Below are 144,179 nucleotides of genomic sequence, written 5' to 3'. Positions count from 1 at the left end.
CTCCGGCACTGCCGTTATATCGTAAATTTAGATCACGCGGCACAGCATTGCAGTTCATATTGTTCGTGTGCACGCGCATTTCTTAGTCGTTGCACAAAGAAAATATTCCACCAAGATTACATGTGAAGACTACATTCTATGACAGGTAACTTAGTTTTATAATTACAATATTTGTTGTAATACAATACAACTTTAGATTGTTGAATGTTCTTAGTTACATAGTATTGCAATGAAATGCTTCAAAGAAAAATGTCTTTTTGTTTCAGGTGCGTTGACCTATACACATCGTGTCGTTATTACAGATTATATTCATCTGCTGCACAATAATTTTTCACAGGTTAGTGTCGTCGTGGTAAAGTTTTTTTTTTTTTTTTATCACAGTAACATCGCTGTATAACAACGTGATTGATACATAGGCATGTCCATTTCCTATTTCCATTATAGTCGTTGTGGTGCAGTTCGTTGTGACAAAAAGCATTGTTTATTACAGATCAGACGTGACCCGTCGAGTAATTGGTCCATATGCAGTTCGTTTTCGATATTCCGTGGAAGCTTGCTTGCAGAACCTCGGACGGCACATAGCTGGCGTCGATCCTTGGACAGTCCAGGTAAGTGTGTCCGTCACATTTCGAGAACATTCCATTCCCTGAAGTTCCAACCAAAATTCTTCCACTCGTCGTGTTGTTTTCTGGACAGGCACGTTGTGACCATTTAATCCAGTTAACATCTTGAAGTTAGATACTGTAGTAATGTCACTAGACGATGCACAAATTACGCACTTCACATTTTCAGTTTTTTGCTAAATATAGCTCACCTAAATGTTCGTAGTTACTTATCAAAGAAATCGTTCATCGCGTTTACAAAGGTACGATGCATGATGAATGTCATTAACAGTTTCTTTCACATAGGTTTCTGCGTAGTTGCAGACTTAGTAATGTACGTTAATGTCCGTGAACAGTCGTTCACTATGCAATTTTTTTTTTAAGTTTTTAACGTTTTGGCACTCGTTATGGTTCAAATTTGCACATAGTAACAGTTACATTATACATCATTTTTTAAAAAAAAAACATAAGTAATCTTACATATACACGTCACATATTTTCTTAGCATAAACACAATACAGTTACAAATAAACATGTTTACATCATCATTACATAGCTATAAATTATTACATTATGTCACATTTGATTACATGAATTGCAGATATTTACGTTCTCTTTAACGGTTTTGCTGGGATTTTATCGATGTTTTTTGTGATGTCATCTGAAATTAAGATAGGTTAGACACAACATTCATAACATCAGTAGGCAAGACCAGGCGTTTTCACTACTCAATAAATATTCAAAATAATAAGAGACGGAAAACTGTTCGATTCCTCGCGTTTTGTGCGTGTGTGTATAGTGTCTGTGTGGCCTTGGCTACTGGTAGATGCTTTTCTTGCTGAGAGATGTGCGTCTAATCTATTTCTCGAAGTAAAAGATCGCTTCACAGATGACGTCTGTCGGTTCGTCAGGTGTCATACCAAGTCAGTGGTACCTACAGTCACAAATGTTCCGTGAAAAATTAATATATCATTCACTGCTACGTAATCATAAATTTTACTTTAATATTCAGTCTTCTCGGTGGTGCCGCGCCGTTGAAAGAAAAGTTCTTCTGTCTTCAACTGCGTCACTGGAACCGCTGAAATGAAAATTTCTATACTACTTATTATCTGTGTTGTAGCAAACAGAGTTTTGCGAGTTGCTTAGCAATGTTCTCATGGGTATGACTTTGACATTATTTAGCATGAAGTGCTCTAAGATCTCGGTGTGCGTATAGCCCAATAATTTGGTTAGTTCTAGGATGTTGTAACAGATACGCACCAGGATGCGGTATGTTAACAATTATATAAGGTCCTTCATATAGCAGACGCCACTTAGCGTTGCGTCGTTTGAGTGCTACAGATTTATGATGAGTTCGAAGTAGTACAAACATTCCTACCTTGAATTTTTGTTTTCTTTTTATTATGTTTATGTGATGTTTGTTTCGTATCTGTGCGTGATGTGTCAGTGTAGTCAATACTTCTTTTATTTTCTGTTCAGGTGTGATTTCCTTGTCTGACAACTTAGGTAATGGTTCTATCCATTGATCGTTCTGTTTGCAATTGAACATGATCTCGTTAGGTGTGTAATTTGTATTGTAAATATTTAAGTTATTGTGTACGTCTTCGAAAAGACTTAGGTAGGACACCCAGTTAGTATGTTTTGATGAAATAAAGGTCCTCATGAATCGGTTTAGTTCTCGGAAAAGTCTCTCAGTCGCGTTACATTGTGGACTAAACCTTGAAATAAATATACTTTTAATGTTATTGTCCTTCAAGAAATTTCTCCATTTGTACCCAGAGTAGTATGCTGCATTATCTGACAGAATTGCTTTAGGTTTTCCCACGTGCGTCAGGTAATCACTTGAGAATCTTCGTATTATAGCATTTGCAGTGGCGGATTTTAAAGCATAAAGTTTTACATGTTTAGAAAATATATCGTAAAAAGCTAAGATATATTTGACGTCTCCAGAGCTTGCTGGATGCGGTCCACTGATGTCAGTACACAGAATTTCCAGGGGTTTACTCGGTAAAATAGAATGTAAATCTGTTTTTGTGGATAAATTCTGAGGTTTTGATTTTTGACATATGACACATGTTTTCAGTTCCCTGTAAATTTTTCTTCTCATATTGCTAAAATAACAGTATGTGCTGAGCTTTGCCAAACACTTTTTCGTCCCATAATGACCCCAAACTAAGTGTGTGTGCCAAATCAAATTACGTTCAGACTCTTTGGGAATGCATACACACCAGTTAGTAGCATTTGGATGTCGGCGATAAAATAACACATCATTGTGTAACTTGTAATACCTAGTCAAAGGATGATTGTGTTTTTCTACCAGTAATGTTATTATCTTATACCAGTGAGGATCAGATTTTTGTAATTTAACCATGTTTCTGCACATATCAATATAATATTGGTGATACTGCTTGTCTTGCATTAAGAGAATCCTGCAGTCATTTATATTTTCTAAGTCACTGTTGGTTTCATTCATACCTTGTGGAAGTCTAGACAAAGCGTCGGCAATGGTGTTGTCCTTACCTTTCATGTACTTAATTTCAAAAGAGTAGTTCTGAAGAGTGACTGCCCATCGTGATAGTCTAGGATGTACAAGTTTACAAGTTAACAAAAATGTCAGGGCCTGGTGATCGGTATAAATTACTGTATGTTTTCCAAATAAATAATAATTGAATTTCTTGAATGCCCAGACTATGGAAAGTGTTTCTAACTCAGTAGTGGAGTATGTACGCTCACATTCAGTTAGAGTACGACTTGCAAACCCAATAATTCTTATCTGTTCCTTTTCTTTATTCTTTACAACTTGAAATAAGCAACAGCCCAAGCCAGTACGTGAAGCGTCACAAGTCATACAAAAATCTAAATTGAAATCTGGATGGCTCAATATGTTTGCATTCACTAAAGCATGTTTAATTGTATTAAAGTCATTCTGGCACTGTTCCGACCAGATCCAAACTTGATTCTTTCTGAGTAGATCTAGCAGATGTTTACTGTACAAAAGTGGTTGTGATAAAAAACGTCTGAAAAATGAACATAGCCCAAGGAATGATTTTAACTGCTTTTTAGTTCGAGGGCTAGGAAAGTTTCTGATAGCATCTAATTTACTGGGATCAGGACGTATGCCCTGTGAATTAATGATATGTCCTAAATATTTTATCTCACTGCAACCAAATTTTGATTTTCTAAGATTGGCTGTGGCTCCAGCTTGTGCAAATTTTTCTAAAATTCTTTGAAGTGTGTCAACGTGTTCATTCCAAGACAGTGTAGCTATCAGTACATCATCTACATAGTGTGTGACTGTCTCAACTAAATCATCGCCAAGCACGGTATCCAGGGCTGTAATGAATACCCCAGAACTGACATTCAATCCGAAGGGTAGAACACAAAACTGATAGGTTCGCCCCCCGAAGATAAATGCAGTATATTTCCGAGAATCAGGTGTGATACCTACTTGCCAAAATGAATTAGCGAGATCTATTGTGGAAAAATATTTTGCATCTAGAAATTTCTGTAATTGCTCTTCTAAATTTTCGGGTTTTGTGTGAACCGGTAAAATTATTTCATTAATTGCTCGTGCGTCTAACACTAGCCTAATGCTACCATTTGATTTTTTGACAACAAGTAGAGGACTACAGTAAGGTGAGGTGGATGGTTCAATGACCTTCCAGTCTAACATTTATTTTAATTCTTGCCACACAGCAGGTCGTTGAGATAACGGTACGTTATATGTCTTGTGGTAGAAGATCTTGTGAGGCTTAACTTCAATCTTGTACACATACGTGTTGATAACACCTAATCGTTTGGTAAAAACTTGTAAATATTTGGATGACACTTCCTGTAGTTTTATACGTTCATGTACACTGAGAGCTGTAGCTTCATTTATCTTATGATCAAGCAATGTTTTCAAGTCCATTAGCTCTGTGTCAGATGAGTGTGTTTGCATGTCTTGAATGTCATTGTCAAGTACTAACTGAACCTTGTATCCTGTACAGTGTTTGTCATGCTTTAGAGTTCTCCTGTCCAAATCAATAATAATTACACTGCCTTTATCATTTAAAATACATTTACCTTTGGAGAAGTATATAATGCAGTCCTTCTCGCTCATAATATCTATTCCTAATATGCAATTTGTCACAAGGTTTTGTACAACCAGGAATGGCCATTGTACGGTTCCATTACCTATTTTAATGTTTACAAAAACTTGCTTCGTAACCCTACATGACTTATTACCTAGAGCAGTAGTTATTTTACAGTTGTGGGCAGGAAACTCAGGCACAGACTCCAATTCACACATCTTTTTATAGAAATTAAAAGACAAAACGCTCACAGCTGCACATGTATCTAAGATAATAGTAGTTGGAATCCCACCTACTACACCAGTAGTAGAGGCTAAAACAATTTCATTTGTGTTTGAACGACATTGTGTACTGTCTTGCAAAAGTTCATCTGATATATTCTCATTGTGGTTATATCTTATAAATAAAACAGGTAGTTTTTGTTTAGAATTATTAGGTAAATCAATATTTTGTTGTTCAATGGTGGTGTCAAATAACTGATTAACATTGAAGTCGCCCCCCAAGAATTATTCAGCCACGACCCGGGGCATAGAAGTGACTGTTTCTAATTTGTTGGATTAGCATTTGTATTAGGTACTGACACAGACTGAGGTTGTGTATCAGGTGTCATTTCTATTATATTCACATTCGGATATTGCCTGTTGCGATCTCCAAACTTTTGCGGTTGTTGTTGCTGTTGCGCATTATAACTTACCTGTCGGTCGTAAGGTATGCTCCAATTTTGTCCTGGTGGCTGCTGTGGTAAAGCAGTGTTTGAATGAAAGTATTGATCGCTACGAGTCTAGCCTTGATGCTGACTTGGCTCGTAGTTATTATTATTTCTATTTCTGTTTGTGTTTTTGTTGTTACATTTGTATCCGTTGTTACCGTTGTTGTTATTACCGCGGTGCCTTTTGTATGGATTGCCGCATGGAGTGTTATTACTGTTGTAACTGTTGTTTGTATTGGAATACGCGTGTTGATTTTGATTTCCGTATTGAGACGGCATGTGAGTTTGCTGTTTTTGCTGTACTGCATATCCAACTGTGGGCGCGCCAGAATTGAGTTGGTAAGCCTGCATGTTTTGCATACCACTAGTATAAACATTGTGGCTGCTGTTTTGCCGCGCGAAGCGCTGATCTTCTAGTAACATGTCAACCGAATCTAAAGCTGTTAAAAAATAATCTGGATCGTCATCCGGAATATGTAAGAGTTTTTCTTGAATGTTGAAAGGCAATTTGGCCTTCAACGCACGGAGTATATCACGTGTTGCGACTGGTTCGTCCAAAAAATGTCCTATGTTCAAGTATTTTTCAAAATATCTGCGTAAGTTACCATTTTTACTGTTAAAAGTTTCAGGTTCTAAAATTTGTCTTCTGAGTCGCTCCTGGACGGATTGCGACCAGAATTTGTTCAGAAAGGCACGCTCAAACTCACTGTACGTGGTACATACGTCAGCTTGACTGTATGCCCAGACAGCTGCATCGCCTTGGATGTAACCGACAATATATGAAATCTTTTTCCGGTCACTCCAAGTGCGTGGAAATGCGTTACTAAAAGATTTAAGAAAAATCACCGGATGAATGGTTCGTTTTTCTGGGATAAAAGCCTGAAATTGCCTGTGTTTTATTAAGCTTTCTTCTTCCTTTGCATTATGATATGGATTTGTTCCACTGTAATTACTGCAATGTTCAGCTGGCGAGTAATTACGATAATGTTGCTGTGGTTTACCATGATAATAGCTTGTGTTTGTGGTTGCACGTCGTGGTATGCGTAGTAGTCGTGGTGTGTTTTGTTCTTGTGTGTTTGTCGTGTGCGGTATGTGTGCGTCATACTCGAATGTATATTGGTTTCTGAACTGTACATTTTGACTGATATTTTCGTTACATTCAGACTGTGGTTGATCGGTGAATTGTCTCATGAGTGCAGTGACGGATTGTACTGCGTCACTAATCAGCTGTTTGTTATTAGTGATGTATTCGGCTACGGAGTCGTGCACAATTGTTGGTAAATTTTCACGTATGCATCTATCAAAATGTTTGTCTTTGTTCTCTACCCAATCATGAAATTCTTTATTAATATTTTGAAAATGAGCTGTGGCATCAGATTGTAAGATGTCAGTCAGGTGTTGTTCAACATCGTCAAATTTATTCTGCACGTCAGTAATTCGTTTTTCAAGGTTGTCGTGTACTGAAGGATATGTTTGAATTTGTTCAGTAAGAGCTTCACACGTGACATTAAGGTTTTTTAATTGTGTCTGTAAAAGTGCTACGTCATTTGTAGTCTTTTTTTGTATCGTATTAAGCTTGGAAAATTTCGTACTGAGTTCAGTCATCTGTTTGGTCAGTGTGGCGTCTATAAGTTCCACACGTTTACACAAAGTGTCACTACCTGTCTTGATTGCTATGAGATCAGATTTAATTTCGTCATTTTGTGTCTTTAACTGTTCATTTTGTGTCTTTAAGGTTGCCATGTTTTCCGCGTTCTGCATCCTTAAGGTTGCCATGTTTTCCGCGTTCTGCATCCTTAAGGTTGCCATATTTTCTGCGTTTTGTTTCATTAGCATTTGTAACATGTTGGCAATGTTTACTGTTTGCAAGGTCTCTGCCCCCGCCGCGTCATTAGACGTGACGTCATGTATTAACATGGGCTCTGACTGAGACTTTGAAATTTTTGTGGTGGACGGCCTATTGTCAAAATTTCCGTTAACACTTGCGTCAATATTTGATGAATCGTCACTACCGGTTGCTGTCGTAAAGTCATTTTCTAACATTTGTCTCTCGTCCGAGTCGGATTGCGTCTGAATAGTATGTCTTTGCTGTTCCATCTTTGCGTATTGTTTTCTAGTTATGACCATGCCACACGTGATATATGTTTCAAGAAAATAATGTTTGACACTGGTTTTAAAATAAAATGCAGTTGAGCATGAATCGCTCGTAGCAACAATGGCTGTTTGTTAATTTAAAAATGTAAACTGAACATGGGATTATTGTTAATGGCTGCTATCCATGTTACAACGTATCGTACAGAAGTCGGCCATATTGTACACTCGTGTATTGGTATTGTTGCAGAAGTTATTATTTAAGGAAAAGTACTGAGAATGAAATTTATCACTGAAAACTGCTACACGCGAAAGAAATACTACAGAATCTACTGAAGAGCTAATACACTGAATTATGCGTCTGGTCAAGCCCGCCAATGCACAAATGTTGCGTCCTACCTTATTTTGCCGGAAGCTTCATTGCGTCTTCCCGTAAAATTTTAGAATTGGAAGATATCTTCAGATTTTTGTTATTTCTCATATATTCAGGTCCAGGTCCAGAAAGTTGATTTTTCACATGAAACAAAGAGAACAGTGTAACAAATGACAAACTGAACAACGTCCTGTCACGGTCGCCAATTGTATTATAGTGATTGGATGTAATTAGTATTTGCTTATCTGGAACGTGGACGTTTAATTATTCGGTATCAGACGCTTGACAGTGGCTTTTTTCGTAAATGTAATGTTATTCGTAGTTGACCGTGAAATAAGACTCAAATAATCGGACTTCGTATTTAAATCGTTTCCAAAGACTGCTGCGGTAGGTGCGGACTCAAATCTAAATCTCAATATTAGAATAATTTGCCAGCCATGTCAATACGTCGTACAGAGGTGACTGTCTACTAATCGTAGAAAGTTTACACAGTTAGTTAAATCAGATATATTCAACGAATAAGCCTACAGTTAAATAATTCTACTTACTTTCATAAATATAAATTCTTTACAGAATCGAGTGCCTAGTAAGATTGCAACTCGCAGTGTTCTTATATAACATCAAATATGGTGGTGTGCCAGTCAATGAAATATACGTGCTTCCCGCACCACTTGTCCAAGACCTCTCCTTCTTAATGAAACATAAGAGTATCGTAATTGTGTTTTTGTTTTATCAGCGACACAGCGCTGCAGTTCTGTGCCATAGGCTTTATTTATTTGTCACAGATTAATTATTTAATTAAGATTTCGCGTTTCCGAGGAAACTCACGCACGGCATGCAAATGTGCCTTTATAATCTCTTGGTCTCCCTCTACGATTTTTACCCTCCACGCTGCCCTCCAATGCTAAATTTGTGATCCCTTGATGCCTCAAAACATGTCCTACCAACCGATCCCTTCTTCTAGTCAAGTTGTGCCACAAACTTCTCTTCTCCCCAATCCTATTCAATACCTCCTCATTAGTTACGTGATCTACCCACCTTATCTTCAGCATTCTTCTGTAGCACCACATTTCGAAAGCTTCTATTCTCTTCTTGTCCACACTAGTTATCGTCCATGTTTCACTTCCATACATGGCTACACTCCATACAAATACTCTCAGAAACGACTTTCTGACACTTAAATCTATACTCGATGTTAACAAATTTCTTTTCTTCAGAAACGATTTCCTTGCCATTGCCAGTCTACATTTTATATCCTCTCTACTTCGACCATCATCAGTTATTTTACTCCCCAAATAGCAAAACTCCTTTACTACTTTAAGTGTCTCATTTCCTAATCTAATTCCCTGAGCATCACCCGATTTAATTTGACTACATTCCATTCTCCTCGTTTTGCATTTGTTGATGTTCATCTTATATCCTCCTTTCAAGACACTGTCCGTTTCGTTGAACTGCTCTTCCAAGTCTTTTGCTGTCTCTGACAGAATTACAATGTCATCGGCGAACCTCAAAGTTTTTACTTCTTCTCCATGAATTTTAATGCCTACTCCGTATTTTTCTTTTGTTTCCTTTACTGCTTGCTCAATATACAGATTGAATAACATCGGGGAGAGGCTACAACCCTGTCTCACTCCTTTCCCAACCACTGCTTCCATTTCATGCCCCTCGACTCTTACAACTGCCATCTGGTTTCTGTACAAATTGTAAATAGCCTTTCGCTCCCTGTATTTTACCCCTGCCACCTTCAGAATTTGAAAGAGAGTATTCCAGTTAACTTTGTCAAAAGCTTTGTCTAAGTCTACAAGTGCTAGAAACGTAGGTTTGCCTTTTCTTAATCTTTCTTCTAAGATAAGTCGTAAGGTTAGTATTGCCTCACGTGTTCCAACATTTCTACGGAATCTAAACTGATCTTCCCCGAGGTCCGCTTCTGCCAGTTTTTCCATTCGTCTGTAAAGAATTCGCGTTAGCATTTTGCAGCTGTGACTTATTAAACTGATAGTTCGGTAATTTTCACATCTGTAAACACCTGCTTTCTTTGGGTTTGGAATTATTATATTCTTCTTGAAGTCTGAGGGTATTTCGCCTGTCTCATACATCTTGGTCACCAGATGGTAGAGTTTTGTCATGACTGGCTCTCCCAAGGCCATCATTAGTTCTAATGTAATGTTGTCTGCTCCCGGGGCCTTGTTTCGACTCAGGTCTTTCAGTGCTCTGTCAAACTCTTCACGCAGTATCTTATCTCCCATGTCGTCTTCATCTACATCCTCTTCCATTTCCATAATATTGTCCTCAGGTACTTCGCCCTTGTATAAACCCTCTTTTATTCTTATGAGTGCGATATTATGACCTTTGATTCCAGTTTCGAGCAACTAAAAGATGAATTAACTAATGGAAGCTGTTTGGAAACAGTAGAGACATGACATCGCCAGCACTGAAATGACAGATAAGAAAATAAAGGACAACAGTTTTCTGAACTTTATCTTTACTTTAATTCAGGAAGCAAACAAATAAGTCGTACTTCTGGTACTCTGCACGTTAGCTAGGCTGTGTTTTACATTTCATTTTTCCCCTTGGTGCATCAAGTTGACCGCTGACCGTTTGCTGTACCAAGTGCAAAGCACAGACGGAGGAGAGGAAAAAAAAAAGTTTTTATTTTTCTAAAACAAGGTGCGAAAACTTTTACTGGGAAAGTACCTTCGGCGACCTTGTAGGTAACGCCCTCTAACACACAGAGGTGGCTTGATCTCCGGCTGTCTGCGTTGTTTTACCTTCAATTAGCGCTGATCGCCGGGGGCCTCTTTCGTCCTCCGCGCACATGACGTAGCACGAGTTCGTTCCAACACACTCACTGGCTCGTGACACCTTCCTTCGGTTTGATTTTCCATCATTTGCCGTTCCATTCATTCTCAGATCCTTCAACAGTCTCCTTTAAAACGCCGTTCTACTCTTAGAGAGCACTCCAGGCGGTTTCTGTTCCTGCGCTCGAATGTCCTCAGTTATGGACATTCCGCGTTCACTGTTTTTAACACCTACTCATTCCTCAGTTTATCGCTACAGTTCGCATCTTTCATCTTCTTCCAGACCAACGTTTCTACAGCTCCTGAACGCTACCATTCACGTCTTCACAGTCCAGATGTTTCACCACCATGTTTTGTTACATCCCATACAATACATTGCACTAAAATTTTCCGTGACTGTTTATCGACGGTCACAAACAATTTTTTAATGTTTTGGGCACCAGTATTCGTTTTGGATAAAGCAATTCTGTGCACTGGACCACGTCATTGTACCTACTAAGTAGTGAGGTAGTCCAACACCAAAAATTATTTTATCAAAATGACACCGGCCGTGGAAGCTTATATTCGTATTCGTGTTTCTAGTTCTTCACATTTCATATCGCTATATACTCTACATCCGAAATAATTAAAACAGTTTAGTTTCCTTATCATTTATCTCTTAATTCCTACATTTCTCTTTTCTTTTCCCCTGTAAATCGCCGGCCGCGGTGGTCTCGCGGTTCTAGGCGCGCAGTCCGGGACCACGCGGCTGCTACGGTCGCAGGTTTGAATCCTGCCTCGGGCATGGATGTGTGTGATGTCCTTAGGTTAGTTAGGTTTAAGTAGTTCTAAGTTCTAGGGGACTGATGACCACAGCTGTTAAGTCCCATAGCGCTCAGAGAGATTTTGAACCCCTGTAAATCGGTCATTGGTTTTATCTTTTACTATGGGACCCTTAAGAAGCAGCATATTTTCACAATATATATGAATGACCTAGTAGATAGTGTCGGGAGTTCCATGCGGCTTTTCGCGGATGATGCTGTAGTATACAGAGAAGTTGCAGCATTAGAAAATTGCAGCGAAATGCAGGAAGATCTGCAGCGGATAGGCACTTGGTGCAGGGAGTGGCAACTGACCCTTAACATAGACAAATGTAATGTATTGCGAATGCATAGAGAGAAGGATCATTTATTGTATGATTATATGATAGCGGAACAAACACTGGTAGCAGTTACTTCTGTAAAATATCTGGGAGTATGCGTGCGGAACGATTTGAAGTGGAATGATCATATAAAATTAATTGTTGGTAAGGCGGGTACCAGGTTGAGATTCATTGGGAGAGTCCTTAGGTAATGTAATCCATCAACAAAGGAGGTGGCTTACAAAACACTCGTTCGACCTATACTTGAGTATTGCTCATCAGTGTGCGATCCGTACCAGGTCGGGTTGACAGAGGGGATAGAGAAGATCCAAAGAAGAGCGGCGCGTTTCGTCAGAGGGTTATTTGGTAAGCGCGATAGCGTTACGGAGATGTTTAGCAAACTCAAGTGGCAGACTCTGCAAGAGAGGCGCTCTGCATCGCGGTGTAGCTTGCTGTCCAGGTTTCTAGAGGGTGCGTTTCTGGATGAGGTATCGAATATATTCTTTCCCCTACTTATACCCCCCGAGGAGATCACGAATGTAAAATTAGAGAGATTCGAGCGCGCACGGATGCTTTCCGGCAGTCGTTCTTCCCGCAAACCATACGCGACTGGCACAGGAAAGAGAGATAATGGCAGTGGCACGTAAAGTGCCCTCCGCCACTCACCGTTGGGTGGCTTGCGAAGTATAAATGTCGATGTAGCTGTAGATGTAGATGTAGATGTAGAGTCGAGATATGCTAAAGATCCAATGAGGCGTGGCGCATTTCGTTACGGGATGGAGTTGTTCATTTGGTGCGAGAGCGTTATGAAGAGGCTCATAAACGCTAGCGGCAGAAGCTGCACAAGAGGCGTTCTCCACGGAGAGGCTTACTGTTGAAACTTTGGAGGCGTGCGTTCCAAGTAGAGTCAGGCATTACTGCCTCCCGTATAGGTTTCGCGAAATGATTACGACGTGAAAATACAGTCATTCCTCCCACGCACGTTTCGTGTATGGAAGAAAAAAATGGCTCTAAACACTATGGTACTTAACATCTGAGGTCATAAGTCCCCTAGAACTTAGAACTACTTAAACCTACCTAACCTAAGGACATAACACACATCCACGCCCGAGGCAGGATTCGAACCTGCGAGCGTAGCAGCAGTGCAGTACCGGACTGAAGCGCCTAGAACCTCTCGGCCACAGCGACCGGTGATATGAGGAGTATTCATGTATATATGTACTGTATTCGCACCATTATATTCACAGATGTTCTTCAGTTTCTTCAAAGTGCTGCTGATTGTTTTCTCGTCTTCAACTAATAGTGCCATAAAATTAGGAAATTGTGCATCTACAGTTGCTTTTCGTTCTAGCTGAAGACATTCTCCTTCTTCTGTCTATTTATTCTTCACTGGTCATGGAGTTCGTTTCGTCTGGCTGCAAATGCTACTTCGCGATTCTGCAATTTGTTTATTTATTTCAGATTTGTGACCAGATGTACTAATTGTTGCCACATTCGTCTATTAATCTGAGGGAGGACAGTCGTGTGTGACATCTTTATATGAACCGGGTAAATCGTGTTGTACTTTAGCTGCTTGTTTGTACAGTTTTCGAGGCTGAGATTTGGGACTAACTCGAAGTTTGCACACACGAGCAGATATCCTAAGAAATGTATTTATCACAGTGAGATAAAACACTTTCGAATCTTACTTTAAATTTCAGTAATTACAAATGTCTAGTTTCTTGTGGAGTGTTTTGGTGCGTATTGAAATAATTTCAGTAGAATGTAACCTTATGATACAATCACCAACTGCGACGTAGTCGGGTATACAAACAGTGATCCAATACTCTAAAATGTTTTTTATTCCAGTCTTTGATCACAATATCAGTTCTTTAGACGGTGACCTGTTTCAGTCCGTAATAACCATCCTCAGATCTACAATATACAAATATACACACCTGGAGACCAGTGTGTCTTTCAACATAATACAGCAATACGTATCACAGTATACTATCATACAATCATGGAAATGTACAGATAAAATACGGTAAAACACCATGTCCTAAAGTGATAAGGCCATAATGGTATCGTCAAAACACATAAATATAATCAGCACAGCAACGTCACATAGATCTCAAATAAGATGTAGAATAGTCCACATCGTCCACACAGTCATTATTGCAACTGGCTACTGAAGTACAGTAGTTACCAGAAATCTGTTTGCCTACATTCTCCCTAGATGTCGCTATTGTGGGCTTAGATGTAGTCATCATTTACGCAAAGAACATAATCTGATAAAAACACATTAGGTAAAATACATGTAGCAGACTTTTTAGAAGACTGGAATAAAAAAACATTAAACATTTTATCATATAATGCTATCAAACACAAACGCAATTCTTAACATAATAGAGCCAAATCAAATTCGTTAGTTGGGAATAAGCAACGGGGCCCACTTCACCCCGTATGCTTGCAGTGTTTCAGACGTAGCGGAAAACGGAGCTAGCATCACAATGCCACTCCGCAGCAGAAGTAAACGGAAAAAAATGTTACCTCACGCATGCATTACTATCGAGTGGATTGTGTCGATTTACATGCTCTTCTAACCATAGTGTACGAATATACTGAGCATTCATATGCTACGAACGTACATTGCCATCAGAGTCACAGTACTTCGTGATATTCGACGATAAAAAATAATTGTTACTCATTTAATTTCGATTTGCATCTGTAGCAACACACATTATTAATCACTTCTGTTACAAATATGTAAATGTGTTAAAATTAGTACAAATACGTGTGACGTTAAAGATATTTTTTGTTCAAAATGTAAAGAATAGCATGTTACCGAAATCATCGTTTGATATTTCTGACATGTTTAACATCATTGCCAACAGCCGATATCGATCGTGGCTCGTAGGTGCTACAGCTCACCATTGACGATTACTGCGAGATGTACACAGCATGTCAGGGGCGCCAAGTTACTCACAACAAAGGGACCATGCAGACAGCTGCGATTTCAGTCTAGAGCAGCTCGTTGCAGGAGCTACTATCTTGCCATTCTGCTTACTGGATTTAGACCCTGAATTGCACCTGGAATTTCTTGTTCCCGTTATTAGATTTCATTCACTGTTCTTAGCTCGACGAAGTTGGTTTTGCTTACAGATCGTGCGTTCGTATCAGGAGCCGGCACGAAAGTGGGAACTTTCATACTTTCGGGAACTCATTTGCATCGAGAGCTAGTGTTTCTGGAATTTTGGCAACAACAGCTCCAACTACAACAGCAACAGCTTGGGGCTGAAGAGGAACGTCACCCAGCAACAGTTGTCACTGCAACAGCAGTAGTACCAGGAACAATGGTCGCAAGGACCCCGTGTTGCTCTTTTGCAGCTCGCGTCCTGGAAGCAACATCAATGCCATTTGGCGGTCCTACTATGCCCCCACCACTATTTGCTCCCCTCATCGTATCTGCGGAGAGCTGGTAAGTCTATCTCCGCCATTTGAACTGCACTGTTTTGCTTGTAGTGTTTCTAGTAGGCAGCAAAATGCGTTAGTAGTGGTCGTTGTCCGAATTGGTGCAGAAATTTCAGCCACATTCGAGCTCTAGTGCTTTATCTTTCAGTGATCTCTATAGTCTATTACCTTATACTAAGATTGCCAGACCCACCTTTTTGTGACTAGCCTACAATTTAATCAGTGTCGTAAATAACATGGGCAGTGTTACGAGCACGGGCTGTTAATTTGCAGGATCTTACACCCAACTGAAATTTTATGTCTAAGTATAAAGTTTCATATGTGATGTTATTCAATCTGTATATTGATCAAGCAGTACAGGGATCAAAAGAAAAATTCGGAGTAGGAATTAAAATCCATGGAGAAGAAATAAAAACTTTGAGGTTCGCCGATGACATTGTAATTCTGTCAGAGACAGCAAAGGACCTGGAAGAGCAGTTGAACAGAATGGACAGTGTCTTGAAAGGAGGCTATAAGATGAACATCAACAAAAGCAAAACGAGGAGAATGGAATGTAGTCAAATTAAATCGGGTGATGTTGCGGGTATTACATTAGGAAATGAGATTCTTAAAGTAGTGAATGAGTTTTGCTACTTGGGGAGCAAAATAACTGATGATGGTTGAAATAGAGAGGATATAAAATGTAGACTGGCAATGGCAAGGAGAGCGTTTCTGAAGAAGAGAAATTTGTTAACATCGAGTATAGATTTAAGTGTCAGGAAGTCGTTTCTGAAAGTATTTGTATGGAGTGCAGCAATGTATGGAATTGAAACGTGGACGATAAACAGTTTAGACAAGAAGAGAATAGAAGCTTTCGAAATGTGGTGCTACAGGAGAATGCTGAAGATTAGATGGTTCACATAACTAATGAGGAGGTACTGAATAGAATTGGAGAGAAGAGAAATTTGTGGCACAACTTGACTAGAAGAAGGGATGGGTTGGTAGGGCTTATTCTTAGGCATCAAAGGATCACCAATTTAGTATTGGAGGGCAACGTGGAGGGTAAAAATCGTAGAGGGAGGCCAAGAGATGAATACACTAAACAGATTCAGAAGGATGTAGGTTGCAGTAGGTACTAGGAGATGAAGAAGCTTGCACATGATAGAGTAACATGGGGAGCTGCATCAAACCAATCTCTGGACTGAAGACCAGAACAACAACAGCAATGTGAAATAATTATTGTAGATGTGATTGTGCATTACTCTCAAATAGAGGTTACAGCAATAGCTTTGGCCAGGTCTCATCCTAATTTTCGTGAAGTGTTAAAGTTCCTTTCTTGTAATGTTAACTGGGTAAGTCAGAAACACCCTACCTCCTTGGCGTTGCCGCATCCCTCACAAAAGTCAAAGAAATTCCAATTATTCCCCTTCCAGAAGAATCCGCCTGCACTGTACAGCGGACTGTTGGGCCTGTGGCAAGCGGAGCCACCTTGCAGCAGCGGTGTGTCAACGAGCAACACGCCAGCCACACACTCAGTTGTCACATAGGGACAGCACATTGGTCAAGCCTGCACAGCAGGTGACTGCTCCACCACCACCGAAGTGTACGTTGGACCTAATATGTTCTGGTAGGTCTATGAATTCCCAGTTGCACACACATCCTCAGCTCGGCTCTCCTTCACTGAAAAGGGTCTGGCACTGAGGCGTGTCTTATTGGCACAAGGCCATTCCTCATTGGGTAACATACAAATGGTGGGAAATGAAGTGTTGTCATATTGGTTGATTCATTCGAGCCCAGCCTGCATGGTTGTCACATTTTCTGTGTTTATTTAGGCTCTAGTTCATTAATGAATTATTTTTGCTATCCAATTTTATATCAGCCAATTATTCCACTATAATTTATCACCCAGTTCATTATCTTTATGATTTATTACCCAATCAGTATAATTTATGACCTAAAAATGGCTGCCAAAATACCGTAAAGTGTTGCATGTTGTCATATTTAAAAGTGAAGAAAATCAGAGTAAGACAGCATTGTACATTTATATTCAGAAGTTCCTGCGTCTAGTGTAGGACTGAGACAGATATGAATTTGCGTCTTTATTTAAAACAAATGGAATGTAGGAAGGTCTCTTCAGCTTGCGTCACCAGGTTCACCGCTGGTAATGTTATTGCGCCTTGGCAATTTGACTCACCTCATGGTCAGTGTGGTACTGCCAGTGCCACCGCTGGCCGCTGCCCCAGCAGAGACCCAACATCCTTTCCCTCGACATTTTGTGTGTAGTAGAACCACTAGAGCGGAATGAAGTATTGCATGCATCACAAATATATATATATATATATATATATATATATATATATATATATATATATATATACTCCTGGAAATGGAAAAAAGAACACATTGACACCGGTGTGTCAGACCCACCATACTTGCTCCGGACACTGCGAGAGGGCTGTACAAGCAATGATCACACGCACGGCACAGCGGACACACCAGGAACCGCGGTGTTGGCCGTCGAATGGCGCTAGCTGCGCAGCATTTGTGCACCGCCGCCGTCAGTGTCAGCCAGTTTGCCGTGGCATACGGAGCTCCATCACAGTCTTTAACAGTGGTAGCACGCCGCGACAGCGTGGACGTGAACCGTATGTGCAGTTGACGGACTTTGAGCGAGGGCGTATAGTGGACAGGCGGGAGGCCGGGTGGACGTACCGCCGAATTGCTCAACACGTGGGGCGTGAGGTCTCCACAGTACATCGATGTTGTCGCCAGTGGTCGGCGGAAGGTGCACGTGCCCGTCGACCTGGGACCGGACCGCAGCGACGCACGGATGCACGCCAAGACCGTAGGATCCTACGCAGTGCCGTAGGGGACCGCACCGCCACTTCCCAGCAAATTAGGGACACTGTTGCTCCTGGGGTATCGGCGAGGACCATTCGCAACCGTCTCCATGAAGCTGGGCTACGGTCCCGCACACCGTTAGGCCGTCTTCCGCTCACGCCCCAACATCGTGCAGCCCGCCTCCAGTGGTGTCGCGACAGGCGTGAATGGAGGGACGAATGGAGACGTGTCGTCTTCAGCGATGAGAGTCGCTTCTGCCTTGGTGCCAATGATGGTCGTATGCGTGTTTGGCGCCGTGCAGGTGAGCGCCACAATCAGGACTGCATACGACCGAGGCACACAGGGCCAACACCCGGCATCATGGTGTGGGGAGCGATCTCCTACACTGGCCGTACACCACTGGTGATCGTCGAGGGGACACTGAATAGTGCACGGTACATCCAAACCGTCATCGAACCCATCGTTCTACCATTCCTAGACCGGCAAGGGAACTTGCTGTTCCAACAGGACAATGCACGTCCGCATGTATCCCGTGCCACCCAACGTGCTCTAGAAGGTGTAAGTCAACTACCCTGGCCAGCAAGATCTCCGGATCTGTCCCCCATTGAGCATGTTTGGGACTGGATGAAGCGTCGTCTCACGCGGTCTGCACGTCCAGCACGAACGCTGGTCCAACTGAGGCGCCAGGTGGAAATGGCATGGCAAGCCGTTCCACAGGACTACATCCAGCATCTCTACGATCGTCTCCATGGGAGAATAGCAGCCTGCATTGCTGCGAAAGGTGGATATACACTGTACTAGTGCCGACATTGTGCATGCTCTGTTGCCTGTGTCTATGTGCCTGTGGTTCTGTCAGTGTGATCATGTGATGTATCTGACCCCAGGAATGTGTCAATAAAGTTTCCCCTTCCTGGGACAATGAATTCACGGTGTTCTTATTTCAATTTCCAGGAGTATATATATATATATATATATATATATATATATATATATATATATATATATAGAGAGAGAGAGAGAGAGAGAGAGAGGTTCCCATCAGTTGAGGTGGATGAAGTACGTTTGGTTAAGGGATTGCTAGTTACTAGACGGAGATGATCAAGACAGATCAAGTACGAGCCGTAATCAGATGCAAGCCACAAGTACAGCTGTATTACACGCAAAAGAGGAACAACGAAAAGGCATACTACAGTACATACTTTTTGCGGCGCTAAGCTGTTCCTCGTTGAAGTTCCACAATGCTACCACTATCGCAGCGATCAGAGATATAAGATGTCCCTCCTAAGAGCTGTCAGGTGCATTTCCTCTTGTTTTTCGGCAGATATCTTTAATTTGGTTTTTGCAATGTGCAGCTGTACTCATCTCAAACAAACACCTTTTGTCGACGGAAAGCATCGGTTTGTTTCCCGTTACGAACAAAACGGTTATGAAACGGAATTTTACATGCCCAATCGATAGAACACTCGTAAGTTAATCTAGAACGTTTGTTTAATCGATTTGTGTAAACAGGGCATCAAAACATAAGACTAGCCAGTATTCCAGTAGTGAAGGACTTGCTTCCCTCTTAGCCGCTTGTAGTGTGCTGTGTAACCTGCATTGTACATACACTAGCTGGTCAAAAAGCATATGGACACCTGCTAGTGGAGCACTGGCCCGCGAAAGGCAAAGGTCCTGAGTTTGAGTCATTTTTAACCCGGCGGAGGTCGCGCTGCTCGTGGTAACCAAAGTGGTCGTACCGGGCCTCACAGACCCCAAAGTTATTTTAGCTGTTTAATGTTGTATATGTAATTCTAAGTCATATTATATGTTTACCATCGTTGTAGACTGTAATAAAACGAAACTCAATATAACAACGTGTATAATACGGCTCGTGGTCTTGCTGCAGCGTTCTCGCTTCCCGCGCACGGGGTCCCGTGTTCGATTCCCGGCGGCGTCAACGATTTCTCCTGCCTCTATATGACTGGGTGTTGTTGTGTCGTCTTCATCGTCATCATTCATCCCAATTACGGTCGGAGGAAGGCAATGCAAACCACCTCCGCCAGGACCTTGCTTAGCACGGCCTTGCGGGTCTCCCGCATCGTCCCCTACGCTCCTCAGAGTGTGAGACCTCATCATAATACATGTATTTTCAAGTTATATTTATAAAGAAATGTTATAGGAAATATATACTAATAAACAATGTTTATAAATGAGACACAAATTTTAATAGTATGCTTTATGTTTGAACAATCTTTACTTATTATTTACTTATAAATAGTAATTATAACAATATTTACAAACGAAGATGGAATGGAGCTTTATGCAAATGTACTTTTGGAATTTCATACAATATTACTCGAACAATTGTAACATCTTTTCCTTCCTTGGTTCGATGTCTTAGAACTGGTTCCACTCGATGGTTGTCGATACAATATTGCAAATAAGTTGTCAGTCGATGATCTCCTTGCCTGGGAAGATTTTGCATGTATTTCCTCCGTTTCACCTGCTCAGCAACAAGACCAAAAATAAGTTCTTTCGAAAAGGTACTCCTTTTTTTCGGAAGAGTATTTTTTTGCGAACTGTACACTACCATTGCAATAATTCCACTAACTTTCAGCAATGAATAGAAAACGGCCATTGGTCAACGTCGAGTATTTCTGTATTTCTGGCCACATTCACAGAACTGCATATCCTATACACTGTGTCAATCCCAGATTTGGTGACACTGTAAAAAGAAATTATTTCCGGCCTTTTGGCGACTGTTTCACTTTCAATCACAGCGTCATGATACATACTAGATAAGAGGATAACTATTTTATTTGTTTTGGCCTGATGTGTCATCAAACAAGAATTGGGTGCAATACCAATTTTGTTTATTTGCAATTCCAGGTGGTAATTCTTTTTTATTTTTTCTTACCGTCCCAACCGTTGGCAACCTTTTATTCAACAATTCTTCGGCCAGTGGAAAGCTACCATAGTAATATTTCTGCCGGTATTGCGTATAGGCTTCGTCAGACGCATCACCACGTCGTATGGAGACATACCAGTCGAGAAGGGTCCAGGCGGCTGTTTCCCAGGATAAATTCCCAAATTGAGGGTATAAAAGGTCCGTGCATCGGTAAGAGCAAACATCTTTACACCCTACTTGGCGGGTTTCGTAGGTATATATTGCTTGAAACGGCACCTTTCTCTGAAATCCTCAAGTTTTTCGTCGGTTGTAGCATATTCCCCAACAGTGCAGCGCTTTTGAAAATTATCAGCTATTTTTTCAAAAAGTTCTCTAACTGGAGCTAGTTTATCACCTTTTTTTCTCTCTTTACGAGTTCGTTTATCATCGAATCGTAAAATTTTGTAATAAAAATCTAAACCTCTGCATTCTCATCACTGCTCTGGCAAATTCCTCACCGGTTGTATCGTTAGCCCATATTTCCTCGAGGATTGTACGATTCAGATTTTTCAAACCAAGCATATATATTACTCCCACAAATGTCCTCAATTCTACAGCGTCTGTATCCTTCGCATCCCTTCCTCGAGAAAAATTATCTTTTTTTGTGCTAATTTGCAAGTTTGTGCACTGAACTATAGTATTTATTATGTCGGCCTCAAAGAAAAGATTCCAACAGGCTAAACGCGTCGTAGCATGTAGTGCTTGTCTTTTCACACCAGGCAAATGTGCAATAATGTTTCTTTTCAGGGTTCTCCTATTTCCACACGGAATTTTCTTGGTCCATATACCTTCACCATCACGACCAAGAAGAATGTCGCCAATATCATCCTCTTCCGAGGAATTATCTTGTTCCGTGTTAGATGTTTCCTCCCTCGATTCTAAATAGTCGCCGCTCGCCACACCTTCCGAATCCTCATCTTAAAATCTATTCTCACCTCGAAGTTAGGGGTGTTGTGTAAGCCCAGCTCAGGAAGATCATCGAGGAGCATCCTGTGAATTCGTCGTACACTATCGTCGTCCTTCTCGTTCTCCCTCCGTACCTAAAAAGGCAAAAGAAAAATGTGTTGGCGTCTCCATGCACAAACAAAAGTGTTGTGAGAAAAGTAACATGACTAGTCGCGTGGGCCTGACAGACCCCTGAGCCTCGAGGGCCTATTTAGGAATCCTACTATGCAATAAATGCATTATATAATGTCAATAATCAATATGATAAATATATTATACTCAGAAGGAAAAATAAATAAAACTTAACGTGACAAGGAAGGTCAGGGGGACCTGCAGATGAAAACTGAAATAAAAGATAAGCACACTCAGACAGCAGGGTGAGAACTGCAGTCGTGCTGAGGTTTCCCGCTTGCACAGGACGAGTGGAGGGAGAGGCCCATTGGACGTCACGTCTCTACCTCCACACCGGCTGTTTCCTGTAGAGTATGTCTAGAATTGTCGGGTCTGTCAGACCCATGCGACCACCAGGGGGTTAATCTGCCAGAAAGTTTCATATCAGCGCACACTCCGCTGAAGACAGGAAAATTGATCCTGCAAATGCGCCCAGCCTGTGGTAAGCTATGTCTCTACAACATCCTTACTTGCAGGAGTGCTAGTCCCGCAAGTCTCACAGGAGAACTTCTGCGAAGTTTGGAAGGTGGGAGGTGACGTACTGGCGGAAGTAAAGCTGTGAGGACGGATCGTCAGCCGATCTTATCTGCAGTGTAGCAGATAGTGCGCTACGACAACAACGCTCTGGGGCATGAATAACAGACAAATCTGTTAAAAGGCTAATATATTATCGAGGTCCAGTGTCCTCCAATTTTGTTGGTACGCATTCGTTACAGAAATTGCACAAAGTTGCAAATATTGTATTTTGAACAGAATTCGCGGAGCTCAGCAACCGTGACTTCTTGCTCTAGACCCGAAAATGACGATACTGAAGTAAAAGTTACTTGTAAACCAATTTACGTTGCTAAACTGCCACAACTCTTCTACGCTATGCTGCCTGCCACGCAGGACTTCTACCACAACACTTAGGGACTGCTGGCATTACCTAATCCACTATTATCCCGAAACCAATGTTATAAAATAATCTCCCTGTCGCAACTAAGTGGTCATCAACAACTTTAAAATCACAACAGTGAGGTAGTAAACACTGGTATGAAATTTTGCAGTGAGTAAGACCATCGTTACCGAAGGAAAATAATACCAGTTAATAGGAGGAAAATGTACAACAGACCGTTCTGAAGGAAGAATCTATTCTAAATCTAATCTAGGTACTGATGGTAATTTTGAAATTGGTGGAAATGTAGTGCAATCGCTCACAAACCACATGGGGGAAAAACGTACCACGTAATGTTTAATACAAAAGACACTGATTAGCAAAAAAGGGATAATTGAACGGTCGCCAGCCCACTGGGGCAATGAATATCCAGATCTTAAGAAAGGTAATGGCAACGAAAATGAAGCAAATAATCATTGAGTGGCAATAGAAGGTTGTCACACTTTTTCCGCAACACAACAGTTCACGAAAAAATAAATGACTTACAAGGTACTGAGCTTGCAGTTACTTAGTCTGAAATACCAAATTCTGGAAGTAACGTGAAATAAAGTTGCTGGTTAGATACATGATTGACTGCAACTGAAACTTTGTCTCGTAAAAATGACTTTCAGTAACCTCAGCATATCGTAATGCAAAATTTGGAAAAAGCAAGCAATTTACTTTTAATTATTGAAAGTTTGAACTGTATTTACTTTAAGCAAAAGAGAGTCTGATTTATTTTTAACATAACAATAAGGTACCTACCGAGCCAGCAGAAATCACTCGCTAAGCTAAAGACAGAATAAACGAAATTTCACACTCTTAATTTGTGCTACATCTTTAGTAATTAGCTTTGCCAGTGACATTTTACGTTAGTTTGAGTGAATTTAATAATCAAAATTGCAAATTAGTCCAGCCTCTGTTATGCAATACAAGAATGAACCGTTACTGAGTTACTAGACCGAAACTGGTCGTTACCAAACAAACAAAACTGGCAGTAAATAGTTACTGAATTTCCATTTTTTCGATGCACTCGATGATTGCATGGAAAGGAAAGAGACTTTGCTTGGTAAAAATATCTGAGGACAATGACAACACAGGAGCCCTACAAGTTTTAACTATTGCAGGTTATTATTCAAGTCAGCCATACTTTGTGAAAGATATGCAGCTGGGTACAGCCTGTACAACACAAGCTGGTACTTTTTGCCGATGAGACAAGTATAGCTATCACACCCGACAGACAAGAATTAACTGGTGAAATTGTAAACGATGTTTTTCAGAAAATCATTAAGTGGTTCTCTGCAAATTTATTTCAGAAAATCATTAAGTGGTTCTCTGCAAATGGGCTGTCATTAAACTTTGACAAAACACAGTATATACAGTTCCACACAGTAAGTGGAATGACCCCATTAATAAATATAGACTTCGATCAGAAATCGCTAGCTAAGGTAGAATATTCAAAATTTCTAGGTGTATGCATTGATGAGCGGTTGAACTGGAAATAACACACTGTGGATCTGCTGAAACGTTTGAGTTCAGCTACTTATGCTATTAGGGTCATTGCAAATTTTGGCGATATACATCTGAGTAAATTAGCTTACCATGCCTATTTTCATTCTCTGCTTTCGTATGGCATCATATTCTGGGGTAACTCATCATTGAGTAAAAGAGTGTTCATTGCACAAAAGCGTGTAATCAGAATAATTGCTGGAGCTCATCCAAGATCATCCTGCAGACACATATTTAAAGAACTAGAAATCTTCACTGTAGCCTCACAATATATATATATATATATATATATATATATATATATATATATATATATATATATATATTCACTAATGAAATTTGTTATTAACAATCCGAACGAATTCAAACGTAATAGCAGTGTACATGGTTCAAATGGCTCTGAGCACTATGGGACTTAACATCTATGGTCATCAGTCCCCTAGAACTTAGAACTACTTAAACCTAACTAACCTAAGGACAGCACACAACACCCAGCCATCACGAGGCAGAGAAAATCCCTGACCCCGCCGGGAATCGAACCCGGGAACCCGGGCGTGGGAAGCGAGAACGCTACCGCACGACCACGAGATGCGGGCAGTGTACATGGCTACAACACTAGGAGAAAGGATGATCTTCAGTACTTTAAGGAACCATTTGCACTCGAGCACAGACAATATTTAATTTATTTAACTTAGATTATATGTATCGATTTTTTAAGACAAGAGAAAGCAAAATAAAGGAATTAACACTGCTCTCTTGTCGCAGCCAGTAGACATCTTCACACTCTTATGTCATTCGTTGTCCTAGAAGGACGTAATATTTTATGTGGCTCCACAGTTAGCCGTTTCATACTTATTTGCAGAAAAGAGGCGCAGAATTAATAAGTCGCTCTCATTTGTGAATTATCTGTCATTATTTATCTAGAATTTTACGTAAGTGTAATTTATATCGTAATGTATATGTTGAAATGAATATATGTTTATTTAATCGTATGCTTTGCTTTGTTTTAGTAGTTTTAGTCACTCCATTTTCATGATTGATGCTGAGGTCAGATATCAGACTTTGTCTACAAAAAATATATAATGAGCCATGGCTACGTTCCGTACATCTTCGGACGTGCGTAGCTCGATAAATTCACGGCGTAAATTATAATCTCTCAATTACTCATCCAACCAAACAAAACAAACAAATTATTATTATTATTATTACAATTTATTATTATATGTTATTATTATTTTTATTTTTATTTGTTAAAGTACTCAAGGTTAAATCTAAGTTTGGCTCAGAAGGCGGTAAATTATACTGCCACAAAAGTCTTTGGTCACTTATCTAATAGCATCAAAAGTCTGACAGATAGCCATATAGCATTTAAAAGGAAATTAAAAGAATTTCTTAATGGCAACTCCTTCTACTCATTAGATGAATTTTTGGATATAGTAAGTGGGTAATTTCCCAACCTCCACAAAAAAAAAAAAAAAAAAAAAAAATTTGTGTCATGTAACATTTTGTCTAATGTAATATCTTGTATAGACACCTTTTATTAACCTGACACGTTCCACATCATTACGAAGTGTCGTATTCGTGATCTATGGAACAAGTACTAATCTAATCTAATCTAATCTGTCAGTTAACAGTCTTACGATGTCGTAGCTGTGAAGACGACGTTGAATGTAGTCGACGACAGTGCTGAGCTGCCGCTGTTGCTGCTGCTGGTGGCTGAAAACCACGAGCCGCCTCCGGAGCCACGGGACAGGCAATATTTAGAATTTCTGCTTCCTCCGCCTGTTCACTCCGACCGTGGTTTCAATACTCGCGGTTTAACGAATTAGGTGAGCCTGCACTGGCGCGATCATAGCTGCACACTGCGACTGTGGGAGCGCACAACAAACACTTCTGATCTTTTTCGTGATTCAAGATGCGGTGTTTCCTCTCTCCATACGCAAAGATAAACAACAGCACAGCTGCTGCCATTTCGTCGTTGCTAACGATACATTTAAATAAAGTTCCCTTGGCTACTACCCAGCAAATTATAATATTTACATTATAATTACAATCAATTATATAAATTCACAAATAAATACACTATTACTTCCTTTACATATTAAATATAGTTACCGTAATAAAGCTTACAGATTGAGAATTAGAACAACAGTACAAGTTATCAAGAGATATTAAAGGGCGAAAAATTTTGGATGGTGCAGAAGGTATGTTACCTGCATTTTTGGTGTTACAATCTTACAGAAAAATGAGCACTAAACACTATGCTTACTGCATACATAATCCTACTCTCTGCTTCTAAGCTAAGACGTCATGAGAGTGGAACTTGTAATCTGCCTCATACAGAGAAATTACGTGCAAAAGAGTAAGGAAACTTAAACAGTACACAAGTGTTTAATGAGTACTATGAAAATAATATCGTGAGAAATAATAATAAGATCATAGATTGGCTGCGTAGTACCAAGTACTTCTCGAATTATTACAATAACTGTGTTACTTGTGGATATGAACGACTATGATATTCATGCAAGAATACACGAAAACAACACTGAGGTGATAAAAGTCGTGGGCTACCGATGTGCACATGTACAAATGGCTTTAGTAGCGCGTACACAAGGTATAAAAGGGCAGTGCATTGGTGGAGCTATCATCTGTAGTTAGGTAATTCACTTGAAAATGTTACCGACCTGATTCTGGCCGCACAGCGGGAATTAACATACATTCAACACGGGACGGTAGTTGGAGGTAGACACTTCGGACATTCCATTTCGGAAATCTTTAGGGAATTCAGTATTCCGAGATCCACCGTGTCAGGTGTGCGCCGAGTATACCAGATTTCAGGCATTACCTCTCACCACGGAGAACGCAATGGCCGATGGCATTCACTTAACGATCGAGAGCAGTGGCGTTTGTGTAGAGCTGTCAATGCTAATAGAGAACAGGCAGGCATTTGCGTAGAGTTGACTGCATGAAATAACCGCAGAAATCAATGTGAGACGTACGACGAACGTATCCGTTAGGGCAGTGCAGCGAAATTTGGCATTAATGGGCTATGGCAGCAGACGGCCGAAGCGAGTGCCTTTGCTAACAGCACATCGGCTGCAGCGCCTCTTCTGGGCTCGTGACCGTATCCGTTGGACCCTAGACGACTGGAAAACCGTGACCTGAACAGACGAGTCACGATTTCAGTTGGTGGGAGCTGATGGTAGCATTAGAGTGTGTGCGGAGAAATGTGTATGTTCGGCTACTAGCAGACGATTTGCAGCCACTCATTGACTTCATGTTCGCAAACAACATTCTGGACAATTCGAGCGACAGATCGCCCGACATGAGTCCCATGGAACACGTATACGACATAATCCAGAGGTCAGTTTGTGCATAAAATCTTGCACTGTGAAGACTTTCACAATTATGGACGGCTGTAGAAGACAGCATGACTCAATATTACTGCAGGGAATTGCCAACGACTTGTTGATTCCATGTCACGTCGAGTGGTTGCACTACGCCGGGCAAAAGGAGGTCCGATGTGATATTAGGAGGTGTTTCTTGACTTTTTTCAGTGTGTAAGGCGATACAAACACAGCAAAGCGAATTTACAGTGATGTGTGTAAAATTCAGCCATAGTCATCACATCATCCCACACATCATCCCGGCTCTTATATGTTATGATGAAACCCATAAGCAGACAGAAGTAAAACCATAAGAGGCGTAAACATCAAAATCTCAGACGTAGGTGTAAAATAACGACATAGTTATTAAAGTCGTTCTAAACAACAAGGCCAAAACGATGGAAGGTACACATTTTATTTTGCTTGTAATCTCGCTTGGATGTTGTACTCGTAGTAGCCTTTCTTTCGTACTCACCAGCAACATAGTATTATAATACTTTTATAATGTTTCTAATTATATTCAGAGAAATAATTTGTTCAGTGTGAACAGTTAAATCTTTTAATTCAAGCAAACTGTAGAGTGAGGCTACCCTCTTTGTTGACGTGGAAGCACATACTGCTGAGCTACATGACTTGCTTATTTAAGTTGTGTTATACTGAACTGAGGGATTCTGAGCAACACAGTTATTATCCTCCCGATCGTTGTATAATTAAAAAATCGGTTCCAGTAATCAACTGATTTATTAATATCTTTGGCCTATGTGACTGACACCTGTATTATTTACAATTATTTGGCTTTTATTTACTTAGCTAAAATAGCTTTTTTCGTTTCAGCTGTAGATGATTGCACTGTTTAAATTTTATCTTCATTTTGGTGTCAGCGTACCAAAATTATTATATAAAGTTTTACATTCTCACTCTGATAAGATTTCATATCTAAAAAATAATTCCCATAATTTTTGAACTGTTAGGCATTTACAATCACAGTCAGTAGAGTAGCTGACTGCAGTAGGAGTGTTACAGCTGATTGCTTTGGGACGTCCTTCATGTGGGTCATCTACAAGGCGAGAACGACCACATTTTAACTCATCTGACCATTTGTGATTTGTAGAAAATGAAAGAGTAAATCTTCACCCTCTTTTTGTGAATATCCTTTGGCGATATCCCGCTAAGGGAAACAATTTTATGATTCGACGTTATTCCAGTTTATACAAGACTAAACTCTTCCACATATGAAGTCCACAGTTAACTTGCATAATTAGGGCACAAAATGTAGCAATGTGATAATAAATATGTCTTTTATATCACCACTATCTCTGTCGCAGTACGATAGCTTTTCCCGTTTCTTCCATAGGATACAAACAGGAGTGGTTCCGCTACTGAATCTTGTAGGGCTATATTCTTTTATGTTCCCTCATTTTCTACTTTTTTTATTGTTTTGGTTTAGTGCATCATTGTTGCCTTCTGATTTTAGTACTTAGGTAATACTCTATCCATAAAAGTAATATTAATGCCTTAATATATCAGTAACTGAATTAGAATGTAAGGCTATATTGTTTCCAGCTAAACAATATTGAAACTGATCTCTAGCTTCTCCCCAGAACCTGTAATCAGGTATGTCTCAGTAACAACTGGGGAAGTATTCTGACTCTGACTATAAAATGCAGTTATAAAAGCTTTGATCATTAGACTTTGGAATGAATATATAGACCAAGTTCCTTGCGCAAGTCATGCGGGAGGCGGTACTCGAGTAAGCTGTCAGGAGTAGTGTGTGTCTGCCCACTGTCAGTTGCTGTCGCTATAAAGAAACGACGGCAGCGGCTGGGAGGGTCACGCAGGTGCTCGGTGACGTCAGCACGGCTGCGTGTCCTTTCTCTGCGGCTGGGGTTACGTATTCGCTGCGCGATGGTCCCGCTTTGTTCCTTTGCTCGTTGAGGAACTGTCTATGTACTCTGGGGCAAAAGTTCCAGCCTTACTCAGTTGTGAATTTTTACTATAATGTCAAATATTTTGTTCCGTCTGATAATACGAAGCCCAGATTGCGCGTCTCCCATATACCATCCTGAAAGCCATGGACTAAGGCAGTAAGAAAGATGCAGTGTTTCCTGTCCTCACTCAACGATACCTACGCTTATTATCGAAAGTACGACGGATGGGCTATCAAGCTAAATGTGTAAATGGACTAGGATTCTCAGTAGGAAAGATGCGGCATATTAACTTAGATGGAGAGTCGTGGAAGTAAATTCAAGTGTGCCCCAGGTGTAGCATAATAGTAATATGTAGATACGATACAAGTGAACTACACAGTCTACAAAGGAGATTGCTTACCAGAATATTGGTCTTATGTGTGGAAACCATAATAAATAGGACTAATGAGTTATTTTGAACGTTTACACACTAGAACAGCGCGAATGGTCACAGATTTCTTTGACTCATGGGAGAGTGCTCTACGAAGATGGGGAAGGGAGTTGAGGGGGGGGGGGGGGGAGAGAACTAAACTGGGAGGTGCTTGCAGATAGACGCAAACTATCCCTGAAAGCATACTTACAAAGCTTCAAGGACGAACTTTACGTGAGGAATCTAGGAATGCACCACAACGCACTACGTACTGTTCTCGTAGGAACCGTGAAGACGGGATTAAACTAATTACACCACGCGTTCGATAAGTGAATGTAACGAGAAAAAGCCGTAATAACTGGTACAGTGGTAAGTATTCTCCGCCAATTACTTCAGTGGTTTTCAGTCTAATGATGTAGATGTAGATTGTGCAGTTCATTTTGGCTCTTAGTAACTTTACAGGATATCGGCACACTGGACCTTGCGACTGATTATGTAACCTGTTACTTCCCAGAGATTTCATAACGAAGTGACGTAGCAGACATCAACGCACGTGTTCTCCTCAAAAAGCTGTGACCCATAAAGGTGAATCGATATCTTTCTTTCATACGCCACTCATTGTTCAGCAAAGATCGCGCAATACTGCTGACTATTGAATTAAATCCATTCCTATTTTAAAAATTGATGCACATATGTATGGATGGATATATGTATGTTTCACATCTCCTCCTAAGTCACTGTACTAATCTTAATCAGACTTGGCACTCATATTACCTACTGTCTGCAAATCATAGCTGTTGGGGTAAGACCCACCCATCTGTCAAAGGGGCGGGGGTGGGCTGGTGGCGGGGAGTGGTTTGTGTGTGAAACAGCAGAGTAGCCCACGACTCGCGAATACCCATGTTTTCGTCATCCAGTATTTTTGAATGAGAGCTCTTAGATACTTACAATAAACTTTACACATGATTTCAAACCTTTTGCGAAACTTTTCCTCGCTGATGAACCCCGCAAAATGATAAAAGGAGAAAAGGTTATCGAGTTTATCGCTTACTACATTTCAGCGGCTCATGCAGTATAACTGCCGCATGAAACACGATGTTTTAATCTATTACTTCTTCACTACTGTGTTCGCGACACATATGGCAGACAATATTAACATATTGAATGTACCAGATAAGATACATCATTGTACGAGACATAGTTCAGGAAGCATGCCTTCTTAAGCTTTGAGCGACATTAAGATGAAACTGTAGGGCAAATCCGCTAGAGATACAGCTGAAATAAGTGTATAAATACTTGCGAAATATGTTAAATGTATCTGAAATACAGGGTGAGTCACTAACTATTGCAACCGAGAATAACTCACAAAATATGATAGGAGCTGAAAAGTTTGTGGGACAACTTTGTTTTTAAATAGGATGCTACAGTTTGGTACTTGTTTTATGATAGCGGCTATCGAGACGAATCCAATAATGTGTAGCAGTAAGGTCAACAAAGGTCACAAAGGTGGAATGAACGTCCATTTCCAGAAGGTGTTCGAAGTGATGACCATTGGTATCAATGCAGTGCTGCAACCTTCTTATCATGGATTGCGTGGTATTCCTTACCACATCAGCATTTATCGAAGCACATGCTCTGACAATTCTCTCTCGCATATCTTCAGGTGTAGTTGGAACGTCTTTATAAACAATGTCTTTTACGAATACCTACAAGAAAACATCCAGAGGCGTCAAGTCTGGCGAACAAGCCGGCCACGACACATCTCCTCCGCGTCCAATCCAACGATTTGGGAACTGTCTCTGTAACTCATTTCTAGCCACCGGCCAAAAGTATGCCGGACACCCATCGTGTTGATACCACATTCATTCCTTGTTCCTAAAGGTATTTATTCCAATAACAGACCTAATGTTTCTTGCAGGAATGTGGTGCACTTCCTACCATTAAGATTTCTTCGATGAAATAGGGGCCAATAATTCTGTCCTCCAGAATCCCACGCCATATATTCACCGACCACGGTTTTTGGTGTGAAACTTGCCGCAGCCAGCAAGGATTTTCAGTTGCCCAATAATGCATGTTACGCACATTAACATTTCCATGGTTCGTGAATGTAGCCTCGTCAGTAAATAAAATCAAATTAATAACTGCGTCATTCATCTGAATCTGAAGTTGAGCCCACTGGCAGAATTCAATGCGACGCATCCAATCTGTAACAGTTAATTCTTGGTGGAGACTGATATGGTATGAATGATATTTACGGCGATGCAGAACACGAACAACACTATTCTTGCTCATGCAAAATTCCCTTGCGATCTGACGCGAACTAACATATGGATCTCGAACCTCAATGGCAAGAGTACCAATTTTCGTGCCGCGGAGAATGGCCGCGCTGTTAGAGGCGCCATGTCACGGATTGCGCAGTCCCTCCCGCCGAAGGTTCGAGTCCTCCCTTGGGCATGGGTTTGTGCGTTGTCCTTAGCGTAAGTTTGTTTAAGTAGTATGTAAGTCTAGGGACCGATGACCTCAGCAGTTTGGTCCCTTAGGAATTCACACACACACACCAATTTCCGTTTCCTCGATAGTAACTTTCCTTTGCTTGATATGTTTCCGAAGCGTTAAAGATCCAGTTGTTATCAATTTATCATACTCAAATTTAAATGTGTAGGGTGAGTACTTTGAGGATATCTTTCAGCGTATCTGTAGCTCTCACTGAATTTCGTTGGCATTCTCCGGAAATGAGTAGCATATCGACTTGTTCTTCGAAGGAATACATCATTCACATTCGCTTGATTCGACGTTACTAGTCTTACCGTTCCTATTAGTGTTGTGTTGCGAAACCGTCTAATGTTGTTTACATGTCAATTGGAAATTTGTGGTAAGGCCTCATTGGACCCAACTGCGGAGGTCATCTGTCCCTAAGCTTACACACTACTTAATTTAACTTAAAGTGACTTACGCTAAGGACGACACACACACCCACACCCGAGGGAGGACTCGAACCTCCGACGGGGGAAGCCGCACGGACCGTGACAAGGCGTCCTAGACCGCTCGGCTACCGCCCGCGACATATGTCGATGGCACGTCAGATGCATATGCCGTATTCGGCGATTATTTACTATTTGCATGATATACGAGGGAGAATTAACAGAGCATGTAATTCGATAAATGCCGAAGTGATAAGGAATACCACTGAATCCACAATAAGAAGATTGCAGCACTGCATAGATACCAATGGTCATCACGTCGGACACCTTCTATAAGTGGACGTTCATGCCACCATTGTGACCTTCGTTGACCTTCAAAGACCTTACTGCTACACATCATTAGAATTGTCTCGATAGCCGCTATAAGAAAACAAGTACCAAACTATAGCATCCTATTTAAAAAAAACAAAGTTGACCTTCTTATCCCTGAATCGACCGCAGCTAGCAACAAAGAACCAACGTCATATTATGGCCCACGTTGTTCCATGCAACTTTTGTCTTACAAACTTTTCAGAACCTATCATACTTTCGGAGTTATTCTAGGTGGCAATGGTTGTGACCCACCCTGTACATCTGACACGTGCATACACAGGCAAAACCAGTTGTCAAAAGTTCCTCCTAAACCCCTGGTACATTTTCAGTCAGATTTTATACACACATTATTGACAAGCTGGAATGGAATACTATGGGGATAAGAAACACCAGCGCCCTACTGGGGTGATCGTTATAACGCGCGAAGAAAATGGGTGAGGAGGAGATGGATGGGCAGCGAGGAGCAATGAAGAGACGTGTATAGTTAGAGGGGAGGGGCAAACGGACAGGGAGAGGTGGGAGGAGGAGATGGACAGAGAAAGGGAAGAGAAGGAGATGGACAGGGAGAGGTGAGAGGTAGGAGGTGGAGGAGATGGACAGAGACGTGGTGGAGGAGGAGATGAGGAGATGGACAATGAGAGGAGGGAGCAGGATATGGAAGAAGAGAGGTAGGAGGAGGAGATGGAATAGGAGGGAGTAGGAGCAGATGTACAGAAAGGGGAAGAGTAGATTGACAGAGAGAGGTGGAAGGAGGAGATGGACTAATAGAAGAGTGGAGTAACTACGTATTTGGACAATGCCACGTACCAACTACTTGACATATAATACTGTGCTAGAGCAGTTTACACTTTTGGTCATGAATGCTTGTTGTGATAAGAATGATCTTAGGTACCTCATAGTGAGACTCCATCAGTGAATGTACGTGGTTCGTACTGAGCAAACACTATGGCAGACTACTTTTTCATGATTGCCAGAATTTCGTTAGTTAATCTGGAGGGTCGCCATTTAAGAGAAGTATATTGTCCTGCTGGAAACTCGTAGTTATCTTCGTTGAATTAACGACTTGGTAGTATTCTTTCAAGACAGGTGTTTTTAATGTTCTAAACGAGTTTCGCACGATTTTCACGGTCCATAATAGCACCTCATGTTTACACTTTAACATAGTCCCAATTTCTTTGATCATCAAAATATTTGTCCTCCAATAATAACTATAATATGTTATAATATAACCTACTAATTTTCTCTAATTTTCTAATACTATATCAGCAACTTTTATTTGTTCGCTTTCTGTTCATAATGGGAGATACTTGACAAACAGTCACTATAGATCTTTTACTTTGAAAGATTTCGAATCATTTCTGTGGCGTTTGAATGTTCCTGAGGTGGAAACAGTAGGGTCAGAACAAATTCATTTCATCACAAAGATTTATTTATATCAAATATATAAAGAAATTGACATAACGTAGAGAGTAGCTCGGTTTTCTACCCTAATTAGTTATGTAACACACTAACTGACTAACCATCAGTATAAAACGGATGAAAGGACTGCGCTCATAAAAAGCTTACACGTCTCCGCTACAATAAATCCTTAGCAAATAGAGGGAATCACGACAGATACTAGCCTTGTTTACTATAAGGTCGTTGTACCGAAACATTTGAATAAGCAATAAATAAATAAATGAATAAACGCTAACTATATCTGTTTAAAAAAGGAAATAAAAATTAGCTTACACATTCCTAATAGACAGTCCGCATTTTTCCCATACTGTGTAAGACTTGCCCAACTGTGGTTCATTTGAAAGAAATTGTGTTGATGGAAACTGAAAATTTTATACGAAATATATTAACAAGAGACGGAACAGATCCCCCAGGGTACAAGACACTGTGGTCGAAGAAACGAAAAACCGTTCTGGACATAAAAGAATGCAAAATTTCCAAGATTGGAGACGGTTTACAGAACCTCAAAAGTTGGTGCTACCTTCAACGCGTAATGCTTTTAATTGTTCCCATAACGGATTTCCGTTACGAAATCAGCTAAAAATTACGAAGAGATTCTTGTCGTATGTATGAAGTATACCACTGGCAAGATACAATAAAGCCATTGCGTGAGGGAAGTGTTTGTGTTGCCGACAACAGTGTCGCTAAAATGGAGTTGCGAAATAGTTTTCCGTAATTCTTCTGTCAAAGATGATGCAGTAAACACTCCATGACTCAGATAAGGAACAACTGCCACTATGAATAATTTGGAAGCAGATACTCTTCGTGTGGCGAAGCAATTTACGTCACTTAATAAAGGAAAATATTCTGGCCCAGACTGCAAGCCAATTAGGTTCCGTTCAGAGTGTGCTGATAAAATAGCTACAATTTTTTTTCAGTCTTATAATGCCTGTCCGATGAAATATCGGTACTTAATGAGTAAAGAGTTGCGCAAGTCACACCAGTGCACAAAGAAGTAAACAGAGATTTTTTTTTAATCTTATGGGACTTAACTACTAAGGTCATCAGTCCCTAAGCTTACACACCACTTAACTTAAATTATCCTAAGGACAAACACACACTCCCATGCCCGAGGGAGGACTCGAACCTCCGCAGGGACCAGCCACACAGTCCATGACTGCAGCGCCTTAGACCGCTCGGCTAATAAACAGAGATAATCGACTGAATTATACACCCATATCATTGACGTTTTGGAATATATACCGTGTTCCAAGAACATGAAATACCTCGAAGAAACGATCTACTGACACGTAACCAGACCGTGTTCAGGACTGTCGCTCTTATGAAAAACAATTGGCTCTTTATTCGCACGAAGTGATGAGACCTGCCGACAGCGGATCGGAGGCTGACTGCATATTTCTAAATTCCCAGGATACTTTTGACCCAGTTCCTAACAAGCACCTTGTAACCAAATTGTGTGCCTATGGTACATAGTCTCAGTTGTGCGACTGGATTTCTGATTTCTTGTAAGAAAGGCACAGTTCGTAGTATTTGAAGGGAAGTCATCTAGTGAAAGTGGAATATCTGGCGTTGGTGAAGGAAGCGTTAACGGCTTTCTTAATCTATACAGACGATTTAGGAGACAATGTGAGCAACCCTCAAGGATTGTTGCAGATAATGCCGCCATTTGCCACCTCGTAAAGTAAGCAAGATCCAAACGAACTGCAAAATGATTTAGATGGGCATCTATATGAGTACTAAAAAAGTTCCATTAAATTCGAGTTACCTGACAAGTCATACAGATGTAAAGGTCATCGATTAAGCTAAATACGTAGGCCGTACAATCACGAACAACTTAGGTTGGAACCACCACATAGAATATGCGAAACTTTTGTTATTGGTAGAATACACAGAAGACGCATAAAACTTACTATAGATATTGCCTAAGCTACGCTTTTCTGATCTCTTCTGGAGTATCGCTGCGCGGTATGATTTTTTTCCCAGTCAGGATTGACGGAGGATATGGAAAAGATCAGTTTGGCGTTATCACAAAACAGAACAGAGTGCTTATTTCATGAGCAAGTTAGGGTGTGTAACGCCGGAAATGCATATCCTTCTATTTCCATCTATTGTACTATAGATTTTTCCTTGTTTTGTTACCTCAAGATATGACATTTCTGTGTCTTTATATTCATTCATTCATTCATTTCATTGTTGCCCTTATGGACAGTGTTTGAACTCGAAAATCATATGATGACACAATTTTCACTTCTTTCCTTTCTTCCTCTTCTCTTCCCAAAATCTCTTCATCCTTTGGCTGTGCTCCTGTTTCCTTTGCTCTGTCCATAATGTTCCTGTCTTCTTTCTCTCCTTTACAATAAATTTTGCACTCCTAACTTTGTTTCTGAAGTATTTCCTGTCTCCTATCATTTGCCTGTTGATCCCTATCTGCCTTAAGTCTTCGTCTATTTCATGATACCAATTTGTTTTCTTGCTTGAGCTGTTTACTACATCAAAAATTTTCTTTATGAGTCGGTTGTTGTCCATTCTCTGTATGTGCCCATAGAAAGTTAATCTGCGTTTTCTGATCGCGTCTGTTAGTCTGTCAGTGTGCTGGTACAGCTCTTTGGTAGGTCGCTTCATCCATATGCCATCTCTGTGAATTGGTCCAAATATTTTTCTGAGAATTTTGCGTTCTATTTTTTCTGTGTCTATGATGCCTGATGCTCCAATTGTGGTTGTTTCTGACGCGTACAATGCTTCTGGTAATACAACTGTTTTGTAGTGCCTAAGTTTGGCCTGCCTCGATATGCTTTTCTTATTATAATGTGACCATGTGAGTTTGTATGCCTTCTGGAGTTTCTTCGTTCGTTCCATGTTAGCCGCCTTGTTTGATCCTCCCATTTGTATGTACTCCCCTAAATACTTAAATTTTTCGACTCTTTCTACGGATCCATATACAGTATGCATGGTGCGTACATTGTTGGTCTGTCGTTCCATATATTGTGTCTTCTCGTAAGATACCTGCAGACCTGTTTTGGCAGCTATTTCATGCAAGCATTCCAGTGCTTCCTTTGCCTCCTGTGTATTATTGCTGAGTATGGCTATATCATCTGCAAATGCCAGACATTTTATGATTGTTTTGGTTTCACGTGTTCTTCCCAGCTGTATTCCTTTAACTTGTTCCTCCCACTGCTTGATAATTTTGTCTAACACCATGTTGAACAGGATTGGTGAGAGCCCGTCTCCTTGTCGGACACCTGTGTGTATGTGGAAGGGTTCCGAAATTTCTCCCATGAACTTAATCTTGGAGGTAGTGTCTGTAAGCGTCTGTTGTATAAGTGCCCTGGTTTTTCTGTCGATACCATATTCTTCCAGCACGTCAAAGAGTGTCTGTCTGTCTATGGAATCATATGCTTTTTTAAAGTCCACAAAGGTAACTACAGTGTTTCTTGCCTGTCTGACTTTCAAAAGTGTTCTCAAGTTCCAGATCTGTTCGATGCATGATCTCCCTTTTCTGAAGCCTGCCTGGTATTCCCCAATTTGCAGATCTGCTTGTGGTTCTAGTCTGTTTAATAGCACCTTAGAGAAAATTTTGTATGTAACTGGTACTAGCGAAATGTCTCTGTAATTGTTTGGATCTGACTTATCACCCTTTTTATGTAATGGATGGATCAATGCACATTTCCATTCCTCTGGCACTTTCTCTGTGATCCAAATTTCGGAGATAATCTTATGGATTTTTTGGTGATGTTTTCATCTTGGAGTTTCCAGATCTCGGCGATAATACCATCTTCTCCGGCAGCTCTGTTATTTTTCATTTGTTTTATGATTTCCTCTACCTCTTCTATTGTGGGTGGATCAGAATCGGCATTAGGTGTGGTCTTTTGGAATGTTAATTTTCCTGTAGGTTTTTTGCAATTAAGAAGTTTATCAAAGTAATGTTTGAGAATTTTACAGTTTTCTTTTGTGTTTGTTTCCAGGGATCCATCTGTTCTTCGGAAGCAGAGGCTAGGGGGTTGATAGCCCTTAATATTTTCTTTGAAAGTTCTGTAAAAATTTCTTGTGTTATTTCTTTTGAAATCTTCCTCAATTTCTTTTAGTCTGTTATTGTCATATGCTCGTTTTTCCCTTCTGATTTCCTTCGATGCTAGTTTCTGAACTTCGTGAAATTCTTTCCATGTTTCTGAATTTCTGTAGCTACTGAACTTGTCCCATGCTTGCTTTCTTCTCTCAATGGCTTCATCACAATTTGCGTTCCACCACCTATGTTTGCGTTTTCTAGGTGGTTGTCCCCAGCACATAGTCTTCTGAACTGCCTTCGCCAGATCTGTCCATGTGTCTATTGAATGCCTATTAATTTCTTCAACGATTTTATCCCTGTTTATCTTCAAGTATTCCGGATCAGGTTTGACTATTTTGTTTTGTGCTGTCTGTTTCAGTCTTGGGATTGGCCTAATCTTAACTTGTAGCAAATAATGATCAGACTCAAAGACTCCTTTACGTGTTCTGACATTTAGAATTTCCCGCGAATTTTTCTTGGATATGGCCACATGATCAATCTGAAATTGCATTGAGAGTGCCAAGGTAGTGCTTGCGAAGAGGTTTTGAGAAGCTCCGACTCTTCTCCTCATGATGTTCCTGGTCCCCCAGAATCCGATGACCAGGAAAGTCCAGTCCGTTGACTGGGGCCTGGGGTAGCGGATTTCTTTCCATTTTTTCCATCATGATTACTTCAAGTTGAAGTTGGTTGTGGTGACCTTTAACAAGATCACGGTAATTGCAGACTTGATTGTTGAGATCAAGCCATATTTCACTGCCGCACCAACTAGGTAAACAGACGCAGACCACTAGTCGCTGGATACCAGAACAGACACTAATGGATTTCTTGATGTTGTGTGTTTGGTCCGCGAGAGCTATTTTATTTCGCTCAAGTCCGCCGGCAAGCCGGCGAGGACCCCCCTATCCGCCACCTGGGACGCGCCACGTCGGAGTATCACCTCTCCGCCTGCTATTGTATATATATATATATATATATATATATATATATATATATATATATATATATACTCCTGGAAATTGAAATAAGAACACCGTGAATTCATTGTCCCAGGAAGGGGAAACTTTATTGACACATTCCTGGGGTCAGATACATCACATGATCACACTGACAGAACCGCAGGCACATAGACACAGGCAACAGAGCATGCACAATGTCGGCACTAGTACAGTGTATATCCACCTTTCGCAGCAATGGAGGCTGCTATTCTCCCATGGAGACGATCGTAGAGATGCTGGATGTAGTCCTGTGGAACGGCTTGCCATGCCATTTCCACCTGGCGCCTCAGTTGGACCAGCGTTCGTGCTGGACGTGCAGACCGCGTGAGACGACGCTTCATCCAGTCCCAAACATGCTCAATGGGGGACAGATCCGGAGATCTTGCTGGCCAGGATAGTTGACTTACACCTTCTAGAGCACGTTGAGTGGCACGGGATACATGCGGACGTGCATTGTCCTGTTGGAACAGCAAGTTCCCTTGCCGGTCTAGGAATGGTAGATCGATGGGTTCGATGACGGTTTGGATGTACCGTGCACTATTCAGTGTCCCCTCGACGATCACCAGTGGTGTACGGCCAGTGTAGGAGATCGCTCCCCACACCATGATGCCGGGTGTTGGCCCTGTGTGCCTCGGTCGTATGCAGTCCTGATTGTGGCGCTCACCTGCACGGCGCCAAACACGCATACGACCATCATTGGCACCAAGGCAGAAGCGACTCTCATCGCTGAAGACGACACGTCTCCATTCGTCCCTCCATTCACGCCTGTCGCGACACCACTGGAGGCGGGCTGCACGATGTTGGGGCGTGAGCGGAAGACGGCCTAACGGTGTGCGGGACCGTAGCCCAGCTTCATGGAGACGGTTGCGAATGGTCCTCGCCGATACCCCAGGAGCAACAGTGTCCCTAATTTGCTGGGAAGTGGCGGTGCGGTCCCCTACGGCACTGCGTAGGATCCTACGGTCTTGGCGTACATCCGTGCGTCGCTGCGGTCCGGTCCCAGGTCGACGGGCACGTGCACCTTCCGCCGACCACTGGCGACAACATCGATGTACTGTGGAGACCTCACGCCCCACGTGTTGAGCAATTCGGCGGTACGTCCACCTGGCCTCCCGCATGCCCACTATACGCCCTCGCTCAAAGTCCGTCAACTGCACATGCTACCAGTGTTAAAGACTGCGATGGAGCTCCGTATGCCACGGCAAACTGGCTGACACTGACGGCGGCGGTGCACAAATGCTGCGCAGCTAGCGCCATTCGACGGCCAACACCGCGGTTCCTGGTGTGTCCGCTGTGCCGTGCGTGTGATCATTGCTTGTACAGCCCTCTCGCAGTGTCCGGAGCAAGTATGGTGGGTCTGACACACCGGTGTCAATGTGTTCTTTTTTCCATTTCCAGGAGTGTATATATGCATTTATGTCGATGTATAATTGGTTTGTTTTGTAAATATTATTTGTATTTTACGCTGGGTCTTGCCTAGGGAAAAATATACTATCGAACGAATACATCGATAGGTCGTGTGGAGAACGAAAGTGTTTAGTATCTTTGGTAGTGTTAACTCTGTCGCGAGGAGCGCGGGCAGAGGGAGTCTGGCCGGGGTAGTGCAGTGGAGCAGGTGTGTTGTGTGACGCTCCCGCGATTTGCCGCGCTTTCGGGGTTGGGCAGCATGTAATTGCGCTCGACTTGCTATGATAGTTTCTGACACGGTGTCTGGACGGGAAGCATTAGCTGGCGCACATCAAGAGCCCGTTTCGCCTGGTAACCGTGTCGAGAAGAAGGCGCGCCAATATCCAGCTTCTGCAACAGCGACGGCCGACAATGAGTGACTGTCGCCACCTCCTCGATCGACGGCTTCAAACCTTCAATCAACCAACAAGGAAGACTGGTAGCACGTAAAGTTTTAGAACTGTATGGCAGACCTCAGCTTTTCAAACCGATCCATTTTCATAACTAAATTACAGCAACGTAGCATGAACCTTTGTTGCTCATTGTCCCAATTGTATTACCAAGCAGGGCCCCTTCCTTTTCCGGAATGAACCCGAGTGTCGTTGAAATTCAAACGCCAGCATCATTCGATTTCACTGCTTTAATTTCAAAGTTCAGTTAAGGTATTCATAGCTGGCTACAATATTTAGATTACACAAGCACAAATTAAGAGTGCGATTTTTGTTAGCATATTTTAGCTTACCTGTGACTGCAGCTCAGCTTATTACGTACTAAATTTTACTATTGTTAATTGTTCAGAATCATTTAATTCAAGTTCAAAGTTAAATCTCTTATTTCTAAATTGCGTGGATTCAAGTAGCTTTTGAAATGATTGTAGAGGTAGCCCAAGACTAACCGTGTTTTACCGAATTTCGATGTGCTTCAGAAACAAAGCTCACTATCAATTTCAGTCACTAAATTAACTTTCAATTTTCCGGTTTTATTAAGTCTTTTGCTAAATTAAGTCAGAGTGTAGCGAAATTTATTACTTCTGACAAACTTTCAGTTTTCACACTACACGTGTCAACCTTCAGTTGCCACGCTTCTAGTGCTAATTATATGTGTAATAACCTTTCTTTTTCAGTTACTATAGTAATTGTCCATAGGACTGGCGACCGTAATTTTCCCCAAATCTCAAATATCCTATTACCGCTAGTTAATTGTTAACGTAATGGCCGCACATTTACTTTCTTTATTAACCTTACCCCTTTTCAAAATTAATTTCCACCAGTTTCATTTGCATTTTTCCTTTCGCTTAGATGTAACCCTTTCCTCCCTCTTTACCGACAGATTAACTTCAGTGACGATTGCTTTTCCCAAATTTCCATTAGGTACACGCGGTTTACTTTTTCACTGTCATTAAGGTCGATAAGTGAGGGGGAGGTTACAGGTGGCAATTATTAAATGCGTTTTTTTTGTTCTGACGAAACCTTTTCTCAATATTCCAGTTACCAGCTTTCTCCCACGAATGACATTTTTTTTACCCTTACGCACATAGAGAGATATGACAATCTTGATGGAATAAGAGATATCAGATCTTGCACGGACAGATTTGGGAGTTCATTTTTTTTACGTGCCACTCGAAAATGGAAACATAGAGAAATAGGCCGAAACTGGTTCTAAGCACTCTCTGCCAAATACCTAAGTAAGAATTGCTGGTGAATGATATAGATAGAGGCCTGTAAGCTAATCATTTTAAAGTATGGAAATCATATCTGGAAGTTCACAGTTGGGGTCAGCGGGATTGGAAGGATTCACCGATGTTATTGTTTTGTCCCATAGCTTAATGAGTGGTTGGAGAAAGACTGAGCTTGCCAGGAAATAAGTGTTGAAGCTAACCTTGAAGAAAGTTCGTTATCGGTGATTTTTCTCTTTTAAAATGAAAAGAATTACATCGCTTCAATAGATGACCGTTAATTTCCGTTCTACTCCTTTCCTAACCATAATAACGTGCTTAAAAAAAATGGTTCAAATGGCTCTGAGCACTATGGGACTTAACATCTATTGTCATCAGTCCCCTAGAACTTAGAACTACTTAAACCTAACTAACCTAAGGACATCACACAACACCCAATTATCACGAGGCAGAGAAAATCCCTGACCCCGCCGGGAATCGAACCCGAGAACCCGGGCGTGGGAAGCAAGAACGCTACCGCACGACCTACCTTGCTTCAGTGACATGAACTGTTCACATACAGGCACTCATTTGACTGGCACTGAACACCCGAATAGTTTTCTATAATTCCATTTAGATGTAAAGCTGTAATAGACAATTATATGTTAACAAAAATAATCAGAATGACCATAGAAAGTACTTGAAACGAAAATACGAGTAGATGTTACTTACAGTCTTTCTATGAATCAGCGGTTGCCGTACCTTCTGGTGACAGTGTTAGTAGTCTTGTCATGTGCACGTGTTCAGCTCACTCACTGCATCTGTGAGTTTGGCAGAATACGTCCATTTGCTTCGTTTCCTCACGCTGGCGCGTCATATCAGAACCTCCGTCTTTTCTAATATTACTAACTTCCAGATTCTCAGATTGTCACTGATCGAGGTTCAGTGGAGCTCCTGTTGAGAACGGTTGCGTTGTTTGTTAAATAAACTTAGTGTACTAGATAAGCTAGTTACATACACGAAAATCATATGAATAGCAATGACATCCATCCATTTAGCAAAATATTTATATAGTATTTGCTGTTAGAAAAACTGCCGATTTATTCCTTTTCCCACTTGTCTGCAATGGTAGAAGTCTGCTGAGAACCGCGCGTACAGCGTAGATAAGAAATGCGTTGCGGGACGTCAAAGTTAGATAAAGGGTTGAATGTGACGAGGAGTCGTATGTCACATTTCGTTAAGAAACCCAAAAAGAGCGTAAATCGATGCAGGACGTTACAAAAGTGTTCAAAACTTGGACTTCCGACTTGATTCCAATGCATCCATTGATTTAGATAACTACAGCTGTGCGTTTACTATTTCAGTTGTGGCGTGAATCGCACGATAAAGTACTTCTCTGATATTACAGGAGTGACATTCACCAGAGACTCCACCGTACACCTACAAAGAAAATAAGTCTACACTCTGATGACCGTGATGGTCGTGGACAGGTTCCTATCCACCAGCCCAACGATTTCGGCGCGTGGTATTGAGATGGTGTTGCAATTACACACGAAAATGAACTGGAAGACGGAAGAGAGATTGAGCCTTAATGTCCCATCAAGTAATGAGGTCACTAGAGACGGAGGATACTCCGGTTCAGCTGGACCAGAGGACCCAGTCAAATCCATGTAAACAAAGCTCACACCATTGTGGAGCCACCACCAGCTTCCAAAGTGCCTTGATAACAACTTGTGTCCTTAGCTTCGTGTGGTCTGAGCCACTCTCGAACTCTACCATCAACTCTTAACAAATAAAATCGGGACTTATTTCGCTAGACCACGCTTTTCCAGTCGTCTAGAGTCCAACCGATAGGGTCACGAGCACAGGAGATGCGCTGGAGGCGATTTCTTACCGTCAGAAAATGCACTAGCGTCAGTTGTCTACTACCATAACCCATTAACGGCAAATTCCGCCGCCCTGTCATAATGGACAAGTTCGTCGTAGGTTCCACATTAGTTTCACCGGTTATCTCACGCAGTGTTGCATGTCTGGTAGCAATGACAACTCAACGCAAACGCCACTGCTCTCGATCGTTAAGTGGAGGCAGTTGGCCATTGTGTTTTCCGTGATGAACGTTAATGCCTGAAACTTGCTATTCTCAGTATGCTCCTGAAAGTATGAATCTCGGAATATTGAATTCCCAAGCGATTTCCGGAATGGAATGTCCGATGTGTCTGGCTCCAACAGAAATTCCGTGTTGAAAGTCTTTTAATTCCCGTCGTGCGGCTGTAATCGTATCACAAGGCTTTTCACATAAATCAACTGAGTACATACAACAACTCCACCAAGGCACTGCCCTTTTATACCTCGTGTATGCGATACTGCCACTATTTGTATTAGTGCAGACCGCGATCCCATGACTTTGTCACCTCATTGTACAGTGACGCTGTGGTATTGGTTGGCGGAGGGATATCATGCTTCGCTCCATTGCCTTCTCATGCTGAATGATACCACACTTCTGTGTGACTGGTGGCACTTGATAGACACACTCAAAAATTAAGGCCGCATGCAGCCGCTAATGACATCTGTTGAAGACTGCCGAAGTATGTCCATGCTGGCTTCGCCTTGGTGTTTAGGCCGTCCCGCGGCCAACCGCGACTGACGTTCTTCTCCACGCCGATTCTGCGGAGAACGTCCTCATTTCTCATTTTGTCAATCCAACTTATTTTCAACACCCTTAGCGTCATGATGTATCAGACGCTTCGATTCTCCTCTTTCCTCTTCTCGTCGCCCGTACAACGCTGTGCTCGAAATGTACACTCTCAAAAATATCTTCCTAAAATTAAGAACTATCTTTAATGCTAGCAAACTGCTTTTGAACAGGCCTTCACTCTTTGCTGTACTAATATGCTTTTTATAAACTCCATGCTTTGGCCGTTAAGTGTTATTTTGCTTCATAGGTAGGAGAATTCCTTAACTTCATCAACTTCATGGACCCAATTTTGATGTTAAGTCTACCTTTAATCTCACTCCTGCTACTCCTTATTACTTGCGTCTTTCTTCAGTTTACTGACGTAAACTCATACCCATCAGATTGTTCATTCCGTTTAGTGCAGTCTGCGATGTTTCCTCGCTTACTCCGAAGATACTAATGCCGTCAGCGAATCTTACTTTTCACCTTGTATTTTAATCCTAGTCTTTGAATCTTTCTTTTATTTCCGGCATTGCTTCTTCGACTATAACATGTGCGAAATACCACATTCCTGTCTTATACTCTTTGTAATCTGAACCCTTCGTTCTTGTGTTCCCATTCTAGTGTTTCCCTCTTTGTTCTCGTACTTGTCTATTTTGTTCGTCCTTCCCTATAACTTACTATTTTCCTGAGTATTTCGAAAATCTTGCAGTATTCTACACTGCCGAAAACATTTCTTCGTTAGGATAATCGTATGAACATGTCTTTTATTATCAAGTATATCAACGGAACCATCTCTCTGGCGCTTTTGTCATTCCTAAATCATTGTGATACATATACGAATTCTTGATCCTCTTTGTGTAGTATCACTCCCTCTGTAATTTACATGTAATCATTTTATTTAGTTTATAATATACAACCCTTCTCTGTCATTAGTGTCGATTCTGTCTGCTTCGTGAATAATCTTAATAGCAAGTTACAACACCTATCCACGTTGATACTTCGCGCAACCACTCTTCATGCTTGTACTGTGAAGTAACTGCTTGGAACTGGAACGCAATTGTGGCAAGACACAAGACGAAATTAGTTCCATGATGACCAGAAATATAGTTTGATCTCTACAGTAAGAGTTGTAGTCCACTGCTGACCTCAAAAGCATGCATAGAGTTTGTCCTCAATAAAATCCTCTCAGCATACGTTTCGCTTTGTGGGATTATGACTGCTCTGCGCAGTTTTGGAGGAAGGACGTCCCATCCCTCCAGTAGCCAATATATCACCTCCTATGCCTTACCTGTGTTGAAATCATCTTACCAAAAGAACCTCGTCTGTGTTTAATGAATATGAACTGTAATGCAAGGTGCTTATGCATACGTTTTTGGTAGCGCCATTACAGTTTGATTATTTAGGAAATAGAATGTTTATCCCACGACTATCTTAAGATGTTTCCCTTGCTGCTTCACATCTGCTTATTTTAACCATCATTAATTATCAAGGATTTCTGCTATGTATCAACTTTCCAGCCACGTCATTCGCGAGCAGAACTCCGGTCGTTTAAGAAAAACGTTTTTAGGCGTCGTTGGTAAATTCACATTCTGACTTGGGGAATCAGCAGTTAGGTACTTACCAGCGTTGTGTAACACAAATTTGCAGTTTGATCTTCATCCAGTAAGGGGCAGGATGTGTGAATCTAAAATTATAACTGTGATGTGAATGAATTTTTTTCTGTAAGGCACAAACTAAGTTAGTTTTCATTATTTTTATGCTTGGGTTTTCAGTTTCGCAACTGAAAATAGACTGAAAATTTGTGCCAACCAAGATTATGTATCAAGAGCATTTCAGAACGTGACTTAGATTATTCAGCAGTGGTCCTTGCTCCTACAACAAGCACCAGAACAGAGTTGTTTTCTCAGAAGAGATTAGACCAGGCAAAATCATTACTGGCAATAGGATACTAGTCTAAATGGCATTCTAGCTCGAAATTAAGAACGATATATTGGAGTGATTATGTTGATGGGCAAAGAAACTGCCACATGTACAATATTACTTGTGAATTTAACGTTTTATGTTCCTTTTATTTTTTTAATACTGTCTTGAATGTTTATTCAGTATCTTACTATCACTGTGCAACATTGTGTCTAGCCTTGCTAATGGTCCCTATTTGTGTTTTGTGCCGTCCGAAACGGCACATTTGCACTTACCACTGCCGAGGTCGAGATTTATGGTGATTTGTGGTGGCGCACTGTACCAGAGGGCTCGTGTGATGGGCGATCTTCGGCGCTACCACCCCTTGGGACGTCCTCCAGTAGCGTGGGGTGCCACTGGCAGCTGACAATTGGACGAAAAGAGGAACAGTAAGGAACGTGGGGAGCTGTGGGGCCGGCAGTGAGTGGTGTTAGAACAGTCAATACGAGGTGTGGCTAAGCTGTACGTGGACATCGCCTACTTGGAGATTACACAATGTTTATTCCAGGTGTCCGGAAGACGACAACAGCCACAGCCAGAAATGAGAAACGGAGGAGTTCAATGATTGCTGTATTGTATAGAGGACTAGGATTGTGCTTTCATCATCCACACTGATTGGTGGGCAGCTGACAGGTTATCAGACTGAAGTTTATTGTGCTGTGTCTACTGAGCGCATTGTAGATAGCCAGTGGCTGGTGTTGTGATTTCTAATACCGTCTAACCGTTGAAGGTGTGAAATATACATTGCACTGTATGGCCGTGAGGCCATAAGAGAGAGTTTTCTGTACTGTGTTTTGTATTTGTGCTGAGTGTTGTGTTCTGCCTACTCGTCTAATATAGGATGCCTAGGAAAGCTGCTTTCTCGTATCGGTAGATAACAGTTCAAGCAAATTGTATTAATGGAGTTTATTACAAAAGGAAATGATTACAATATTTAACTTCGTGAGATATAGACGTGTCGCAAGCAAGGGGCGACAGACAAACATAAACAAACTCTTCAGCATATACAATTCGTAATACAAGTGAAACAATTCAGTTCATAAGTCACTGGTGGTGGTGGTGGTTAGTGTTTAACGTCCCGTCGACAACGAGGTCATTAGAGACGGAGCTCATGCTCGGGTTAGGGAAGGATTGGGAAGGAAATCGGCCGTGCCGTTTCAAAGGAACCATCCCGGCATTTGCCTGAAGCGATTTAGGGAAATCACGGAAAACCTAAATCAGGATGGCTGGAGACGGGATTGAACCGTCGTCCTCCCGAATGCGAGTCCAGTGTGCTAACCACTGCGCCACCTCGCTCGGTCATAAGTCACTGATGTAGCATTTGTATAACGACGCTTCTTCCAATCCGGGAGCGGCTAGGCGGCGCGGCGCTTATATTCTCTTCGTGTAGATGCCGCTCCTGTCGTGGTGTCGTCCTAGTCAGCGTGCTACTGGCTGGCGTCGTCTCGCAGCCCTCTCTGTTCTTCCGTTCTTGAACGTCGTGCCGGCGCTTGGCGTCACACCGAAACACTGAGAGTGTGTCGACAATTGTACACAGCTATAAGTTTTACTGTGTTATGCTGTGCTCCACTGTAAGTATATCTGATAGCTCTACACAATCGCCACGCGGGATTAGCCGAGCGGTCTTTGGCACTGCAGTCATGGACTGTGCGGCTGGTCCCGGCAGAGGTTCGAGTCCTCCCTCGGGCATGTGTGTGTGTGTGTGTGTGTGTGTGTGTGTGTGTGTGTGTGTGTGTGTGTGTGTGTTTGTTTGTCCTTAGGATAATTTAGGCTAAGTAGTGTGTAAGCTTAGGGACTGATGACCTTAGCAGTTAAGTCCCATAAGATTTCACGCACGTTTGAACATTTTTTCTGCACAATCGTGTTGTCTGTAACAGTAATAACTAGTGGAAGTTCTTAGTAGCAAAGGCAGCTCTTGTGATTTTGTTATTGCGTTTGCTCAATTATAAAGTTACTGTGGGGTGACGTTGTGAATATTGTGAATTGTTTACATTTGTTGAATGATCTCTGCTTGTATGTCACCAGTGTTAAATAAGATCAGAATTTGAATGCATTGTACCTGCTTAGGACAAGTTTATTTGTTTAATATTATTTGTGCTGTGCTAAGTTTTAACTAGGAATTATTTTTAAGCATAATACTATTTGTGTCATGTTAACTGTCAGGCATTTCTGTTGATGTCACTTGTGCTTTGATGATAATATATGTTTGTTAATACATGCTATTGTAAAGTAAGCTCATTCTTGGGCAAAATCGAGCCCAAACCCCGCTCCATCCAAATCTTGCGCTTAATATATTTCCGTAACTGTCAGTATTAGAATAGGAGTAGTCGTAATTGGTTGTTAGCATACTTTACAAAAGAAGGCTGCATGTGCCTATTGTTGCGTAGTGTGAGTTATTCCACAGCCCTAAAGGCTCTCCTTCTTGGCGGTGGTTATGGAACACAATGTGTGGATAGATGAACGTCCATAGGTCAGTCACTGGAATCAATCATAACCATCAGGTACCCAGCGCAACATTTTCGTGTCGTTCTAAGGTGAAATGAACACATACGATAGCTGTGGAGACAGTATACACCAGTCTGACATGCTTCAGGAGGATCTTAAGGAAGTGTAATTCTCCGACCAAGGCGGAAACTTACAGTCACTTCATTCGAGCAGTTGTCGAGTATTTTCAAGTTCAATTAGCGGAAAAGTTACAGAAAATGCAGTAATTTATTATTCTTGAAGAATCAAGTTCACCAAGTTCGCTAGTGATTCTTTTTGGTACTGTTACCAGTTTCGACAGATCTACGTTGTCATCATCGAATCTGTGACATTATTAGATGTAAATGCTTTTTACAGCACTGATAAGACGCCTCAGATGGTAATAAAAAGTGACAGGGAGCCTGTAATTGTAATAAAAAGAATTACTGGTCGCCTTGGCGAACTTGATTCTTTGAGACTAATATAACTCACAGATCGCACACAACGGCTGACGCGATGTCAGACATATATATGTAAGTAAAAGCTACGCACTGCTTCACCAGTTTGTTTAGTTAGCTTGGGAGCGTCACAGAATAACTCAAACAACTCCACCGAGAGAAACCAAAAGAAAGCGCTCTAGATTGTGGAAATCGTTACTTTCAAAATTCAGGTTGCACGCTCTGGTACAAGGAATGTAGGACTTAATGTAATGTATATTGTGCATAATGACCACGAGGATAAAATGAAACAATATCTCTGTGCACTTGGTCAGTTCGCAATGTAACGGGAAGCGGAAATGCATCCGCCATCGTATTCCTTACAGCTGCAGCTGTGGATGGGGAATTTTACATCTGCATTTACATCTAGTCTACTCTCCGCATGGTACCTGAAAGTGTGTGGCTGTTACAGTTTCCAGTGGCTTATTGCCATTACGCTCATCGAACAGAAATGGTTCTTTCCTCCTACTTATGAGCAAGTTAAGGGTCAACTGCCAATCCACACACGTATTGTCAGGCCTCTGGAGGTCTTCCTGCGTTGTTCTGCAGTTTTCTGGTTCTGTAACGTGTCTATATGCAACAGCATCATTCGGGGGCAGATTCACTGAGTTTCCTAGGTTTTCCTCCAGATCATTTGTATACGTAGTGAACTGGGTTAGTCCCGAAGTTACGTTTACATCTAACGAGTTCACGCCGTTAATATCGACTATTTGATTTAATGCTAGGTAGTTCTAAGTCCAGTCACAAACCTGGTCCGTTATTCGCAAAGCTAGTATTTTATTCACTACGTATCAGTACCTATCTCTAGCGAATGGATTCCGGAAGTCAAAAGGCATGTCGTGAACCTGGGTACGGTTTTCTTCAGCCCTCTACATGTCGTGGGTGAAACGAGGGAGCTGAGTTACACAAGAAACTGCAAATTCCGTGTTGATTCCAAAAGAGGCCTTTTCTTCCGCAAAATGATAACAGCACGCGAGTATAAAATGTGTACGGTAATGCTATTACAGTTGTCAGCGATACATGTCCATAATTATGTTCATCTGTACGACGACCGGTTTTGAATGACCTGCTCCGGAGCCGCGCTACCGCTACGGTCGCAGGTTCGAATCCTGCATCGGGCATGGATTTGTGTGATGTCCTTAGGTTAGTTTCAGTGTCAGTAGACTGTTATCATTGAGAGAATGAATAGATGATTTTTATGCGTTTACTTAGTTTTTGATGGAATGGAAGCTCTTAGGACCGGTCAGGAATGTTTTACTTTTGATTTCATTGATCGTTTTGTTGTAAATCCGAATATCAGTAATCGAATAGTTATGTTCAAATAGAAATTATGTCTTTGATGTAAAAAATGTCTATTAAGGAATTAAAATCGTCTTACGTTGAAAAATAAATGAGACGCGATAAATCTCTGTGTTACCTTTAGTCTCATGAATGGTATGATGCAAAGATGTGTTACTTTGTTATATGTAATTTATTTGTAGATTATAGTATTACTTGAGCTTACTATGGGTTTATTTAGTAAGAAATTAATGAGCACTCTTTAACAGTCATATGTCAAGCATCTCCTTATGTTTCAACCATCAAAATACGTAGGAAGGGATTGATGACATGACAATGGCACACCACCAGCGCGCCATCGCACGCATTTCACAAGTCGAACCTGTAGCCTAAATTCTTTTATACGAAGTCCGATTACTGTTCCTGCTGTAAATCTTTTATTGTATTGCATCTCGTATTATCATGGTGCGGTATAACAAAATTTTTCCGCTCTTCAACCACGAGCTCTGTGTACAACTTCACCAAAACATAATTACACAGGTAATAGGGTTGTCGACAGTAGCAGTTTTAATTCTACCAGCATAAAAAACCCTACTTCTACGTCTACATCTACTCGTACATCGACATAGATACTCCGCAATCCACGGTGCATGGCAGATGGTTCCCCGTACCACTACAAACATTTCGTTTCCTGTTCTTGTAGCAATCCCCCCCAGGAATTCCCATGTCAGCCTTCGAAGCATCTCTATAACATTTGCGTGTTGTTCGAACCAACCAGAAACAAATCCAGCAGTCCGCCTCTGATTGCTTCGATGTCTTCCTTTTTTCCCAGAATTCTCCGAATAAACCGAAGTCGTCCATTCGCCTTCACTTCCACAATCCTTACTTGCCCGTTCCGTTGAAACCTTCCCGTCTCCTCTATATCTCTTTTGTTACGCAACCTTTCCTTCTACAATAACCTATGAAACCTTCCCTTAGGATTTCTATCTCTTGCTTAATAATAAAAAATGAAATCTTCCCTTTGAAATTAATTCTCTTTCTCAATCTTCGCATACAAATTTAAATACGGATTATTAAAAGTGTTTTGCTGATTATTTCGACGAAACATGGAATGTGTCGTCATCGTGGTCTTCAGTCGTTACCTGCAATAAACCAAAACTGTTCCTTACCTTTTTTACTGTTACTGGATCGCCATCTGACTGCTACATCGAACTGCGAAATGATTATACTTACTCTGTTTTACTATACTCTATTAGCTGCTGGTGGGCTTAAGTTGCCGTATTTATTATCAAAGCTGAAGTTATTCTTTAAAATTAATTTGACTGAAGTTACGTAATTCATAGTTAAACTTTTTCTTGACAACAATAAAATTTTGCCAAGTTTTACGTTGATGGTTTTTGGGATAGATTACAATCAGTAATGCAATATTGCTGAATTAACTACACTCCTGGAAATTGAAATAAGAACACCGTGAATTCATTGTCCCAGGAAGGGGAAACTTTATTGACACATTCCTGGGGTCAGATACATCACATGATCACACTGACAGAACCACAGGCACATAGACACAGGCAACAGAGCGTGCACAATGTCGGCACTAGTACAGTGTATATCCACCTTTCGCAGCAATGCAGGCTGCTATTCTCCCATGGAGACGATCGTAGAGATGCTGGATGTAGTCCTGTGGAACGGCTTGCCATGCCATTTCCACCTGGCGCCTCAGTTGGACCAGCGTTCGTGCTGGACGTGCAGACCGCGTGAGACGACGCTTCATCCAGTCCCAAACATGCTCAATGGGGGACAGATCCGGAGATCTTGCTGGCCAGGGTAGTTGACTTACACCTTCTAGAGCACGTTGGGTGGCACGGGATACATGCGGACGTGCATTGTCCTGTTGGAACAGCAAGTTCCCTTGCCGGTCTAGGAATGGTAGAACGATGGGTTCGATGACGGTTTGGATGTACCGTGCACTATTCAGCGTCCCCTCGACGATCACCAGTGGTGTACGGCCAGTGTAGGAGATCGCTCCCCACACCATGATGCCGGGTGTTGGCCCTGTGTGCCTCGGTCGTATGCAGTCCTGATTGTGGCGCTCACCTGCACGGCGCCAAACACGCATACGACCATCATTGGCACCAAGGCAGAAGCGACTCTCATCGCTGAAGACGACACGTCTCCATTCGTCCCTCCATTCACGCCTGTCGCGACACCACTGGAGGCGGGCTGCACGATGTTGGGGCGTGAGCGGAAGACGGCCTAACGGTGTGCGGGACCGTAGCCCAGCTTCATGGAGACGGTTGCGAATGGTCCTCGCCGATACCCCAGGAGCAACAGTGTCCCTAATTTGCTGGGAAGTGGCGGTGCGGTCCCCTACGGCACTGCGTAGGATCCTACGGTCTTGGCGTGCATCCGTGCGTCGCTGCGGTCCGGTCCCAGGTCGACGGGCACGTGCACCTTCCGCCGACCACTGGCGACAACATCGATGTACTGTGGAGACCTCACGCCCCACGTGTTGAGCAATTCGGCGGTACGTCCACCCGGCCTCCCGCATGCCCACTATACGCCCTCGCTCAAAGTCCGTCAACTGCACATACGGTTCACGTCCACGCTGTCGCGGCATGCTACCAGTGTTAAAGACTGCGATGGGGCTCCGTATGCCACGGCAAACTGGCTGACACTGACGGCGGCGGTGCACAAATGCTGCGCAGCTAGCGCCATTCGACGGCCAACACCGCGGTTCCTGGTGTGTCCGCTGTGCCGTGCGTGTGATCATTGCTTGTACAGCCCTCTCGCAGTGTCCGGAGCAAGTATGGTGGGTCTGACACACCGGTGTCAATGTGTTCTTTTTTCCATTTCCAGAAGTGTATATTCTGAAAACGATTCTTCAAGTATTTACTGTTGGTAATGAAATGATTTTACAAACATTCAAATGGGACTTACTTTTTACAATAATCTTACAACTACTATTGCGCAAACATAACTTCAGTAGTCTTAAGTTTCTCAAAAAAATAATTCAATAATGTTAGTTCCTCTTATGATAATAGTTAGCTGATGTCTCTGTACATCCGTTTATAATCTCTTGTAAATCATAGCTGATGGTTGGGAGGCACACCGCTCCTCTCAACCTCTCGCTTCAGACCTGCTACCGACTCACTTCACATCTCGCTTACTACTGACTTCCTACGAACGCTAAAGTGCGGTCTATCCCGCCAACAATGTTTTCTGGTGCAGACAGTCCCTGCTACCATTACAAAATGTATCTATGCGCGGTCTTTCCCACTCTTTTCTTAAAATGTATCCATACGCGGTCTCTCCCGCCCTTTTTAAAATTATACCAATGTGCGGTCTCTCCCGCCAACAATACTTTGGTGCAGACATTCTCTGCTACCACAATTATTTCCAAAATGACAAATATTAATTATTCCTACTTAATCCTATTAATAAAATATAAATATCTTTCATAAATTGTGGTTTAACAATAGACAAAAGAAATATACACGTCTTACACCGTTTCGTATCGCTTTGCAACGTTACACCCAGATCTTTAAACTACGTGAATGTGTCAAGAGCACTACTAATGCCGTATCCGAAAATTCCGGTTTTGGTTTTCCTACTCATCCGAATTAACTTACATTTTTCCACATTTATAGCAAGCTAACATTCATCACATCAACTAGAAATTTTATCTAAGTCATCTTGTATTCTCCTACAGACACTCAATTTTAGCACCTTAACGCACACCACAGCATCGCCACCAAACATCTGCAGATTGGTTCAAATAGCTCTGAGCACTATGGGACTTAACATCTATGGTCATCAGTTCCCTAGAACTTAGAACTACTTAAACCTAACTAACCTAAGGACATTACACAACACCCAGTCATCACGAGGCAGAGAAAAACTCCAGATTGCTGCCCATCCTGTGCTCCAAACCATTTATGAATATGGAGAATAATAGTGGTCCTATCACTCTCACACTTCCTTGGGGCACTCCTGACGATACGCTTGTGTCTGCTGAACAGTAGCCGTCGAGGACAACTTACGAAAACTTCGAGCCACTCACATATCTGTGAACCTGTTCCATGTGCTCGTACCTTCTTTAACAACGTGCAATAGGGCACCGTGTCAAACGATTTCCAAAAGTGTAGAAGAACATAATCTACGTATTGCCCTTCATCCACTGTTCGCAGTATACCACGTGAGAAAACCGCAAACTGAAATTCGCATGAGTGATGCTTTGTGAAACCGTGCTGATTCGTGGACATAAGCTCCTGGGTCTCAAGAAAATTTATTGTATTCTAACTGAAAATACGTTCAAGGATTCTGCAGAAACCGCTGTTAGGAATATTAGTCTATAAATCCGAATGTCCGGTCTTTTTCCCTTCGCATATACAGAGGTCGTCTGCACTTTCTTTCAGTCACTTGGGACTTCACACAGGGCGATAGGTTCGCAATAAATGCAAGCTAGGTAAGGGGTCAATGGCATGGAGAACTCTTTGAAAAACCCAACTGGGATTCCATGCGGACCTGTTGACTAATTTTTTCAACTCTTCCAGTTGTTTCTCTACGCCAGGGATGCTTATTACTATATAATCCATATGGAGGTCTCTTCGACGGTGAAATGATGATACGTTTATCCGATTGTACAGCGTGAACGATTTCTTGAAATTTAAAACTTCCTCTCTTGTTTTGCTGTCTTCAAAAATGGTTCAAATGGCTCGGAGCACTATAGGACTTAACTGCTAAGGTCATCAGTCCCCTAGAACTTAGAACTACTTAAGCCTAACTAACCTAAGGACGTCACACACATCCATGCCCAAGGCAGGATTCGAACCTGCGACCGTAGCGATCGCGCGGTTCCAGACTGTAGCGCCTAGGACCGCTCGGCCACAACGGCCGGCATTTGCTGTCTTCAACTGCCACGCCAGACTGGTCAACAACCGCATAGCGGTTTTATATAGGACCAGGATTTTCTCAGGTTCTCCGCATATCTTTTGCTACGGTATGACGGTGATAGTAGCTGTATGCTTTGCGTATTGATCTTTTAACATGCACAAAAATCTCTACTAACCTCTACTTGTCGTCACTTGAGCGTTCTCTTTTAAATCGCAAGTGCAACAGCCTCTGCTTTCTCAGTATTTTCAGAATCTCGTTATTAAACCATGGCACGTCTTTTCCGTGTTTAATCCACTTACTATGCATATAATTCTCCAGACCACGATCTAAACTTTGCCTACAATTCCTCTACGACTATCTTACTGAAACTAATTGATATCAGTTCACTGTCTAAGTGAGATGCTAATAACGGCTTATCTACTCTTTCTAGCAGAAACAGTCTCCTAGCCTTCTTAACTGATTTATTAACTTTCGTAACGATAATTGCTGTAATGACATCGTGATCGCTAATCGCTGTTTCTACACCGACGTTATCTATAGGTCCGTCCTATTTGTAGTTACAGGATCTAAGATATTACCGCTGGGTGTGTGCTGCCGAACTAGCTGCTCAAGCCAATATTCAGAAAACGTGTTCAAAAGTACTTCGAACGACTGTCTGTCTGTATACCTTACAATAAATGTATAAACGTCTCAGTCGATACTAGGTAGGTTAAAGTGGCCTCCAACTAATATTGCTTGAACTGGGTATTTACGCTCCACTGATCGTAGACTTCCTTTGGATGACTGTAGAACTGTCACAGCAGAATCGAGTGGCCAACAATTAACTTTGTTCACCTAGACCTGTTGTGCGTGACCTGATAGCTTCACTGTCACACACAAGTTCGGCCTCAATAGAGACAACATTTTTGTCAACGTATCCATGTTTTCATTTTATTTCTGCTATTATCAATGTGATGTGTCCCACTTCTTGGACAACTAGAATTCGGAGGCTACATACACAATTTGTCATATTTATTATTATTATATTATTGAGAGATACAGTATAATGGCGACATTTTGTCAGGACTTCCGTAAATTGTATGTACATTGTGTGAACTTCACTGTCGTAACTCTGTTGTAACTTTTCGTCCATTTGTTTCATGATCCCTAATTTGCTGAGTACTGAAAACGAATGATCAAATGAACTACGAAAGAATCCAGAGAAAAATACAAAAAAGTTATTGTGTAAAGCCAGAAAAATCAACCAAATTTTTTAGAATTTATTCGACTGCCTGTTTCCACTACTTCATAAAAAAGGTAATGCCATAAGTGTTATGTCCTTAATCTGTACGTAGACTGAATTCGAAGGAAATTTATTCCCAATCAGGGCCAAATTTTCTTTGGTAGACAGAAATTCAGATTTCTGTAGTAATTAGCTTCAACAATAGTGTCAATTTAATTTGTGCAAGACGACAGACTCTTCGTTGTGAGTGCACATAATGTCGCAGTGTTTCTTGGTTACTTCACCTCTATAATTTCTCATGTACTGAACATTCATGCTCAGCAATATTAATTATGCGTGTGCTGATACTTACCTGAATTATGTGATTTCACCTATGTCATTTCATTCACTTTACGTGTTATGATAAAAATCGCGAAATCGAATGAAATGGAACTCGAAATGCTTCATGAGATAGATCTGTGGTAAAGATTGACAGGGCTTAAGATTAAAATTTCTTAAAACAAATACAAACTCATATGTAGTAGGCATGCTATGTTGTTGTTGTCAGATTGAAAACATTGAAAATAGAATAAAAGATAAGATTGCCCAGTCTACTATTACTCACACAGGCAGAATTAAAAGAATTTCTGTTAAGGTATGTACATGTATTTGCAGACACAAAGGTATTATTAAAAGATGCCAGTATCAAATGGAATTTCACCCTATGAAACATATTGTCATAATACTTATTCCATCCCATGGCCCAAGAGAGTGCCAGTCACTAATGTAAAAAAGCAAATTCTAGAGTGGAGGATAATAGAACCCTGGATGTCATCATACTGCTACCCTCTGCTATCTGTGGAAAAACCTGGTGGAAACGTTTGCTTAGTTTCATATGTTACAGCCGTCAACAAAATAATTATTGCCATAAGAACTCAGCCTGAGAAATTAGATGAACAGCTGCAGAAGTCCCATGGAGTTAAAAATCTTACCATTGTAGATTTTAGATTTTCATGCTAGCAGATAAGCTTCACCAAGGAATCTAGGAAGTATACAGTTTTCATCTTTGGAGGAAGAAGTTACCCATTTTGCGTACTGCCATTCAGTTTAAATGTACATTCAAGTGTGTTTATTACTGGTTAGGACACCATCTTAAGTCCTGAATTACTAGACAGAGTCACATTATACCCTGATGATTTATTAATAGCCATACGTACAGCAAGAGTATGTAGATTTGGTGGAAATGACATTATGAAACTTTTCATAAACAGTAGTTACAACAAGTCTACAGAAGTCAAAATTTGTGAAGGAGAAAATTAAGTTTCTAGACGATATAATATTTTCTGCCGTGATAACATCAGAGCCACACAAAATCAGGGCTATAGAGAATTTTCCATATCCCATCAACAAAAAGCAGCTTCAGACAGCATTTATATAGTACAGCTTTGTTAAGACTGTTGGAAAAAAATGAACCTTCGCTGTGGACAAGAGACTACAAAAAAACTTTGATATAATAAAAGATGTTTAGTTATTTCTGATATCATCCCAATACGACCAAAGATTTTTTACTAGTGACTAATGAAAATAACAAGCAAAATATTCATTGTTAGTTTTGCTACCCACGCATTGTCAGAATGTGAGGATGCCTTCTATACTACTGACTTGGAAACTCTAGCAATAGTTTGCGCCTTTAAAAAATTTGAAGTGTTATATTTACGTAAAAAGACGTCAAGATCTCCTGTGATCATCAGGCATTGAACTTTCTCGTGTTATGCAAACTACTCCATCCACATTTAGCACGTTGTCTGTACAAGAGTACAATTTTGAGGTCGTACACATCTCAGGAAAAGATAACTTAGTGACAGATGGTCTGTCGTTTTCATCACATGATTTAACAGAGCACACAGAATTTACAGACCAAACCACTGACTACTCTTTATTACTGAAGGAAGACTGTAATTACCATTATTATTTAGATATCTTCAGGAACATGGCTGCTTTGCAGAATAATGACCAGTATTGACGTAAGCTAAAACACTGCTTTCATAAAATCCTACAGACAAATTAAAACAACATTACAGAATGTAAACTGATGGTCTATTCTGTAGATACAATGCTCGATCTGACACGTGTTGTGTTCGTATTCCAGTGTCATGTGAAAATGCCTTAATTTGGTATACATATGAGGTGTGGGGGTGCTACAGTACATCTAACAAGGGGAGGCCGCCAATTGTGAAATTCAGATTCGATTCATACTGCGCATAATAAAAACTCATGGCCAGAGGTGTAATATGGCAAAGCACCAAGATGCACTTCTCAGCCGTTGTCGAGAAAATCGTCAGTTAAAAGAAACCGTTGCGGTGAAATACTCTCTACGATTGACAACTTCCTAGAGCGTCGTGGCGCAGCGGTAAGCGCTCGGGTTCGTAATCCGAAGGTCGCCGGATGGAATCCCACGCCATGCAACTTTTTTTATTACTTTTTTTGTAATATATATATATATATATATATATATATATATATATATATATATATATATATATGTGTGTGTGTGTGTGTGTGTGTGTATTTATATATACATTTGAATTACAAAAAACAAATACTAAAAAAAAAAATGTTCCATGACGCGAGATCCGATGCGGCGACTTTCGGATTGCGAACCCGAGCGCTTACCGCTGCGCCACGACGCTGTAGAAAATTATTAATCGTAGAGAGTATTTCACCGCAACGGTTTCTTTTAACTGTCGATTTTCTCGACAACGGATGAGAAGTGCATCTTGGTGCTTTGCCACATTACACCTCTGGCCATGAGCTTTTATTATGCGCAGTATGGATCGAATCTGAATTTCACAATTGGCGGCCTCCCCTTGTAAGTGTGTAAGAAAGGTCAGTTTTTTCCGCTGGTTTCCTAACATGAGAAGACAAATACACAGCTAAAACATACCTCATGCATCTAATAGAAACACCCACAAACAAATACTGTTATACAGAGTTACATCCAATCATACCACTAAAAGCAATACAGAGAGTTTCAGTTGATGTTGCAAGACATTTATTCTCAGCTGCCAATGGCCTTGCCGCAGTGGTAACACGTTTCCGTCAGATCAAAGAAGCTAAGAGCTGTTTGGCTTGCCTGGTACTTGGATAGGTCACTGTCTGGGTCTGCCGAGTGCTGTTGGCTAGCGGGTTGCACTCAGCACTTGTGGGGCCTATTGAGGAACTACTTGACTGAGAAGTAGCGGCACCACTCACGAAAACTGACAATGGCCATGAGAGCGTTGTGCTGACCACATGCCCCTCCACATCTGCAACCGGTGACGCCTAAAGGCCGAGAATGATACAGCGGACGGTCGGTCCCGTTGGGCTCTTCACGACCTGTTCGGACGGTGCTTGATTTACTCTCAGCTGGATGTGGAGTTAAGTATGTGCTAGTACAGTATCATATTTTCACAAAGTATGTTAAACTGTATAGTACAAAGTCTACAGTAGCAGGTCCAGTTACTAAAAGAATACTAAACGATTATATACAGATAGTTGGCAAGCCTGCTGTCTTTCTATGTAACTTGGCGAGTTTGGAAAACATTTCTAAATCAATATGAAGTTAGAGATATATCTCAATTTGATCCAGAAAAGAATAGTATTTTTCGTGAGTTAAATAGGTTCATATGAACATATGTGCACAGTCATCAAACAGAATGGATGGAATGAAGAGGGTTTTGTACAGATTGTAAACAATTTGCCACTGTACAACACACAATTTACTCGAGCTTATTCATAAGTAAGACGAAAGAAAACAATGAATGGACAGATACTCTTCCACATTTTCAGAGCGATGAGTGTTTCTGGGACGAAAAAATTAGACAAGTCTTAGTCATACTCACGGAGCAGGCACGTTTGAGAAGGATCTACTATGATGAAAGATTTTGTAAAATGAAAAATTATTAAGTGGGTGAATGTATTATTTAAAAACTCATCCAAAATCTTCTTCGCAAAAGAATATGTAAATCGTGAGCTCTGTACACAGAACCTTATAAAATAGAATTCTGAATGAATGAAGTTATATCCTGGCCTATCCAAAAACCAATAAAATTAAAAGACTATATTCCCACCAGGATCTTAAAAAATTCTTACATAGTTGATTGGTCTTATTTATATTATGGGTGATGTTTGTACTTAAATGTGATTACTGACTGTGATCTAAGGACTGATTTAACCATTGATGTCAGTAGCAACTTTAGTGCCTTATACAAGCAAAGAATCTGTATGGAGTGAAGTAGTACTATGAAATTGATCCTCTCAGTACCTGGACATTCATTAGAAGCGGACAGTTTAAGGTGATAGTACCTGGATGAATTTGATCCTGACTTACTAATTATACTGGGAGGTTATAATTAAACTAATGGAGTTCTGAAACTGCAATGCGGGCTGTATTCATTGCAGGATGTTGCAACATTCTAGGTATGTTCACTAATCGGAGAACTCGCTGAGTAGACTGAAAAAATACTAGTTCCATTTTATTCTACCAGGTGAAAATACGGCGCTGTAAGCAGTCAGAATTTGAATTCCTGTTTTGTCATCAGTATGCTGTTTCTCACTTGGCGACGCACGTTGATTCCTTTTGTAAAGTGACTGTTGGTGTAAAGGGTAAGGAGGTTGAAGTTTTCCATATGAAAGCAATGACTATTGAGAAGAAAGGCCATGCAGGCTGGTAAAGTTCTTTTATTAGAATAGCGGCAATAGCAACGCTGAACTGCGGGAATATCGCTTTGATTAGATTAGATTAGATTAATTATTCATTCCGTAGCCCCATAAAAGAGGGAATCATCCTGGGTGTGGAACACGTCAGATAAACACATTAAAAAATGTAATTAGAAAAATTTGAGTTTCATTAATTTTAATGATCCTCAGTCAATAAACAGTAAAATTACGTACATGAATTAAATTTAAACTTCTAATATTTACAGGTTTAGTACTTACCTCTGCTTTCATTAAACCCATCATTCAGACATTTGCTAGTTTATTGGCTATTACAACCAAGTATTGTCAAAAATTAAAGTAAATTATTCATTTCAGTGATCCTCAGTTAAGAACAGTCAGATTATGTACAAGATTTAAAATTAAACTTCCACTATTTACAGACGTAAGACTTACATCTGCTCTTTTCACACAGTTGGTAGTTACTTGGCTGTTACCGCCCCAGTAGCTGAGTGGTCAGCGTGACGGATTGCCGTCCTCTGGGCCCGGGTTCGATTCCCGGCTGGGTCGGAGATTTTCTCCGCTCAGGGACTGGGTGTTGTGTTGTGTTCATCATCATTTCATCCCCATCCGGCGTGCAGGTCGCCCAATGTGGCGCCGAATGTAATAAGACCTGCGATATGGCGGCCGGACCTGCCCCGCGAGGGGCCTCCCGGCCAATGACGCCAAACGCTCATTTCCATTTCCACAGCCAAGTATTGTCAAAAATTAAAGTATAATAAATTTTCATTAAAATGGTCTACTGCACTTGTTGAGAAACTCATGGATGGAATAGAAGGAGTTGGTCACCAAAAATTGTTTTAAGTTATGTATAAATTGTGCCTTGTCTGAAACAAAACTCTTAATGTTTGCTGGTAACTTATTGAAAATATGGGTTGCTGAATACTTGACTCATCCCACTATACTCAAGTATAGGTCAAACGAGTGTTTTGTAAGCCACCTCCTTCGTTGATGGACTACATTTTCTAAGGACTCTCCCAATGAGTCTCAACCTGGTACCCGCCTTACCAACAATTAATTTTATATGATCATTCCACTTCAAATCGTTCCGCACGCATACTCGCAGATACTTTACAGAAGTAACTGCTATCAGTGTTTGTTCCGCTATCATATAATCCTACAATAAAGGATCCTTCTTTCTATGTATTCGCAATACATTACATTTGTCTATGTTAAGGGTCAGTTGCCACTCCCTGCACCAAGTGCCTATCCGCTGCATTTCACTGCAATTTTCTAATGCTGCAACTTCTCTGTATACTACAGCATCATCCGCGAAAAGCCGCATGGAACTTCCGACATTATCTACTAGGTCATTTATATATATTGTGAAAAGCAATGGTCCCATAACACTCCCCTGTGGCAAGCCAGAGGTTACCTTAACGTCTGTAGACGTCTTTCCATTGAGAACAACATGCTGTGTTCTGTTTGCTAAAAACTCTTCAATCCAGCCACACTGCTGGTCTGATATTCCGTAGGCTCTTACTTTGTTTATCAGGCGACAGTGCGGAACTGTATCGAACGCCTTCCGGAAGTCAAGGAAAATAGCATCTATCTGGGAGCCTGTATCTAATATTTTCTGTGTTCATGAACAAATAAAGCAAGTTGGGTCACTGAGGGTAGGCATCGTTTATGATACTGTGTAGTTGTTTCATTAGGCGTATGTTTCAAATACCAAACAAATGATGTCCAGATAATGGAACCAGCTAATAAACTTGTATTGCTTTGACTATTTTATTTTCACTGCAATTTAGAAATGTATTTGCTCTTTAATAATGCTGGTTTTGTCTCATCCTAGCACATTTATGTACATGGATGTGATGTCATAGGATATACTTGTAAGGTGTTGGTGTTATGTTTGTCTTTTGTTTTTTCTATGTGCTCGTTGATGTTTTGTATGTTCTCACTGACGATAAATTGTTCAATTTCTGTAATGATGTGTCTCAGTGTGTCTAGTTAGGTGGTAAATTGATTCATTTTTTATGTTATTTACCAGTATAATTGGGCAGTTATGTTTGTGTATTTTTAGTAGTTTATATAGGTTGGGTGCTTTGCTATGCTTTAGTGTCATATATACTGCTTGATCTTTTGTGACTGTAATTTTGTGAGTTTTCTTAATTTCCTGTATGTTTGATATTATCCATTACATTGCGAGGTAATGGTTATATTTTTACAATAATTATTGATAACAGTCAACCGTAATTTTTGCCCTACACATAGCTCAACAACATGTTTGGAGAGACAATGGTCTTATCACTAGCTAAGTTTTACCATCTGGTGATGAGAGTATTGTTTCTCAAAATATGTTGCTGACATGTATGTAGAGAAAAAATTATGGTTGACTGCTACAAATTATTACTGTAGATTCTGCATGATTCTTAGCTACCTCATAGTGGAATAATTGATTAATTTAATGGTAAAATGGAACTATATGGTTGCACAGACCTTTTCAAGTCTCAAAGATCTATGATGTATATATACAGGATGAAGTGATGAATCAAAATTTGTACCAAGATCGGGGTTCGAACCTTCATTCCTCATATATACTTACTTTAATGATGTTTCCTTCTATGAATTTTTTCGCTTTGTTGGCGTATTCTATTTCTCTCATATATACTAGGGTATTTTCTTTATCTGCCTTGGTGATGATTTATTTATTTTCTTGTAGTGTTTTGTTTGCTTTTCTGGATATGTTTTAGTCTGCTGTTTTCGTTTTTGAGTTGATGTAAGTCCTGTTCTTTTTGGTTATGTGTTTCATCTCTTCTCTTATGAGTTCCCTTGTCAAACTGAGACTGAAATTTGAGTTATCCAACTATACTTCTTGTGTTATTATGCATTCTGTTTCTGCAATCAGGTTTTCAGTTGTTTTTATGGCATATTTGTGTCTATGCTGTGCCTTGGCCACTTGTAAAGCAATTCCCCTTCTTTTTTACTACTTATATGTCAGTTAAATTGAGAGATCAGCCATGGAATTTGTTTTGCCGCACATCCTCTCTTCTTTACTCATTGGTGTGGTGGATTTCCTATTGCGATTCAGTGTTTTGTTTTGTGTTTCTTTCTTAGTGTTCGTTAGTGTTTCTGTGTATGATTGCATCTCTTGCATGATGTTATAGAAATGGACTGATGTTCTTATAAGATTACCTACGGTGTGTTTTGTGTAACTGAACACTGAGGTGACATTTTTCAGCATGTAAGAAATGAATGTCTTGTTTTACCTAAAGAATTTCTGTTTTCTTTTTGCTACTTGTGCTGCAGACGTTTACATTGCCTTTTCCAAACAGGTAAGATAACTACATAATGACCTAAACGTAGTTCACTCGAAAATGAAATTCAGCGTTGAGACAGAAATAGTCATTCAAGTTAATTTGCTAGAAATCACCACACACACAATCAACAAGAAACATAATTTTGGAACATTCAGGAAATCTGTAGCCACAAGTAAAACCATTCACAACCATTCCAATCACCCACTGACACACAAACTGTCAAGTTTCAGGTACATGCTACATAGGCTGAAAAGAACTCTACTGGAAAACTTCAACTATACACAGGAACTAAACACAGTACACAACACAGCCGAAGAGATTTGGTACAGCACACAAATAATAAATACACGAACAACAAAATAAAACGCAAATTAAAAACGAACAAACCACGAATAAATTACAAGCCGCAAAAAAGAACCAGGAACACAAAAACACGACAGATTCAGAGAACACAGGGAACTAGGAACACCCTTCAAAGAACATAGCATGCCATACTAACGTACAGCAACAAAAATGCCGAACGGGTGGGAAAGATTCTCACGAAACAAGATCTACAAATATCATTCTGCACAAACTGCACAGTAGAGAAAAATCTAAATGCTAAGAACAACGCCACGGAGGAATTTTCCTAAGCTGTAATTTACCATTTGACCTGTACGGAATGCCAGGCATCAAACATAAGCCAACATGCAAATATATATGTTCTGTATATCTCAGAGCCTCAAAACGTGACAGTACAATCTCTGCTTTTGCAGATCATCTCACACAAGAAAACTACCACATCAGCAACACTGAGACTGATCTCTAGAAGTTCAGAGAAAGTCACAGTCTCTATCAAAAACTCACAATGGAGAAGAACTAACACTTACGCAAAGCAATAACACGAAGAGAGAAATCCTTACTGAAAATACAACACTCTGCAACAAAACACTGTTCGAAACACTCAATGAATTATACAAAGACACTTTCCCAAATAAAACATACTATTAAAAACCCTCAAATATAAAAAATATGCTTCTTAATTTTCTTCCCTCATTTTTTTCTAGCTCTCTCTCTCTCTCTCTCTCTCTAATGCCATGCACAAACACACACACACACACACACACACACACACACACACACACATTACATCACATAAGTTTTTCTCCAGCAGAGACACCACAATAGATTTCATCAAATACTCAAAATTAACACTTCGCTGGACAGAAACAAAACAATGAAAAAGAGAGTGGTGAGAATAACACAGTGCTCCTCTGTGATTATAGCAATGTAAATGTTTGCTTTAACAAAGAAGTATTTCAAAAATAGGCAAATTTATTTGCAGTTGACGTGCTGTCAAAACAATAAATAGGCATAAAAAGAAGCCGATCTGTAAAAATACATTTCCACAACTAATGCAATTCCAGGCGAGCAGTAACAATCAATCAAACAAACTGCACATGTCATAGGTTTTGATTCCGAAACAGAGAAACAAGAATGAGCTTTGTATGATATTTTACAGAAATAAAACGAGAGCCACAAAAGATGACATAGTGGTGTCGAAACGTGCCTATTTAAACAGAAAGAAATACATTGTTTCTTGCCTGAGACGGAGTATACAAAAAGAAAAAAAAAGCAGAAAACGTGTGTGAGGAAACTGAAAAGGTTGTTCAGTGTGTAAAGGAAGATGAAAATCTGATAATTGTGGGTGAATGGAATGTTGTAGCAGGGGAAGGAGAAGAAGACAGAATTGCGAGAGTTCACGGGCTTGGTACTAAAAATGAGAACCCTGGGTACTTGCTCATAATCGGATGATCAATGGCTGTGACGCACCACCTTTGCTCCGCATGCTGGTCCAGTTACTCACGGAAATATCTTCCACCACCATAATTCAAACTGGCTGGGTGCGGATCGAACGCCACATCAGTGGCAAGTGTTACAGAACTTGGCAGCAGGTGCAGGTGTTATACAATAAGAAATTTTAATTAAAACATTTTAGATCCAAGTGCATTTATTACTGATTACAACGATACAGATGTCTGCTGCGTGTGTGATTTTTCTTGATAGTGTAATGGTAGTATAACAGAATTATATATGCGGTCAAATATACAGATATGTAACTGCGCTAGTTTAAACAGACAAAGTTAATTTCCGTTTACTGTGACAATGTGCCATTACCATATGAAAAGCTGCGATTCTCGTCACCATGTAATTTGGTAGTCGTACATCACTGGCATATGTCATTACAACTTCCGTCGTACTTTCATACATTACACTGATATAAAAAGCCAGTGGCATTTGAGGGCTCAATGCATATAGTTGGATGAATCCTCTAGGATGAGAAGGTGTCACAAATATGTTACACTGAAGTTACTACAGAGGTCACAGAACTCTTGCAGAAGGGCTTTGCGTGATACCTTTTGGATTTGACTCTGTGCGCCCATTTACAGCAATATGACTGGCTCTGACGTTCCTATGTGGGAGTAGAGTTTTTGTGACAGTGCGTGCATTTTGCTGATTGTGTGGCGGTGACTCCAGACAGAAGACGTCAGTCTGGAGGTGGGATTGTGGCTGTGCAGACGTCGCCGGCAGCGGCCGCCTACTTGTCAGGGAAGAGGACGTCGAACGGGATGGCGGCGAGCACCTTGTTGCCCTCGTTGCGCATCACCTTGTCCCAGGCCTCGTCCGCGTAGGGCAGCAACTCCTTGTAAAGCACCGGCCAAAACTCGTTGGCGAACGCCAGAGCCGCCTTGTCTGGAACACACACAGAAAAGTGGCTGTGGCTGTACGAAACACGCAGTGGCAGTTACTGCACCGTCTGAAGCAAAGATACATTGATTTGTGGTAAGTTCCTAAGGGACCAAACTGCTAAGGTCATCGGTCCCTAGGCTCACACACTACTTAATCTAACTTGAACTAACTTACACTAACGACAACACACACGCCCATACCCCAGGAAGGACTCGAGCCACCGACGGGGGGAGCCGCGCGAACCGTGGCAAGGCGCCCACAGACCGCACGGCTACCCCGCGCGGCGCAAAGTTACAAACGACAAGAAACCCGTGACCTGCTTCATCAAAACCTTTGCGGTAATTGTCAGTTTGGTTTAAAAAGTAGTCGAACTTAAACACGACGACCAAAGAAAATTTTTGGAATTTTTTCTGTGTTAAAGAAGTCTCACAAGGAATCCCTTGCGAGCGACGCTGCAAGTTCGGTCTTTGGTAAGACTCATTAAAGTGTTATGCTAGCAGTTATAACAGTAAAATATATGCTGCTAATGACTCACCTAGTGTACCAGGAGGGCGACAGAAAATAAATGTCTGGGAAGTGCTGAGATCAATTTTCTATGCGATATATACACTACTGGCCATTAAAATTGCCACACCAAGAAGAAATGCAGGTGATAAACGGGTATTCATTGGACAAATGTATTATACTAGAACTGACATGTGATTACATTTTCACGCAATTTTGGTGCATAGATCCTGAGAGACCAGTACCCAGAACAACCACCTCTGGCCGTAATAACGGCCTTGATACGCCTGGGCATCGAGACAATCAGAGCTTGGATGGCGTGTACAGGTACAGCTGCCAATGCAGCTTCAACACAATATCACAGTTCATCAAGAGTAGCGACTGGCGTATTGTGACGAGCCAGTTGCTTGGACACCACTGACCAGATGTTTTCAGTTGGTGAGAGATCTGGAGAATGTGCTGGCCAGGGTAGCAGTCGAACATTTTCTGTATCCAGAAAGTCCCGTACAGGAGCACCAACATGCGTTCGCGCATTATCCTGCTGAAATGTAGGGTTTCGCAGGGATCGAATGAAGGGTGGAGCCACAGGTCGTAACACATGTGAAATGTAGCGTCCACTGTTCCAAGTGCCGTCAATGCTAAGAAGAGGTGACCGAGACGTGTAACCAATGGCACCCCCATACGCCAATATGGCGATGACGAATACACGTTTCCAATGTGCGTTAACCGTGATGTCGCCAAACACGGATGCGACCATCATGATGCTGTAAACAGAACCTAGATTCATCCCAAAAATGACGTTTTGCCATTGGTGCACCCAGGTCTGTCGTTGAGTACACCATCGCAGGCGCTCCTGTCTGTGTTACAGCGTCAAGGGTAATCGCAGCCATGGTCTCCGAGCTGATAGTCCATGCTGCTGCAAACGTCGTCGAACTGTTCGTGCAGATGGTTGTTGTCTTGCAAACGTCCCCATCTGTTGATTCATGGATCGAGACGTGGCTGCACGATCCGTTACAGCCATGGGGATAAGATGCCTGTCATCTCGACTGCTAGTGATACGAGGCCGTTGGGATCCAGCACGGCGTTCCGTATTACCCTCCTGAACCCACCGATTCCATAGTCTGCTAGCAGTCATTGGATCTCGACCAACGCGAGCAGCAATGTCGCGATACGATAAACCGCAATCGCGACAGGCTACAATCCGACCTATATCAAAGCCGGAAACGTGATGGTACGCATTTCTCCTCCTTACACGAGGCATCACAACAATGTTTCACCAGGCAACGCCGGTCAACTCCTGTTTGTGTATGAGAAATCGGTTGGAAACTTTCCTCATGTCAGCACGTTGTAGGTGTCGCCACCGGAGTTAACCTTGTGTGAATGCTCTGAAAAGCTAATCATTTGCATATCACAGAATCTTCTTCCTGTCAGTTAAATTTCGCGTCTGTAGCACGTCATCTTCGTGATGTAGCAATTTTAATGGCCAGTAGTGTATATTACGCTTCACAAAATGGAAGTCGTCGACAATCAAATAATGTTCAAAACGAACCATTAACTTGCACCGTGAACACCGAATGAAAACTACCACGCCATAGTGATCACAAAGGTGCGCACCGTGAAGATCGAAGACGGACAGGACACCTTGGGAAGACAGAAACCGCGCAGGATGTTCAGCTAGGTATACACCTTTAAAGAATGCATGTGGAATCATTATGGTATAAGGGGTGATGAGTACTGATGGAATGTGATGGCATCCAACCGAATGCGAAACAGTCTGTCGTGGGGCTTATCGTGGAAATGGTTATCCTTTAAAGCGTAGCCGCACGTAGTGCGATAATGTTTTATAGGCACGGAAAAAACGAACATCCAGAAGCTGATTTGTTCAGTGGTCCAGATGGTACGAATTGTCATGTCACACACTTTTCAGGACGGAAAGTTTGCTCTAGACTATTATGATTTTTATACGCAGACCAGGAATCAAGCAGAATCAAGTTATTTTCACCACCTATTGGTCAAAAGCAGTGCTCATACCATACTTGTAATTGTGTTACGCCCATTTTCCCCGAACTTGCTTGCTGTGACGTAAACATTCCCTATTGTCCTTGCAAAATGACGCACACGAGGAAGAATCGTAGGGGATAGAGCACCTCCAGCTCCTCGCAGCTCAATAAATCACTTTCCAGCCAATTTAACATCCAGATTAACGGTCGGAATAATTGTATACGAAGGCGTTAAGGCGTTGATATTAACTGATGTTGATACAACTCCTTTGGTACCCCAAATTTCCAGCGTACCTTTTATATACATTTCCTCTTCAACTCCAAATTGGTCGAAGTTGAAAACAAATTCCTTACTGAACGATGGGAAACGTTCATTTATCTCATCTACAAATTTTCGGGCCGATTCCGCAGTTTGCTGTGCATCGTTATGTTGACGCTTTGTTTGAAACTTCGCTATCTTACATCTTCCACCTCTGTAGCACGGTTTGAAGTCAGGCAACCATAACCGCCCGGCTAGCCGCGCGGTCTATTTGCCGCTTTCAGAGCGCGAAGGCGTGCCGGTCCCCAGCAGTCCCCAGCACGAATCCGCCGGACGGATTAGTATCGAGGTCCGGTGTACCGGCCAGGCTGTGGATGGTTTTTAAGGCGGTTTTCTATCTCTTCGGCGAATGCGGGCTGATTCCCCTTATTCCGCCTCAGTTGCACTATGTCAGCGATTGCTGCGCAAACAGTCCTGCGTCCTAAACCTAAATCTGGTCATAATTGTTATTTTATTGTGCTGAGAATGATCTTCCATGTACGTAATTATCTTTAGTGCCTGCTCCTTGGGCAATGTTTGTCCTTTACTACGTTTCACTGGAGATGGGTTTGTGGCTTCGTGTCCAACAAGGATGCTGAACTACACGGCTCGACACCTGTTTCAATATCACTTTTATTTGTTAAGCACGTATCGTCATGATTGTAGTCCGCACATACATTGTCCGCACAGTCGAGCGTATACTTTCCACTGACTCATCTTGTACGAACCCTAATATTTCATTCTTTCTCACCCTACGAAATTCCCTGGGCTCCGTTTCCCCGAAATGTCAGCTTCGGCGTCTATTGTTGTAGATATAATGCAATTTTTGCTTTGTTTTCCGTTGCCACTGCTCTGCTTTGTATCAAAAACACTTGCACTGTAGCACTGTCGTGCGTTACTCGTCGTCTAAGCAGCAACTACACTCCGTAGCCCTGTGCTGTGTTCACAATTGGATACCTCCAATCCCTTCCCTTTTGCCTTTAACAGCCAATATTATGGCTGCGCCATAGACAATATGTGGGGCGTCTAATGCCGTAAACATCAGTAGTCTTTTGCGATTTCACTGTCAAAGGGTTCCTTATCAGAAACTTTGGCAATAGCGGCATCAGCGGTGACTATACGAAACGTCTTGGGCTAGGACACTGAGTTTTCTGAGCGGTGGGTTCACCATGAGCTAACTGATGTAACTCAGTATCAGTGCACGCCGAAAGACTGTATTATTGCGACTGCCGTTTAATAAATTGAGAGTTGGATACATGGCTACGCATTTCTTTGAACGTAACGCCCTTTCTGATTTAGTTTTGAACGCCTTCAGTCATCCAGAAGATGATTTATATGTGACAGTTTTGTCTATACATCTATATGGTAGTAGTATTAAAGATGATACTGCTCGCTGGGTGTTAACTGAAAACTGCAGTAACGTTCTAAATGTTACATACAGACAACCAGAATAATTTTCAATGTCAATAAAATTCATTAAGAGCCGTATACTTTAAGATATTTCATTCTATTCCGAAAGCAAGACCTTGCTGTCACGTCTTCCTATGGAGCAACTGTATAACCACTGGAATTCACGATATGCGGTGATTTATGGCAGTATACGACAAGTTGGTTTATTTGGATAGAAGCGTATGGGGCCTGAAGATGGCACAACGAAATGCGAAAACTTGTTGCTTTCGGAATAAAATAAAATATCTTAAAGTATACGGCTGTTGGTGAATTTTATTAACATTGAAAATTACCTACCAGACGATGTCCCCTGGCCATGAGGGGACCAGCATAGATTAGAACAATTTGCTGATAGTTTTTGTGTGGTGGTACTACACAACTGAAGAAGAACCAAGTCATCATCGTTGTAGGTATCGCTGTGTTCATCGAGGAAATTGAAGTGCTTGCTACTTTGATACAAATATTTATAAGGGGTGGGGGGTATGGGAGAGCTATATCGCTGAGAGATTGAAAATGTAAGCGTATGGGAATTATTTCCGACAAGTACTGAATAGCCAGAGGACCAAGAAACAATTTCTCTTAGCGTTGCAGCTTCCAGGACCTCTCTCTCGGTTCCTGGGTCGCATGTGCTCAGTTGATGAAAAACTGTGAGGTAATAACAGAGAGGCTTTTTTTCGTAAACATAAATTTCAAAGATGTGTTCACAGCCATCTACATCAAGAGTGGTGGTGTTGGGATAGTTGTCCTCTGTACTACACTTACGTATGCGAATGGAATGTGGAACGCTATTAATTCATGAATCCATTAAGACAGATGCATTGTGACAGTTCAGCAATGGACAAACACAACTTCGCAATTGAATGCAGAGTGCACACCACGGACAATTACAATCTTATGTATGGTGTCTCCTGAAATTAAGGAGAAAGCTTACTTTTATATTTAAATGAATTTGTCAAACAAATAGATTCATTTGTGAAAAATAATTTTTCCGATCAGTTTAAGGAGATGACATACAAGAGACCAGTTTTTATTGCCAGGGGTTTCACTCTGGTTTCAGTGGCAAACAGCACAGTGAAAATGGCCTGGAGTGATTTTGTCACACCAAATGGAATATTCAAGACTACACTTTCTGTGCGTGGAAAATTTATTACCAGTGGACGTCACCGGTTTTCTCTTATGGCAGTGAAACATGAACCCTTATAACAGAAAACAAAGAGCACCTAGGGAGGGTTGCCCATTTGGCAATGGGAAGACGCATGCTGAATACTACTATGAGAGACAGAGAAAGAAACAAATGGCTCAGCAAACAGAACGGTGTGGAACACGTAACTGTGATTGTAATGAAAATAAAATGGAAAAGGACGCGACAGGTCGTCAGACAAATGGATGGTAGACGACGGAAGTTCTTTGCTGAGTCTCAGGAGTTAGCAAAATAACGCGATCATGATCTAGTGGATGGTGGGCACATTGAATTAGGGAACATGCAGGGAGACTTTTGATGCATACTGCTGATGACCATTATGCAAAGAAGTATCTAGTCTTTACCCAGCATTGGATCTCAAATAGTTGCTGTTGCTGATTATGACACAAACAACATAATTAAAAAAGTGAAACTTCATAATTAATAACATTATATTTACTTGGAGTTTGCTTTAAATGAATGTGTCACAATATACACTCAGATTCTCGGTAGCATTCTAAATGTAACCTTTGTTTAGATCCCAGATGGCAACACGTTGTTTCATTAACGTTTATGTTTCTAACACAGAACGTCAATGGCAGAGAAAACTGGACAACGGCTTTCTGGCTGTTACTTCGTCATCTACTGTATTGGCGGAAGTAAGTGGGACTAGAGTTTAACACCTCATGGACGACGAGATGATTAGAGACGAAGAGCAAACTCGCATTAAGGAAGGACGCGCAAGAAAATTGGCCGTGCCCTTTCATTGGAAAATATTAAACTGGATGTGTGGACGGTAATAAGAACCACTGACCTCCTTAATACAAGCCCAATGGGTTACGATCGCGCCACCTCCCTCGGTTCTGGAGTCCTGTGTAGCGAATTGTATTGAAGTGCGTGACGTTGGTACTGACATCATGTGTCATCAGTCCCTCTTAGAATAGTAGCGTTCCGGTATTGGCTTGTGAACTGTTAGAAAAATTGTTCAAATGACTCTGTGCACTATAGAACTTAACATCTGAGGTCATCAGTCCCCTAGAACTTAGAACTACTTAAACCTAACTAACCTAAGGACATCACACACATCCATGCCCGAGGCTGTCGGGCGGTTCCGGATGAAAAGCCTAGAACCGCTCGGCCACCGCGGCCGGCGAACTTTTAGAAAACGTACACGCTAGGCGAATTCCAAGAATTCCTATCAAAAGAGTTCATCCAATGTGGCAGTCTTAATTCAGCCGTTTATGAATGAAGCATAATTCCATCTTCCCAACATCCGTCCATTCCACGCAGTGTTCCGCTTCTAAGGTAACTGCAAGTTCAGTCACTTGAATAATTTAAAGTTCTTCAGCTCAAAAATTACCCAGAAGCAATAAAAAATAAACTAATAAAAGGGAGGATGTACTAAGAGTCACAAAAAATTGTCAGTTTGGAGAAATATTTTTCATTATTAAGCAATCATATCTAAAAAAATTGATTTAATAGGAATGTATACTTGAATTACGCTGGTTGTTTCTAAACATTGGAATAAGCCTCGTAACTTGACTATAGGATCAAAACAAAAATGTTAATCTGAATGTATCTTACACTGCGTTATTAGTGAACGAAATACAACTGCAGTACAAGATCTACAATTTCAACATCAAAAGATATTCTTGGAGTCACCACCAAAACAGGAACGTATGCATAGCGGTGTCATAACCCTTTGTGAAGTTACGTGAGACCCATCTACTGTCTAACGGCTGCAAAAGCGTTATGGATATACTTCTCAGAATCCTTGGTGTCATTTATAAGACTAGTGAACACCACACTAATCACGTGTCCCTACAAACAGAAGTCTAATGAATTATGATCAAGAGACTAGGAAAACCAACGTGCTGGACATCCATGCTCAATACACTGTCTTCGGGAAAGGTTTTTTTGGAAAAATCGACGATCAATGAAACTGTTCTGGGGAACCATAATTTGTGAACCAAAAATCGTGGCGATGTGCTGAGGGGCACACTTTCCAGTAGTACAAGTAGAGTTTAGTAAACTGGTCCGTTCATACCATGGAATATATAGGCCGATCACGTGGTCGTGCATAACTCCACACCTTACTTTGGGTAGAAACGAGTGTTGATGGTTCAAATGGCTCTGAGCACTATGGGACTTAACTACTGAGGTCATCAGTCCCCTAGAACCTAACTAACCTAAGGACATCACACACATCCATGCCTGAGGCAGGATTCGAACCTGCGACCGTAGCGGTCGCGCAGTCCCAGACTGTAGCGCCTAGAACCGCTCGGCCACTCCATCCGGCCGAGTGTTAATGATTGGCAACAATCGTACAATGAAGGTTATCACCTTTTCACGGTTGGGTGTCCTGAGAGATTATGAGGTCATCTTGTCTACACTGATGAGCCAAAACATTGTGACCACCTGCTTAGTAGTTGGTATGTCCCTCCTTGGAACAAAATGCATCACTGATTCTGCGTGTAAGGGATCATCAGTTTGTTGGTAGGTCTGCAAAGGAGAGTGGCAGTAGATATCCACGCACAAACCACGTAATTCGCGAAAATAACGGGTCACTGATTTGCGTATGCGGTGATGGCGTCTGATAGCGACCCAAATGGGTTCCATAGAAATTATATCAGGCGAATTTGATTGCCGAGACATCAACGAGAGTTCACTACAATGCTCTACTAACCATTGCAGCACGTTTCTGGCTGCAAGACGAGGACAATTATGCTTCTGAAAGATGACATAGCCATCGGGAAAGATGTCAAGCCAGAAGGGATGCAGGTGGTTCGCAACTGTCAGAGTGTCTTCGATTACCACCACAGGTCCCGTGCAAGCGCAGAAGAATGTCTCCCGCAGCGTAACACTGCTTTTGCCTTTGCCCGTGGTGCGCTGCACGTTTCGAACCACCTTTCCCCTCGATGATGGCCTCTGAGGAGACAACCATCGATGTAGTGTAGCAAACATGCGATTCACCCGAACACCCGACACATTTCTATTGGTCGACAGTCGAATCCCTATGGTCCTGTGTTCACTGCAGCCGTAACTGACGATGTCGTTGGGTCAACATGTGAACGCGTAGGTGTGGTCTGCTACAGAGCTCCATGTTCAACAGTGTACTATGACCGGTATGCTCCGAAACACTTGTGCATGCATAGATACCACAAATCATCATCTGTCATACTTTATAGAGCAGATTCCCCGTTCTGTGAGGATTCATGTAGTCCAACCATTTAGCACCTAGTGATAATTTCACTGTCCTTCTAACTCTTTCCGTAGATGCTCACGACAGTAGCACGCGAACATTCGACCACATTCACCGTTTAGGAGATATTCGTTCACACGCTCTGCGTAATAATCATCTGGCCTATGTCAAAGTCGCCTATCTCAATGGATTTCCCCATTTGCAGTCCATATCTTCGCTAGGGATCCCTCGTCCGCATCTGCTCCTTTTACATAGTTTCGTTTCCCCGTAACGTGCCCGCAACGCCATCAGGCGGCATCCAACGTCGCGGTGGTCAGTGGTCATAATGTTTTGACTTACCAGTGTATTTGTTTTCTCATCAGTGAGCAATACATTATGGTAAAGATACATGGTATACATCTTATACAAGGTCTCCATCTTACTACCACCACAATTAGGAGATACTTCCCACGTAATACATTTTTTGCTGTTGTTTTGCCCAAGGAATTACGTGAGAAGCTACTTCTAAATATTCGCGAACAACGTTTATTTCTTAGGTACCACCAAGAAAAATCTGTGGCGTGTTGGAAGGCGTCAAGTATGCACATTTTATTTCAGCCCAAAACATGATTTTAAATTATGAAAAATTGGTACATAAAATTGCATACATAGCAGTAACCATAATAAAATACATTACGAAAAAGTTCTACATATTCGTATAAACAGCTCATATGGTGATACGAAAAGAGGAGCAGAAGAAGTTAAACTACAGAAAGTTTTGTACTTCGTCTGAAACTCCATTATAAATCTCATAAGAGGTTCGCTGTTTATGTGTCTCTGCCCTTTATGAACTACTGTGAAACTCTTGATGTCATTGTCTGGAATGCCATTTGTTATCAAGGTTCCTTTTACTCCATCAAAGGAAACAGACATGCAAGTTCCAGCAATTGGTTCTTCTATATTTTAAAAATATAATATTTATAACTGACGTTCCTCCATAAAATAGTTTTGTAACGTTCTGGTGAGTAGCACATTCATAAACAAAAATTACATCAGTTCTAAAGCTACTATAAGAGGCATCATGTGTTTTGGAAATACATCTGAAATTAGACCAGAGTATGGATTTTCTAATACGGGCTGTAATATACTGAGATCCAAAATACTGAGTACAAGCTATTTCTTGGATTATAATGATTGGTTATGATGCTGCGTGATAAGCACAGAAATGTTGAAAGAATTTACTCCCGCCAAAATGTAACGACATTCTTTTTATCTTCAACTATCTGTTAATACTTCAAAAATTGTCCTTCAGAAAGAGCAGCAGTATTTATTTATTACTTAGCTTCTCACTTGTGAAAATAATAGACTTCTAACATGTCAAGCCTAATAGAGATAGCTTGGTATAACACCTTCTTAATTGTGGGTACCATAGCTTTAAATTTACTATGTGAATGCTGCATTTTCCCACTTAGACTGTTCTTATTTCAAATTATTCTGTGTTTCACAATTGCTTTAGATTTTTTTTAGCTTTATCTTGTGTTCAATTAGAAAAAGGCACCTCATGTATAAAAATGACAGTATGTTCACATTATGTGCTTCATTCGTTTTGGCTTACGAATTTAACTGCTCTTAACGTTTTGGTAGTTTGTTTGTGTACATAAAGTGGGTAATATATATACACACTGCATAACTCCTTATACGCACAAATAATCAAAACATCAAGAACAGATACATCTGCAAACTAACACAAATGTATCATATGACTAAGCTACCATTTTTATATTTACATCTCCTTTTTGTAGCTAAGTTCTTCATAATGGCTTAAAAAGTTCAAACCAGTTGTGAAGCAAAGAAAGAATTAAAATAAAAAACAACCTAAATGGGAAAATACCAGTTTGGTTTGAGTGGTACATCATGAACGCAATGAGAATGAACATCTAAACTTCTAAACCATTTTGTACTGGCCTTAAAAAATAATATGAATCAAGAGATGTTTGGAAATAGTCTTTCTTTCTGAGAATATGTTATATACCTAATTGGCAGACTAGATTTATGAAGATGTTAACGGTACAAGTATTAAATTTGTTACAAATTTCAGATCTACAAGATTTAACTATTTTGTCAGTTACATGTTTTGTCCTTGAAAAATTGTTTTAAACGAATTTATAATATCAAATAGTTCTTGGAAGATGTAATACATATATGAATTTTATGCAACTTATTTTGGAACATTCTTTTCAGAAACTTCAGATTACCTTAAAGATGTATCTGATGTAAAAGTATCTGTCACTGACAAGAAAAAGGTTACTTAAAGTATCTGTAATTTGCAGACAACGAACTCCCAAATTACTGTAATATTCACTTTCATGCAATTTATTTATTCTCATGATTCTTTACTTTCTCTTAATCTGTTCTTATTTTTGTTTCTTGAGGACCTTGAATTTTTCTTGACTGGGTGAGGAGGTGCATTGGTTAACTCACTTGACACACATTCAGGTAACACCAGTTCAAATTCATGTACAGTTATTCAAATTTGTTTAAAATGATCATAAATTAAGTGTGGCATATATGAGGATAGGTCCTAAGAGACCTTCTAGTGTCCTTCCAATTCTTCTCATTTTGCTCTGTCTCTAATGACCTCATAATCAGTCTGGTGTTAAACTCTAATGTTCCTTACTACTTTGTAAAGTAGAAACTTTTGTATGATAATGACATCATTTACAGTTCTGTAGCTCAATTTCTAATATGATTTCATCCTATAGCTGGTAGTGTTCCCTCACTTTAAAAAGTGTTCACCTTGTTCTCTATGTTATTCTGATTCAATTTATAATCTAATGTTTACGTCATTTAATTTTTTCACAAAGTTTAATTATTTAAGACAAAGTAACCTTTGACTATGTTGTAGAATACATTTCTTTTGTTTTCTGCAAGTGTGTGAAGTTTGGTTATTCTGCAAATCATTCTTAACTTCCTTGTTAGATTTATTATTTATTATCCTTATGGTATTCCATGTCATACTTTATTTGTGTCAAGTACCATGATGATTATTAAATATCACCAGCTACACATCATGAAATGTAATCATTTAACTACAGGTTTACACCACAATGTAGCAGGATCGATGTGTCGCTAAAAATGTTTTATAAAGCAGTGCTGCTGGATGTCATAATTCATTCTCAACTGTACTGGGAGTGGTAAGGCATTAAAATGGCCAGAAACATTAGTGACTATACTCTAGATAACTTAATTTAATTATTACTTCATTGTATTCATAGGTTAATGATAATAACAAAATATAAAAGCTGCTTGAAATTACCAGCTGGGAAGTGGTAAATTTGCAAGAAGAGTTGGAATCATGTGTCATGTTGTCTCCATGGTTGTGATTTTTTCAATGCTACAGAGTAGTTTCAACTCTAATTTGTTTATTATGAAGGGTATTTCAGTATTGCATGCTGAACTGCGATGATGAGATCCACAAAATGAGCAAATAGGGGAACATTACAAAGTCAGGTCTAAAGTGATTTTTTGAAAGAACTAGTATTCCCAATTATTCACTCCCAGAAGTTTTCACATTATGGGTTAACATATAATGATGAATCACCCTGTACTGTACAGTAGGTGAACATCCTGGCTGTTTCTCCACATTTGAAAATCATGTAATGTGCTACTTGAGTGTTGCATTGCAACAGCAAGCTGAGACAGCTGAAAGAGGAACTGTAACTTTCTGTTTGGTGTTCAGTTCGCACTAAAAATCATTGAAAATATAATCTAAACATTTTTAAGAAATATTATGATTGGAGGATATAATTTATATGATTTTTGTATACATTTCATTATAAACTGTCCTTGGATACATACTGACCAGTAAAAAATTGTGTTGAATTAGTTACTTCTGTTCAACAGCTTGTCTGTGATGTAGGAGAAATTATTAAAGACAAAACATTTTTTATTAGCTTTCAGATTCATTTGACTTTCCTTCCAGACTTTTAATATCCCTTTTCATATTAGCAAATAGCTACAAGGCTTTATGTTTCATAGGCAAAGTTACATTGAATAAGATGTAATATAGATATGCTAATGTCGAAATGGTATTTTTTGAATTCCATTGTCATTCTCAGAATAAAGTTCACCTTTTACAATGAGTTTTTCAAGAGAATAAGTAAATGAGGAGGGGTGAGATGAAACTGTTACAGTTAATCATAATCGTTTAACAAGATGTCTATGAGACTTTCATAGTTGACTCTCAGTCATAATATCACACATTTTTGTCTAGACAATGAATAAGTTTTGGCATGAGAGAAAAATACCACAAAGTATTATAATGTAGAACAGCAACAAATTTAATTATCAAGAAAATTCCAGTTTACTGATTTCTGTGTCTCCAGTATCAGAAATTATCCTTCTAAAGTACGTAGCTAATTTTGTTTTGTCAAAATCATACACATACTCATGTTGTTGTTGTTGTGGTCTTCAGTCCAGACACTGGTTTCATGCAGCTCTCCATGCTACTCTATCCTGTGCAAGCTTCTTCATCTCCTAGTACCTTCTGCAGCCTTCATTCTTCTGAATCTGCTTAGTGTATTCATCTCTTGGTCTCCCTCTACGATTTTTACCCTACACACTGCCCTCCAGTACTAAAATGGTGATCCCTTGATGCCTCAGAACATGTCCTACCAAGCGATCCCTTCTTCTAATCAAGTTGTGCCACAAACTCCTCTCCTCCCCAATTCTATTCAATACCTCCTCATTAGTTATGTGATCTACCCATCTAATCTACAGAATTCTTCTGTAGCACCACATTTCGAAAGCTTCTATTCTCTTCATGTCTAAACTATTTATCGTCCATGTTTCACTTCCATACATGGCTACATTCCATACAAATACTTTCAGAAAAGACTTCCTGACACTTAAATCAATACTCGATGTTAACAAATTTCTCTTCTTCATAAACGCTTTCCTTGCCATTGCCAATCTACATTTTATATCCTCTCTACTTCGACCATCATCAGTTATTTTGCTCCCCAAATAGCAAAATTCCTTTACTACTTTAAGTGTCTTATTTCCTAATCTAATTCCCTAAGCATCACCCGATTTAATTCGACTACATTCCATTATCCTCGTTTTGCTTTTGTTTATGTTCATCTTATACCCTCCTTTCAAGACACTGTCCATTTTGTTCAACTGCTCTTCCAGGTCCTTTGCTGTCTCTGACAGAATTACAATGTCATCGGCGAACCTCAAAGTTTTTATTTCTTCTCCATGGATTTTAATACCTACTCCAAATTTTTCTTTTGTTTCCTTTACTGCTTGCTCAATATACAGATTGAATAACATTGGGGAGAAGCTACAACCCTGTCTCACTCCCTTCCCAACCACTACCACTGCTTCCCTTTCATGCCCCTCGACTCAACTGCCATCTGCTTTCTGTACAAATTGTAAATAGCATTTCGCTCCCTGTATTTTACCCCTGCCACCTTTAGATTGTGAAAGAGAGTATGCTCATATCAGCTATTTTATTTTGGCTATTAGTTTCCACAATGATTCCATCGACTACTCTCTTGAATACTCTTCCATATGTATATATATTATCAGGAGAAAGAAAACTGGCGTTCTACGGATCTGACCGTGGAATGTCAGATCCCTTAATCGGGCAAGTAGGTTAGAAAATTTAAAAAGGGAAATGGATAGGTTGAAGTTAGATATAGTGGGAATTAGTGTAGTTCGGTGACAGGAGGAATAAGACTTTTGGTCAGGCAAATACAGGGTTATAAATACAAAATCAAGTAGGGGTAATGCAGGAGTAGGTTTAATAATGAATAAAGAAATAGGAGTGTGGGTAAGCTACTACAAACAGCATAGTGAACGCATTATTGTGGCCAAGATAGACATGAAGCCCATGCCTACTTCAGTAGTACAAGTTTATATGCCAAGAAGCTCTGCAGATGATGAAGAAATTGATGAAATGTATGATGAGATAAAAGAAATTCTTCAGGTAGTGAAGGGAGACGAAAATTTAATAGTCATGGGTGACTGGAATTCAAGAGTAGGAAAAGGGAGAGAAGGAAACATAGTGGGTGATTATGGATTGGGGGAGAGAAATGAAAGAGAAAGCTGTCTGGTAGAATTTTGCACAGAGCATAACTTAATCATAGCTAACACTTGGTTCAAGAATCATAAAAGAAGGTAGTATACATGGAAGAATCCTGGAGATACTAGAAGGTATCAGATAGATTATATAATGGTAAGACAGAGATTTAGGAACCAGGTTTTAAACTGTAAGACATTTCCAGGGGCAGATGTGGACTCTGACCACAATCTATTGTAGATTAAAACTGAGGAAACTGCAAAAAGGTGGGAATTTAAGGAGATGCTACCTGGATAAACTGACTAAACCAGAGGTTGTACAGAGTTTCAGGGAGGGCATAAGGGAACAATTGACAGGAATGGGGGAAAGGAATACAGTAGAAGAAGAATGTGTAACTCTGAGGGATGAAGTAGTGAAGGCAGCAGAGGATCAAGAGAAAATTTTCCTTTCAGTTTCTTTAAAACATTTATCGAATATTTTCCTTTCATACAGAACGATTTCACCTTTTTCTAGTCTACAGGGAGAATCACTAAATATTGCCACCTAGAATAGCTCAGAAAGTATGATAGTAGCTGAAAAGTTTGTGTGACAAATGTTGCGTGAGACAACAGGGGCCATAATATGACGTTGGGTTTTTGTTGCTACATGGGGTCTCGGCGGAAATATGAAGGGCAACAATAGTTTTAATGGATGCTATAGTTTGGTACTTATTTTCTGATAGCGGCTATCGAGATGAGTCCATTGATATGTAACAGTAAGGTCTTTGAAGGTCAACGAAGGTCAACGGAGGTCAAAAACGTGGCATGAACGTCCATTTACAGAAGGTGTTCGAAGTGATGACAATTGCAATCAGTTCAGTGCTGTAATCTTCTTATGATGGATTGAGTGGTATTCCATATCACTTCGTCACTTATCGAAGCACATGCTGTGACAATTCTCTCTCGTACATCGTACGAATAATAAATATTCGCCGAATACGACGTATCAATCTAACGTGCCATTGACAACTAAACGCCATTCGACGGTTTCGTAATACAATACTAATAGGGACGGTAACCCCAGTTTCGTCGATTCAAAGAACAAGTCGATATGCTTGTCATCTGCAGAGACTGCCAATGGAATTCAGTGAGAGCTAGAGACTTGTACGCTGAAAGATATCCTCAACGTACTCACCATACACGTCGTACATTTAAATGTGTGTATGATAAATTGAGAACAACTGGATCTTTAACGCATCGGAAACATATACAGCAAGGGAAAGTTACTAACGGGGAAATGGAAATTGGTACTCTCGTCACTGTTGTTCGTGATCCTTGTGTTAGTTAGCGTCAAATCACAAGGGAATCTGGCATGAGCCAGAGCAGTGTTATTCGTGTTCTACATCGCCATAAATATCATCCTTACCATATCAGTCTCCACCAAGAATTAACTGGTACGGATTGTATGCGTCGCATTGAATTCTGCCGAGAGGTTCAACTTCATATTCAAGGGGATGACACATTTACTAATTTGATTTTATTTGCTGATGAGGCTACATTCACGAACCATGGAAATGTTAATTTGTATAATATGCATTATTGGGCAACTGAAAATCCATGTTGGCAGCCGCAAGTTGCACACCAAACACAGTGGTCAGTGAATGTATGGTGTGGGATTCTGGAGGACAGAATTATAGACCCCTATTTCGTCGAAGGAAATCTTAATGGTACGAAGTACGCCACATTCCTGCAAGAAACATTGTCTGTCATTGGAAGAAATACCTTTAGGAACAAGGAACAGAATGTAGTATCAACACGATGAATGCCCACCACATTTTTCGCTGATGGCTAGGAATGAGTTGCAAAGATAAGTCCCTAATTGTTGGATTGGACGCGGAGGAGATGTGTCGTGGCTGGCTCGTTCTCCAGACTTGATGCCTCTGGATATTTTCTTGTGGGGATTCGTAAAAGACATTGTTTATAAAGACGTTCCAACTACACCTGAAGATAAGCGGAAGAGAATTGTCAGATCATGTGCTTCCGTAAGTACTGATGTGATAATGAATACCAGTCAATCCATGAGAAGAAGATTGCAGCACTGCATTGATACCAATGGTCATCACCTCGAACAACTTCCGTATATGGACGTTCATGCCACCTTTGTGACCTTCGTAGTCCTTCAAAGATCTTACTGTTACACATAATTGGATTCGTCTCGATAGTCGTTATCAGCAAATAAGTACCAAACTATAGCAACCCATTAAAAAAAAGTTGGCCTCCATATCTCTGAAGCGACCCCACCTAGCAACAGAAAACCAATGGCATATTATGGCCCATATTGTCCCATGCAGCTGTTGTTCCACAAACGTTTCGGCTCCTATCATACATTCGGAATTATTCTTGGTGGTAATAGTAAGTGACTCGCCCTGCATATTGCTTCGACTTTTTTGGTTGCAATTGATGTCAGTAAAAGCGAACCATTAACTGCTATGCGGATTCTAAGAATTTTCATTCAGTGACTAATACCGATCATCCTCTCTCTCTTCCTATCTGTTTCTAAGCCAGATATCTACACAATTCTGATTGCTTAATAGTTCACATCTATGATTTAAAATTTCTGATACAAGTATATTGATTCATTTCTCTTACAGTTAGTTTACATCACAGTGATAATTGCTGAGTTGATATCAATGAAAGTCAATCATCAACACTGCTGTTCTGGTTATAAGAATTTTCATTCAGTGCTTAATACCGATCACCCAGTGTCTCTTCCTATCCATCGCTAAACCAGAGTCCTTCAAAACTGTATTGTAATAGTTTGCCACTTTAACAACGCTTATCTGACTTACAAATAACGATATAATGGTAGGAGGCAAATGTGGACACTGTTTTAGTCGAAATTTGTTAATGCCGCCTACTTTAGTAGTTGCATAAATTACTCACTGAGCTCGTCGTTCCCTGCGAAGAGGTTAGAGGCGTATATCTTCATGGTGCCCACCTCTGGCAGGAAGGAGAAGCGAGTCAGTTTCAAGAATGGACGTCCAGCCCTCTGGTAGTACTCTCCAGTCACGTTGAACGTGCCCACAACATCAGCTGCAAGCCAGAAAGTAGTATTAGTTCGCAAGATAGCTTCAAACTTATTTCCTATGATCGATTGGTGATGTGAATAAAATATCTCAACAGCAAACAGTTATTGCGACATACATGTTGGCTGAATGCATACAGAATAGAGTGTCTACATCAGTCTGATTTCTCATGTGACTAGTAATAAATGAAGAATAAATCCAATTGTTATTTGCTTCTTCTTCAAAAACGTGGTGAGCGCATTAGATCTCTGACTGATTGAAGAGGTGAGAGTTATTCATTTGGTTATAGAGTATCTTTAAGAGGTTCCCTGGAGGGTGCATTAAAACATCACATTAGCAGCAATAGTTTCAAATGCCTAAAACAAATTTTACTCAACCAATAAAATTATTATGGAGAGGTGACTAATAATGATATATTTCCTGACAATGCTTGGGATATTTCTTTCTTAATGACAACGTTGCTCAGATGATCGATTGTCATTTGTGGTAAAAGGAAACTTAACAAATTAAGTGTTCAAATGGGATAGGTGTAAATAATTAATGATAAAATGAACTAAGAACTAAAAGTGTATCTGGCAGAACGCATAAAGAAAGACTATAAAAACACAACACCGCGTGATGAGTAAACCATAGGACATGACATGCTGTAAGGCATATAGAGGTAGTCAGTTCAAAATCAGCAAAGATGTCACAATGAAAAAAAGTATGAGAGGTAGGTGAACGGATGATTTTGACAATTATGGACATTAACATTGATGAAGAAACTCCCTGGCAGATTAAAATTGTGTGTCGGACCGAGACTCGAACTCAGGACCTTTGGCTTTCAGTGGAATGTGGTCTATTGACTGAGCTCTCCAAGCACGACTCACGAGCCTCCCTCACACTTTTACTTCCGCTGGTACCTCACCTTCTACCTTTTGGACTTTCACTTTCCCACAAAAGACAAAGTTCCCTGTGGCGAAGCCACATCTCCACAATATTTTTTCTTCCAGGAGTGCTAGTCCTCCAAGTTTTGCAGTTGTGCTTATGTGAAGTTTGGAATGTAAGAGATGAGGTGATGGCGGAAGTAAAGATGTGAGGGTGGTTCGTGAGTCGGGTTTGGTTAGCTCAATCGGTAAAGCACTCTCCAACAAAAGGCAAGGGTCCCGAGTTTGAGTCTTGGTTTAACACACAGTTTTAATCTTCCAGAGAGTGTCATATCAGTGTACACTCTGCTGCTGAGTGAAAACTTCATTTTGGATACGTTGATGAAGTTGGTGTATATGGGCATATAATGAAATTATTACTTTATATGAAACATTTTCCATGAATTTGATGTAGTCTAGTCTCTTGCTGGATTTTACTCGAGGGAAAAACATTAAACTGAGTAAACATTGTAAAATATCATATTGCTGCATTGTTAATGTGAAATTATATTATTCCCAGACACATTAGCCTGCTTAATTTCTTTGAAAATATAATGCAATAAAATGACTTCTGCAATATAATTTTTATTTATAGTTAAATTACAATATATTACCCAAAATATGTTCAACATATTATGATGGATTATTTATGTCTCATGAACCTGACATCTTTGAATATTAATTTTAAATCTTTGCAGGCTATGCAGAGGGAAGCTTTAATCAAGATATTAAGAATGTTTTGCATTATATTCTGGGAAAAGCTTTAGTAATGCAAGCAAAATAAATGATTACCTATATAGCATGAGAAAAAAATCATTAAAATATGAAATTATTCAAATAAGTTTATATGAAATTCTAAATCAACACCAGGCGTAATTCTTACAATACAGACCTCTATTGGGAGAATATTTCTTTTTCCCCAAACACAATTATGTAATGTGTTAATAAATGATAAAAAATGAAGATAAACTATTTTTCTTATCTCTAAATCAAATACATCCGAAGGTAACTTCTTATGGTCAGGGTTCACAATCATGTAGAATTTCTTGAAGGATATAATATTCGCCATTGACTACAGAAATTATTTATTTCACAATTGAAGTTTCAGCCTTTGGACCATTTTCAAGTGGCAGTGCAAAAGATCTGGCTTCAGCACATGTCAATCTTTAAAATCTTCCGACATGTACAAATGTCATATCCAAAAGTAGGCTTTTTCACTGTAGAAATGCAGCAACACCAGACGAGTGCGAAGCTCTGTACATTGTGAAGTAATGTAAACTGCTTGAAATATTACCAGAGGCTAATTCGCCTCTGATGGGTTCCTTCTTTTGGCCATGATGTGTAATTATGGTTTTAACATAGGAGCACATGTTAACTTTTTGTGCTACTTTTACATTCCCAGTTTTGATTTTAAGCAAGCCATTGCTCTTGATTCTACTTCTCTTCATTAATTTCATAACAACTTTGACTATTCTTAACAAATGCTTTGTGAGAAGTGTGCTGCCCATTCCATACGAGACTCCATTAATTCCTGCCGGAATGACTATCTATGTTACTACCAAAAGTCTACATGACCTGTACCTATACCCAGGAACCAAGCGATAGAAACTGATAAATCAATAACACACGGTGAAAGATATAGTTGCAAGAGGTCTTGATTTTTCACCAAACTTATCTCATAACTACGTTTTATTTATGATAATACAAGTACAGAAATACTCCTCTAATATTTTAACAAGTAGAACTGTAGTCAATAATAACTAATTATCATTTCCTTTACATATGTTATTTTTGTAAGAGTGTAACAAAATTAAATTCACAAAAAAACCTCTCAATAGACCTCTATCATATACAGGACTCCATTCTTGGTATCAGATGTTGTCGTAAAACTCCTTGTGGGGTGGAGGGAGAGATGGCAACATCGTCAACAGGTCTTTCTGTTCTGCAGTTGATAAACATGGCTGGTCTTTCAGATGAAGTATGGTATGGTATACATATGCCATGGTCTTTCCTCTTTTCAGTAGATCGATATTTTTCCATTTTCCTGCATCAAAATCAAGATTTTTATATAGCTATCCGGGATGGATAAGTATGTGACACTTTGATCAGATTGGATTTGGAAATACCACAAGCCTATACTGATAACAGTGAAATCGAAGAGTCACGTTTTTGTAGTGGAATTTCTTGGAGTGGCTGTATAGCCTTCAGTCAATAATCTTGTGTACATCTCGCAGAACAAAGGTCTTCGTTTCTCTATAACTGCAAAACCTCTATCACAGCTCAAAATACTGTACCCATTACCATAAACTTACGTGTTATATCTTCAAACCGTATCTGGATAATTAGAGTAGCTAGTGACATGTCGCATTTGGAACTCCATTGGGAAGCACTGCTTGGTAGAAGCACCGTGCGTCAACTTGTAACGAATGTTTGAAACATTTTCTCCATAATTTGACACTTGGAACAAATCTAGAGACATCCAACAGACTACCGAGAACCCAAAAAAAAAAAAAAAAAAAAGAAAGAAATGGCACTTAGAACGTTTTCCATTTCCACTTCTCAATACCTACCCAACCTCATAGATCCTATCAGTATGGACTTTCAAAGAATACACCCAGCTACTTTAGTCTGACACACATAATTGTAGCTTCTGCCAACAGTAAAGGGATATCTGCCGAGCGGACTAAGGCACTGCAGTCATGGACTGTGCGGCTGGTCCCGGCGGAGGTTCGAGGTCTCCCTTGGGCATGGATGTGTGTGTTTGTCCTTAGGATAATTTAGGTTAAGTACTGTGTAAGCTTAGGGACTGATGACCTTAGCAGTTAAGTCCCATAAGATTTCACACACATTTGAACATTTTTGAACAATAGGATATCTGCTCACTCGAACGTTAAGATTCAAGAACGACATGAGCTCTACCTTCCCGTCAACAGCTGCATATCCTCTTCAAGTTGTCTCTACATAAGAACTTATAATCCTGCTTAGGTGTTCAAATGATTCAAATGGCTCTAAGCACTATGGGACTTAACATCCGAGGTCATCAGTCCCCTAGACTTAGAACTGCTTAAACCTAACTAACCTAAGGACATCACACACATCTATGCCTGAGGCAGGATTCGAACCTGCGACCGTAGCAGCAATGTGGTTCCGGAATGAAGCGTCTAGAACCGCTCGGCCACAGCAGCCGGCTGCTTAGGTGTCCATTAGATCATAACAGAGTATCTGTCCCTAGCCACTGTCTTCAGACGCTTTCTTTCTACCAACAACCTAATTGTGTGTATTTTTGAGTCTTATTTGTAATAACCAGGGTGTAACGTGTATAGATGCGGGTATTTTATATGTGGTACCTTAATATTAACACACATCAGCATGTTGGCTGTTTTTTCTCTGCACTGAAGTCTTCCCACAAACACGTTACATAATTTGCTGCCTGATGTTTCCTGCGCGGTTGTACTGCATCACTAAGAGGACTACCCTTGTCATTGTAGGTTAACCATTTTGTGTCCACGTATACTTCAATACCTGACCACCTGCCCAAGGCAAAATAAGAATTAACGCGCAAAATAAGAATTAATGCCTTGCTCTTGCCACGTGTACTTGGAGGTACTAACCAACCCAAAAACATACTACTCTTAATATCTGTAATTATTAATTTGAAAGTATGGTAAATACTGATGTAAAGTTGTTCTCAGTCACCAATTAAAATATCTACAGTTCTAACTGTTGCACCCTGTATGTGAGCGATTTGTTTGTGAATGGAGTGAGATACTTACTCATCGAGTTGTTGAAGACACCCTTGCCATCAATAGGGAAGGTGATGATTTTGCCTTGTCCTTTGTATTCTCCCTCGAGAAGTAAACGCTTGAATATCACGTCGGCCTCAAAACGGAATTTTCCGCCATCATTCAGGTTCATCCTGTAACAAAACAAACAAAAGGCTTAATCTTGTGCTTCAATGATACGAGCTAACGCCACTATTTATTCGGTAGTAGGTGTTGTTTGCATAGCAGCCGGTTCTGGGGAAGAAGGCATACAGATAAGCATGAGTTTGTTTTTGTGCAGTGGATAAACAACTTTACTGACAGTGTGAAGTAAGACTATAAAGATTAAATTAATGGACAAACGATTGAGGAAAGATCTGAAATGGTCAAATGACTGAAGAAAGATCTCATACAGAAGTAAAGTGCTTGATAGGATTACAATAATGTGAGATGTTATGTAATTTATGCTTGTATTTGAAGAAATAATACGTGGGACAGGAGGAGGGGAGATGGGAGAAGTTGAGGGAAGAGCAACCTTCTGGGCAATGGCAGTAATATCATTTGTCCTTGAACCAGCAAATCGGACTTCTCTGCTTGCTTGCAGGAGAGGCTGGTGTCCCGTACTTTTGGTAGCGGATACACTGTTTGCTGTGACTTGCAAGGAATAGGTTATCTCCTCCATTCTGAAGTCGCTATTGAATACAAGCGTTGTATTGATAAGAGAAAAACAAATAAAAGGCGTTTATTGGTGCTTTTAGCACTGACAACACACACTGCGACGTAGAAGCTTTAACCTTGACTCAAAGGTGCCAACAACATTGCTCTGTGATGCTGCAAAAGCGTGGTGCCCTGCGATGTCACCATCAGGCTTAGCGACGCTTCAAACAACAAGGTATCGACTCATGCGGAAGAAAGGCCGGCGTTCAGAAGTCTATGTGAGGTATTTTGTGGGTTAATGATGTCACAATGACACCATATTTCAGCACAATTCTGTCCAGCGCCATAGTGGACGTGTCTCACCCTCTTGCCCACATTTTACCCCTTCTTTTGAGGTCTATGAGATGGAGGTAAGAACAGCGACACCCGGCGTTGAAAAAACGCAGATCTCTCACGGGTGTCCGAGGAAAGTATTACGGGCACCCTGCTACGAAGAATCGACACGAAAAGCCCTCAGGTGGTGATAAAGATCGTCAATAAACACCCCTTTTGTTGGGGCGTTTGTTACCGCACATTTCGCGCTTCGAGACGACAGTTTGCAGTGTGATGTGCAACAGGACGAGGTTCTTAACAACTCTTGACACTGCCGCACTGCCGGCACCCTCCGGACGATATAACCTTTCTCTAAGTATATTGTAGAGCAGCAATCCCCTCGAACGTTATCTCACCCCTATGGAGGGCAGTGCGACCGGAGTTTTTGGCATGGTGCTCAGGGTGGAACCACTAGGAACCGATAAAAAGCAGTTTACGATATTTGAACGCGATCTGAAGCAGCAAAGGGTGTTTGTTTCGCAACTACCTTGACGTGGTCTCAGAGGTGTTCAACATTGACACATGAGTGAGTAAAACAGCATAGGGCGCCTCTAAGACCTCAGAGTTCGACAACCCTCTCAGTGCCACCCGTCTTCCTAAAAACTGTGCGTGTACAGAGACAAATTGTGATGAGAGACAGACGTGCCTGCAGGAAGGCGACCCCATGTCACCCATCTGATTCCCCCTGCCTACTAGCAGGTACCAGAGCAGTCCCATAGCCTGCTTGAAGACGCCTAGGATTCTTGTCACAGTGTCTCTGTAGAGGTGCATTTTTGAAGTACTCAGCAATGACAGTCAGGTGGCACTGAGGATGTTACCGAAGTGGGGGGGGGGGGGGGGGTTTCTTAGTGGTACCTTTTGGAGTTTTATTCAGGCATGTGTCAGTGTCACACCCCTCCGAGATCACAACATGACCAAATGACCACATGGGAATTATCGAGTAATCCATTCTGGCACAGCAGACAATACACCAGGATACATGGTGGAATGGGCATAATCTTACATAAGAAACTGGGAAGCAGAGTCAAGGGATTCGTGCAATACAAGCCACGACTAATTAAAGTAAGAACTGAAACTAAATGAAAGGATACTCTGATAATTCAAGTCTATATTCGAACAACAGAGGAGGAAGATGATGTGGTGGAAAAATTTTATAAGGAGCTAAGTGAAATGAAAGAGAAAATAAAGTGCGAAGGGAACCTTATTTTATTTGGAGATCGTAATGCAACAGTAGTAGAAAGAACTGAAGGAAATACAATTGGTACATACGGCTTGAGACAAAGAGATGAGAAAGTAGAGAGATTTGTAGAGGTCTGTGTGCGATATAAATTAATCGTAACAAATACTACATTCCAGCAATATCCGAGGAGGAGACATATGTGGAAAGCCCCAGGGGATACACGAAGGGCACAAATAGACGTAGTGGTAAGATAAGCTTCAATAATCAGATGAAGGGTAGCAGAAACTCAAAGGATTAAAGATGAAGACGGTGAGAGGTATCTAAGCTTAAAGATGAATCTGCCAAAAATCAGTATACAGTACGAACAAACGATACCGTTGAGGATACCAGAAAAGGGGTAGAAAAGAAATGGAGTAAAATAAAAAAAATGCATTTTAAAATCAGCAGAGGTGATTTGGGGAAAAAGAAATGGGAGAATAAGAAAGAGTGGATAAGTCAGGAAGTCGTGAATATAATAAAAGATAGATGACAGTATAAAAACTCGAAGGCTGAAGAAGGAATGCAGAAATGTAAGAGCTTAAGCAACAAGATTAATAATAGGGCAAAACAAGATAAAAAAAGCATTTAAAAGAAATTTGTGAATATATAGATGATAGGCTGAAGACAGGATGAACTGACATGGCTTGCAGAGATGTAAAGAAGTTCTTCGAAACAAGAAAGGGAAAAAGAGTGAGCATTAAGGACAAAGATCGAACGTTACTATATGATGAGGAAATTATAGTGTAACGATGGAAGGAATGGCTAGATCAGTTATGCAGAGGTGATAACAGCAATCTGACTATCGAAAAGGAAGAAAGAGTAGAGCTGGATGATGTAGGAGCTTCTATTAAGAAAGAGGATTATGGGAAAGAGGATTATGAGAAAGCACTGCAGGATCTTAGAGAAAGGAAGGATCCGGGTGTTAATGGTATACAAGGAGAATTATTTAAAAAGCTGGGTAACAAAGCGAAGATGGCACTTTGTGGCTGGTGTATGATATTTACTGGTCCGTATAGTTACCAGAAGACGTTGTTAAATACATAATGGTACCACTACGCAAAAAACCAGATGCAAGGACGAGTGAACAACACTGAAAATTGAGCCTGGTGTGTCATGTATCGAAAATATGCAATGCATCGAAAGTGGTCACCGACAGTATTGTCAGGATAACAAATACAGGGATACGTATCTGAAGACCTGTACGAATTTGGAAAAGCTATGGGAACAAGAGAAGCAATATTGGCCCTGTGGCAAGTGATAGAGAAACAGCTGAATAACAGTAAGAATACATTCAAAGCGTTTGCAGATCTTGAGAAGTATTCGACAATGTCAACTGGAATGTATTAGTCAGTGTCCTTTACCAATCAGGAATAAGCATTAGAGAGAGAAAACTAATTTACAGAATCTACATACGAGAAATTGGAATAGTTCGCTGTAGTAATAAAGAAGAAACAGCTAGCATTCAAAAATGGCTACGACAAAGTTGTTACCTATCCCCATACTTATTTAATCTGTATATACAGAAGGCAATCGACTGGATGAGAGAGAAAGTAAACATATGGGTAACAATTTACCGAGATAAGGTAGACATGCTGCAACTTTCCTATGATATAGCGCTAATTGCAGAAAGTGATGGAGACCTAAAAAATCGTGAACACAGGCACTATTTTTCAGCACGTCATCATATGCATACAAGCAAGTGTTTTGTTTCACGTGTTGCAAAGTGAACCTGCAACGATGGGTCCCCAAACGTCAGGAAAAAGTGTAATAGTATAAACTTTTTGTCCGGTGGGACACTCTTTCCGACACAGTATAAAGATCTGAAGGAGAGATATATTTTGCAGAATTGTTCTACTGTTTTAAGTGTGCTGTGATAAATGCCATACGAAATGCTTTACGTAAAAGAAAGGGTATTGTTGTTTCAAACGAAATACGTTCAGTGCCAGACGTATAACAAGGTGTCGGTCGCGTTCTTTCTTCCGAGTAACATCATAAAAATGTCAACTTTATGCTATCTTGAATGTGATAATAACACTTCTGCAAAAAGTGTAAAGGCTGCAGTCCAACCCAAGCCTGTACTACTTCATGATGTGCTCATTTACGTCCAGGTCATGGCTGGTGGCTGCAAGGTCATCACTCGCAGCCAGAACTCTCGCCTGTTACGCTCTCCAGGAAAACAGGTTTTCAGCACGCCCATTAAAAGAAGCGTCTTTGGTTAGCACTTACGTTACTTCTTTCCACATTTGGCGAATACTCTCTTTAAGATAGCGAATCATAAACCACGAAATGAGTTTTTGTTTTTGAGACACTTTACAGCAGGCGTTGAAATACCAAATTACAAGGAAACTGACGAATATGCAGTTACTCAGATAAACATAACTCCGTTGAAACTGCAGTACTTAATACAGCAGTATTACCTCAAAGTGCTTAGCTGTAAACTGGCGACTTTACGACACCTCTGCGTAAAATACTACTGTGTCTTTGATATAAGTTAAGTGATCGTTGCTGTGAGGGAAGACAGCTGAAGATGAGAATTTGGACGAATGGCCTAGGTGCATATTGCAACGGACGAGCTGCGACGGAAGGGCTGGTGATACACCAAACTAATAGAGAGCTTGTAAAATGTTGGTAGTTGGTTTATTTATAGATGTTGACGACAAATTGTAATTAGAGATTAAGGGTTAAAAATTTGGCCAAGGGCTACGATGCCCGTCTATGGCCGATTTGTGCTGCTTTGCAATGGAAGGAACAGAGGCGCAAGGCAGGTGCTATTATGGTGTGCCGTTACTGTACTGTTTGATTAAAGCTGTCCAGATCCTCATAAGTAATACGTCACGAGAGTCACACAATCCAGTACAAAAGGAAACTGTTGTCAGTAGAGAAGCAGTAACAACACAATGCTTCGGCCAGGAGCGCTGAATGGATTGGAACGTGCAGTGGTCACTGAATGTCATCCGAGTAAAAATCCATCAGGGACATGTCGCCCCTTCTAAAGACGCCGAGTTGGTGAAGTGACTAGGAAGCAGTAACACGAAGGAAGAACTAGAGCCAAAGCAACGCCAGACAGATCTCATGTACTGACGGACGGGGAGGTACCGGGCACTGAGGAGGATGGCTGTAAAAATTGCATTAAATCAGGGTAAGGAATAACCCGTGAGTTCCAAAGTGCTACTAGCAGTTCAGATAGCACAATTACTGCTCGTAGGCAGTTAAAAAGAATGCGGTTCAGTGATCGAACAGATTCTCACACGCAATACATTTCTGTAGTTGTCGCTAAGCGATGCTTGATGCGGCGTAAAGACCGATGCCACTGGACAGCAGATGACTGGATATGAGTGATATGGAACGATGAAAAACCCTGCGTCCTATGGCAGTCGAATGGTAGGATGGTTTACCTCGAAGAGAACGGTCTATTGACACACAGTCAACAGGGACTTAGAAAACATCGTTCTTGTGGAAACACAACTAGCTCTTTAAGCGCATGCAGTGTTCAGTGCTATTGGCAAGGGATTTCAGATTGATTCCGAACTCTGGATTTCCGGAAGGCTTTTGACACAGTACCACACAAGCGGCTTATAGCGAAATTGCGCGCTTATCGAATATCGTCTCAGCTGAATAAAATGTTCTGGGGTTTCCAACCGCGTCAATTGCTTAATTGGGACAGTTTAAAAAAGGAAGCTATTGAAATAAAAATTACCGCAAACACCCTAAATAGAGACGGTGGCTTGCAGCTCAGGGCTGCGTGGAATCCAGCGATCGCGTGGTTGAAGAGGGCAAATCGAACGCCGACTCAAAACATGCCCATATATGTCAATGTCAGTGGCACCAGTGACGTCACAGCCGGCAGCTAGCGTATATAAGGGCTCACCAACAGCCCACTGGCAGTCACACCACTTGACAATGGCGAAGGAGTGCTTGGCCGAAAGCTCGTGTAGTTTTATGCAATTGACGGGGTTGGAAACCCGAGAACATTTTATTCAATGTTATCGCCGTGAGACTCTGCATCCATACACCGTCTCAGTTATATGACTGGATTCGTCATTTCCTGTCGGAGAGGTCACGGTTAGAAGTAATTGACGGAAAGTAATCGAGTAACACAGAAGTGATATCTGGCGTTCCCCAAGGTAGTGTTATAGGCCTTTGCTGTTCCTTATCTATATAAACGATTTGGGAGACATTCTGAGCAGCCGTCTTAGGTTGTTTGCAGATGAAGGTGACAGACGAAAGAAAAAGCGGAGGTTGTCTGTAAATTACGTAAAAAGGAAATGACTGAGAAGATGACATGTGTTTCACTAGAAATATGCCAAGCCTTCGATGCAGTAGATTTGTTTTCACGAGGAAATGTAAATGGAAACCTTTTGTCGTAACGAAAGTGCGAAGGTTTATGGACTAAAAAGGGCATCAGAAGATCAACACAAATTTCAAAACGATATAGTATGGTGCGAAAACTGGCAGTTGACCCTAAATAACGAAAAGTGTGAGGTCATCCACATGAGTGCTGAAAGGAATCCGTTAAACTTCGGTTCCACGATAAATCAATCAAATGTAAAGGCCGTAAATTCAAATAAATACCTAGGAATTACAATTACGAACAACTTAAATTGAAGGAACGCAAAGAAAATGTTGTGGGGAAGGCTAGCCAAGGCTGCGTTTTATTGGCGGGACACTTAGAAAATGTAACAGATCTACTAAGGAGACTGCCTACACTACGCTTGTCCGTCCTCTTTTAGAATACTGCTGCGCGGTGTGGGATCCTTACCAAATAGGATTGACGGAGTACATGGGAAAAGTTTAAAGAACGGCAGCACATTTTGTATTATCGCGAAATAGGGGAGAGAGTGTCACCGAAACTATACAGGATTTGAGGTGGACATCATTAAAACATAGGCGTTTTTCGTTGCGACGGAATCTTCTCACGAAATTCCGATCACCAGCTTTTTCCTCCGAATGCGAAAATATTTTGTTGACACCGGTCTATATAGGGAGAAACGATCACGATGATAAAATAAGGGATATAAGAGCTCATACGGAAAGATACAGGTGTTCGCTCTTTCCGCGCGCTGTAAGAGATTCAAGTAATAGAGAACTGTGAAGGGGCTCGATGAACCCTCTGCCAGGCACTTAAATGTGATTTGCAGAATATCCATGTAGATGTAGATGTAGTATTTGGGTTTGGCGAATGTCAGGATGGTCTTACCCACCATAATGTCTGCTGCCAACAGTGACGTGCGTAGGAGATGGTGTTATAATATGTGGATGTTTTTCCTGGTTAATGTGTGGTTCCCCTAATTGCGCTTAAGGAAACACGAAATGCATATGGACATGAACAACATTTTTTGCTTCTTACCGTAGGGATACAGTTTGCAAACAATGGTTATTTATTTCTTAGCAGAGTCCCGACCTGAACCCAATAGAACACCTTTGGGACGAGTTACAACGTCGACTTGGCTATATATCCCAGCTCCCGAAACACTACCTTCAGATGCGGCTCTTGAGGATCAATGGGCTGCCATTTCTCCTGAGACATTCAGACACCCCTCTGAAAGTCGAGTCACCAGCCGAATTCAAGACGCTATGAAGACGAAGAGTGGATGCAGCGCATACTTATGTCCACTAATAGGCGTCCGGTTAAGTTTGATCAAATAGTGTATGCTCTGTGGTACTAGTGCCGAATGACTGCTGAAGGGGCACATCTAGCGACCATCATCATGAGTAGCGTTCTCCGCTCATTGCATTTGTGAACATTTGCACTGAACACGTCTGACGTGTTCGGTGGGCTGTGGATCAAAAACGTTTTTCTCCTAAGATAGCAGACTTAACATTGTGCAATTGTTTTTACTAAGAACAATACCCTTAATCGTTTTAGATTGTCGTCTGACAGCCTCTCATGTTTGTAAGTCGAGAGGACGTCTATGGGCTACAAGCAGCTGTGACGTATCTGAAGATGACAACATAATTCAAAACTAGAATATTTATAAGAAAATATGTCGGAGTTATTGGTTAAATATGTGTTCCTTAGTGGAAATCAAGAGACAGTGGAGTAAGGTCAGCAAGGTTCGGACAGAGTAACACTATCGTTCATTATAAAATATAGATAAAAGAAAATGGGGCCTGACAGACGAAAGAAAAAGTGGAGGTTGTCTGTAAATTACGTAAAAAGGAAGTGACTGGGAAGATGACATGTGTTTCACTAGAAATATGCCAAGCCTTCGATGCAGTAGATTTGTTTTCACGAGGAAATGTAAATGGAAACCTTTTGTCGTAACGAAAGTGCGAATGTATTTTTCACGTACCTGACGTCTTTGACGATGACGTCGCTGAGGCCGTGGGCGAGAGAGTTCTTGATCAGCACCTTGCCCTCCACGTCGCCCTGCTGGTACTCCAGCAGCATCTCTCGTACCAGGAACGGGTCAATGGCAGGGGCACCCAGTTCAGGAATACCTACGGCATTAGAGAGCAAAGTAAGAATATCGTGTGTACTCACGACTCTCCTTCTCATGATCAGAAAGCTCCGTAGACAGGAACAGTTTCGGTGTCGAACAATAATCGCAGAGGTGCCACGTGTAAGGAACATTTCCAAGCATATGAGAATCACGAATGAGGCGGGCCGGATTTATGTCACCATCCGCCGGGTGGATCCCCTGTTTTGAGAATATTATACTTCTCATAGTCCACATGAAAGCGGGCTGTGAAGTTATTATTTATATTTGCAATTGACCAATTACGTTTGTTAGGTCGATCGCAAGCGAGCATTGCACCCCGCGTGAACGCAAAATGGTTATGTACAAAGCTATATGTACAGTGTTCGCTTAAAAATGATACACGGTTTGAAATAGGCCAGTTACAATGTAAAAAATTCAAATAATAGTGGAAAATTCTTCATTCACGCTTGCATTATACTGGGCAATTCATTCGAAGACGCATTCCTATAAAAAATGAGTAAATATTCAGCAAGCAAGTATACACTCAGCAACGGCACGTTTACGTGCCCCAGTTATGTCCCAGGCGAGATTCGAACTCGCTACCTGCACTTTATAGGAGCTGAAAGTCTGCCTCACAGGATTAGCGACGAACCTCGTGATTAAGATCTAAATGAAACCGAGCAGAGAGTTAGGGAATCCTAAACATGAAATGGAACGTCTACGTTCGCACGATCAGCCCTTAGCAAAAGATCTTTCAGAAAATCGTAGAATATTTTAGTCGTGCGGAAAATCCCATACTGGGTAGAAAAAAAAAATCCTCTAGAACTAGAGACAACAATAAGAAAGACTAAATTTGAGATTAACACGTTTAAAGGTGCACTTGAGCAGCTAGAGCGCTTGTGGGGTATAATCGTTTGATCTCCACACTATGCATGTTGTTAATATTGTAAGTATCGCGTGTTACGAAGATACTGAAGCTGCTGAAAACGAATGAGACACCAGATAATGAAATATTTCCTACTACTGTTCCATTGTGTGCACTGTACACTTTTAGAAAAAGAGAGCAGGTCACTGTCTTTTATCAGCCCGGATGTCCGCCCATGTTAACCGGGACTCGGTAAGGCGATAATGACTCGCATAGAAGCCTACTCGCAGATGAACGACGAGGGCTGGTAATCCGCCAAGCCCCGGTGTGGTTTTTAGGCGGTTTACCACATCCCACTAGGTGAATACCTATCTGATACCAAAGTCCCGCTATGAAACACGTTACGCAAACGTTACGGGCGCGTTTCCACACATGCACATAGGTTTAACTCTATGAGCAGCCAGATGAGGTACACAGAGATTTCTTACTGATGACCTTTGATGTTTAGCCTCTTCATACCCTTAATCACCTACAGCATCACTCTCTTTCGACTTCATGTCGGGCGATATGGGTGGCCAATTCATTCGCTCGAATTGTCCAGAATGTTCTTCAAATCACTCGCGAACAGTTGTGGCCCTGTGACATGGTGCATTGTCATACATAAAAATTCCATCGTTTTCTGGGAACATGAACTCTAGGAATGGCTGTAAATGGTCTGCAAAACAGCCGTTTCCAATCAATGATCGGTTCAGTTGAACCAGAAGGCTCATTCTACTCCATGTGAACACCACCTGCTTGCACAGTGGCTTGTTGACAATGGTGTCCATGGCTTTGTGGGAACTCCAACTCTACCATCAGCTCTTACTAACTGAAATCGGGAATCATCTGACCTGTCCACCATTTTCCAGTCGTCTAGGTCCAACCGATATGGTCACGAGCCTGGGAGTGGCGTTGCAAGCGGATGTTGTGATGTTAGCAAAAGCACTCACGTCGGGCCGGCCGCTGTGACCGAGCGGTTCTAGGCGCTTCACTCCGGAACCGCGCTTCTGCTATGGTCGCAGATTCGAATCCTGCCTCGGGCTTGGGTGTGTGTCATGTCCTCAGGTTAGTTAGGTTTAAGTAGTTCTACGTCTAGGGGACTGATGACCTCAGATGTTAAGTCCCATAGTGCTTAGAGCCATTTGAACCATTCGAACCATTCGCGTCGGTCGTGTGCTACCGCAGCCCGATAACGCCACATTTCGCCCCACTGCCCTAACGGATACGATCGTCGTATGTTCAACATAGATTTCTGTGGTTATTTCAGTCAGTGTTGCTTGTCTGTTAGCACTGACAACTCTACGCGGATACGTCCAGATCGCTATCGGACGATTTCTGTTACCGCAGTGGATTTATCTTAAGTGGAAGAGTAGAATGAGGTTCTAAGTACACCAAGAGCTTCTATAAGGAGCTGTCAAATGAGACACATATGGGGAAACAGTAAGTTAACTATTCATTAATTCAAAAGTCATCACCGTAACTGTTAATACATTTGCGCCACTGTGAGTGAAGACAGTCAACGCCTTTACGAAAAAATGTTCGCTGTTGCCTTCTCAACCACGATTGTACCCAGGCGCACATCTCTTCGTCCGAATCAAATCGAGGAGCACGAATGTTTTTCTTCAGGGCTACAAAAATATGGAAATAGTATGCACAGCTGTGTCTGCTAGAGTTCTTCTGCCACGTAAACGCAGAAGCGGCAATCTTACAAACACGTTGCACCCAGGAACTCACAGAGTAATAATGTAAAGGGTGAGAGAATGCCCGAGTAAAATTGTAGATCAGTTTCATTATACTGCGGAAGCTGGGACATCTTGTAGACTTAGATTTATGTCTACCTAGCGAGGTGGCGCTGCTATTGAGAAACTGCTATCGTATTTGATAGGAGTGGGAGTCGTCCACTAAGTCTGACGCAGGACACAAAATCCCTAGGTTCAATATCTGTATTTTAATTACTATTAACAATTTTATGTCAACAGGCATTCATTGTTAACATTCTCGCTCTGGAAAGAGCTGTTGCCGGATTCGCAGGCGAACTCGACGCCTGCTGAGTATAAATGGAGACACACTCGCAGGAAGCTCGTGACAGGGGTCAGAGGTTCTCATTTCTCTCTTTATGGATCATGGGCAAGGGACATTACGCTAGTAGTGTGGTTAAATTGAGAATTTTGGTAGTCAGTGCATTTGGAGTGGTCACGAGTCCACATGGCTTCGTGGTCAGAGTACCTGCCTAGTAAGGCAGGAGACCTGGGTTCGACTCCCGGTTTGCCACAAATTTTCAACTTCCCCATTAAAATTCCGTGTGGCTAGGGCCTTCCCGTCGGATAGACCGGTCGCCTGGCGCAAGTCTTTCGAGTGGACGCCACTTCGGCGACTTGAGTGTCGATGGGGATGGAATGAGGATGAGAAGGACGACACAACACCCAGTCCCTAAGCGGATAAAATCTCCGACCCAGCTCGAAATCGAACCTTGGCCGTTACGTATGACAGTCCATCGCCCTGACCATTCATCTACCAGGGGCAGACAACTACCCCCATAGTTTCAATCAATTCCCGCTTACAGCCAATGTCTGTAATTCCTTTGAGTCATATCTCATTCTTTCGATTCTCATTTGCTGATTCCGTTTCCAAACGTCGATCCTAGACGACGTGACGATGTCAAGCGTTCTACGCAGGTAACTAACCTGTCACAAATATCTCTTCGCAACGTTTTGTCATATCCTAAAATACCTCCATATTCCCTGACAGGCTACGAAACTGATTTCTCCCCGATATGGCTACAGCAGCTGCGACTAACATTTTATTTGCAGGAGATAACTTCTGTACAAAATGTTCCTAATCATTTCAAGAAGCAGGGTCCACTATTCCGAGGAGATATTAGGCCTTTATGTTTATATTTACAGCTTCTGGCTGGTGAGTACAACTAATTAACAGATATCTGCAGTAACGAACTCACTCACTAACCTGGCAACTACGTGAACGCTTTAAATCCAAATGAGAGCAGTTCTTATACTACCAACTGGGCATTGCGATCTGAAAGCACCCTGACAGATATTTAACGTCTACCACTGTTTTGCCTTAATGTCGTATAGTATGCACTGGCTAAGCTGTAAGAGACAATTACAGACTCTTGTCACCTACCGTTTGCCAGCCAACACCTGAAACATTCTTTTGTTTGTAAAAAATGAGGCAGTCACCTCAGCTCACAAGATGATAGCTTCCTGAAGCGAGAAATGACTGCGATACTTTGTATGCGCTGTAAACTGTGCTGTGTGGAGTTAGGGGTCTCCACTTTGTGTCGCAACACAGAGAACACGTTCGCCTTGACACGTCTGCGTGGTGCTCCACCGCAACGCAGGCAATGCTCTCAGCCACACTGGTGGCCATGGGCCCGCGACCATCCACAGCTGGGAGACCGCTCGAGGCTTTCACCTCGTGCTCGGAGTCCACCGGCGAGCTAGCGGCTTTACACGAAATGTCTCATCACAGGAGGTTCCAGATAAACTCGACTGTGTCGACGTGTTAGCTGTTTAAATTTAGTATTCATTTCACTGTAGCTAGACGCTTCAACCCATGTCTAATGACGAAGGCTCAGCAACATACCGGACGTATTTGGATGAAATCAAGAGGAAAAATAGTATCTCTTATAGAGGTAGAGGGAAAAAAAGTCGCAAATCGGAAACCACAAGCTTGGGTGTAACTGCTATATACAGTATCAACAGGAATCCAAACAAAAATGTTTGGTTTATGAAGAATAAAACTGCACAGAAAATGTAATAAAGATCGACTTCGGTCATAAATATTCGTGATTCATTGTATGTAGTTGTGGGACGGTAATTTACACAAAATTACTGTACATTTTAGTGTATATTTCTAAGCTCTCGGCTTGACCAGCTTTGAAAAACTGAAACATTTATCCGAAATACAAAGGTTCAAAGGTATCCTACTTGCACATGTAAAATATGTGACTAAAATACGGTGTTAAGCGAAAACACAGCACGGAGAAACAGGTTGTAAAGTGTCCCCGTTATGATCATATGGATTCTGGGAACCCCATATTGAAGTACTGAAACAAGCAAAAATTTTTTGCACGATAAATCCTGTCTGAGGCGTAAAATTAGTTTTGCGTTGTTTCGGTTTCACATAAGTAAATTATCCATATTTTACTGACCAATACGTTTCGTGTAAGGCAACCAGGAGAAGTATTTTCGTATAAGAGCATAAAAAACACAGCCGGCCGTCGTGGCCGTGCGGTTCTAGGCGCTTCAGTCTGGAACCGCGTGACCGCTCCGGTCGCAGGTTCGAATCCTGCCTCGGGCATGGATGTGTGTGATGTCCTTATGTTAGGTAGGTTTAAGTAGTTCTAAGTTCTAGGGGACTGATGACCACAGATGTTAAGTCCCATAGTACTCAGAGCCATTTGAACCATTTTTGAACAAAAAACACAAATATGTGCTTGTTTATTGAAAAGACTCTGACTGAAAAGTGGGGTTCCAGCTGCTTCGTTCTATCTTCCTCAGCTCCTTTAAAAACTTCGCAAAAATTTTGGCACACAAACTAGTTTGCGTTTTTCTTTATGCTGAGAGAGTAAAAGACTGTAGCTGTGGGAAAGAAGCAGAAGTAATAAATACTGGAAAATATTCTGACAATGGTTGGGGTATAGAAAGAGCGAGGGAGGCAGTGGAAATGTAAGAGAAAGAGAAAGCACAATGACAGTGGAACATAGGTGACAGTGACAGAGCAATTCCAGGAAAAGAATGAAGGAGACCGTGCCAATGGGAGAGGAATAAAGAAAAGGAGAAAGTGGATATTGTTGAGAGTGAATGATAATGACAGTCTATGACAGTGACAACGAGGAAGAGAGATGAGGTGGTGAAAGTGAGAAGAGACAGCAGAAATGAGAAGGAATGAATGAAACGGTGTCAGTAAGAGAGAGCAAGAGGGAGATAGCGACAGTGAGAGGAGACAGTGAGGAGATAGTGACAGAGAGACGCAATGAGTTAATGACAGCGAACTGAGCTGAGTAAGTGAGACTGGGCCAGTGGGGGTGGATGGGTATGTGCGACTTACAGCGATGGGCTAATGAGTGTGAGCGAGTTACAGTTCAGGGAACTTGTGAGATTTAGAGGAAGCTGCATTTTAGAAAGAGAGCGAATATATTTGCATGGCAAGTGTTTTGGGAAAATTTTTAAAGGTGCGCAGGAAGCTAAAATGAGGCAGCTGGTACCCCACTTTTCAGTCAGAGTCTTTTAAATAGGCACCGTCATATTTGCATTTCTTGTGCTCCGATAGGAGCACTTTTCCACTGGCGTATTTTGTCCGTAATATGCAATAGCAATACATTGGCTTTAGAGTGTCAGAGAGCTGTTGACCCACGACTGTATAGGGACCAAAATGTCAGTAAAGGAAGAGCGCGTCAAGCAGATCGGAAGCAATAGTATCCTTTTACCGTAAGTATTAAAAATTTCATGTTTAGTCCCCAAAATATTCTTCGGACTAGGAAATGCCTGACTAAAAAAAATTATTGGTACTGTAACAGAGGGACACTCAAGTTTAAATGTGGGCAACATATCATCGTAAACTTATTTCTTCCAGCAGAAGATGATTTATTTGGTTCGTGTGTTACCACACTAAATGCCATAATGCAACGAAACAAGAATCTAAAATCTATTAAATAAGAATAAGTACGTTGTAAATGGACAGTCCCTTGTTGTGGTCCTCAGTCGAAAGACCGACTTGATGCAGCACTTCGCGTTAGTTATCCTGTGCGAACCTCATTACCTACGTAACTATTGCGACCTATACCCGTTCGAATCTGCTTACAGTATCCAAGCTTTGGTGTCTCTCTCTACAATTCGCTCCCCTCCATTAACAAGTTAACTATTGCCTGATGCGTCAGGATTTGTTCTCTTGACCTACTCCTTTTAGTCAAATTGTATGATAAAGTCCGTTTCATACCAATCACATTTAGTACTTCTTTGTTAGTTACTGACCCACCTATATAAACTTCTGTACTGTTTTGTGGCACCACATTTCAAAGACTTCTATACTCTTCATGGCTATTCGGTTTGTCTTCCACCTTTTACTGACATACGAGATCACACTCCACAAAGACTTTCAGGAAACACTTCCTATGATTTAAATGTGTATTGGTTGATGATACATGTCTATTTGTGAGAAAACTATTTCTTGCTGTGATCAGTTTACGTTTTAAATCTCCTTATGCCATCATCAGTTATTTTCCTTCGCAATAGCAAAACTCGTCTACTTCTTTTAATGTCTTTTTCTTCATCTAATTCCTCCAGAAACTCGTGATTTAAGTCAGTTACACTCTTTTTCTCTTGTTTTAATTTTCTCGATTTTCACCTGAAAACACCGTCTCAAGACTCTCCATTCCATCTAACTGAGTGTCCAAATCCCTTTCTGTCTCTGACACAACTACGGTATCATCGGCAAACCTGAAAGTTTTTGTTTAATCTCTGTGAACTTCAATTTCTTCTCCAAAATTCTCGTTGGTGTCCTTCTTAGCTCAATGTACCACGAACTTACTTTAAAGATGGAATAACATAGCGAATAGGCTGCCACACTCAGTCTCTTGTCAATTGCTGCTTCACTTTTCTGTCCTTTAACTCTGCAACTTACAATGCTATAAGCAGCATAACACATGACGACACGAGCAAGCTATTCTTCTCAGCACTCACATCCAATGACGTCGGATTAGAAACAGTCATCGTAATATACAGGGTGGTAGGTAAGCGTCAAACGAAAAAACTACAAAGAACTAAACTTGTCTAGCTTGAAGGGGGAAACCAGATGGCGCTATGGCTGGCCTGCTGGATGACGCTGCCATAGGTCAAACGGATATCAACTGCGTTTTTTTTAATAGGAACCCCCATTTGTTATTACATATTCATGTAGTACGTAAAGAAATATGAATGTTTTAGTTGGACCACTTTGTTCGCTTTGTGATAGATGGCGCTGTAATAGTGACGAACGTATAAGTACGTGGTATCACGTAACATACCGCCTGTGCAGACGGTACCGTGTAAAAACGGACCGTTCACCAATTGCGGAAAAGGTCGATATCGTGTTGGTGTATCGCTATTGTGATCAAAATGTCAAACAGGCGCGTGCTATGTATGCTGCTCGGTATCCTGGACGACATCATCCAAGTGTCCGGACCGTTCGCCGCATAGTTACGTTATTTAAGGAAACATGAAGTCAAACGTCAACCACGACCTGCAACAAATGATGATGCCGAAGCAGGTGTTTTAGCTGCTGTCGCGGCTAATCCGCACATCACTAGCAGACAAATTGCGCGAGAATAGGGAATCTCAAAAACGTCGGTGTTGAGAATGCTACATCAACATCGATTGCACCCGTACCATATTTCTGTGCACCAGGAATTGCATGGCGACGACTTTGAACGTCGTGTACAGTTCTGCCTCTGGGGACAAGAGAAATTACGGGACGATGACAGATTTTTTGCACGCGTTCTATTTAGCGACGAAGCGTCATTCACCAATAGCGGTAACGTAAACCGGCATAATATGCACCATTGGGCAACGGAAAAACCACGATGGCCGCGACAAGTGGACCATCAGCGACCTTGGCAGGTTAATGTATAGTGCGACATTATGGTCCCCATTTTGTCGATGGCAATATAAATGGTGCAATGTATGCTGATTTCCTACGTAATGTTCTACCGATGTTACTGCAAGATGTTTCACTGCATGGCAGAATGGCGATGTACTTCCAACAAGATGGATGTCCGGCACATAGCTCTCGTGCAGGTGAAGCGGTACTGAATAACATATTTCATGACAGGTGGATTGGTCGTTCGCACGTTCACCGGATCTGTCGTCCCCGGATTTCTTTCTGTGGGGAAAGTTGAAGGATATTTGCTATCGTGTTCCACCGACAACGCCTGACAACATGCGTCAGCGCATTGTCAATGCATGTGGGAACATTACGGTAGGCGAACTACAAACTGTTGAGAGGAATGTTGTCACAGGTATTGCCAAATACATTGAGGTTGACGGACATCATTTTCAGCATTTATTGCATTAATGTGGTATTTACAGGTAATCACACTGTAACAGCATGCGTTCTGAGAAATGATAAGTTCACAAAGGTACAGGTATCACATTGGAACAACCGAAATAAAATGTTCAAACGTACCTACGTTCTGTATTTTAATTTTAAAAACCTACCTGTTACCAACTGTTCGTCTAAATTTGTGAGCCACATGTTTGTGACTATTACAGCGCCATCTATCACAAAGCGAAGAAAGTGGTTCAGTTAAAACATTCATATTTCTTTGCGTACTACACGAATATGTAATAAAAATGGGGGCTCCTATTTTAAAAAACGGAGTTGATATCCGTTTGACCTATGGCAGCGCCATCTATCGGGCCAACCATAGCGCCATCTGGTTTCCCCCTTCAAGCTAGACAAGTTTCGTTATTTGTAGTTTTTTCGTTTGACCCTTATTTCGTGAGATATTGGGCCCAGTCACGATCAATGGACCACCCTGTATACACTCAAAGCAGCACTTTAGTAAGAACAGCTTACGATTGCAATTTTCAAGGAAAAGAAGAACAAGTGTTTCATGTTCCCAGAACTAAGTCTCTTGCAGCTATTTTAGATCGTTTGGCAGCCTAGCCGCACCTCTTTGTCACATTTTTATTGCTTTCTCCATTTCACTTTCGACCTCGCCACCACGCGATACCTGCGGCCCGGATTCGGCACGGTTTGCGGGTACTTTCGCTGCCCGCCACGCGGTCTCCCTGACCCACTCACCTGTCGCGTCGCGGACTGGGCCACCGCGCCACCGCCAGTGCAAGCGAATCGTTCGCGTATCCGAACGCTCAGTCGCACTGGTTCGAAACAGCCCGCTTACCGGGAACAGCTGAGGCACATGCTGGCTACCATCTACCTTCCCTTCTTACAGGGTGACAATTATTGAACTACATGAAAAAAACGTAAAATTAGCTTCAAACTACGGTGTGCAGACACTTTATTTAACATGTAAACGTCATTACAAATATTCGGATTTAGGTCAGGACATGTTCGACGCGTCTGCCATCATTGGCGATGTCGTGGCGCAGACGTCGAAATTCTGCATGACCCGATGAAGTGTCGGAACATCGATGCTGTCGATGACATCCTTAATGGCTGTTTTCAGCTGGGCAAAGGTTTTGAGGTTATTGCTGTACACCTTGAGTTTAATATAGCACCACAAGAAAAGAGTCGGATGTGTTCGGATACGGAGAATATGGCGGCCAATCGAGGCCAGAGTCAGTGGCCTCTGGCTGTACCAGGGCCAGAATGCGGTTCCTAAAGTGCTCTTCTAGGACATCAACAACTCTCCTGCTTCGATAGGGTCGAGCTCCGTCTTGCATGAACCACGGCCAAATCAGGGTCATTTTGGATAATGGGGAGGAAATAATTTTCCAATACCTTCATGTACCGTTTGGTAGTGACAGTGCCATCAAGGAATATGGAACCGACCATCCTATGACTGGGCATTGCACACCACGCAGTCACTCGTTGAGGACGCTCAGTCCCCCAAATGTGCCAATTTTGCTTACTGACGAACCTATCTAAATGAAAGTGGGCTTCGTGGCTAAACCGAACCATACATGCGCATACTAATTCCCATCATACCCCGCGGCCAACCGTCCAGTTTCAACGTCCTAACGCAAACCGTTTAGAAGTTATGACGATTTTATTTCATATAGTTCAATAATTGTCACCCTGTACTTTTAAGCAGTCATGTCTTTCTCCCTATCTCTCATCATTATTGTAACAGAGAATAGTAAATGAGAAACAGTTTAAATTAAGGCCTAACAGTGACTGTTACGAACACCAATTGAAAAACACAAATATGATAACGAATCATTCTTATTGAACCTCCCAGCGTACGTTTCTGAAGATAATATTTTCATCATCAGATGTCTGAAGGAGATACACTGCCTGACCGAAAGTACCCGGAAAGATATTAGTAAACATCAGTGTGGGGTGGGACCACCCGTCGCCTTTATGACGGCTTGAGCTCTGTTGGGAACGCTACCAATGAGGAATGGCAGCCCATTCTTTCCCAAGGGTCGATGACAGTGTAGGTAGCGACGATGGACGCTAGGATGTGGAGCGTAGTCGCAAAGGTGCTCCATCAGGTTGAGGTAGGGATTCAGGGCGGCCGCTCCATTTCAGGAGTGTTACTGTGCACATACCATTGCCTCAAGGATGCTGCTTTACGATAGGGTGCATTGTCATGATGATACAATCATCGTTCCGGTAAGTTCGTCTACTGAACGCAGTATACAACGCTGTAAAATGTACTTATATCCTTCATTTGCTGTTTTCTTATGCGAAACAAGGGGTCCACACTATAACCCCGATAAAGACCCAATCATCGCAACGCAACCTCCTCTGTACTTCTCTGACGGCACCACACATGATGGTAGGTAAGTTTCTCATGGCGTTCGCCAAACCCAAACTTTACATCGGATTCGCGTCGGCGTCATTCGTCAATCCAAAGCACTCGTTTCCAGTCATTAGCTGCCGAGTGGTGTCGCTCTTTACATCATTTCAGGCGTCGCTTGCACTGACAGCAGAAGCGTGTGGTTTATGAGGAGCTGCCCAATCATTCTACCCATTCTTTTTAACTTCCTATGCACAGTCATTGTGCTACGTGGACTGCTGGTAGGACTCTGGAGCTCACGACTGAGCCATTTCTCTGATTTCACGCGATTTTTACAACCACCCTCCGCAATCCTCGGCAGTGATTGTCCGTACACAAGTTCCTGGGTTGTTGTTGTTCCTTCACGTTTCCACTTCACAGTCACATCACCAACGGTCGACTTGGGTAGCTTTAGAATGGCTGAAATGTCCCTGAAGGATTTTTTACTCGGATGACATCCAATGAGTAGTCTAGTTCGAACTGAGCTCTCTTGACCGGCCGGTTCTGCTGTTACTGCTTTTGTACTGACGATGTAGCACTCCCCGCCTCGTTTTATGCTAGTCTATCTTTCGTGACATCTAGTGGCCAATTCCTTAATACAAGGGTGTGCGGATACTTTTGATCAGATAGAATATAATCCTACGAATCGCCTAATGGGAAGACCAGTAGTACTGAATACCTGATTATAATAGTATAATACTCCAAAGTACATAATGGGAACTTCAGTAACAGTGAGTACCTGGTGATAGAGAAGTCCCCCGAAATCCACGCCCGACAGAGAAATAAAGGTGAATACTTGGTGATTGATGTAAAATTCTAGGAAGCGTGTATCGGGGTATTCAATGGGAGATTATTGTACTTTACTTGGTATAATAGAAATCTTGGCGATGTGGCGGTACTTCTGTTTCTAAGTAAGTACTGTTGACTGCAGTCATGGACTTCATTACGACCACGTAACGCGATTTTGGAAATGTGGAAATACAAATACAATTCTGCCCAAAATTCAATAATGAGTTAGATAACGCAAAATAATATACTAAGAGCTCTGTTGAAATGAATGTTAGAGCGAGAACATGTTCCCTGAGTTCTTCCAGTCATGCAAACACGACACGACTTCACATTGCGTCAAGCCAGAATGACTGTAGCGCCAGATGTGGCTGGGCACGCAACACGAGAAAGTTGAGGGAACGGAAGAATACAACACGTGTCAATGAGCGATGGTGCACTATGGTGGTGTTCTCCATTACAGCACTGCCCGTACGCACCATCTTTATGACTTTAAACAGGAGAGAACCATCGGGAAACTGGAAGGAGTACAAAGCGTGACGCCGGCCGCTATGGTCGAGCGATTCTAGGCTCTTCACTCCGGAACCACGCGGCTGCTACGGTTGCAGGTTCTAATGCTGCCTTGGACATGGATGTGTGTGATGTCCTTAGGTTAGTTAGGTTTAAATAGTTCTCAGTCTAGGGGACTGATGACCTCACATGTTAAGTCCCATAGTGCTTAGAGCCATTTGAACCATTTGAACAAAGCGTGACGAGTTCGACATTGCTCACAGCACTCTTTCTGGTGCTTGGGGAGGGTTCTGAACCACAGGCACTGCTGCCCGAAGGTAAGGAGGTGAGCTAACACGGTCAGTTACATCAGCAGGAGACCGCTACAACGTGCAACAGGCAAGAAGGGATCCATGTGTAACAGCGGGCGCTACTGCAATTACATTTATTGGGACTGCAAGGCACGCAGTCTCACGCTCCACACGGGCATGCGACTGATGGTGGTGGTCTCTTTGCACGACGGCAAGTATTTTGTGTTCCGTTGGTTCCTGCACATCGGCGGCAACGATTGCGATGGTGTCAGGAGCACAGGGACTGGACCAGCGAGACACGGGGTCGTGTGCTCTTGTCGGATGAGAGAAGATTCCGCCTGAGTAAAGGGTCTCATTTGGCGAGAGATTGGAACACGCAGTACACCCAGGAACACTGTTGAATTTGACCGGTTTCATGTAGAGGGCCGAAGTGTTCCAAGGGCGTACTGACATCCAAATCTTCGAATACAGCACAATCATTTATATTCTCTTGTACTTTCGTAATCATTCTCCTAATGCCACAGAACCGTTTTCAGACAAACTTTTATGGGATAGATCTGACAAACATATGAAGCATGTGTGATCATATAGGCACGTTTATCAATTCTACACACATAAAAAAATGTTTTTCATCACCCCGGTTTCCAGAACGACTGAAGATAGACGTTGACTGTGGGTATTGTATCAGACACAGTCCCTTTGACTGTTCAGAGAGGTCACTAAACCCGCCCAAAGATGTAAACAACCATACATGAGCAGCGCCTATTAGACGGAGGGCGTCCGACAGCCGATCAGTTCCAGTCATTCCACAAGGAAGGAGGTACACGGCTTGTGTTTTCTGTAGTTCAACCACGCCTAGACAGTCAAATCCGCGGTTCGATCGCGTCTGCGTTGTTACTTTGTGCCAGGAAGGTCTCTCAACAAGGGAAGTGTCCAGACGTCTCGGAGTGAACCAAAGCGATGTTGTTCGGACATGGAGGAGATACAGAGAGACAGGAACTGTCGATGACATGCCTCGGTCAGGCCGCCCAAGGGCTACTACTGCAGTGGATGAACGCTATCTGCGGATTATGGCTGGGAGGGACACTGACAGCAACGCCACCATGTTGAAAAATGCTTTTCGTGCAGGCACAGGACGTCGTGTTACGACTCAATGTATGCAATAGGCTGCATGATGCGCAACTTCACTCCTGACGTCCATGGCGAGGTCCATTTCTGCAATCACGACACAATGCAGCTGGTACAGATGGGTCCAACAACATGCCGAATGAATCGCTCAGGATCAGCTTCACGTTCTCTTCACCGATGAGTGTCGCATATGCCTTCAACCAGACAAACGTCGGAGACGTATTTGGAGGCAACCTGGACAGGCTGAACGCCTTAGACACACTGCCCAGAGAGTGCAGCATGGTGGAGGTTCCCTGCTGTTTTGGGGTGGTAGTACGTGGGGCCGACGTAAGCCCCTGGTGGACATGGAATGCGCCGTAACGGCTGTATAATACGTGAGTGCCATCCTCCCACCGATAGTGCAACCATATCGGCAGCATATTGGCGAGGCATTCTTCTTCATGGACGACGATTCGCGCCCCAATCGTGCACATCTTGTGACTGACTTCTTTCACGATAACGACATCGCTCGACTAGAGTGGCGAGCATGTTCTCCAGACATGAACGCTATCGGACATGCCTGGGATGGATTGAAAAGGGCTATTTAATGACGATGTGACCCATCAACCACTCTGAGGGATCTATGCCGAATCTCCGTTGAGGAGTGGGACAATCTGGACCGAAAGTGCCTTGATGAACTTGTTGATAGTATGCCAAGACGAATACAGGTATGCATCAATGCTAGAGGACGTGCTACTGGGTATCAGAGGTACCGGTGTGTACAGCACTCTGGACCACCACCTCTGAAGGTCTCGCTGTACGGTGGTACAACATACAATGTGTGGTTTTCACGAGCAATAAAAAGGGCGGAAATGATGTTTATGTTGATCTCTTCTGTACAGGTTCCGGAACTCTCGGAATGGAGGTGATGCAAAACTTTTTTTGATGTGTCTGTATAACTACCTTGAAATTCACATTTAAGTGCCCATTACAAGTTTCTTCGAATCACCTTCAGACTACTTGTCGAACAACGCACAGAAGGAACAGAAGACTTAAACTTCCTTTACGAGCTCTGATTTCTCCTATTTCTCCCCATGTAGATTGGGACAGCAAAATATTTTCAAATTCAGAAGAGAAATTTGATGATTGAAATTTGGCGAAAAGATCACGTCGCAAAGAAAAACGCCTTTGTTTTAACGAGAGCCACCCCAGCTCGCTTATCATATCTTTGACACTCTCTCCCCTATTTCGCGATAACGAAAAACTAGCTGTCATTCATTGGACTTTTCCGATGTCCTTAGGCAATTCTATCCGGTAAGGATCCCATAACGGACAGTAATACTCTATCAGAAGACGGACAAGCGAGCTGTCAGTATCTTTAGTAGATCTTTTGCATCTTCTAAGTTTTCTGGCAATTAAATGCAGTCTTTGGTTTGCCTTTACATAACATCATCTGTGTGATCGTTCCAACTTAAGTTGATCGTAATTCTAATTCCTAGATGTTTAGTTGAATCGACAGCCTTTAAGAGTGTGTTATTAATCGTGTGACGAAATGCAACGGATTTCTTTTCGTACTCCTATTTCCCTTCTTGAGTGTTGGTGTGACGTGTGTAGCTTTCCAGTGTTTTGGCACTGTTCTTTCGTCGAGCGAGCGGTTGTATATGATTGCTAAGTATTGAGTCAGCATCTTCTGAAAGAACCTAGTTACTATACTATGTCGACTGGAAGAGTTGCTCTATTCAGTGGCTTAAGTTGCTTCGCTGCACCGTGGATATCTACTTCTAAGATACTCATGTAGGCAGCTGTTCCTGATCAAAATTCTGTAATATTTACTTCGTTTTCTTTCGTGAAGGAATTTTGGAAAACTATTTTTAATATCTCCACTTTAGTGGCACTGTCACCGGTAATATTACCACTGGTGTCGCGCATTGAATGTATTGATTACGTATTGCAACTGGTGTATTTTGCATACGACCAGAATCTCTTCGGATTTTCTGACAGATTTCGAGACAGAGTTTCGTCGTGGGAGCTATTAAAAGCATCTCGCATTGAAGTGCGTGCTAAGTTTCGAGCTTACATAGTTAGAAATGAGTGGAGACAGCCCTCGGGAAGTGGTAAAGCGAATATTTATCTGCCTTTTTAAACAGATGTATTTTGCGTTTACTTATGGTGGATTTCGATGGGCAGTCTTGTTACAACAGCCTTATGATCACTAATCTCTGTATCCGTCATGATGCTCCCTATTTGCTCAGAATTATTTGTTGCTAAAAGGTCAACTGTTTTCGCAACCATTTACACTTCGATTGGGTTCCTAAGCTAATTTCTCAAAATAATTTTCAGACAAAACTTTTAATACAATTTCTGACCATGTTTTACCTACAACCGGCTATGAACGTGTTGTTTCACCAACATATCGAGCGTGGATTGAAGTCACCACCGACTATAACTGTATTAACGGAGTACCTGTTTGAGATGATAGTCAGGTTTTCTTTGAACTGTTCGGCAACGGGACGTCTGAGTCTGGGTGATGGTAAAAGGAACCAATTATTAATTTATTACGGTTGTCAAGTGTAACCTCTACTCGAACAAACTCGCAGAAACTAACTGTTTCAATTTCGCTAGAGGATAGAGCAGAAACATACACGCCGGCTCCAACCGTATTTAATCTATCTTTCCTGATGACGTTAGGTCCTTCGTAAAAATTTCGACTGAAATTATTTCAACCTTTAGCCAGCTTTCGGTACCTGCTGTATTAGTGCTTGGACCACTGGTTCTTTCCCAAGGCAGCTGCGATAATTTACAGTTTCGGCACCGACTGTTATTATGACTACCCTTTTCCTATATTTGCCCTGCACCCTTTTAGACTGATGGAATTTCTGTGGTTTCCCGAGACCCTCTAACTTCAAAAAAGCCGCCAAGTCCCCACCACACAGACCCGGTAGCCCTAGCAGCCTCGTGTGTGTAGTGTAGTGGGCCCCTGAAGTATGAAGCGGACCCCGTAACACCACCACTCTATGGTGCAAGTCAAGAAATCTGTAGCCTACTACACGGTCGCAGAATAGCATAAGGCTCTGATTCAGTCCTCTACTCGGCTCTGTACCAAAGATGCGCAATAGATTTTGTCGACAGTGCTGAGCTCTGCCTCATTTGGCAAGCAAGCCTGGCAGCCTTGACCACTTCAGCTAACCGCCCGAAACCAGACAGAACCTCTTCCTGTCCAAAGCGATACACATCACTGATATCGTCATGAGCCACCACCTGCAGCTGGATGCACCCTGTGCTCTTCAAGGCTTCCAGACGGACTCGCTCCACATCTGAAATGCCTCCTCCCGGCATGCGCACAGAGTGCACACGGGATTGTTTTCCCTCCTTGGCAGCCGTATCCCTAAGGGGCCTCATTACACGCCTGATATTGGAACTCCCAACCATCAGTAATCCCACCCCTCAGTGAATGTCCAGGTCTTGCAGGCCGAGTGACTTTCTCTGGAACAGAGCGAGCGATTGCATCTGCCTCAGGATGTCTATCAGCTCCAGACAGCGCCTGAAACCTGTTGGTTAGACGAAGCAGGGAGGTCTTTCGATTCCCCCCCCCCCCTCCTCGCACAAAAGACTTTCGATCCCCCCTCCTCCTCCCCCCCCCCCCTCCCCACAAAAAAATCTTTCGTTGCCTGCCACATTTCTAAACCGCGGGTGAGGAGTCATCCTCAGTGCTTGCAGTGCTTACAGCGATGCCCATTGGCAACAGCCTCAATCTTCACGATCGAAGCCAGCATCGCCTGGAGCTTTGACCAGAGAGTCGCCAACTCAGCTCGCATATGAACGCAACATTAATAATTCCTATCCACACTAAAGAAAACAGAACTGCAGACTAAACAATTAAAACGCAGAATTGAGGTTACTGTCTCTTTGAATAAGAGCGTCATTTCCTATTCATCTCACTGCACATTTCCTTCAGTTATCTTTTGTACTATACTGGGACAGTTCTTTCTATGTCTGTTGCAAGTTTTATAGAGCTGTGTTACTTGTCAGTGACACATCTGCGAAAGTTACTTCTTTTGCACACCAGTGTACATTGGACGTCGGTACTTACCAATGAAATCGTTTTCGAAGTGGGCGCAATACTAAGTGACACGCATTACATTGTCGAGTTTACTGTTATAAAACTTTTGTTTAGAAGGAACCCGACAGAGTGAGGAACTAAGTCCTAGGCATAATGTTCTTCAGATATTTCGAAGATGCAGTTCGGCCCCTTAGGCACAAACTTAGATTTGTTGGACTATGCGTTTCCATTAAATACCGTAGACGATATTGATGAAAAAAGACGTAAAACTCGATGGGACCAGCTGTACGAGTCGCCTGGTGAGGCGGTTAGCCTTGAGAGCTGAGGCCAGCGAGCGCTCCACTGCTGGTGTGGCGCTGGTGTCGCAACGGCTGACCGCGTTGGTCCCTCTCTTCACAGCTGTGTTCCTCTAGTCATTCTCCCCATTCCAATCACGGACAATGTACGGAAAGAATGAGGGTCTATTTGTAACTCATGCAACCAATGTAAACGACTTACCTTGTCTGTTCCGCAGGCAGCTGAATACTACGTGGGGAAAACGGAGGCAGTAGTTACAGCGAGACGCAATTTATAGCCTGAATTTTTTAAATATTTATAACCACGAGAAGGAAGATCAAAACAAGAAAGCGTAAGAGGTGAATTCGTAGATGGCTGAAGACGCCACCTATATTGGCTAACAAAGCTGCTAGTTCAAAGATGATTTCTGTAAGACTGACATACACTGGGGTGACAAACGTCGTATCGGACCTCCTCTTGTCCGGAGTAGTGCAGCAAGTCGACGTGACATGGACTCAATAAGTCGACGGAAGTCCCATGCAGAACCATTGAACCATACTACCTCGTTAGCCGGCAGTAATTTCGAAATTGATGCCGGTGCAGTATTTTGTGCACGAACTGACCTCTCGATTATGTTCCATAAATGTTCGATGGGATTCACGTCGGCGATGTGAGTGGCCAATCATTCGTACTAATTGTTCAGAATGCTCTTCAAACCAATCGCGAAATACTGTGCCCCAGTGACATGGCGCATTGTCATCCACAAGAATTCCATCGTTGTTTGGGAACGTAAAGGCCATGAATGATTCCAAACGGTCTCCAAGTACCCAAACATCCAGAGGATTCAGTCCATTCCATGTAAACATAGCCCACACCATTATGGATCCACCACGAGTTTCCACAGTACCTTGTTGACAACTGGAGTCCATGGCTTCGTGGGGTCCTACCATCAGCTCTTACCAACTGAAATCGGGAGTCATCTGACCAGGCCACAGTTTTCGAGTCGTGTAGGGTCCAGTCGATATGATCCCAAGCCCAGGAGAGGCGCTGCAAGTGATGTCGTGCTGTCGCAAAGGCACTGGCGACCGTCTTTTGCTGCCACAGTGCGTTAATGCCAAATTACGACGCACTGTCGTAACGGATACGTTCGTCCTATGTCCCACAGCACGTGCTATACAACTGTTGTATAAAGCATTCTGGATGCTGGCAAAGTTTCGTAATCACGGTGTATATTGCATACATATTGAGTAAAAGTGTCTGATGTGATAGCGATTGGCCATCACAATGGAAGCAGACAGATGGGATCTAACAACAAAAGCCGCCCATAGTGTCGCAAGCCAGCAGGCAGCATTATGGTTAAAACAGCTATCTAACTTCTGGAAAACCATCTGAAGATAATCCTGTAAAGGCTCCAAAACCGGTTCGTGGAATGAATAGATAACTATTTCAAAAAAGGTTCTATAAATATCTACTACATCTCTTTAAGATTTAAATGGCTCGAAAGTTTTGCTTCAGTTTGGGTTATCCTCAACTATCTATGAGAGCGTTATTTATACTGATGTCACACCCACTAAAAACAAGGCCAAGTTACTTTCTACAGTCTTAAGAGCGACTCTGGCGTGTGCCTCAGCCACTGTGAAGATAAAAGTTTTCTTAACTCACACTTGTACATTTTGCTGAGAGATGTAAAGATATCATCTTTGGGGCGTTTTGGTGTGCATGCCTATGATAAGTACGAATTACAGTGTGCCACTTGTTTTATATTGAGTCTCATCAAGTTAAGCTTCCAACTTGTAGTACCACAGCAGAGTTTAAAAAATTGAAAGCTTGTTTGGGAAACATTAACGAATATATCGCACTTAACTTTTGTGTGAACAAGAACAGCAGTTACAACTCTAACCGTCTTAGTTATCAGATGCATCAGTTAGATACTCCAGGTTTCGGAAGCTTAACTCATTCCTACATAGTAAGCTTCCAGATCATATAACATACTATTACTATCTCTAAAAGAACCCTTGTGTCAGTAACTTCCAATAAATTTAGCACTAGCAAAATGAGATAATTTCGACGTTTTGGTAAATTACGTTAGTAAGCGGAATGGATAAAAGAATTTTCCCAGATGTGTTGGAAATCAAATACCGCTTCAATTACACAGTTCCCATTACAAACACGACAAATTTATAAACTGCAATTATAGGTAAAGAGGAATTCTATACTCACCATTCTTTGATTTGCCGACGGTCTCCATAATCATCTGCCTGATGCACTCATTCAGATTGGGATCATTCCTGCTGCAAGTCTTGAACCAGGAGGCTGAAAATAAGCAGACGCAGCCATTTCAGTGATGTGACAGTCTACTTTGCAGATGAGTGTTGCGGGACAAGAATCAAAGCAACAGTATGAACAGAGAGGGTGACACCCATGGTATCCGATTGCAACAACAGTGGCAAACGTCCAGAGTACGTCATGTCTTTTAAATATTTAGGCTCATACTAAAAATTGCTATGGAACAGGATGAATGCGTGAATTCAGTATTAGGGACAGAAAGAGAAAGATTTGTTGGTAGGGTTCTTGGAATGTGCAGTGCATCTGTGAAGGAGATCGCGTACTAGAAGGTTGTGGGACCAATTATAGAGTATTGCTCCAGTGTTTGGCGTCTCCTTTAAGTAGGCATAGCAGCAGACATTGAAAGAATTAAGAAATGCACTGATAGAACCTAGCAGGTCGACACAACCCATACGAAAATGTAAAGAATTGCTAGGGAAATTTACATCACAATCTCTGGAGGAAGAGCGACGGTGTTCTGTTGAAACCATGTTGAGAATAATCTGATAAAAAGTATCCGGACACCACTATGTCTCGGGGACCGAGCACCAAATGTCACGGCAGTTGGACCCTCCAGAGTAGAAACAGGAGGGGAGTACGAGTTGCCAGTAGAAAAGCAGTAGCAACATAACAGTTCGGTCTGGAGAGCTCAGTGACTTTCAACGTGGGCTAGTCATTGGATGTCATCTGAGTAACAAATACATCAGAGACATTTTACCCAGTTTGAAGCTGCCCAGGTCGACAGTTGGTGAAGTGACTGTGAAGTGAAGACGCGAAGGAACTACCAAAGCGACACTGAGACGCGGCAGACGTCTTGTACTGGTGGACGGGGATCATCGAGCATTGAGGAATATGATAGTAGAGGTCGCTTAAATTCGACGGAAGGAATCACTCGTGAGTTGCAAAGTGCTACTAGGCGTATAGGTAGCACAACGATTGTAGACAGCTATTCAAAAAGAATTGAGTACAATGGTTGAGTGGCTCCTCGCAAGCAAAAGTTGCCTTAGTCAGTGCCAGGCGACACACGTCACAGGACGGTCGAAGATTGGAAGCGGCTGAACTGGAGTGATGAATCGCCCTATGACCCGTGGCAATGAGATGGAATGATGTGGGTTTGGCGTATGTGTGGTGAACGTTACCTGCCACAGTGTGTGGTGCCTGCAGTCAAGCATGGAGGAGACAGGGTTATGGCACAAAGATGTTTTTTATGGTTAGAATGTAGTCCCCTTATTCCGCTTAAGTAAACGCTAAATGCGGAAGGATCTCATTTTACATCATTGTGACTGCGTACAGTAGAGAAAAAGATGAGTGACGACGATTATTTGTATCAACATGACAATAAACTCCGTCATACAGCAACGTCTGTGAGCCAATGATTTGTGTACATAAACATTCCTGAAAACGGACTGGACTGCTCGGAGTCCCTACCTGGACCCAACGAAAGCCTTATGTCAGAACTTCGACTTGGCTCCAGACTTAAGCGTCCAGCATCACTGTCATCTCTAGTTTCGGCTCTTGAGGGAGACATTCACTTATTGAAAATGTTCCCAGCAGTGCCCAAACCATCGTATGGGCACACTCCATATCAATGTTGGTGTACGAATACTTTTGATCAGATATTGTATTTAGAGAAACGACCAAAAAGGTTAGCCAAGGCGCTAACGCGCTGTTCTCTGGACTCGGGTAGGCGCGCCGGCCCCGGATCGAATCCGCCCGGTGGGCAGATGTGCCGGCCAGCCTGCACGTGATTTTTAGGCGGTTTTCCTACTACGTGAATACCGGGATGGTCCCCATGTCCCACCTCAGTTAGACGAGGCGCAGACATTTGAAAACGTTCACAGCTTACACTAGACGCAGACAGATGGGGTACAGTAATTCAGTCGCAAGGGGGTGGTGGGGGGAGGGGGAGACGGCTTGGCGACAGGAAGGGCATCCGGCCATCCTCCGCACTAACATCGCCAAATCTACAGTAACAAGGCTGACCCTGTGCTGAAGTGGGACAAAGGCCCTAAGAAAATGATGACGACTGTATTTAGGGAAACGGTATTCAAGGAAGACTATGTGATAACTGCGATGCCTCCACCGTAGGGGTTTTGAGAACAAAGTGAGATATTAGGGCGCTTACAGAGGAATGTAGATAGACAATTTTTCATCGCCCAGTGCGTGAATATAATAACAGAAAATCGCTAACAGTGGTGCGAAATACCCTCCGTTACGCACTGTACAGTAGCTTGCGGAACAAGCCATGAGCTGTTAAGGTATGTAATACTGTTACAAGATTACCGTTTATCCGTGGTTAAGACTCACTGTAAGACGTGTTAATCAACCATCAAACATCCGTGAAGCAAAACGTCTGAAATCGCGTGCTGTTCTGAAGGTCTTATCATTGCCATTTTACGCTACAAGCTAGGGGATCTGGTGACTCAGCGTAGCTGTTGTCGAAGCGAAGTTCTAGAAATACCGGGTGATCAAGAAGTCAGTATAAATTTGAAAACCGAATAAATCACGGAATAATGTAGATAGAGAGTCAAAAATTGACACATATGCTTGGAATGACATGGGGTTTTATTAGAACCAAAAAAATACAAACGTTCAAAAAATGTCCGACAAATGGGGCTTCATCTGATCAGAATAGCAATAATTAGCATAACAAAGTAAGACAAAGCAAAGATGATGTTCTTTACAGGAAATGCTCAATATGTCCACCATCATTCCCCAACAATAGCTGTAGTCGAGGAATAATGTTGTGAACAGCACTGTAAAGCATGTCCGGAGTTATCGAGAGGCATTGGCGTCGGCTGTTGTCTTTCAGTACCCTAGAGATGTCGGTTGATCACGATACACTTGCGACTTCAGGTAACCCCAAAGCCAATAATCGCACGGACAGAGGTCTGGGGACCTGGGAGGCCAAGCATGACGAAAGTGGCGGCTGAGCACACGATCATCACAAAACGACGCGCGCAAGAGATCTTTCACGCGGCTAGCAATATGGGATGTTTTTTTGGTTCTAATAAAACCCCATGTCATTTCAAGCATGTGTGTCAATTTTGACCCCTCTATCTACATTATTCCGTGGTTTATTAAGTTTTCAAATTTATACTGACTTTTTGATCACCCGGTACATCTTGCAAACGAAACTAAGAATGTATTAAGTGCTAGAACATTTACATCGCCGTATGTGATCCCTGTATCCATCAAACGTAAGTTTTACTTTGTTTTATTTTAATTTCATACACAGACTTCGATTGTTATGTAGTGTAAAAAGGTATTAGCCATGTGTTGATTGTACTTGATAGTCATTTTTGTATCTGTGCGTACGTCAGACACTTCAGATATTTGACACCTAATTGCGGATATTTTGCAACGCATGTCGCAAAAACTAACAATTAGATTCAAATGAAAGAAGTGTATGTCATGTGTAATGCATCATTACTTTTACCGTGTTGCACTGAGATGGCAGATTTATCACATACTACAATGTCCATGACAATACAGGGAAGTTTTTAGACATATATCCGATCGACAGCCCGGCATAAAACAAGCTAACGTTGTGTATTGAACATCCAGAAATCGATATGTTGTTTAAAAAGCGAAGGGATGTATATGTGGATATACACTGCCGGAAGAAAATACCACACCTCGAAAGACTACGTCGCTTCGCGCGCAGAAATGAGGCCCTTCTTTCAACTATAGCTCCTTTATTCAGAGACAAGACCGGAGATGTGTTAACATCCTTCGAAATTCTCCTCATGTTGACATGACCCGAAATCATAGTATCTTTGCATAAAACCACATTAGGTGGTGTAGCGGACTATCCGGACACCACGCTGAAAATGACTTGCAAGTTCGTGCCGCTCTCCATCGGTGATGCTGGAATTCAGTATGGTGTTGGCTCACCCTTGGTGTTGATGATAGCTTCCACTCTAAAAAGCAAACGTTCAGTCAGGCGCTGGAAGGTTTCTTGGGGAATAACATAGTGTAAATGGATAAAGATACACCCAAGAAAAATTTTGTATTACCTACGGTCACGACTAATCTATTTTATTATAAAACACGTAAAATTTAAAGTAAAAGTGCCGAGGAACATGTAATAACGAATACTTTCCTATAGAGTTACCTGAAGGTCCAAAACAAAACTATAGAATTGTTTAAATTTCTACGTTCAGAGTCACTACCTAGAAATTTCAAATGCTCTTCAGTGACAAAGTCATCACAACTTGTCTGAGTTTCATCGAATGAAGGATTTGTGTTGCCGTTGCAAGTTTGAAGCTTAAATTTGAAAACTAGTGTAAATATAGAGGTAATTATGGCTAAATAAAATGTTGAATCGGTGAAACTTTAACATAATGCATCCTAATTTTTCTCTATTTAAAATAATTTTCCTCATTGCGAATCTAAGTAGATGCTGAGTTCTCCAGTCCAGTCCACAGGAATTGATTGTTTATGTGCAATATAGTCTAAATCAAACTGGTCCCAGGTTAACTAGCTGCAGAGCAACTAATGGCGGTATTATAGTAGGTGACTCTTTGAGCCAGTCATCTTTATATATAATTATCGACAAGGTTATAAAGAAGGTATTGGCTGGTAGTCATTATGAAAAGGGGGACGCAGAAATGAAAATTATTTGGAATTCTGACGATACGGTTCTGCTGGAAAACAGTGAAGATACCCTCCAGAAACTTTTACATACACTTAATGTGGCAGACAAAAACGTAAATATGATCATATCCACTCATAAAATCAAATGTCCAACCACATCTGTGGAACGAGTTAGATGCAAACTGAAAGTGAATGGTTCAAATGGCTCTGAGCACTATGGGAGTTAACAGCTGAGGTCATCAGTCACCTACAACTTAGAACTACTTAAACCTAACTAACCTAAGGACATCGCACACTTCCATGCCCGAGGCAGGATTCAACTTGCGACCGTAGTGGTCGCGCGGTTCGAGACTGAAGCGCCTAGAACCGCTTGGCCACACCGGCCGGCTAACTGAAAGTGAAGGGAAAAATTATTCAGCAAGTAACGATATTTAAATATCTTGGTATTGAACAGTCCAGCAAAGGAAATCCCAAAAAGGATGTTGGAGAACAAGTAGCTAAAACAAACATTGTTACAGGGTGTTTAAATGACACTGTCCGGAGAAACAAGCGTACGAGTAAAAGATGCGAAGGCAAGAATATGCAAAGCAACAGTTAGAACAGTTATGATATACACAGTTGAGGTAAGGCCGGAAAGGTAAAAAGCGAAGAGACTTTTGGAAACCAGGGAAATGAAAATTCTGCAAAGGATTACAAGGAAGATACTGGAGGGTTGCGAGATAAGTGATAGAATTATAAGAGGATGTGAAGGGGACTCCACTAATGAGTGGATACGTAAGAGAAACGTGAATAAGCGGACAATTAAACAGCCTGAATGAATGAAAGGTTGTGAAAATAATAAAAAATAAATCACCAGCTGGTAAAGGAAATCTTGGCCATCCAAGGAAAAGATGAAGTGACAAACTGAGGGCAGTCTGAGAGGTATTGAATAAAACAGGGTTTAACCTAGAAAGAAAGGAAGAAGAAGATAGTTTAAGTAATGTTTTATGCCAGTCTTATGACAAGTTTCGGCCTATTAAACCATCTTCAGGTTTTCAATACAGGACCATTTCAGTTGTAACGACGCATATGAGCTGACGCCAGCGGTAGCAACCGTTCTGTATTTCAGTTGCAAATCTGAAGATGGCCTTTTGCGGCCGAAACCGGTCATAAAAGGTACAGAAAACGTGATCTAGTCTGTACTGTGCACATAACGAAACAAGATCATTGGCTTCTCCAGTTACAGAATGCTCCTTTCTGTAATTACAGTTAAGTAGTTTGTGCAGTATGAGAGTGGGTGAGAGTGAGAAGGGGAACTCACGCAGTTTGGTGATGAGCCGCTCCGGTCCTCTGGGAGCTGCAGAGGCGGCGGTGGCGGCCGCAGCCAGCAGGAAGGCGAAGAGCGCGGCGGCGGTCATGGCGGCGGCGGCGCAGGGCGGAGTGTGTCAGCGGGCGCCTGCGCGCCGCGCCTTATGTATACCTGTGCGCGGTGGGAAGCCTATCCAGCAGGCGTCTCGAGGCCGAGTGCGCTGGCACTTCTGATAGGCGCTCTTCTGAAACGCAGTTAAAACGTACAATTGCTTCTTACGTGAGTGGCGACATCGTCGAGTCCCTGTACAGATACTCAGAGGACGAACGACGAATATTCCCACTCCCTTTTACACCCTGGCTTGCCATACTTACAGCGCACGGTGTATCGGAAAAGTCTAAGGTTTCTTCACGTGCACACACCTCTCGTAACTCTAACATTTCACAAGCAATAAAAAGATTTGGAACATAAATATAAGGATGCAGCTTTACTTCCACTACTTTTTCAAATCGATAGCTGATCGGCTTATTTAAGCAAACGGAGAACTGTTTCTGTTATCGATCCTCTGGAAGCAAGACTATCTTTGAAACTAGGCCACGAGAGCATTCGATTTCTTTTTGTCGGCGATGAGTGTCGTTACATCAGCTTCCGCTCAGCTCAGCGCAAATAGATATAGGGGTTGGAAAAAAATACGAAAACACCGCGAGAAACCACGCTTGAACATAAACACAGATGATATTTGACCCGAACGACACCTCTGCAATGCCCTGAATATGTTGCAAGTTTTTTTCGGGAATAATATGAATGAATTAACCTCAACAGTTGCTGATAGAATCTCTTAACTTGAATACAATATTCCGCACTTACCCTCATGAGGTTGCAAAAGATGATGCCAAATCAATTTCATGTCTTTTATGTCTGTCTGCAAGGTAAGCGTCGCCGCAGAACGAGACTGCGAGTCTGTGTTGTGGAAATTATTTTTGACTAATTCTCTTCAAGGCTGCGTTCAGTATGATGGCATCACTACTACAGTGCTGGGCGTTACATACTGGAAGAGGTCTTCTTTCTGTAAGACAGAGTTATCCAGCTTGAAAGTTGCAGTGTCTATTTGCATTAAGATATGTTGCAAGTAGTCGAAAAGAGAAGCAAAAGAGCACATCAGTTACAAACCCATCACCTGCACTTTCAAACGATAAAAACAAATCAACTCTTTGTTTTTGCATAAAACATCAGCTGCTTCACGAATTGACTACAAACACATAATAGTCAGTATATTACTATATATAGCCACAATGTCACTCTTTCGACTGACTGTGCGGGAAATTAATACATGATTCAGCAGGCGCAATGACAGAATCTGTTGACACACTACTTGAATTTTATTTACGCGAAATATTCCAAGGCAGAAACCCCATCATCTGACACACACAGCACTAGCAAAGTATGTAACATATGTGCTGTACATAATCATCCATCCTGTGAAGTACAAGTCTCGTATTCATGCAAGATTAAAATCATTATTAATGCCCAGAAATATACCGGCAAATAAAAGACACAGTTTTAAACAATAATGCTGTCTGAGCACAAAAATGATGAGAAGAGCAATTTTGCACAAAACAGGCCGGCAGGGAGAGGCGGAAATCATTTGGCAGTAAAGGCTTTCAGAACATTAAACACAAATTCACTATCTGGAAGCATAAGAACAAGCATCTAAATAGATTACGTAAACTTAAAAAATGTGTATTGATATCCATGTCCCACTAGTGCTTAACAATTGAAAATCTCTGTTATATGACCAATATTAATAAATTATGTCATTCTTCTCCGCCGCCTGAAGATCTTGGACTAACTCCATCAGCGTCAAACTTACCTTACGGTCTGAAAATCACTTGCAGGAGATAAATTTAGAAGGAACATGCAAGTACAATTTGTCCCTTACATACAAGGTACAATGCATTACATGAGCTCGTTGAGCGATTTCATTTAAAATTCTAATATGGATACCGTGCCACTTGCAAGTTTATCAGTGTAAGCAATCAAAATTTCCAGTTATTATAAGAAATTTAAAAAAAATGGTTCAAATGGCTCTGAGCACTATGGGACTTAACTTCTGAGGTCATCAGTCCCCTAGAACGTAGAACTAGTTAAACCTAACTAACCTAAGGACATCACATACATCCATGCCCGAGACAGGATTCGAACCTGCAACCGTAGCGGTCTCGCGAATTCAGACTGTAGCGCCTAGAACCGCTCGGCCACTCTGGCCGACTAAGGAATCAAATAAAAAATTAAGTACTGGTGGCTGCGCTCACGCACTGAAATGAACTGACTTCATGTGCTTTCTGTACAGTATCTCAAAGCCACATTAGAAAAATAATATTGTACTTGAAATCAAAAAAAAAAAATTAAAGTGAGATAAGCTGAGTGCAAGAAACTTGAGATATAACAAGCTTATCATTGAAGTGAATTTCCGGTCATACTTGCTATAGGCCAAGAATTAAGTCGAAAAACATCCACATTTATCACGTGAAGTTACCATGTGGAAAGCAGTCTGAGAGAGTGACGATTTTATAAACGTCCACTAGCCCGCTAAAGCCCATCTGAAACGAAGGAAACGCAATGCACCCGTCGATATGCATATCACTATATTACATCCAAGTGTGCTTCTCAAAAACTCCAATCTGGTGCAAGAGTCAGCACTCCTGCCCCAGTGAACGAAGACCCACTAAGAAATGTGATACTTTTTGTGGTACGATACGCGTGGCCATAACAAGCTAAAACTGTCGCTTGGTCTTCCTGTAGGACTATCGCACTGGTGCTTCGCAGTGTAACTCTTACTATTTCCTTCAGTGTGTGTATTGACGTGTGCGTATTGACGTGTGTCATGATTTCGCTATTGCACTGATCAGCTTTTTATGAGTTAGTCTGAACAACGAAAAATAAATTTACACGTAAGGATTCTACTAGAGTCCCGCTGTTTGACCATCGCACAAACGCACAGATGGATGATACTGAAATAGACACCCTTGGTACTGAAAAATGTTTAACAGTACAAAAAGCAAACAAGGCACTGGCCTGATAGAATTCGCATTAGTTTTTTGCGTTGAATATCCTGATGGCCGTATTTAGGTAGAACTTTCACAGTAACGAATATTAGCGCATGACCGGAGAAAAGCGGTCACTCCCTGCTTGTAAAAAGGGTAAAAGAACGATGCAATGTACTAGAAACCAATATCTCTAACGTTTTTCTATTCCAGGATTCTAGAAAATATTCTGAACACAGATTTTATGACGCTACTGGAAAGCTACAAATAAAAATTTGCACATATTAGGAACGTACACTAGTGTTAAACAGAACTCGCACGCGATGTTTTGCGAGTAGCAGACGCAGATCAAATGCTGAATTCAGTCTTCCAAGATTCTCGAAAGGCATTCGACATTTTAAAGAATGGTTCAAATGGCTGTAAGCGCTATGGGACTTAACATCTGCGGTCATCAGTCCCTTAGACTTAGAACTACTTAAGCCTAACTAACCTAAGGACATCACAGACATCCATGCCAGAGGCAGGATTCGAACCTGCGGCCGTAGCAGCAGCGCGGTTCCGGACTGAAGCGCCTAGAACTGCTCGACCACAGCGGCTGGCTATTCGACGTTTTAGCAAAATGCCGACTGATAACCAAAATGCGATCCCGCGGAGTTCATACACAAACAACTGATTTAGTAGGAAGACGTTTTGGGTAATAAAACGCAATGCTATACACAAACGAAAGTAACGACAGACATTCTGAAAGAAATCGTGATAGCAACGCTAAGGTTTTCAATAGAAGTAAACTATTTCTCATTTCGATGATGCTGTTGGCTACAGGTACATATCGCCCCTGGATGACAGTCCGAATATGCAGGGCAACTAGGACAGTATTTCCACTCGTTGTCCTTAACAGTGGTTCCATCAAAATATGGGAGTGTGGAAGTCCTGGTAGGCCAGTAGTATGTCACAACGTTTAGAGACACGGTAATTCCGTGATGTTGATACAGACTTTCAGGGATGATGGGGAAGGATAAAGGTATCGTTCAGAGGTAAAGGACTACCACCCGGAAACGACCAAGTTGAAAGTTATAATCCAAAATCGTTCTGATACCTCTGCCTGTGGAATAGATGTACCGGAACTGTCGTTGTTAAGATTTTAGGATAGACAACTTTCAGAGGTTTTAGTACGGACCAAAACAAGTATGGTAAACATGAGCTCCCAAAATGAATATCTTAAAAGCTACGAGCACCTGTTCAACTCCGCTTCTGTGAAACATATCTTTTCTACTGAACAAGTGTCCATAACTCTTAAGGTATGCAATTTAGAGCTCATATTTAGTAGACATATTTTCCTGCTTTTTATACATAGTACAACATGTGAAATTGCATACCCTATAATGTTAACAACAACAGTACCAGCACATTTATTCCTGAATTATCACAACGATTTTCGTTTATAACTTCAGACTTTTTCGTTTCCGATTTGGGTCTCTTAAGTCAAACTATACATTTACCCTTCAGTATCATCCCTGAAAGTTTGTAACATGATGAGCCAGCCGGGGTGACCGAGCGGTCCTAGGCGCTACAGTCTGGAACCGCGCGACCGCTACGGTAGCAGGTTCGGATCCTACCTTGGCCATGGGTGTGTGTGATGTCCTTAGGTTAGTTAGGTTTAAGTAGTTCTAAGTTCTAGGGGACTGATGACCTTAGAAGTTAAGTCCCATAGTGCTCAGAGCCATTTGAACCATTTTTTGGTAACCTGATGACGGAATCGCCCCATATATTGCTAAATGCCATAATACAGAATGAACGTAGCCGTTTAAGGACGGCAGTCATAGAACGAATGCAGAGACGCGGTGTTAGAACAGCAGGATAGTGTATAACGAAACTGCGCTAGAAAATCTCAGGTAACTGAAGCGGGAATGTTTGGGAGAACAGCTACGTTATTCTTACGGAATCATGTGGAATAAACTTACAGGGTCGGTGCTCGAAGCAGAATGTGCAGTTTAGTGCCTACGCTGCATATTTCGTATAGTATTTAATGAACTGTGAACAAAGCCCGACCAACAGGCATTACATGCATTGACCAAAACTGATAGTGCATTGAGAATGGCTAGTTTCTAGCTGAAATCTAGATCTGCCAATAAAAATTCCACAGGACGACTGATAGCTGAATTCTATTATTTACAAATCAAAAATAACAGTCGCTGCGTGCAACACCCTCTGAATGGAAGGTAACCTGATTTCGTATAGTGATGAGAATCAGATAAGGTACACTGGAATAAATCGTGAGCTCTAAGTTACTATCAGCAGTCGAGTTAGCAAAAAGACTGTGGACTCTGCTCAGGGAGTTAAAAAGAACAGGGCGCGAAGGTCGAGCAGCTACTCATAAGCTACACATTTCTTTACTCAGTGCTAAGCGAGGATTGTAGTGGTGTAAAGGGCGACGCCAATGGACAGTGGCAGGCTGTAAACGAGTGATCTGGAGTGATGAATTACTCTGTATCCAGTGTCAATCCTATGGAAGTGTTTCGGTTTCATGAATAACATCAGAACGTTACCTCCATTATATATAGGGCCAACAGTGAAGTACGGAGAAAGTGGTGTTACGGTATGGGGGTGTTTTTCGTGGTTGAGGTATGGTCCCCTTATTGCCCTTAATAAAAAGTTAAATGCTTAAATATATGAACATGTTCTGCAGTGTTGTGTACTGAGTAGAAAGAGGAACACTACGGAGACGAGAATTGTTTGTATCAGGATGACAAAACACCCTGTCATAAAGCAACATTTCGAGGCAATGCTTTGTGGACAGTAACAGTAGGGAATGGCCTGGTCCGTACAGAATCCCGAGTCGAAGCCACTGCAACACGTCTGCGACGATTTAAAGAGTCCCAGACCCCAACGTGCAACATCATTCCTTCTCTAGTTCAGGCTCTTGAGTATTAATGCGCTACTATTTCTCCACAGACATTCCGACAACTCAGGGCTTATTTAAAAAAATGTAGGTGCTGTAACGCACCTCATCAACCATACAGCCCCTTCCCCCCTCCACCCTACCATCTACAGCCAAAGAAATCATAAGTTCAAGTTTTTGAAAACTTGATAAAATATACAGTAAAAAATCATGTTTTACAAAATACTGTTCTGAACTTCAGGGTTTTAAAACATAATTTCTTGTAGTCAAAACAACAAAACGACAAGATTTAATACAAACAACAGATACTATCCTCTGTCCGCGTAGCAGCGTCACTTTGCTCGCTAGCTTTGCTCCGTACATTTCGGCACAAGTCGGTAGTCTTCGTGATATGACTTCATGATTACAATGTTCGAACAGTTGCATTCTAACTGCTCTGCGCACGTGCGTCCAGTATTAACTAAAAATTTAGCGATGTATGACGATGAAGATATTCCTGGCCCAAGGGGTCACGTACAATTACGATATCCGCAAGAGTTAGAAAAAAAAAGTGCCATGAGACACGGATTTAAATACTAAATGCTTGAAATGTCATTGACTTCTATTCATTGAGCCGCATTTTAAATCTCCGATGCCGACTTGTTCCACTGAGTTCTAAAAAATTCCCTGGTGTGTTCAGGCCGAAATTAAGGGATAAATACACCTCATTCAAAGTATGTCAAGCAGAGATAAAGCCGTCATATAGGCGAATTGTGGACACACCCATATTAATGCCTATTAATAGGTGTCCGGATACTTTTGGTCAGATACTGCATGATGTTTCATTTTCAGCAGTTTCTGCCGTAACAAGGAACAGATTTTCATTTTGAATTTTTGTATTATAAGGTGATGTTGCGCTCTTTGTCGAGTGACAATGCTAAATTTTAGATCGTAATCGGTGTATTGTTGGTTGAAAAGAGTTGTCCTATGACCCGAATTTCTGTAAGACTATAATCTTGCATTACCAATTTACATACATTACTGCCCACTAAAATTGCTACACCAAGAAGAAATGGAAATGATAAACGGGTATTCATTGGAGAAATATATTATTCAAGAACTGACATGTGATTACATTTTCACTCAGTTTGGGCGCATAGATCCTGAGAAATCAGTACCCAGAACAACCACCTCTGGCTGTAGTAACGGCCTTGATACGCCTGGGCATTGAGTCAAACAGAGCTTGGATGGCGTGTACAGGTACAGCTGCCCACGCAGCTTCAACACGACACCACAGTTCATCAAGAGTAGTGAGTGGCGTATTGTGACGAGCCAGTTGCTCGGCCACCATTGACCAGACGTTTTCAGTTGGTGGAAGATCTGGAGAATGTGCTGGCCAGGGCAGCAGTCGAACATTTTCTGTATCCAGAAAGGCCCGTACAGGACCTGCAACATGCGGTCGTGCATTATCCTGCTGAAATGTAGGGTTTCGCAGGGATCGAGTGAAGGGTAGAGCCACGGGTCGTAACACATCTGAAATGTGTCCACTGTTCAAAGTGCCATCATTGCGAACAAGAGATGACTGAGACGTGTAACCAATGGCACCCCATACCATCACGCCCGGTGACACGCCAGTATGGCGATGACGAATACAGGCTTCCAATGAGCGTTCACCGCGATGTCGCCAAACACGGATGCGACCATCATGATGCTGTAAACAGAACCTGGATTCATCCGAAAAAATGACGTTTTGCCATTCGTACATCCAGGTTCGTCGTTGAGTACACCATCGCAGGCGCTCCTGTCTGTGATGCAGCGTCAAGGGTAACCGCAACCATGGTCTCCGAGCTGATAGTCCATGCCGCTGCATACGTCATCAAACTGTTCGTGCAGATGGTTGTTGCTTGCAAACGTCCCCATCTGTTCACTCAGGGATTGAGGAATGGCTGCACGATCCATTACAGCTATGCGGATAAGATGCCTGTCATTTCGACTGCTAGTGATATGAGGCCGTTGGGATCCAGCACGGCGTTCCGTATTACTCTCCTGAACCCACCGATTCCATATTCTGCTAACAGTCACTGGATCTCGAGCAACGCGAGCAGCAATGTCGCGATACGATAAACCGCAATCGTGATAGGCTACAATCCGCCCTTCCTAAAAGTCTGAAACGTGATGGTACGCATTTCTCCTCCTTACACGAGGCATCACAGCAACGTTTCACCAGGCAACGCCGGTCAACTGCTACCTGTGTATGAGAAATCGGTTGGAAACTTTCCTCATGTCAGCACGTTGTAGGTGTCGCCACCGGCGCCAACGTTGTGTGAATGCTCTGAAAAGCTAATCATTTGCATATCACAGCATCTTCTTCATGTCGGTTAAATTTCGCTTCTGTAGCACGTCATCTTTGTGGTGTAGCAATTTTAATGTCCAGTAGTGTAAAATTCTTCTGCGTTGTAGATGGATCCGTCTTATAAAACACCCTATCAACGTTTCAGTTACTATTACCACTGGTCTTTATTAAGTTATACAATACCACTTGGCAGTGCAGCTTTAATATGCTTTCTCCTCTGCTGACGGTATAGTTCCTTAACAGCAGCAAAAAAAAGTACTATGATTGAATGCCGGAAATGTAGAGGAAGGGAGCTGATATTCTTTCTTGATTGTAGCTTAAGATATTGTTTTATTGGTCTACGCCGCATTTGTGACGTGTCAGTGCTCCAGCGGCATCCACTGCTGGATTGAAAAGGTCATTACGTTGTGTGGCTGTTCGTGTGCCGGCTGCCGAGGCAACGAAAGCCTGTAACCATAATCATGGTTTATATTGGTGAGGCGCTAGTCTGTCTCGATCGCCTCTCATGTCTTTTTGTTGTAGCAAGCGAGCGTAATCGAAGTGTGTATGTTTAACATATTCTGATTTTGCCCGTGTAGTATGCAACGTTCGTGTTCTTGTTTACCTGTTATGATAGGTCGCTGAAAAATCGAACTTAGCATCCCATTAGTATCAGGCATTGCCAGAGCATGCTCATAAATGGTCTGCTTTAGCTGGCTGTGCTCAGTGTATCATGTAATTCTCATTATCACTACTCTTACGTGAATGCATTATAAAACAATAAAACCGACATAAGATGTTGATGTGCTACTTTGGCTCTTTGTGACTGAGTTCTCCCGTTTGAAGATGCCACATTGCCCCAATTAATACTTCATCCAACAACTTGGAAGTCCTTTAAGGCTAACATGAGAATGTTTTTAAAAAAGACTTCGGAAGCTGTTCTCTGATACATAAAGTCGTTTTCTCCCACTAACGGAAGAACTATCGTAAATAAACCATGCCTTTTCCTGCACAGAAAACCAGGAACGTCGCTTTGATACCTCTAAAATAAAGTCCTCCATGAAGGAAGAAGTACTAAAAGCACAGGTAGACAATTACAGGACTCCGAACCCTTCCGTAAGTATTAAAAAATGGAACAAATCTGCGCCAAAGGGGATTGTGTGGTATCAAATGATGAACTTGTTATTGCCATCAAACATGGGACGGACATCCTGTAAAGTGAACACAGAAAATAAATACATAAATAAAGAGGGTTATAGTATTTTCCTGATTATTGCTATGATGGATGAAGAGAGTCCACTGCAGATGCGGCAAACTACATAGTTTTAAAAAACACTGAGATACTTTCTGATAGAGAAACCGATCTGATTATTAATTCTACAGGCCTTTTATTCACTTCAGGTCGCGAATGTATACCCGTTCTCTGTCTCCTGACGTGGCGGTGTTAGACTAACTATTGAAGCTTGTTGTGATAATTAGTTTAGGACTGTATTATCAGGTGATGCCTCATAACATGTCTTGGTTGCCGGTAGCGAATCAACGAACTGAAACTTTCTCCACAAGTCTGGTTTCTGACTTCATCTCGGCTAGATCTCAACGACCCAACATTGCAGATTTCGTGGACGAAGATCTCAAAGGCGGATAACAGCTCCGTGTGAATCGTGGGAACGCGGCACAGAATACACAATTCTCGTTCCTGTCGTTTACAATGGTCCGGACAGGCCCCTTGGTTGCAAAACGTACATGGGAAAACCATACGTGGGTGGCCTACGTAGCCCTTTCTTTCAGTGTCATTGCTACTTTTCACCGGCTTCTCTTAACGAGAGATGATGGCGACAACGTATGTTCGCCCTTATTTTTAGATCAGGTGGGAGATTAGTCTTCAATAATATTATTTTTTACCTCTACCATAATTAATTCAGTAAGTCTCACCTTAATCTTAGCTTTTTTGACCATCAGAATTATTGAAATGGAAATGAGCGTTTGGCGTCATTGGGCGGGAGGCCCCTTGCAGGGCCGCTCCGGCCGCCTAGGTGTGCCGGCACGGTAGCCCAGCGTGTTCGGTCAGAGGGTTAACTGCCCTCTGTAATAAAAAAACTGAGTTAACCGATCACCGACAAACTTAAACGCGTGTCTTACGACGTTCGCCCCGAGCAGATGCACCGAACGAAATCGAACAAAAAAAAAAAAGGTGCAGGTCCTATTACATTCGACGCCACATTGGGCGACCTGAGCACCGTATGGGGATGAAATAATGATGAAAACAGCACAACACCCCGTCACTGAGCGGAGAAAATCCCCGAACTAGCCGGGAATCGAAGCCGGGCCCGTAGGAGGGCACTCCGTCACGCTGACACCTCAGCTATCGAGGCGGACATTAGAATTACTAATCCTTCTATAGTGTCGTCCAAATCAATGGAACGTTAAAATTCCAATTATGTTAATTCAGATTTATTCCTCGCTAACCAAGTTTCATGTGGAGGCAAACTGATCGATGTAAATCTCTATTAATTTACTCTCACTGTGCTTCTGCATACTATTTGAGTCAATAGTTGAAATACAAAGTCGTTAGAGGTGATTCATGTATCCATCGACTCGTGTAAGATGATTACCTTTCTGCAAATGTGAAACATGTGTGACAGATTTTAGTCATAAGATTAAATAATAGTGCAACGCTCAAAAAATTCCATTCGTTCACAATGCCTTGTTAAGTTAAAAATTGCATTATAATTGATTGCATATAATTTCATACAGCGTACTTTATTCCACATATTTACTTATTTGTTTATTTTTATATCTACACTACATTTAGAATGTTGATATTCCACGTAGCGGAACACGCGCCTGATTGTTCTGTGTTTTTTATTTGACGACCTTCGCTCGTTGCTCCCATGCTAAGGTCCAACTGACAGACTAGATTGCCTTCAGATTTCTTTGATGGCGGAAGGCCATCAAGAAATTAAAATGAACATTTTGCTGTCTATGAAGTTCACGTTATTTATCATCAGAATTTCCACATATCAGTTTCAGTGGCAACTATTCCACGAGATTTCTCGTTAATGCAGTCGGGTACTTACTACTTTGTCGACTGATATTTCTGTGTGTACTGTTCTGTCGTAGCATTTTGGAAATTGCTATGCATTGTCAATAAGACAGACTTGTGGGTTCGTTCATAGCAACGAAATTTATTTTCTCTGAAATGAATACACACAAAGCATTTCTCCCATGCATAAAGGTACAAACGCATCAACAAAAATTTCCATTTAACGAATCACCAGCCTGAGCCTAACAGACTCGTGTCATATAGGACGACATCAGTAAATGAACCCACTAATACGATTGGATACATTGCAGTCCAGCTTTTGCAGATTACTTTTGATTTCATTGGAATTAGGATGCCTACCACATGATACCGTCTACGTTGAAAGTGTTAAGTTGGCTTAAGATACAAAGCAACGAACAGGAATCCTCGCCGAAGCTGCAGTACCAACACAACAGCCGTTCATAACTCCGCGAAATAGTTCCGCTGAATTAAAGTATGGCGGTTACCGAGGTTCTAAACATTGTTAGTACACACCGGAGTGCCAACTTCCATTTGGCTGAATAGACTGTAAAGTTACTATAGGTGGAATACACGGTAAGAACATTCTAAATCTAGCTCCACCGTTTAGCAAAATAATGACTCTAGAACGTGAAAAACAAGTTGAAGGCGTAGCAGGAAATGAGCAGTGTGAAACGCAGAAATTATGGTTAACATAAACACAAATCCTATAATTCTCCAGAAGAACATGACGAAGAAGCCACTGTCAACGTATGACACCACTTTAAACAGAAGCTACTTAGCACACTATCTCGAAGGTAAGTGCACACGTGTCCCACATCTCACTGGTTTACGAACGAAGAACTTAAAAGGTCACAGCTATCAAGAGAACGAAGTATTAACAGACTTTAAGCTATAATGTAGACTGATAACCCAAAACATTATGACCACTGTACCCGAGACGTTGAATGCCGTTTGATGCCGTTGCGTGCACGTGACGCGACAACAAAAGTATGCAAGCGGACGAAAGGTGGACGGGGGATCAGCCTAGCGAATATATATGCGCTGCAAATGGGAAAATCCGTTGAGATAAGAGACGCTGCCACAGGGCAAATTATTACTACGCAGAGTCTGTGAACGAGTATCTCTAAAATGGCAAAGCTGGTCGAATGTTCACGTGCTACTGTCGTGAGCATTTACGGAAGGAGGTAGAAGGACTGCGAAACTACCATTAGGCGCTGGAAGGCTGGACGTCTACGACTCTTCACAGAACGTGGGGTTCGGAGGCCTTGTCTGCTGTGCAAATCAGAATAGAAGGTGATCTGTGGCATCTCCACACGTACAAAGAGCATGAACGCGGAACTCCGCAGCAGACCACGACTACGTGTTAAAATGTTGATCCACCGACGTCGTCAATTACGATTGCAGTGGACACGGGACGATTGGGATTCGACCATCGATCAATGGAAACGTGTCGTCTCTTCGGGTGAGTCACATTTTTGCTACACTAGGTCGATGGTCGTCTCCAAACCGCCGTCATCGAGGTGAACGACGGCTCGAAACGTGCAGCGAGCCACGGCTGAAGGCTGGTGGGAGCAGTATTATGCTATGTGCTTGCATGGGACCTGTGGTAGTAATCGAAAACATACTGAGGGCTGCGAACCACCTGCGTCCCTTCATGTTTGATGTCTTTCCCGACGGTGATGCCATCTTTCAGCAGTATAACTGCCCTTGTCTCTGAGCCAGAACCGTGCTACAGTGGTTTTAGGAGCACTTTCGTGAACTTAACGCTGATGTCCCGGCGACGAAATTCGCCTGATGTAAATCCAGTGGAACCCATCTGGGTCGCTATCGGGCGCCATCACCGCGTACAGAAGTCAGCGGCCTGCTTTTTATATGAGTTACATAACCAGTTCGTGTACAGCTAACGCCACATACCTCCACCAACCCACCAACAAACAGTCGGATCCCTGACGAGCAGAGTCAGTGAGGTATTTCGCGCCAAAAAGCGATAAGCAAGCTATTAAGCAGGTGGTCATAATGTTTTGGCTCATCAGTGTTGAAAAGAATAAATATCACGTATTTTTTGCAACTGAGGGTTTGTTATTGTTTCCAACTGAACTTCTCTTCATCGTATTCACCATCATCACTAGCTTTTAAGTTACCTATTGATTCAGTGTACTCATTGGCTTTGCATAAGCCTTAGATTAACACATTTTAAGTTTCCGATTAACTGTGCATCAAAACTAAGAACTTCATTGGATTACATTTCTGAACGCTTCGTGTGGGTTAACTCCAGCAGCAAGGTCAAATGCAATGTACAGCGAACAACGATATGTTCAGTGAAACGCCAAACTGTGGCACATATTCAATTTTAAACTTGTACTGTGTTCATCTAGTGTTTACACCCGAGCCGTTGGACTGCGGAAATAATAAGGGACATGAAAACCACTGATGATGTCTAATACAAATTGATAGAACATGTCCGGCCGAAAATAACAACAAACGTTCAGTTTCCAATATTTATTCCTATCCGCATGATAAACATAACTGAAGTAGCAACTGAGCACGAATGCCTGCATATATTAACACTACTGCCTTTCGACTGTTTCTTCACCAACCCTTGCTTCTTTCTACGCTGTTCCAACAGCTTTATGTCTACAAAGATGCGACTCCCAAAGTTATCAACGATTAATGGCGGTACCAATGTTAGAATACGGAGACCCATCATGAAGGGAGAATGTACGTAATAATAGTTTCACTCTAAAATTCAGTTCATAGAGTTGACCATCCTGCAATGGAAGGTTTGATTCTGCGTGGCGCCTTCGGCCCAGAATTCCATATAGTATATCGCAATGCGCTATCACACAGGTTGGGCCTGATGAATGCCTGCAGCACGAGCACATCATGCGTCTCTGGAACAGACAATCACGCCCAAACTTACACCCAGCTCACCATGCTTCAATGCTTCAGACGCTCTAGACGTAATAGCGTCGTCCCGTACGACGATGATCTCTATACTTATCAGCCAAACCTTATACCCAGTTGACCATGCTTCAGATGCTTCAGGCGCTCTAGACGTAATAGCGTCGTCCCGTACCTCAGATTATCTCTAGACTTATCAGCCAAACCTTCCAAATCCAACAGCATCAGGATATTTATTTCATTGCGGCATTAGTATCAACAGGGGGAGGCATCACCGCAGACTCAAAGCTTGCTCGATGGTCTGAGCCATCGTTTGGGTAGCCGTATGCATTCTTTATTCTCATGCGAGGAGCTGACGATCCATACCGTTGGCCTCGGTATGCGGCTGACACACATGGTAGGGTATTATCCACGGCCACAGCCATTGTTTCTAGCAATCCTGTTCGTGAGGACAAGAGAAAACTCTCTACCAATAAAAATACGACTAATTTACATAGTTTTCGAACGATAAGCTACTTTTCTCCAGAACCTTCCAAAGCCAAAAGCATCAGATTATTTGTCTTTTAAGGCATTCATATGTTTGCTAAATATAAAGCTCAAAATTCCTCATCAGAACCAGTCTTTATGATACTTCTGTAAATCTACACTGATGGGAAAAAATTGCAACACCAAGAGGGAATTTTGCGACACAAACGAAAGTTGGTAGGTGAGTTTCTACATCTGAAAGACGATGCCCATTAAAACTTCAAGCCAATCGCGTGATAGTAGCGCTAGTAGTACCACTATAACGATGCAAATAAGATTTGCTTTAAATACACGCTGTAACGGTCGTGAGTGTTAGTTACCTTTGAGATTGGACGAGGCGAGTTGACGTCATCGTCGACACTTCACAGAGTTTTAACGAGGTCATGCAAAAGGACTTCAAGAGGCTGGATGTTCACTCTGCGATATTGGAGGAGGACGTTGCAGGAATGCAGCCACTATACATGATTGCTGGCAGCAGTGGTAGCGAGAATGTACGGCTGCAAGATTATTTATTTAGCGTATGGCATTTAGACACAATTGTTATTACAATCAATATGCAAAATTGTAATGATTTGGCATTAGGTATTCTTACAGTTATTGCAATAGTTATACAGAATTATACAAAATTATACAAAATTACACATAATACACATGTTACAGTAGTTATACAAAGTTATAGTAGTTTGGAAGTAATTACAAACAAACATCTAATGAGTTAATATATGCAATTGATTCTGGAGTCGCCATCAGGAAATCTTCTGGAGTTCCATCATAGGCTGTCCTGGGGCAGTCTTCTATTATGTGCTGGATAGTTTGATTTTCTCCACATTGACATAGCGGCGATTCTGTCATGCCCCACTGGTAGAGGGAATAGGCGCATCTGCCATGTTTAGTTCTAATTCTGTTTAAAGTTGCCCAGGTTTTGCGTGATAAGTCAAAACCTGGAGGCTTCTGGGAGATACATGGAAGTTTGCTGATGTTCTTTAAGGACCATTCTTGGTGCCAGGCGCTGGTTATGTTGAATTCTTCCTCTGTTGCAGATGTGGCTATTGCGGTTCTGATGGGTGACCTTCTGGAGCGGAGGCGGCTTTGGGTGGCATCTTCAAAATTCTCATGGATGGGTAGATTCCGATTGCTCATTATCTTTTTGTACTCTCTTATAAGAGCGTTTGTGCGGCGTAGGTTAGGGGGTGGTATGTGGCTTAGTACTGGGAGCCATTCCACGGGTGTAGTCTTTATTACACCAGCGATCGTTCTCATTGTGTTATTGAGCTGTGCATCGATTCTATGGGTGTGGGGGCTGTTTAGCCATACCGGCGCACAATATTCGGCAGCTGAGAAGACGAGACTTAAGGCTGATGTCCGTAACGTAGTAGCTGCCGCTCCCCATGTCGTTCCACAGAGCTTCTGTATAATGTTATTCCTTGTTTTTAGTTTCTCTGCTGTTTTCATTAGGTGATCTTTGAAAGAGAGTGTTCTATCGAGGGTCACACCTAGGTACGGTTGCAAGAAGTCGGGCTCCGGACGACCACGTCGCACTACCGAGAGGGTAGCCCGTCATGTTCGGTGTATTGCTCTGGCGCATCGTACTGCAGCTGCAGCAGCAAATTGAGCACCAGTTGGGTCCACAGTGACACAACGAACTGTTACAAGTCGGTTACTTCAATGACGGCTCCGAAGCACTCGCTCTATAGCGTGCATACCACTGACCCCAAACCGACGCCATTTTCGACTTGAGTAGTGTTAAGCGACAGCCATTGGAGGGCAGGGTGGAGGTCTATTGTGTTTTCTGATAAAACCTGGTTCTGTTCCGGTGCCAGTGATGACCATGTGTTGGTTACCATGAGTCCAGTTCAGGCCCTGAAACCGACATGTCTACGTGCTAGACATACTGGACTTGTCCCTGGAGTTATGGTCTGGGGTGTGATCTTGTATGACAGATGGAGTACCCTCGTGATTATCTCACGCACTCTGACTGCGAAATTGTACGTCAATCTGGTGATTCGACCTGTTGTGTTGCCATTCACGAACAGCATCCCAGGGGTGTTTTCCAACAGGATAACGCTCGCCTACACACCGCTGTTGTAACCCAACATGCTCTACAGAGTATCGATATGTTGCCTTGGCCTGGTCGATCATCAGATATGTCTCCAATCGAGTATACATGGTGCACCATCAGACGACATCTCCGAGCGTCATCCGCAAAGCCCATTAACCGCCCCTGTATTGAGAGGCCAAGTGCAACAGACATGAAACTCCAACCACAAACTGACAACAGTCACCTGTACAGCACAGTGCACGCAAGTCTGTGTGCTTGCATTCATATTAATGTACCAATGGCGTTACATTAACCCGCAATCACTTACATACGTTACCTCGACAAATGTATTCCCAAAAGTGCATTACTCTACACTAATTATCTTTTGGTTTTGCTGTTTTTTTCCATCGGTGTAGAAGGTCTTATATCGTGTAAGTGATTGCACGATCTAAATCAGACAAGAGAAGTTCATCTAGTACGCGTTACAGAAATCATAGAGGCACCGAACACTGACACTCCGAAAGACCAAGAATGAAACTGATAGCGCACAGACCACATACATAGTATAAAAGCGCAATTTGTGTGAAGCTGGACATCCAAATTTGCTTAGTCAGGCAGCGAGAACAAAAAAGTACTAAACTCATCACAGTACAGTTTACCTGCGCAGTTATGTCTTTATGTAAGCATCTAGAGAAATATTCGCACTAAAAAACCTAACAACCTGAGCGCATACAGTGCTACAAGCGACGGTCATGTGTAGGGAATCAACAAGATAATACAAACAGGGAAGATGTACTAGACTGCACAGCAACTTATCACAAGCTCGTCTTCCACGATAGCAAACGTCCCCTATCCTT

The 144,179-nt window shown here is 41.8% G+C and overlaps 1 protein-coding gene across 1 annotated transcript; it reads right to left on the bottom strand.

Annotated features, from left to right (window-relative positions):
* Window positions 1-68,075: 68,075 nt before the first annotated feature.
* LOC124596171 (putative beta-carotene-binding protein) lies at window positions 68,076-126,701 on the bottom strand. Its single transcript, XM_047135208.1, has 6 exons — window positions 126,553-126,701; window positions 120,549-120,641; window positions 99,802-99,949; window positions 91,273-91,415; window positions 86,452-86,601; window positions 68,076-68,836 (listed from the first exon to the last, which is right to left on the bottom strand). The coding sequence occupies exons 1-6, from the start codon at window positions 126,647-126,649 to the stop codon at window positions 68,682-68,684; spliced, it is 786 nt and encodes a 261-aa protein (XP_046991164.1). The 5' UTR covers window positions 126,650-126,701; the 3' UTR covers window positions 68,076-68,681.
* Between the last annotated feature and the right edge of the window lie 17,478 nt (window positions 126,702-144,179).

The sequence above is a fragment of the Schistocerca americana genome, chromosome 2 (assembly GCF_021461395.2).
Source record: "Schistocerca americana isolate TAMUIC-IGC-003095 chromosome 2, iqSchAmer2.1, whole genome shotgun sequence".
In the NCBI taxonomy this organism is placed as follows: domain Eukaryota; kingdom Metazoa; phylum Arthropoda; class Insecta; order Orthoptera; family Acrididae; genus Schistocerca; species Schistocerca americana.
The sequence above is the reverse complement of the archived record's forward strand: the minus strand, read 5'-3'. Positions and strand labels throughout refer to the sequence as shown.

What these genes read in the sequence shown, in the direction of transcription:
- LOC124596171 (XM_047135208.1), bottom strand. Translation starts at nt 126,649, where the DNA reads ATGACCGCCGCCGCGCTCTTCGCCTTCCTGCTGGCTGCGGCCGCCACC. An exon ending in GCGGCTCATCACCAAACTGC is followed by an intron (nt 120,642 to 126,552) that starts GTGAGTTCCCCT and finishes GCTTATTTTCAG; the next exon opens with CCTCCTGGTTCAAGACTTGC. An exon ending in TGTCTTCAACAACTCGATGA is followed by an intron (nt 86,602 to 91,272) that starts GTAAGTATCTCA and finishes TCTGGCTTGCAG; the next exon opens with CTGATGTTGTGGGCACGTTC.